This window comes from Mustela erminea, chromosome 6 (genome assembly GCF_009829155.1).
Source record: "Mustela erminea isolate mMusErm1 chromosome 6, mMusErm1.Pri, whole genome shotgun sequence".
Taxonomy (NCBI): Eukaryota; Metazoa; Chordata; class Mammalia; order Carnivora; family Mustelidae; genus Mustela; species Mustela erminea.
The window spans coordinates 26,632,941-26,777,119 of NC_045619.1; the positions used below are offsets into that span (position 1 = coordinate 26,632,941).

Genomic DNA, 144,179 nt, shown 5'->3' on the forward strand with positions numbered 1-144,179 from the left:
TGTACTTAGGGGGAAAAATTATTTTTTAAAGATTTTACTTATTTATTTGACAGAGATCACAAGTAGGCAGAGAGGCAGGCAGAGAGAGAGGGGGAAGGAAGCAGGCTCCCTGCCTATCAGAGAGCCAGTTGTGGGGCTCAGTCCCAGGACCCTGAGATCATGACCTGAGCCGAAGGCAGAGGCCCTAACCCACTGAGCCACCCAGTCACCCCAGGTAAAAAAAAATTAATTAAATTCTTTATCCTTCCTACTTTTAAAATGCAGCATGTCTCAATTTTTATAAAAATCTGGATATAAATCAATCTGAAAAAAATTTAACCATTTTTCAGTGTCATTAAACATGTCTGGTAAATGTTTCTGATTGTTAAGTTCTATCAACTTGTTTTTCTTTGATCTTTCCCCCCAATTAATGTATTAATGAAAAAAATTAAGCCACTAAAAAACATTTCCTTTTGGTAACAGAGGGTGGTCATTATTAATTATTTCCTTTACTCTTCTCTATTTATTATTCCATACATCCTACCAAATACTTAAACCTTCAAATAGAGTTCCTTTATTAAAAGAACTAAACAACAGATTTTAAATGAAGTTTTCATTTCAATGAATTTCATTTCAATGTCACTCAATGAAATAATTTTTCACATCAAATTAAAGTACCACAAATATGAGTTTGAATAAAATACTTCTCCACTTTCTTAAGAGATTCCTCACTTCCTAAATAGAAATCACAGGGGCAGTAAGGCCATCAAGGATCACATATAAGGTGGTACTGACAATCAACAGCAGAATAATCTATTAACATTCTCATAACACTAGTTCAGTGATACTAACATTTTAACCAGAATTGCATGCATTCTGAAGCCAGCATAATTTTTTGAAGAGCCAGAAAAAAAAAACCCTCGAAACAAATTATATAATTTGTAAGCAAAATCTACTTTCTTTCTAGGAAAGTACATTCTTGGGTGAAAGAAAATACCCCTTTGTCACTGTAATGCACTATAAAAAGCTTTGGCGCATGACCATTTGGATTCTGGCTCTTCCACTTGCTAAGTAGGTAGGGTTCAAGTCACTTGGCCTTACCCACAAAATGGGGATAATGCTCTTTCTTTAAAGGATTTTTGTGAGAAATTAATAATAATGTATATAAAGGACCCAGCAGACAGTAGAACTAATTAAAATGTAACTACAGTTGGCCCTTGAACAATAAGGGGATTAGAGATAATCTGCCATGCAGTCAAAACCCCATCTATAAATGTGACTCCCCCAAAACTTAATTACTAATGGCCTACTGTTGACTTGTCGCCTTACTGATAACACAAATAGTCAATAAACATATAATTTTACTTGTTATGTGTATTTTATATTCGTACAATAAAGCTAGGGAGAAGAAAATGTTACTAAGAAAATCAAGAGAAAATACAGTTGCAGTACTGGACTATATTTATCCAAAAAAAAAAAAATCTAGGTATAAATGGACCTGCATAGTTCAAACTCGTGTTGGTCAGGATCAACTGCAATTTAATTATTTCCTAGAAGCCACAAGGAAGAACTGTAACATTTATTTTCTGGGTGGACCTCATGAGTTTCTTTCCAAAGGCAATTTAAAAATCTCCTTGAGAAGAACCATGCACATTTCTATTAATCATATTTACACTACTACCAATATTTGGCTGATGATGTAAAAATACTTAATCACACTAGACACATAAACATAAATGGCAGACCTTAATGTCTAAAGTAAGATGAAGTAGGTTTGTCAAATCCACAATCTCCTAATATATACAAAGAAACACACATTGTAATATATGAACACATTTTATTATTATTTTGCTATATAACACGTTAGTGAATATACTCAATGCATTTTCTCAAAAGGCAAATGAGACACAAGATAACATCTTTTCGATTCCTGAAAACCTCAGTATCATCTGTCTTTTGGAGGATCCAGTTTCCTACGACGTCTATGATACCTTGAAAAGAAGAAAATATTTAAGGTATTATTTTAGTAAATGTTAACTGTTCCTGAAAGAAACACCAAATTTCTATGATTAGTTTATTGTTCATTTGTACTCAATGATCTCAATGAAACCTAATATAGATAGATGTTAGATATATCCGAGATAAATATTTAAATTTTTCTTAACAAGAAGCCACTTTCCCCACTGTGAAAATTTTTTCTACTAAATAAGCATTTTGGAAAGGTTTCTTTTGCCACTCTTGAAGTTAATTTCAATATGGTAACCTGGATAATTGATTCTTAATTAAAAATTAACAATTGCCTTGGGGTGACTTGGTGGCTTAGCCAGTTAAGCAGCTGCATCCAGCTCAGGTCATGATCCCAGGGTCCTGGGATGGAGCCCCACATTGGGCTCCCTTCTCAGCAGGCAGCCTGCTTCTCCCTTTTCATCTTCCCCTCCTCCTGGCTTGTGCATGCTTGTGCTCTCTCTCAAATACATAAAAAATAAAATTTTAAAAAGACACACACAAAAATCGATAATTGTCCTTTGAACATGCTCTATTAAAGTTTTATTTATAAGGGGATGTTCTCCCTTAAATGGAGGTCTCTTAAAATCATGTTTTAATATATAATAGGATACAATTAATACTGTTTCTAGAAAATGTACGTCACAAAAAACGTAAGAAGTACAAATTGAACAATGAGGAACTTTTGTTTTTGCAATCACAAATATTTTAAAAATCATAATGCCCAACCCAAGCACAGGTGTGATGAAATAAGCAACATCAGACCCAAATGGTTAAAGTATTAACTGGTACAACACTTATGAAAAGCACTGTGGCAATATATATCAAAAAATATTTTTAAATAGTCATAACTTTTGATCTAGTAACTCCTCTTCTGGAACTCTAGTCTAAATCATATAGAAAAATAGTTAAAATATTAACTATCTTAATACTAAAATATTAAAGATTAATCAGGGATGGGGAGATGCAGGATGTAAATTTATATATACAGTATGATTTTTTTTTAAGATTTTATTTTATTTATTTGACAGACAGAAATCACAAGCAGGCAGAGAGGCAGGCAGAGAGAGAAGGGGAAGCAGGCTCCCTGCTGAGCAGAGAGCCAGATGCGGGGTTTGATCCCAGGACCCTGAGATCATGACCTGAGCTGAAGGCAGAGGCTTTAACCCACTGAGCCACCCAGGCACCCCTATATACAGTATGATTAAAGCCATGTAAAAATACACAAACTAACAAAACTTAGGAAAGATATAAAAAGAGAAATAAAATGCATGTTAGCAGTGACTGACTTGGAGTGATTTCACCAGAATAATTTTTCTTTTTGCTCCTTTGCTTTCCTTATTTTATTTATTGATTTAAGAGAATTTCTACACAGAGTACATATGTTTATGGTAATGAGTTCTCTTCAAAAATTATCTCAAGACTGCATTTTGGCAAATTGGTCTAAGTTTTATTTAATTTTCTGGTAATGTGGAAATCCAATGTAAGGATTTCTACACCATAAATGGTAAGACACATAGTTTGTGCTCTTTATTTATGATTAAGATAGTAAAGCATTCTTTTTTGCTTATTTTATGGTTTCATACTGGCAACTCTCCTATACATTGTTATTTGATACTGATCTTTTTAAATTGCAAAAATAAAATTAAGCTGAAAAAATGAAGTACATCTATATAAAATAACACAGAACATTAAGTTGTAGAATAAAACATATAGCACAATATAATTTACATAAACTTTCCCACAGGTACTAATACCGGCATAGAAAAATTATAAAAAAGTATCATTTTTTTTAAGATTTTATTTATTTGACACAGAGAGATCACAAGTAGAGAGAGAGAGGAAGGAGAAGGCTCCCCGCCTAGCAGAGAGCCTGATGCGAGACTCGATCCCAGAACCCCGAGATCATGACCTGAGCTGAAGGCAGAGGCTCAACCCACTGAGCCACCTAGGCAGCCCCGAAAAGTATCATTTTCTTAAGGGTTCCAGTTATGTGCCAGATAATCAAGGTTTTACTAATGCAGCCCTGAAAGGTGTTCTCTCAAAGCAGCTAGTCACCAGAATAGGGGTTTGGGAAGTCACACTTTCCTTTTTTAAAAGATTTTATTTATTTATGGGGGAAGGGGAAGAGAGCATATGCACGTGAGTGGAGGGGAGGGGCAGAGGGAGAGGGAGAAGCATACTTGCCGTGGAGCAGGGAGCCAGACATGGGGCTTAATCTCAGGATCCTGAGATCATGACACGAGCTAAGGCAGACGCTTAACCAACTGAGCCCCCCAGGTGCCCCGGAAAGTCACATTTTCTTATGATACATGAATTTCAATATCTGCTACAATCACTAGCCAGGGGCAAGCACTTTAATTTTAGGGTACCCTTATAACTTATCATCAGACTCAAACCCTTGAGAGAATTAAAAACCCATCCTACTAATAATTAACAAGAGAGTTAAACCAAGACTATTCATGGAATACCAAGACACACTGTTACCCTTCTTAAATTACACAATGACTCGGTGACATCTGAAATAACTGTCCACAGTTCCTAATCCAGAGAACTTTATCTCCTGGTTCACACTGCAGTCTGATATTCAAATCTGTTTCCTACTGATGGGAGTAACAAATTTTTGTGGCCTCCATGGAAAACTAATAAAAGTTATTTAAATAAAAGAGTATTGCTATTCATACATTTATAGGATTGCTCTACATTTCAAGAAATTTAAAATTATTTTCCAAATCCTTCTTACTTTCCATCCAGCCTTCTTTCAATTCTTCCATCCTTTCCCTCAACATAACTTTACATCTAGTTGAGCTATGTTAGCTTACTCTCTTCTCTTTTAAGAGGTATTATGAGAATCAGGGGCATTTACCCATTCACTTATTAATTTTTAGATGTGTGAGTATCTACTACATGCCAGCGACTACTTCTAGAGGCTAAGAATTCTGTAGTACACAAAACAAGACAAAATCTCTACCCTCATGAAGCTTACATTCCAATGTAGGAGACAGGAAAACAAGTTAAGTTGGACAAGGAAGGTTTCAGGGAGTAAAAGCCCAAAGGAAGTGAGAAAGCTAGGTTCGCTGATACTAGCAGGAAGAGAATTCTACATAGCAAGAACAGCATATGTAAGGGCTTTGCAGGAAAGGCATGTTCAAGGAACGGTCAAGAGGCCATGCAGCTGGAACAGAGTAAACAAACAGGAAATGAGAGTGGAGAGGTAACAGAGGATCAGATCATACAGGTTCTTATAGGTTAACAGTTAAGGTCTTTAGCTTTTTTCTGAGTAACATGCGAAACTATTGGAATGTTTTCAACAGAAAAAATGTAAGAACTACTCTGGCAATGTGCTAAGCACAGACTGTAGAGAAGTAAAGTAGAAGGAGGGAGACCAGGCAATTCAGTAATTCAATAAACCAGGCAAAAGATGGTGACATGGACCAGGATGGTGGCAAAAGGAATGGTGATAATTTGTCAAATGTGGATACATTTTAGAAGACAGAGCTAATAAGATTTGCTGACAGACCAGATGCTGGGTGTGAGACAAAGAGAAGAGTAAAGAATGGCACCAAGGTTTCTGGTCTAAGCCACCAGAAGAATGGAGCAAGCATTAACTGAGATAGGGAAGGTTGAAGGAGAAGCTGGGTTGTGGGAGACCATCAGAAGCTCCATTAGAAGACAATATTAAGTTAGGGATGCCTATTAGACATGTCAAGTAGGCAGCTGGATGGATACAGTTCTGGAGGGGACAGGTCTTCACCGGAGACAGAATTGGGAGCCATGAGAATGCAGAAGGTATTTAAAGCTACAAGACCGGATGAGATCACCGTCTTTGAAAATGGGACAGGAAAGGGCAGAGAACGGAAGATTGATCCTTGAGGACTGAACTTAAGAGGTAAAAAAGATGAAATCAGTAGGAGAAACCAAGATAGTATTTGGATATGTAAAAAGAATTTCAATGAGCTATTAAGGCTGAATTATGGAGAAAAAATAAAACCCACATACAACCATTAGGGACTGTAACACTTAAAATGATGTGTTCTGGAAAGAATTACAATGGAAGGAATACACCATCACACTTGGTGCACCTTTCAAAGAATATGTTCCAAGTTCCATGACTTTAGGTAACTGTAATGTAATGGCTAAGCTAGTTTTTTTGTTTTGTTTTGTTTTAAAGATTATATTTATTTGTCAGAGAGAGAGAGCGAGAACAGGCAGACAGAATGGCAGGCAGAGGCAGAGGGAGAAGCAGGCTCCCTGCCGAGCAAGGAGCCTGATGTGGGACTCGATCCCAGGACGCTGGGATCATGACCTGAGCCAAAGGCAGCTGCTTAACCAACTGAGCCACCCAGGCGTCCCTGGCTAAGCTAGTTTAATTTGTTTTCATACCCGTTATATCATTAAACAGGAAGTAGCAGGAGCCACATGGTTACATATGTTATCTTTTAAAATCAAACTCTCTACAAATCAATGTAAAAATAGTCATTCAGGCAAAGGCAGAGGGTAAGGAACTAAAAGTTCAATTTAACCCCAAACTCAATGTCTTGGGTTTCCTCAGTACCCACTTCCCAACACTAAAAATTCAAAACAGCCCTAGCACCCACTCTTACCATAAAGCCGAAAATCTAAGACTCTTTGAATTGCCATTCTAAAGTAAGTAAGATCATCAGGATTAGGAAAAGGCAAAAGGCAATTCATCAATTTCATATAACAATATTAACTTTAGACTTCCAAGCTTGAGATGATCTAATCACCGTGTTTATTGGCCACTGGGCTATTTCAGAATCAGTTTTGTACAATCATACTTACCTACCCTTCCAGCCCACCCACTCTGGGTGAGGTCAATAATTAAATGCATGTAGGTTCAGGACTGAAAGAAGTGAGGCAACACCTTGGGATCATAACTCACTTTGCTGACCTTGATTAAGAATTTGATAATAAGGAACATCTTACTCTACCTGAAACTCTAAATAAAATGGTAACTGAATAAACCTACATAATATGATAGCTAAACTCTGGGAATAAAATTTCTAAGAATCACTGAGAAATTTATCAGTGGACTATCCCCAAAACTACCATAAATAAAGTACCATTTCAAAGAAAAACAGAATACCTTCAAGAAGCTGTGAAGATAATTAGGTAAGATAATATTTTATCAGACAGTAACTGAGGTCCCACATACTGTATTAAGACTACTGTATTAGAGATCATGTGGAAAAGTACAAAACAAAAGATGCATTCCTGATGAAGAGAGAATAATTTAGAGCAGGAAATATAAATAAAAAATTACCCACAATTATAACATTAACATTATCTAGTCACCTATAGTTATATATACTTGGGCTAATGGGGGTAACAGCTATTCAAAATAACTATAGCCAAGTTAAATTTTATGAAGAAAGTGAGCTAAGAGCAAATGGTAGAAAAATGAAAGTACTGAAAATCAAAGGAAACAGCATTTAAGATGGCTTGATATTGAAATGAAAAGTCAAACTGGACAAAAGCAAAATCCAATTATATTCCACTTCTAAGAAACTCATCTAAAATATAAAGACACAGATAGGTTAAAAGTAAAAGAACAGAAACAGATCATGTAAACACTAGTCAAAAGAAGGCTGGATAGGCTATTAATACTAGACAAATTATATTTCAGAATAAGAAATATTAGCAGCAATTAAAAAGAAGACTTCATAAAAATAAAGGTGTCAATTCATCAAGAAAATAGAATAGTAAACATATATACAACTAAAAACAGAACTTCAAAATATATGAACACAGAATTAGGAGGAGAAACAGAAAAATCCATTAAGTACAGATGTAGATTTCAATGTTCCTCTAATAATAATTAGATAAACAGAAAATTAGTGAACTTGAAACTTGAACAATACTATCAGCCAAGTAGACCTAACTGATATTTTTAGAACACTACCAGCAATAATGGCATAATATACACCTACGTTTTAAATGTATGTGAAACATTCACCAAGACAGACCATAATCTGGGCCATAAAACAAATCTCAAAGACTGAAATCATACAAAGTATGCTCTGTGATCACAACAGAATTAAACCAGAAATCGGTAACAGAAAGGTATCTGAAAATTTCCAAAATATTTAGAAATTGACTCACTGCTAAATAATCCATGGGTCAAAGAAGAAATCACAAAAGAAATTAAAAACCATTTTGAACTTAATTAAAATGAAAACATCAAAATTTGTGGAATGCACTAAAGCAGTGCTTGATGGGAAATTTACAGCATTAAAAAATTAAAAAAGAAGACAGGTTGCTAAACAATAAGCCTTAAGAAACTAGAAAAGGAACAAATTAAACCCAGAGTAAGCAGAAGGAAGGAAATAACGAGGAGCAAAAATAGAAAACTGGGGCGCCTGGGTGGCTCAGTCAGTTATGCATCCAACTCTTTTATTTTTTTTTTAAAGATTTTATTTATTTATTTGAGAGAGATGGAGAGAAGGATCACAAGCAGGTAGAGTGGCAGAAAGAGGGAGAAGCAGGCTCAATCCCAGGACTCTGGGATCATGACCTGAGCCAAAGGAAGATGCTTAATAGACTGAGCCACCCAGGTGCCCCTGATCCAACTCTTGATCTCAGCTAAGGTCTTGATGTCAGGGTCCTGAGTTCAAGCCCCAGTGTAGAGCCTACTTTAAAAGAAAAAAAAAAAAAAAAGGAAGAAAGAGAGGAGGAAGAGACTGATGAATCAATTAAAGCGAAAGCTGGTTCTCAAAATATCAACAAAGTAACAATAACAAAATAACAAAGTAACAACACCAGGAATGAGGGAGATGACATCACTGCAGATTATGAAAATACTAAAAGGACATAAAGGAATATTATAAACTAGGTACAAATAAATTCAACAATCTAGATAAAATGGACAAATCCTGAAATGATCTGATACGAACCACCAAAGCTCCCTCAAGAAGAGATAAACTAAATAGTCCTATCTATTGAGTACAGAAGTTGAATTTGCAGTTAAAACTCTTTCCACAAAGAAAATTCCAGACCCAGATGGCTTCATTGGTAAATTCCAACATTAAGAAATAGTACCCATTCTACACATTTCTCTTCCCAAACACAGAGAAATAGCACCAAACCTACTCTATGTTGCAAGCATTACTCTGAAACCAAAACCAGACAAAGATATTATAAATCTATAGACCAATATCCCTAATAAAAATGTAAAAATTCTACAACAAAATTTTAGCAAACAGAATCCAAACAATCCATAAAAAAGAAACATATATATATACATATATGTATATATATATATCTCTCTCTCATCACCAAGTGAAGTTTAGCCCACAAATGAAAGGTTTAGTACAATTTGAAGTCATTCACTGTAATTCATCACATGAGTAAAAGAGAAAAATGTTATGATCATTTCAACAAATACAGAAAAAAGCATCTAACAAAATTCAACATCCATTCATGATAAAAACTCTCCACACCAGGAATAGAAGGGATTTTCTCAACCTGATAAAGGGCATCTAGAAAAAGACCCATATTGAAACATCACACTTAATGTTTAAAGACTCAGTGCTTTCCCTCACTAAAACTGGAAAAAAAGCAATGGTGTCCATTCTTAACACTTCTATGCAACACTGTAGTTGAGACTCTAAGCTGTGAAATAAGGCAAGAAAAAGAAATAAAAAGCATAGAGATTATAAAAGAATCTGTAAAACTGCCTTTATTCAATGATACCATGATCTTCAACACAGAAAATCCTAAGGAATGTATTTTATTTTATTTATTCATTTATTTATTTTTTCCTAAGGAATTATTTTATTTTTTTTTTATTTTATTTATTTATATGACAGACAGAGAGCACAAGTAGGCAAAGAGGCAGGCAGAGAGGGAGGGGGAAGCAGGCTCCCCGCTGAGCAAAGAGCCCAATGCGGAGCTTGATCCCAGGACCCTGAGATCATGACCTGAGCCGAAGGCAGAGGCTTTAACCCACTGAGCCACCTAGGCGCCCCTCTAAGGAATGTATTTTTTTTTTTAAAGATTTTATTTATTCATTTGACACAGAGAGATCACCAGTAGGCAGAGAGGCAGGCAGAGAGAGAGAGAGAGGAGGAAGCAGGCTCCCCGCGGAGCAGAGAACCCGATGCGGGACTCGATCCCAGGACCCTGAGATCATGACCCGAGCCGAAGGCAGCGGCTCAACCCACTGAGCCACCCAGGCGCCCAGGAATGTATTTTAAAAACTACTAGAACTACTCTCAAGATCACAGGAGACAACATCAATAAACAATCATATTTCTACAACAAATAAAACTATTATAAACAAAAAATGTTTGGAAACTGAAATTAAAAAACCAATACTACTTATAATAGCATAAAAATTATGAAATATTTGAAGTAAATTTAACAAAAAATATAGCACACTCATACACACAATCTCTATAAAATATTGTTCAGTGAAAATTTTTTAAAGATTTAAATAAATGGAGAAATATACCATTTTAATGGTCAGAAAGATTCAATACCATTAAGACAGCAATTCTGAGATCGTTCTAGAGACTGAATCCAATCTCCTTCAAATTCCAGCAGGTTTTTTGTAGAAACTGTTAAGATGATTCTAAAATTTATATGGAAATGTGAAAGACCTAAGACTGCTGAGACAACTTTAAAAAAAAGAACAAAATTAGAGGACTCTGCCTGATTTCAAGACTTAGTTAAAATTATTTAGCCAAAACAGAATGGTATGACAAAGACAGACAGTGGAACAAAATGAAAAGTCTAGGACCCACATAAATGGTTAACTGAGTTTCAACAAAGTTGGTAGGGCAACTCAGCGGCAAAAGAGAATATATTCACCTAATAGTGTTGGAACAACTGGAGAAACAACTGGAGATAGATATAGATATATATCTATAGATATATATATATATAGATATATATATATATATATCTCCAAAAAAATGAACCTCAACTTGTGCCCCACACCAGATATAAAAATTAACCATGAATGGATCAGAGATATAAGTGTTAGAGCTTAAATTATAAAAACTTCTAGAAAAAAAAAACAAAGCAGAAAGTGTTAGTGACCTTGGCTTAGGCAAAGATTTTTTTTTTTTAAATTTTATTTATTTATTTGACAGACAGAGATCACAAGTAGGCAGAGAGGCAGGCAGGGTCAGGGGCGGGGAAAGAAGGCTCACGGCTGAGCAGAGAGCCCGACTGGGGGCTCAATCCCAGGACCCCAATCCCAGGACCCCGGGATCAGGACCTGAGCTGAAGGCAGACGCTTTAACAACTGAGCCACTCGGGCGCCCATTAGGCAAAGATTTTTAATGTAGAATGTAAAAATCCTGAACTAAAAGGAAAAATTTGTAAGTTGGACTTTATGAAAATAATAAAAATTTTTATCTTAAAATACACTATTAAATGAAAAAGCAAGCCACAGAAAGAAAATATTTGCAAGATATTTATCTCACAAAGGACTTTGATCCACAAGTTTTACACAATAAGACAACAAATCTGCTTTTTAAAAATAGTCAAAAGTTTTTTACTGTATAATTCCATTTACATGAAATTCGAGAAACGGAAAAACATAAAAATCTAGAAATTCATGAAATTCTAAAGAGACAGGAAGGAGAGCAGTGACTGCCAAGGGTGAGGGTTAAAGGGGAAAAACGCACTGCAAAAGAGAGAACTTTTTAGAGTGATGAAATAGTCTTTATTCTGACTATAGTAGTAATCACACAATTGCATACACATTTGTCAAAACCCAACACAACGTGTACTTAAAACTGGTGAATTTTTCTGTATGTCAATTATACCTCAAACCCATCTAACTAAGAAAAGATACTTCAAAAGGAGTAAGAGGAAAACTATGAGTAGGAGACAATATTAATAATTATCATTACCGTATCATCACTGAGCATATACTATAAGCTAGGCACTTAACTCCCATGATTATATATATATTTTTTTTAAGATTTCATTTACGGGGCACCTGGGTGGCTCAGTGGGTTAAAGCCTCTGCCTTCGGCTCAGATCATGATCTCAGGGTCCTGGGTCCTGGGATCAAGCCCCGCATCAGGCTCTCTGCTCAGCAGGGAGCCTGCTTCCCCCCACTCCTGCCTACGTTTCTGCCTACTTGGGATCTCTCTCTCTGTGTCAAATAAATAAATAAAATCTTTTTAAAAAAAAATTTTCATTTACTTGTTGACAGAGAGAGAGCACAAGCAGGGGTAGCAGCATGCAGAGGGAGAAGCAGGCTCCGGACTGAGCAGAGAGTCCCTACATGGGACTCAATTCCAGGACCACGGGATCATGACCTGAGGTGAAGGCAGATGCTTAACTAACTGAGCCACGCAGGCGCCCCTTACATTATTATATTTTATATCAAAATCATCATGTACTATTTATCCGAAGAATATGAAAACACTAGTTTTAAAAGATATATGTTTACTGCAACATTATTTACAATAGCCAAGACATGGAAGCAATCCCAGTGTCCATTTATAGATGAATAAAGAAGATGTGGCATATATATAGAGAGAGATATAAATCTCTCTCTATACACACACACACATATATAATTTTCCAATGGAATATTACTCAACCATAAAAAAGGATGAAATGTTGCCATTTGCAACAACATGGATGGATCTAGACAATATGCATTGCTAAGTGAAATAAATCAGTTAGAGAAAGACAAATACCATATGATTCCACTTATGTGGAAATCAAGAAACAAAACAAATGAACAAAGATAAAAAGAGACAAACCAAAAAACAGATACTTAACTGTAGAGAACAAATTGAAGGTTACCAGAGGGGAAGTGGGTGGAGGGACAGATGAAATAGGTAAAGAGGGGGGCACCTGGGTGGCTCACTTGTTAGGCATCTGCCTTCAGCTCAGGTCATGATCCCAGGGTCCTGGGATTAAGCTCCCTACTCAGCGGGAAGCCTGCTTCTACCTCTCCCACTCCCCCTGCTTGTGTTCCCTCTCTCGCTCACTGTATCTCTGTCAAATAATAAATAAAATCTTAAAAAAAAAAAAAAAGGAAATAGGTAAAGAGGATTAAGAGTACACTTATTATTGTGAGCGCTGAGTAATATATAGAATTGGTGATTCACTATATTGTACACCTGAAACTAATGTAACACTGGAAATTAATCAATTACTTTTTATGCCAGGCAAATTAGGCATTATTATTTCTATTTTCTTTAATAATAACAAGATTAAATAAACAGCTAGTAACTAGCAGAGGAGATGATTTAAGTAAGCCCAGTCCCCTTTAAAGCAAAGTTGTACGCTCAGAAAAGAGCTTGGCTTTACTGGAGTTTAAAAAGCACAAGATTGGGGCGCCTGGGTGGCTCAGTGGTTAAGCCACTGCCTTTGGCTCAGGTCATGATCTCAGGGTCCTGGAATCGAGCCCCGCATCAGGCTCTCTGCTCAGCAGGGAGCCTGCTTCCTCCTCTCTCTCTGCCTGCCTCTCTGCCTGCTTGTGATCTCTCTCTGTCAAATAAATAAATAAAATCTTTAAAAAAAAAAAAAGCACAAGATTGACTATAATATGAGATAGGTCTATTCATACAGGAAGAGTTTAACAGTGTTTATGGGGCATAAGGAATGAGTAAGTACAAAGAAAATTTCTACTTTACTCTTCACTGCATTGTTTAAAAATACTTTATACAAGCATTTTATATCTGTTAATATAAACTTATTTAAAAAGATACTATATGGGGTGCCTGGGTGGCTCAGTGGGTTAAGCTTCTGCCTTCAGCTCAGGTCATGATCTCAGGGTCCTGGGATCGAGCCCCATTACAGGCTCTCTGCTCAGCAGGGAGCCTGCTTCTGCCTCTCTCTCTGCCTGCCTCTCTGCCTACTTGTGACCTCTCTCTCTGTCAAATAAATAAAATAAATCTTTAAAAAAAAAAAAAGAAAGATACTATATACCTGCAATTATTACATTCATAATGAGTACCAGTCTTTTGATTGCCAGGATCTAAAAACTGTGAAATATTTAATAAAACATCCCTCTATGCACTGCCTGACATTTAAGAAGACCTCAATGACATCTAGAAATCAATACTTGAAAATGGCTTACATTAGTCCAAAATAAGTATTTAGATACCAAACAAATATTTGTTGAATGATTAGTGATCATACCTTAGCTTATTCAAAATTCTGAAAGATGATGCATCATAAGGACAATGTCTATTAGTAAAAATTTTATTTATATACATAAGCTAGTATCTGGAGTATTTCTGCTAAACTTTATTAGGAGAGATACTGGGATAATCAACTGCATCTAATTAAAGTCTGCTTAAAATTGCAAGTGCCTGGTAATCCTGATGGGACAAGACATACCAAGAGATTAAATTAACTAGCAGTCAAAAGCTAATAAGCAATAACAAGATTAAACAAGTAATTATTTAAACATCAGGGCGCCTGGGTGGCTCAGTGGGTTAAAGCCTCTGCCTTCACCTCAGGTCATGATCCCAGGGTCCTCGGATCAAGCCCCGCATTGGGCTTTCTGCTCAGCAGGGAGCCTGCTTCTTCCTCTCTCTCTCTGCTTGCTTCTCTGCCTACTTGTGATCTCTCTCTGTCAAATAAATAAATAAATCTTTAAATATAAATAAATAAATATTGAAACATAGGTGGGATACTACACATAAAAGTCTGAAGCTAACACGCATGATTTTAAGACTCCCTAATAGTCTTCCTGCCTTCAATTTTGTTCCCTTAGAGTCCCCTTTACAGGATTTTTTATAACTACATTTGGTTATACACAAAGGATGGAAGACAACTGTAGCAATATGGAACACACAGGAAGAAAACAGGTACTGAAAGTCAACAGAAGAAATTCAAGATAGGGCTTGAACTAAAATATCTAGATAATGAGACAAAATAAAGTATAAACACAAGTAATGATATGAATCATGGAAAGAAATCACAGAATATAGTAATGACATAGATATGGGGCTAAGAAATTGTTTACTAATATGTTTCTACATACTCTAAACCCAAAGAGCATGTATAAACAAAGTGGATACTAAATATGAAAGAAAAATCAAAGAGGATATAAAACAGAAGCAGGAATTGAAAGACATCATGGTGAGCAAGGAATTGCAGATTTTTTCCCTGGGAAATTAATACAGAAATATCACTTTTATTATAGAAAGATTATTAAGGGAAGAACTTTTTTAATACAGAAAAAAAAGAGCTATGTTTTTGTTATAATGAATTTAAAACTTTGGACAGATACCTATTTTGAAATTTCTATGAACAATGATTCTGGGAATAAGACCAAGAAAATAAATGGTCCCCTGGGTGGCTCAGTCGGTTGGGTGCCTGCCTTCTGCATGGGTCATGGTCCCCGGGTCCTGGGACTGAGCCCTGCGTCGGACTCCCTACTCAGTGGGGAGCCTGCTTCTCCCTCTCCCTCTGCCACTCCCCCTTGCTCATGCACTCTCTCTCAAATAAATTTTTAAAAATCTTAAAAAAAAAAGTAGACAAGTAGACCAAGGAAATAAAAAAAAAAGTATAAGGGAGCATAGCATCTATATAGTAAATATAATTAAAGCCCTTTGAATGAATTTCACAAAGACACAGAGTATGAGACTAGAGCCCTAAGGAATCTCTATTTTTTTTTTTTAAAGATTTTATTTATTTATTTGACAGAGAGAGATCACAGGTAGGTAGAGAGACTGGCAGAGAGAGAGAGAGAGCGGGAAGCAGGCTCCCTGCTGAGCAGAGAGCCCGATGCGGGACTCGATCCCAGGACCCTGAGATCATGACCCGAGCCAAAGGCAGCGGCTTAACCCACTGAGCCACCCAGGCGCCCCGAGGAATCTCTATTTTACCTAAGGATAAAAGAGGAAGTACCTTCTGAAGAGAAACTAAATAAGGAAACCAAGCTCCAGGTCCATACATCCATTTGCTTTCAGAATTGCTCCCCAGCAGAAGGATCCACTGACCCTTCAGACTCAACACGACCAACAATGAGTTCATCTTCCTGTCAAACCTGTTTCCCCACATATATGAACAGCACCACCATCCACCCAAACACGTCTTCAGAAACTTGGGAGGCTGCCTGTCTCTTCCCACACTTAGCCGGTAACCTACCACTGTTGATTAAAATTCTCTTTTTCCCCCTCCTTTCTCCTTTTATTTCCTCCTATTATCACAGTCCTTTCTTTTATTTTCCCCATTTCTATTCCCATCTCTGGCCTAGACTATTGTAATAGTTTCCAAACAGATCCCCCGACTCCAAACTTTTCATATACACCTTCCATGTATCCCAAGTACAGAACCCACTTCATGATTTTCTAATGCATTAACTTTTCTTCTTAAAATTTGGTAATGAAAATAAAATCTAATTTCAGCACAACACAAACTCCTTCATAAGACTTACACTCCCTCCTCATATTCTGGGTCCCATCCAAGCTGAACTACTTGCAATTTCCCCAGTATACTCTACGACATTCTGTTCCATCAGCCTGCAGAGCCTTTTCCCCATGGCTAGCTCCTAACCATTCTTCAAGGCTCAACTGCTTGACTTTGTTTTTTTACAGTATTATTTTCTCTCCTTGACTACAAACAACTTATAAACAAGGACAGGATTTTTGATCTTCCAGCACTCAGCAGAGCAGGTGGGTGAATGTATATTCATTAATTCCATAAGCACGTCCGGCCATGAAATGTGCCAGCCTAGTGCTTAGTTACTGGCTGACTAAGTGAATAAGAACAAAGTTTGCTCAAACATAAACTACTAAAAATAGTCAGCTCTCAGTTTTGGTAGGGAATAAGACACATATACAAGAAAGAAGAATCCAAACAAGAAAAATAATTAAAACCAGAGTCAGGTAATAAGAATCCATGCAATAAAATCTGAGTATTAGCAAACAGGGCAACTAGTTTCTAAAGGAACCGAGAGCCATATACGCTGCCCAATCATTTGCTGTACCACATTTCTTTTTTTTAACAATAACTTGAAATCTGTTAAATAAATGCATAGGTGGGCTGAGACCAAGATCAATTATTTGGCAGGAAGATGAATAAAAACAGTAAATGACTTTATCACAGAACAGAAAAATTTTCAAGAATTCTTGCAAAATTCACTGAAAGCTTTGGTTAAATTCCCCCACTAAAATAAAAGAAAAAATAAGTACTATTTCATTTTAGCTATCCTTTATGTACATCTAAAAATACAATTAAGTAGGTGATCATACTGGGTGTTAATTTCTCAATGCAGAATACAACCTCATAAGTTTGTTAATGCAGGAAAAGCCATGTATTCTTTTAGTTGTCAAGTGGGGGTTAAAGAAAAGAACTTACTGTCCACGAGGATACCAACGGTGCTTAGTAGTAAAGAACATTTTGCTAAGTTGTTCTATCATGGGTCCTTGCTCCAAGTGCTCATTTTTTCCTTCTAATCTGGTTTTCAGCACTTGGTCATGTGTTTCTTCATTATTATGCAGAGGATCTGGCCGAGGGATAGGCTACAAAATAATCAGTAATCCACAGGATCAAAATGTAGGTATGTTAACCAGCATTTAATTGAGTTTACAATACAATTGTCACACTCCAGAATTCATTATAGTACCTCAAAGTAGGTTAGTATGTTTTCAGAACAGAATTTTACTTAGTTGCCTTATTCATTAAGAATCAAAAACAAGGGCACCTGGGTGGCTCAGCTGTTTAAGCATCCAATTCTTCATCCTGGCTCAGGTCATGATCTCAGGACTATGAGATCGAGCCTTGCCTTGCATGTCAGGGTTGGCACTGGGTGTGGAGCCTGCTTAAGATTCTCTCTCCCCACCCCTACCGTCTTACACTATTGGTGGGAAGGCAAGCTGGTGCAGCCATTCTGGAAAACAGTATGGTGGCTCCTCAAAAAGTTGAAAATAGAACTACCCTATAGCGCAGCAATTTCACTACTGGGTTATTTACCCTAAAGAAACAAATATATTGATCCAAAGGGGCACCTGCAGCCCAATGTTTATAGCAGCAATGTCCACAATAGCCAAACTATGGAAAGAACCTAGATGTCCATCAACAGATGAATGGATAAAGAAGATGATGTGTGTATATATGTAAATATACATATATATATATAATGGAACATTACTCAGCCATCAGAAAATGAAACCTTGCCATTTGCAACAACATGGATGAACTAGAGGGTATTAAGTGAAATAAGACAATCAGAGAAAGACAATTATCATATGATCTCATTCATATGTGAATTTAAAAAACAAAACAGAGGAACAGAGGGGAAGACAGGAAAAAAACGAGATTTGTCTTGTTTAGAAACCATAAGAGACTCTTAATCATAGGAAGCAAACTGAGGGGCTCCGGAGGGGAGAGGGTTAGGTGATAGGGTAAGTGGGTGGTGGACATGAAGGAGGGCACATGATGTAACGAGCACTGGGTATTATATAAGATTGATGAAACACTGACCTCTACCTCTGAAACCAATAATACATTACATGTTAATTAAATTTAAATAAAAATAAATTTTAAAAAAGATCCTCTCTCCTCCTTCCTCTGCCCCTCCCCCATCTCTCTTTCCCCTCCCTCTAAAAAAAAAAAAGAGAAATATTTTTCTTCTCATACCAAGTTTTGGGGTTTTTCTCCAATAATAAATTTCTCATTTAATATTATTGTTCCCCCAATTAAAAAAGCACTTATTACTTTAATTTTTATTTCCCAAAACTGTAAATTTTGCCCATTATTTTTTAACTTGGAAGTTTATAGTCTCAGGTGCCTGGGTGGCTTAGTCAGTTAACCATCTGCCTTTGGCTCAGGTCGTGATCCTGGGATCCTGGGATTGAGTCTCGCATCCACTGCTTCTCCCACTGCTTCTGCCTCTCTCTCTCTCTCTCTCTCATGAATAAATAAATAAAATCTTGAGGGGGGGGGAAGTTTACAACCTCTAACCTTGCTTATCATTAAAGTGAGATACAATGAAAATGGTATTTCTTATATCCAAAGGAAACAAAAAAGTTTCAGTGTTTTCATTTTAGGTGACTGAAATGTCATCAAAGGATACTTTATGGTAATGTGAGTACTTTTTCACCTAAAGACATCAACTATTAAAAATCTCATTTCCCTCCCAATACATTTGAGTGATTATAACATAATCCCATCAGTAACCCTAGCTCATTAAAGCCTTTAAGAATCACTGTTTTGGAAAGTCAAGTCATGTATATTTTAAATATTAAATGAGAATGTATGTAACACAAGGTGGTAACATTGTCTTGCTTTATAAATACCATATATATGTATTACAATACATGAAAATACGAATTTATAACCAGAAAAAAAATAATTCAAACATAAATGTCTTTACATTCATACACTATTAATGACAACTACTATATCCTCCCATTGTATTAAATGTCATAGCATATATTTATATTTGTTAGGCATATGGACATGAAAAAAATAAGACTTCTAAGCGGGGCACCTGGGTGGCTCAGTTGGTTAAGCAACTGCCTTCGGTTCAGGTCATGATCCCAGGGTCCTGGGATCTAGTCCCACATCGGGCTCCCTGCTCAGCAGGAAGTCTGCTTCTCCCACTGCCCTCTCTACTCTCATGCTCTCTCTCTTTCATTGTCTCTCTCTACCTCTCAAATAAATAAATAAAATATTTTAAAAAAAAAAGGCAGTATCTAAGCACATGAAGGGGGCATAATTGGCTCAGTACTACAGAAATGCACAGTAACAAAAAGATACTGGAAAGAGGCAGAATAGGAGCCAGGTCAGAGCCTTGTTAGAGTGCAGAATATGTTCTACAAGGGATAACAAATATTACAAGTAAAGAAAAGTAGGAAAGAACACATAAGAAAGCAATAAATCTTAAAAATAGATCTTGAGGGCACCTGGGTGGCTCAGTGGGTTAAGCCTCTGCCTCTGGCTCAGATCATGATCTCAGGGTCCTAGGATCAAGCCCAGGTCAGGTTCTCTGCTCAGTGGGGAGCGTGTTTTTCCCTCTCTCTGCCTGCTTCTCTGCCTACTTATGCTCTCTCTCTCTCTGCCAAATAAATAAATAAAACCTTAAAAAAAAAAAAAAAAAAAAGATCTTGAGGGTAATTGGGTGGCTCAGTCAGTTAAGTGTCTGCCTTTGGTTCAGGTCATGTATGATCCCAGGGTCCTGGGATGGAGTCCTGCATCAGGCTCCCTGCTCAGCAGAAAGTCTGCTTCTCTCTCTCCCTCTGCCCCTCCCCCCGCTTCTGTGCACTCTCTCTCTCTCTGGGGTTCTCTCTCAAATAAATAAAATCTTTTTTTAAAAAGATAGTAAGGGCGCCTGGGTGGCTCAGTGGGTTAAGCCGCTGCCTTCGGCTCAGGTCATGATCCCAGGGTCCTGGGATAGAGTCCCGCATCGGGCTCTCTGCTCAGCAGGAAGCCTGCTTCCCTCTCTCTCTCTCTGCCTGGCTCTCCATCTACTTGTGATTTCTCTCTGTCAAATAAATAAATAAAATCTTTAAAAAAAAAAAAAAAAAGATAGTAAAATCTTTTTAATCAGAGAAAGACAATTATCATATGATCTCATTCATATGATAAAATATAAATAAATAAATAAAATATTTTTTAAAAAAAGATTTTATTTATTTATTTGACAGAGATCACAAGTAGACAGAGAAGCAGGCAGAGAGAGAGGGGGAAGCAGGCTCCCCGCCAAGCGGAGAGCCTGATGTGGGGCTGAAGCCCAGGATCCTGAGATCATGACCTGAGCCAGAGGCAGAGGCTTAACCCACTGAGCCACCCAGGTGCCCCTCAAATAAATAAAATCTTTAAAAAAATAAAAATGGATCTTGAGAAACCAGATTAAGAAAGGTCTTCAAACTTAGACTTTTAAGGAACAATTTGGGGTAAGCAGAAATAAGGAACCACTTAGTGTGGGAGGGAATGAGGAGGTAGTCTAATAAACAGGTTAAGAACTTGAGCTTTGGTCTCTAATTCTACCACTTACTAGCTCTGTGACCATGACAAGTTATTTAAGCTCTTAAATTCCCTTTCTGTAAAATCAGAGAAATAATACCCACCCAAAAGGGCTTGGTGAGGATCATATGAAATAATAATATATGGTATGCTTAGCTGTCTCTTGAACTCTTAATTAAGAGTTCAATAATGGTAGGTAGCTACTAAGATTTCTTTAAGGCCTCAAACAGGAGAGAAGTGATATAAATTTACTTTTGGAAAAAAGTTCTCCTTAGGCATTTACAGTAATTTTAAAAGATTATCATTTGTATGTAAAGTGAAATATAAACTGTCTTTGCAAGTTACTATGAGACTCTCAGAGGTCTAGCAAACACAAGTTTAGAGCCTATAATAGTTTTCTCTATTTTAGGTGACTGTACTTATTGCTAAAGATCAAAGTTTTCAGTATTATCAAAAGTTAAATTGTTTTCAAGTATTCATGAATGTTCCATTGTCTCTATTCCTATTCCCAAGCAGGCTCAATTCTAATATATCACAAATTCTCTCTGCTTTGTATGATTAAAAACACTTCTTTTCCAGGCACATAGATAAAAGACACTGGAATTAATGGATTCTTCAAAGTCTATACCAAGAGCCTCTGGCTGATTCAGAATTGATTTTTAGGTGGTATTTGATCTTCTTGATCAAAGTTCAAAGGAAGGATACATGACTATTTCAGTAAAAAGGAAAAACTAAAATAAAACTGTCAACTTTAAGAAACATTCAGAACTGTCATCCTGAATTTTCCTTGTTTCTCTTAAGAATTTTCAAAATTTGACTTTTGAAATTTTCCACCAAATCAGCCACTAAAAAGAATTGCTTAGTACTTGCATTTTAAACTTTCCAAGTCACTATTTTTGCCCCTGGTATATTATCTTTATTTTCCTAAACAAGAAATCCCAAGTTCTAGAAAAACACTTTTAGAATATTAATACTTTTAATAAAAGTAAAAGAAGTAGGATCTTTCTACCTGGATCTGTAGTAAACAATCAACATGTTTTAAATTACCAGAAAACCAAAGATGCAAATCATCCTAACTTTCTTAAAGCCAGTCTCAGTAGTTATTTCTACATATGACCAGGATCTTTGTATGCAGTATGCTTTCTAGGGCCTGAAGAATCAAAGGACTGGAGTTGCAGCAGCCCTACCTCCTTAAGAAAAGAAAAAAATTAAGACAAACTTCAAGTCATGTTGAAGGGTATTTATTTATTATCATATACTATCTGCATGAGATTTATAAATCTAGATTCAAAAAGAACACACTGTATTCTAAATTCTAACAACGATGTGTTTGCAAGAATGTTTCTTATTGTGCAGCCTAATCTACAATTTATTACTTAAGCAACAAAAAAATTCCATGCCTCCCCATGTGAATGTCTCTTAGCCCTAAAACAGAAAACCCATAAGCATGAAAGGAACAAACTTATTCATTTAATCAACAAATATTTAGTGTATATTTACCAAGTACAGGTGTTATTCCAGATGCTAAGGATATACCAGAGAACACCAAAGAGGCATCCTCATGGAGCTTACATTTTAGTGATGGGAGATAGACAGAAATACAAGAAAGTATCTATGGTGCCAGAAATGATACAAGCTATTGGGAAAAGACAATAGGAAGGAGTTCAGCCGCAGGGGTACTACATTAAGCCCCAAGGTAGAAGCCTGACGAATATACCTGAAGAACAGCTGGGAGGCCAGTGTGGTTAGCAGTGGAATGATGACATGTAAAGTGATAGGAGCAATCTTCCAGATGAGAGAGAGTGAGAGAATAAAAGGGAAATAGGAAGGAATACTGATGACATGGGAGAGGAGACAACTGCTACAATGGGAAATGCAATGGAAAAAAAGGAACCAGGGAATTGGACATGTATGCAAGGGAGTGATTACAATGATGGACCATGGAATCTATGCCAGGCAAGGAGAGAAGTGAGAATGTGTGAGATGCATGAGGGCTAAGAAAAAGTGCTTTGATCAATGGATGTAGGTATCATCCTACGGAGATGAAGAATTCTTGGAGCTGGGAGACTGTGGGAGCTGGTAGGAAGCTAGTGGAATTCTTGAAATCTAGACTGGCAGGAAGGAGGGGCAGGTATTTGCGACTAGAACATCACTAGAGTACGGCAGTGGGAGTGGGGGCTGAAGCAGGGTAAAAGATGGAAGTGAGAGGTCAGGGCATTAAATTATTTCCATATACTGCAATAACAAAGAATTAGGATGGAAACAGTATCAGAGGGAATGATGGTACATCTACAGTCTCTGAGGAAGAGTAGAAGGATTGGGGAAAGAGAAGTGAAGTGAAGGATAGTAGATAACAGCCATAAAAAAAGGGAGCAGGGGTGCCTGGGTGGCTCAGTGGGTTAAGCCTCTGCTTTTGGCTCAGGTCACGATCTCAGGGTCCTGGGATGGAGCCCCACATTGGGCTCTCTGTTCAGCAGGGAGCCTGCTCCCCCCCCCCCCGCCCACCTCTCTGCCTACTTGTGATCTCTCTGTCAAATAAATAAATAAAATCTTTAAAAAAAAAAAAAAAAGGAGCAGATGTTATAGTTTAATGATACAAACTACAAAGCCAGAAATTGTTAGGGAGGAGGAAAAATGGTCTGCATATGACAACAAGGAGCTACAGGGATCCCTACTTCCCCTCTAGGTCTAGTAGTAAAAGGGAATAGGGAAGAAAACATCAACTACTTAAAAACCTGCTGGGGAAGTAATGGCCCCAGGGTCCAATAAGGTTTCTGTCAGAGACAGAGATGAAGGCAAAATTCTGGAAGTTAATGTGATGAGAGATTTTAATGATGATAGTGAGTGCTAAAAGTAAAGTAGAAAGTTTAGACAAGAAGGAAGGATATGAAAAGTGTCAGATTCAGGGATGTAAAAAACTACACATGGAGGGAAGTCTGGAAGCTGAGAAATGACTTTGTGATTGTGGCCTTGGTATAACCACTAAAAGATAAACCATGTAACCAGAAATATAATACAAAGTAACAATGGAGGAGGACACAATATAGAATGAGCTGGAGTATTTACAAGCCAAAAGTCAGTGATTTATGCTTATTTTCTACACAGTGCCCCAAGAAATGAAACAAAAGAGGTACTGGATTATTGCCTATGATATGTGGCTAGAACACAAAGTAGGCAGACAAAATGATGAAGTTAAAAAGGGAATATAAACTAGCAAAATAAAATTAAGCTCTTTTCTCAAATCTACCACTATTCTGGCCCTAATGATGATTTTTAAAAATAGCTACCACTAGATGCATCATGTGATGATTTGAATTATCTAATTATTTTCTCCTCAAAGAGCAAATCAAACATTACCAAATATAGTAAACTATGGCTTAAAAACATAGAAGGAAGCATTTCAAATATAAAATAAGAAAAAGACTTGGGTCAAGCTAAAATAAATTGTACTGAAAACAAAACCAAAACTTCCTCTATCTCATGCTTGGCTTTTGAAGAAATATGGAAAAAATTAAACTAGTCCTTAAAATATATGCCCATGTTGGAAAAAACTGGGAGGAAAAAGAAAAAAAAAAGGAAATTCACTAAATACTGAAAGGATTATCAGAACTAATACAATATAATAGGTATTAAACACCATGCCAAAATACAAGTTTTTCATGATTTATTAGTTTAAAATATAAGGTAGTACGGAACAGTATGTTTTGTAAATCTGTACTAGTCAAAAATCATCTATCAGATTTTAGACCAGAAAACTGATGCCATAACTGTGTTTAAATGGTTCACTCTGTGTACTGAAAAAGTCTTTATTTAAAGAAAGATGAAAAAGATAGGAGAAAAATTGAAATAGTAAAATAAAAACAAAACAAAAAAGGTCTAATCCAAATAAAGGAAAACAAACAATTCCATTCTCTTTGGATACGGTAAGAAAATGTGAATATTTCTAACAGCAAATTATAAATTAGAAGAGATTTTCTTATACATACTTGTGTATGTTCATATGGAATGTCCACAGAAGGGTGGTAGCACACTATTGTCCTGCCATCAGATGTCAAAGCAAGCTCTACTTTGCTAAAAAAAGAACATTTTAGAAATAGAGTTATATTGTATTCAAGACAGAATGATTTTCTTAGAGATAAAATTAATTAATCATAAGTCCCTGAAGAACATACGCTATGGCACCGGACTGGCAGACCTGGTACCCATATCATAGGGGACAACTCAGACATCCCACAAAATACGTCAGCTTAACTACCACAACAAACCGTTAATGCTTTTTTTTTTTCAAGATTTTATCTATTTATTGACAGAGAGAAATCACAAGTAGACGGAGAGGCAGGCGGCGGGGGGGTGGGGGGGAGGCAGGCTCCCCGCTGAGCAGAGAGCCCGACGCGGGACTCGATCCCAGGACCCTGAGATAACGACCTGAGCCGAAGGCAGCGGCCCAACCCACTGAGCCACCCAGGCGCCCCAACAAACCGTTAATGCTTAAGCCACTATTTTACCTATTTGTTTTTAGACTACCCAGATCTTTGGAAGGGATCTTCATGTTTACGCATCAGTATTATTAGACCTTTTTTTCCTTATCTAAAAACTACCCTGATGGCACCTCCGTGGCTTAAGTTGGTTAAGCGTCTGCCTTCAACTCAGGTCCTGATCTTGGGGTCCTGGGACTGAGCTCCACCTTGTGCTCCCTGCTCAGCTGGGAGGCTCCTTCTCCCTCTCCCTCTGCCTCCCACCCTGCTCATGCTCTCTCTAATAAATAAAATCTTAAAAAATAAAGACTACTTTCAAAAAGCTGTAAGAAGGGCACCTGGGTGGCTCAGTGGGTTAAAGCCTCTGCCTTGGGCTCAGGTCATGATCCCAGGATCCTGGGATCGAGTCCCACATCTGGCTCTCTGTTGCCAGGGAACCTTCCTCCCCCTCTCTCTCTGCCTGCCTCTCTGCCTACTTGTGATCTCTGTCTGTCAAATAAATAAATAAAATCTTTTAAAAAAAAAAGCTGTAAGAAGTATATTACTTTGTTGAATTATTAGAATTAAACATCAGCAAAGTACATCATCTTCCAATCATAAAGACTGTAGCTGAGCCCTTTTTCTAGATCAAGTGCCTTCTCCAAGTGCCTTTGGCGGAACAGTACAGCTGCAAGAAGCCTCCCATAAAAAGAGTTCTGCAGTCAAATAAATTTGAGAATTACTGAACACTATCTCTTCCCTCCATTAATATCCCTCAGAAAAACACATTTTGGGCAATACTCCTCTAAATATTTTTTCAAGGAATACTCTGGCTGGATCTCATTCAGGTACCAACTGACTAAGACTGTTTTTCAAAGATCCCAATTATACTTAAATCCATATAAATTCTAAGGAGCACAACTTTCAGTTTTCATTAACCTTACAACAATGTTCTCTAGATGTCTATAAATTTAAGCTTCTAGGGTTTCAATACTAACCAGATTTGAACTAGATCTGCAATTACTACAGCATATTTTAGCTAACAAAGGACCTGGTATTAGGTTGTTTCACCATGATTTTAAGATCAAATAGCATAACACAGCTATAATTAGAACATTTAATCTATCAAGTGATTTTTGATGAAAAATGGAGTTTTACATGATACAAAAAACACCTCTAAGACTCAATCTTTTCAGGTTTAAAAAAGTGTTACCTATTATCTAGTCTAATTTCATTGCTATCTTAGTACTTACTAAATATACACCTAAAATTCAAATTAAAACTAGTATCGAGGGAAGAAAATATATTTTTACTAAAATTTGCAATAGAAACATCATAGCTTAAGAAAATATGCTGCAGTTTCTGTACATCAGACTTTACTACAGAGAAAACAAAATCTTATTCATATATTATGCCTAGTTCTTAGTATAGTGACTAGAATTGAATAAGTACCAAATAAATTGTAACTGAATCAAATTATTTGTAATTTAGGGTTATTCACCATCGAACAAAAGATAAGATAAATAACTGCTTAAGCTAAAAGATATGAACCCCAAGAGAAGAAACTATAAAAACTAATTAACTTTTCTAAAAAGCTAAAGAACGCTTTGGGATAAAAGACATTTCTAACAGCATGTCTGTCTTAACAACAAATTAAGGATTCACTGAAACACAATGATAATGATTTTTATTTAAAACATTTATGAGCCCAGATACTGTGTAAATAAGGCCATTAAAATGATTTTTAAATACAAAATTAAAGAATAATCAGAAAAGAAAGCAGAAGATATCAAAAACAAGAAATAAAATTAAATCATTTCAGATATAACAAACAGACTGTTATTTTTTCAATTGAATTTAAATACATACCAATTATAGTCATCTGGTAGAGGAGAATATGTAGATTTATGACAAACACAATATAAAGCTCCGTCTGCAAAAACCCCAAGCAGTAAAATGGATTTAGTTAATTTGAGCATATGTTCTCATATAAATATAAAGCTAGTTTCATGCACTCAACCAATATATACTGCGTTTACTATGAAACAGGGCCGTATAGAGACCAGGGATTCAACAAGATCTAGTCCCTGCTCTCAGAAAGGATGAAAATCTGGTGAGAGACAAGTAAACAAACAATTCCAAAATAAATGACGAGCCCTGTTAGGAAGGGTAGGCACTGGAAGAGGGCACACAGACAGGTTACAAAATAGGACTGTGCAGGTTTAAGAACGCTTTTCCAGTGAAGATGATGTCTAAGGTGCTCTGAAGGATGGAGGGATAAGCAGGAGTTGGTAGGGGAGAGTACAATGTTCCTTCCAGGAAGTTATAATTGCTAAGGATCAGAGGAATACAGGAAGTATTTAGGTATTCTAAAAACTTGTAAAAATAAATAAATAAATAAAAGCTTTTGTGAGACCAGGTACACAGTTCACAAAGGGAGAATGGTAAGTGATGAAATACAAAATAAACTGTTCAAATTTAACTTTTCTTAAGAAATCAAAATGCTTGGACGCCTGGGTGGCTCAGTTGGTTAAGCAGCTGCCTTCGGCTCAGGTCATGATCCCAGCGTCCTGGGATCGAGTCCCACATTGGGCTCCTTGCTCAGCAGGGAGCCTGCTTCTGCCTCTGCCTGCCATTCTGTCTGCCTGTGCTCGCTCTCTCCCCCTCTCTCTCTCTGATAAATAAATAAAATCTTCAAAAAAAAAAAAAAGAAATCAAAATGCTCACATTTCAAAGCATATTTTCCTATTTAAGAATACCTGCAAATTCAAGAGCCATAATTACTTTAAGTTCTCCTATGTTCAGAGAAACAGTGCTCCTTTAAATACAAAGAAAAAATGTAAATGTAGCTCAGTACAGTTAAAAATGGTTCTGAATACAGAAGTCCTCCCCCATCCATGTTTTTGCTTTCTGCAGTCTCAGTTACCCAAGGTCAACCGCAGTCCAGAAGAAGATGAGCCTCCCCCGACACAGCCTCAGGTCAGCAGTAGCCTAACTATACCACAGTGCTACGTCATTCACCTTGCTTCATCTTATCACACAGACATTTTATCTCACATTATCACAAGAAGGGTGAGTACAGGACAGTAAGGTATTTTGAGAAAGACCACATTCACATAATTTTTATTACAGTAGATTGTAAGAATTGCCCTATTTTGTTATTAATTATGGTTGTTAATCTCTACTGTGCCTAATCAGTAAATTTAAGTTTATCACAGGTATGTATGTATAGGAAAAAGCATAGTATATATAGGGTTCAATAGTGTCAGGCATCCACTGGGGGTCCTGTGGATAAGGGTGGATAAGGGTGAGCTACAGTATATGCCGGCTAAAGCCAAGGATCAACTTCTCAACTGAGCCTCTTGCTGCACGGTATGGAATGCAATCTCCATTTTGTTCAAACACCATTCATCCTTCAATGTCTAATGCTACTCTTCCATGAAGTCCTTTTTCCCTTTCCTTCCCCACAACTCCCACCACAGAGAAAAGAGTAGTCTGTTGTACATGTTCCAAAACCTATGCCTCATACCACATTGCTATACCTTCCTTGTTGTCTTTTTCTTTCCTGCTTCAGTTATTTATATATATCAAAGATGTGTAAATAAGATACATTTTCCACCTCTGTATACTCCTCCCTTCCCCAGGACTGCACATAAAGGCCTAAACATAAATTCTTACTCCAAAGCATAAAAAGGGCCTTAACAAAACTCACTTTTATCATAAAAGATTGCTCAGCAAAATGTCAATCCCAAAATTCTATTGATGTAATATAATAAAATGCAAAGAATTAGAAATTTAACCTCATCTCTCAAAAAGATTTGATTTTCAATGATCTGTGCTAATACAGAGAGGAGCATTCAACATGACAAGTCAGAGGATGACGTAAACATTATTTACACTTTTTTTCTTCACACTGTTGGGAATCTTCTCAATTATGTATGAATTAATACGAAAAGAAGTTTGTAGTCTCTGAACATAAACCAGCTAGGTGATACACATTCATTGAAAGAAACAGGGTTGGGTTGGGTGGCAAAGGCAGGACAGACAGAATTAAGTGTTTTTAAAATAGGCAGGAAAGAAAACTCAAGGCAACGGTGTTTCAGTTCAGCAAGAAACTGTTAAATTTCTACCCTGTACTTACACAGATATTTGTTTGTACCCTCATCACATACGTAACATTCTATGTCATATTCAGTTGTTTCTTATTTCCATAAACGTCTGTTTCACCTACAAGTGTAGATAAATTCCTTAAGGCCAGGAACCACACCTTGATCATGACTCTGTCCCCTACAGCGGTTACTAACAGAGAAGTGACTACTGAACTGCCTCTAAAACGCTAACTCATTCACAATCAGTACATAACTAGAGATATTCATCTGACACTTTATCGAGAGAAAAACTCTAAATATGGTAAATATCAGAGGTTTAAAATATATAATTAGAACTGGGGCACCTGGGTGACTCAGACAGTTAAGCGTCTGACTTTTGATTTCAGCTCAGGTCATGATCTCAGGGTCCTAAGACTGAGCCCAACATCAGGCTATGTGCTTAGTGGGGAGTCTGCTTAGGATTCTCTCTCTCCCTCTGCCCCTCTCCACACATGAGCGCATGCTCTCTCACTCTCTAATGAATAAGTAAACCTTTTTTAAAAAAGAATGCCAAAGTTAACATCAGTCAACTCAATTTATCAAAAAGAACTTCAATGAGTCAGCTCTCCATAACTTACAGGCTATTCTTTTTATGTACACACGTTTAACTGCTTTTTGATAAGACCTATAAAAACTGACAGTCCTGGGGTGCCTGGGTGGCTCAGTAAAGCATCTGCCTTCAGCTCAGGTCATGACCCCAGGGTTCTGGGATGGAGCCCCACATGGGGCTCCCTGCTCAGCGGGAAGCTTGCTTCTCCCTCTTCCGCTTTCCCTGCTTGTGTTCTCCCTCTCACTGTCTCTCTCTCTGTCAAATAAATAAATAAAATCTTAAAAACAAACAAACTGACAGTCCCATTTAACCTTCAAATACTCAATATTTTAAGTTACTACACGAAAGAATATACAGCACAAAGTGTATTCAACTAAATAAGATGGGAAGACCCAAGTTTCGATCACAGCTCTCATCTACCAGATATACAACCTTGGGTAAGTTTCTGAGGGGTCAGAGAATTTAAGTTCCTTCATCTTCATAAAATACCTACCATGTAGTATTATTCAATGTTGTAAAATTCAAAGTTTTAAAGATCAAATGACTTAGTATGCTTAAAAACATGTAAAATATTCCCTACATTCCCATTGTTGATTGCATATTTTGGAAGGTTTTAAATGTTCCTTTTGGCCTATGGGAGGCCTTTTTATTTCTGCTCACTGAACTTTCTCGCTTTTGCTTTGCCTCTAATCTTACTGTTCTTCCTTTTCATATGAGGTATCAGTAACAGTAATTCTACTTTACCTTCAATAATAGTAATGATAGGACTTGTGGAGAACAAGGCGCTTCAGGATACAAGAAGTTAGGCAGTTACTGAATATTAGGATGACTGAGTAATAATGCAGTAATTTTCTGGGGTAGCCTAAATTAATTCGTAGTTAACTAGATATTTTGATAACACCAGTCTATTCCAATCAGTTCACAAACATTTATCATCTACCACGTATGAGAGGTACTAAGGAAACCAAAATAAATTAAACATTACAAATTTATAATCTAGCCGGTAAAGTACACATAGATAATTTTCACTTATCCTGGGGCAGATTAACTGGTTTTCAGATTGACCTCAGCGATGGCTAATTGCTACATGAACTAGGAAAAAATGATTAGGTCTGATTTATCATCAGCCGTGAGGCTGGGTTCTATTCAGAGCCAAGCGGAGGACAAGCAGAAGTCTCTCTCCCAATTCTCAACAACAAAAATACTCCTAAATAATCAAGAACTACTGTTTTGTTTTGTTCTCATTTTTGTTTTTTAAGTGATGGGGGGAGAGAGACAGAGAGAAAGAGAAAGGAGGGGAGAGGGAGAAAGAGAATCGTAAGTAGCCTCCACACTCCATAGAGCCCAATGCAGGGCTCCGTCTCACAACCCTGACACCCTGGGCCAAAGGGGTGCCTAGGTGGCTCAGCAGGTGAAGTGTCTGCCTTAGGCTCAGGTCATGATCCCAGCTATTGGGCTCTCTACTCAGTGGGTAGTCTACTTCTACCTCTTCCTCTGCCTCTCACCCTCCATTTGTGCTCTCTCACTTTCTCCCTCAAAGAAATAAAATCTTGAAAAAAAAAAAGAAAGAAAGTCAGAGGCTTAACCAACTGAGCCACCCAAGGACCCCCTGATTTTAGTTTTTATCTAGTCTCATAACAATTTCCTCCTTAATTCACTTGATTAATTATACTTAAACCTTTTACCTCAGTTTTCAACTCTTTTCCCCTAATTCAATGAACATTCAATTACAAATGGCAATAAATAGGAAACATGAAGGAAGAGATTAAGGTCAGCCAGAGATGTGTAAAAAAGTTGGCTAGCACAACTAAAGAAAAAGCAAACCGATTATTACACTCTAACCATATCTGCTTTAGATATGGAAAAAGAGAGTTCACAGAGGAAATGGAGAGTGAAAGCAAGACTGGTTGGGAAATAAGATTTTAATAGTCTATTTATTAATATGGGTCAATGTTTTGACTATCAAACATGTATCCCTAGGTTTTTAAGAAAATATGAGACCATGTACATTTCTTCAGAAAAGTACAAATTATATATTATATAAATTATAAATTTCTTTTTTCGGGTACCTGGATAGCTCAGTGGGTTAAGCCTCTGCCTTCAGCTCAGGTCATGATCTCAGGGTCCTGGGATCCAGCCCCGTATCAGGCTCTCTGCTTGGCAGGGAGCTTGCTTCCCCCTTTCCCTCTCTGCCTGCCTCTCTGCCTACTTGTGATCTCTCTGTCATAAATAAATAAAATCTTTTAAAAAAATTTTTTACTTTTTTTTAAAACTAGGTGCCATGCCCAACACAGGGCTTGAACTCATGACTCTGGGACTGAGAGTTGCATGCTCTGCTAACTAACAGAGCCACCTAGATGCCCCTATAAATTATAAATGTTTTATATACTATTAAATATAAAATGTATTTTTATGTTAAATATAAGCATACATACATATTTTTAAATGACTAAGGACAAAGAAAATACAACTGAAATCCTAAATATGAGCAATGATTTTTGTAAGATGGAATTGTAAATTTGCCCTTTACTTGCTAGTATTAAGAACTACTAAAAAAGCGGTATGTGAAAACATAATGAATGCAAAGTAATTCAGAAAGTTCCCCTTTGTCAATCCCTCACTTGCCCTCAGCTAAATCCCACTAGTAGCATATACAGAAAACCTTTTTGGTCCAAACATTTTACTCTGTATATATATACATATATATACACACATACACACACATATGTATATGGTAGATTTTTTTATATAGATATATATTTTATTTATTTGACAAAGAGAAATCACAAATAGGCAGAGAGGCAAGCAGAGAGAGAGGAGGAAGCAGGCTCCCTGCAGAGCAGAGAGCCCAATGCGGGGCTCAATCCCAGGACCCTGAGATCAGGACCTGAGCCGAAGGCAGAGGCTTTAACCCACTGAGCACCCAGGCGCCCCTGTGATCCTCTTTTAAATGCACAAATGGGATCATACAATAAATACTGTTCTGTGACATACTTTCCCCCCCTTCTATTTAGAGATCTTTTCATGTTGGTGACAGCCGTTTGATCTCCATAAAGATGTGCCAAAAATTTATCCATCCCCTTTTGATAGCCATTTAGACTTTCTCCCCTTTCCCATCATTGCAAACACTCCCATTAAGAGGCTTATACAATAACTAAACACTTCTTTTTTTTTTTTTTTTGCCTAACAACTAAACACTTTAAATTTTCTACAGTGAACATGAGTTTCTATATTTGAAAAATTTCAAACATGAAAAAAAGCTCACTTTGAATTGGAAATAAATGTTTCCAGAGAGTTCTATTTGATATCACCCATTTTATTGCTGCTAACGCCATGGTGAATCAAGATCCTTATCGGGTGGTATGAAAGAAGATGATTTGAAGAGAAACTGATTTTAAAATCTTCTTCAAGGCATATATCTATTTTCATTCCTGTATAAAAGATAAAGAAAAATTAGTACTACCCATGATAAATTAAAATGCTACAATATATTGAATACTACCAGAACAAAAGGAATTGCTACCTAGAACTACAGTCACAAGAAAAACTTCTAGGGGCGCCTGGGTGGCTCAGTGGGTTAAGCCGCTGCCTTCAGCTCAGGTCATGATCTCAGGGTCCTGGGATCGAGTCCTGCATCGGGCTCTCTGCTCAGCAGGGGGCCTGCTTCCCTTCCTCTCTCTCTGCCTGCCTCTCTGCCTACTTGTGATCTCTCTCTGTCAAATAAATAAATAAAATCTTTAAAAAAAAAAAAAAAAAAGAAAAACTTCTAAACAACTTTCCATTTCCATGTGATATATGATAAAAAACAACACCAAAATGTAAGACCTAAAGTCCTGGAACTATGTCCATTATTATTTTTCTTAATTGCAAACTTCTCAGCACCTAGTGTAGTTCTTTCCACTCAGTGAGCACTCAGGAAATGTGTAATTCTGCTTAGAAACAGTCACTCACACATGCCACACTAAACATCCTCCTTCATAATGCTCAAGTGTCTGTGTACAGCCTCTCAGGTACCATACACAAGATCTTATTACATTACTTGAAGTAGGATTGTTTCTAATTAAATTAAATATTAAACAAAGTCTATCCTTTACCTATTAAATACCGATTTAGAGGAACACATATAAACACTAAAGTCCCAAGTAAAATTTCACCCTCTTATATTAAGGTTTTTAACTTTGCAAGGTGCTTTCACTACCATTTCATTTTACTCTACTGATCACGACAGGTATCTTTATTTCATTCATGAAAAAACTTAAGTACAAAATTTAAATGATTTGCTTCCAAGAACTTTACAGTCAGTCACTTATAAGCTGGGAAACTTCGGGCAAGTCATTAATTAAACGACCCTTTGTTTCTTCACGGCAAAATGGGGAAAACAACCATAAACTCCATGGTTTTTGTCAGTAAATGACTTATAACCATTGCTACATCCCTTGTTTTTAATCCGCCTCGATGATTCTTCATTCCCTTCTCGCAACAGTGATAAAATGGAATAGGGACATAGACCTCATAGTCTTATTTATTAGACTAAACTATGCAGCGCGATTCCTTGCACGTCAGTACATTTGCATCACTTTCCCTGAGTGCATACAGCGTGGTTTTTACAGGTTATAACCTCGCTGCCCTATACATGATATGCTCTTTCACAAGTCTGTGAAATAGGCATCTCCATTTTATATGCTGAGAACCTGAGGCTCAGAGAGGTCAAGCGATTTACTGCCCACCATACCACTGCTTTATAGGTTGCATGGGTGGAACGCAAACTCATAGCTTCTGACCACGAACCAAGGAACAAAGTATCTGGGGGGACCTTAGGTCCCTTCAATCACGGCAGCTGGAAGGTCAGATTACTCACTCCAGGGATAGAAATTCATTCCTTGACCCATAATTCAACCCCGAAGCAAAAGCTGCGGAGAGCCTCAAAGCAACCGCGGTTTGAGGAACACGCTACCATGCACGTCGGGACTAGCACCCAGGGACAGAACCGAAAGACCTGGATTGGAGAGGTCCCCAAGCGATCAGCCCAGGCACGAGGGGAGCCCCACAGAAAGGGCACGGCCCTACGCCAACCCTTCTGCAGGACGAATCCAGAATGTTGAAACTAGGGGCTTTACCCAGCTAGGGACGACAGGTAGGAGACATCGATATCTCCCCGTAAGGATTCCGGACCTGCCTAGTTTCTAGAAACTCCTTGACCAGAGAAAGAGAGGACACCAGTTACCTGACAGCCGCTCACCACGAGCCCGCCATTTTACCTCAATCCGGGTCCTAGAACACACCGGTTCTCGCGCCTCCCTGGCCCGCGGGGTACTCTGGGAAATGTAGTCTCCGCGGGAAGAGCTCCAGATGGAATCGTGAGGGCGGCATCACTAAATTTGTTCCTGTGTTTAGTTGTAGTTGTTTGCTTCAACCTTACCCCAAAAACAGTATAAAATCACTGCCCCACGCACACATCCTTAGAAAGTAACAAGCACTATCTTTTTAAAAACTTTCTACAAATTGTTAGAGAAGCTCAAGGCCGATCCTTGAGGGTAAGCTAAGGTTTCCTGGGGGGAAGAAGTAACTTCAGAGAAGCACTGAAGGCCAGTGGGGTTGGATTTGACTTTTGACACAGGGAAGTGGGGAGGCCCTTCCACCTGAAAGCCCAAAACTGTGTTCTTAGAATTGTACTGGCTATTCATTAGTAGAGGAAGAAAATGTGCAAAATCCTGGACATTGCCTTTTGCTTTTGTGAGGAGAGAAGGCCCCTGGGCCTTTGCACTTCCGGTTCTCATTGCCAGCAATGCTTTTCTCTCACCTCTTTTCATGACAACTGCTTGATTTCATACAGGTCTTGCTCTGATAACACCTCGGAGAGGACCATATCAGTGGGTGCCTCAGCTGTTAGGCATCTGTCTTGAGCTTGGATCATGATCCCAAGGGTTTTCGGATGGAGTCCTGCTTGGCAGGAAGGCTGCTTCTCCCTCTCCCACTTCCCCTGCTTGTGTTCCCTCTCTCACCGTGTCTCTGTCAAATAAATAAAATCTAAAAAAAAAAAAAAAAAAAGAGAGAGAAAGAAAGAAAAAGAACTTCATCTGCCTTTAACCCATTGCTCTCCTTTATTTTTCTTCATAACATTTACCATTATGTAACGTTCTATTATCATTTGTTTCCTTGTTTAATGTCTGTTCTATGCTGGAATGCAAGCTCAATGAAGGCAGGAACAAGTACCTATTGTGTTCTATACTCTGCAAAACCTAACATGTAGGACTGCATTTGGCCCCATTGTAGGCCTCTAATATTTGTTGAACCAATGAAACAATAACCCTGCAGACATCCAAAACAATAGCTGATTGACTGCTGAAGAGGCAGTTTAGCCTGGGAATTCCTTTCCTAATGATCTGCAAAAATCTGTACATATCTACATTTTTCTGAAAAGAATTCATAACTTTTATCATGTATTCAAGTGTGACAATAAACTCCTTGAAAGCCAAGGGCCATGTGATCTGAGTGCCTGAGTGGCTCAGTTGATTAAGTGTCTGACTCTTGATTTTTAGCTCAAGTCTTGATCTCAGGGTCATGAGTTCGAGCCCTGTTTTAAGTTCCACGCTGGACTTGGAGCCTACTTTAAAAACAAAAATAAAAACTTAAGGGCATAATCCTGAGTGGTTAATATTGAAAATAAGTGGACATGATATAAGTTCACAGTAAAGAAAAATAAATGTGAGCTGCTTTGGTGTCTTACCTTACTTCTACAGAATACCAAGCTTGTTCTGCTACTAATCTTAGGGCCCATGTCTGTCCTTTCTAATCTTGTCCTTCAAAGCTGTCTTGATTACAAGACATTAGTCTTTCTGAACTATGTTGGAGGAAGAGACAGAGAAGAGAAACAGACTTGAATGAACAATCAACTGGACTTGTTAAACATTTGTTATGCAATGCAGAAGAGGGCTGGATCAATAATGACTCCAGAGGACACATCTTGATGGCTGAGAGCTGCGTGGGGACCACTGACCAACAGGAAGACTCACTTCTTGGAACCAGGGGAAAAAAATGACAAAGCTGAGATGAGAAAAGAAACCAACCATGTGCATGGGAAAGAGAGTAGAGACAGCTCTAGGAAAAGAGAATAACTTAGAAGTCTAAAGGGGGAAGAAATAGCTTATCCTCTGTTGGAATATGGTGTGGAGGAGAGTGACAGGAGATGAGGTGAGTAAGAGCCAGGTCATGTTGGGCATTATAGGCCATGTAGTGACCACATGGAATCAGAACAGAGGCCATATGCATCGGTGTTATGCTAAATGCAGTATGGAGTCACTGAAGTGTTCTACCACCAAAAAAGAGACATGATATTATTTATGTTTGTATTTATTTTTATATTTTAATTTTTTTCGACTTTTACAAACTGTTTATTTTCCATCAACCTTATTTCCTTTTTGTTTGCCTTTGTGGAAGAGCAGCTTAAGACCACTCAGTGGTTGTTCCTACCCATTCAATGGCCTGAGCAGTGGGAGCTGCAGACCAGTCTTCAGTGGCCGGCTGGGCGCTCCAGTCTTTAGTAGGGAACTGCTGACTAGGCACAGAGGGCACCTGCACGCCTTCAGACCAGTCTGCAACTTCAGGCTGAGTAGCCGTGAACTCAGGAGCTGGAGCCGTACATTCACCCTGGAATTCTTCCTTGGTCACAGCCTTTTCAGCAGCAGCCTGCTCTTCCTTTTCAGTCTCTTCAGGATCTCTGTAGAAGCAGAGATCAGGCATGACCTCCCACAGGTGTTCACGAGAAATGGTGCCACGCATGCGCAGAACTTCCCTGGCCAGCATCCACCACATCAGACCCCTGAGTGAGCTCCCTTGTTGTTGCAAGGGATGGCAATGTCCACATAGCGCAGAGGAGAGTCTGTGTTACACAGAGCAATGGTAGGCAGGTTAGCATAAGATGCCTCTCTAAGAGGCTGGTGGTCAGCCCTGGGATCAGTAACCACCAGAAGTCTTGGCTCTAGGAAGGCTGCCTGGATCTGGTTAGTGAATGTTCCAGGAGTGAAGTGACCAGCAATGGGAGTGGCTCCAGTTGCAGCAGCAAATTTCAGCACAGCTCGCTGGCCAGTATTCCTGGACGATATGACACTAACATCAGCTGGGTTTTTAATGGCAACAATGGCACGAGCTGCCAGCAGAAGCTTCTCCCAGGTCCTCTTCAGATTTATGATGTAGATACCATCACTTTTCCTTTTGTAGATGTACTGTTCCATCTGGAAGTCAAGGTTGGTGCCACCTAAATGGGTTCCCGCTGCAAAGAATTTGAGGACATCCTCCTCCTTCATTTGCAGGACATCAAGGGCTCTGGACAGTGTGAAAGTTTCCTGGTTAAGTTACAATGGGAACGCCAAACAACGCTGTATGGACCCTTCCCTGGGTAGCGCGGAAAGCTATATTTTAATTTTTTAAAGCTTTTATTTATTTGAGAGAGAGAGAGAGACAAGGGTAGGGGCAAAGGGAGAGGGAGAAGCAGACTCCCTGCTGAGCAGGGAGCCCGACATGGGGCTCCATCCCAGGATCCTAGATCATGACCTGGGCTGAGACAGATGCTCAGTTGGTTAAACTGAGCCACCCCAGGTGCCCCAGATTTATGTTTTTAAAATATCACTCGGGCTTTACTTGTGAGGAGTGGTGACTGGTAGAGGATGGCAACCATGAGAGGAAGCGAAGTCAGAGTGTCCAGGTATACATTGGAGGTCCAGGTATACAATGATGGCTGAACCTGCTGCTGGGTTATTGGATGTGGGAGTTAAGAGAGAGCAAAGACATCTCAGGAGATGTTTTGATGACTACCTCGAAAGTGGTGTGGTTCAGGAGATAGGCGAGGCTGAAAGAGGAGCAGGCTGGGCGGGGGAGGGGAGGAGCGGTGAGGATAGAGATGAGTAATTCCATTTGGGCATTGCTGAGTTGGAGATATCTCTGAGATGTAAATAGAGATATAATAGAAGTATAAAAGGAGGCAGGTGGTTGGACAGATGTGTCTGAAGAATAGAGTGTAGGCTAGATGCCGATTTGAAGCCAGGGGAAGGTTGAGTGCATATAGGGAGATACTGTAGAAAAAAAGAATGAGATAAAGGCCCCAGAATGTGGGCCCAGGGAATTCCAACATTGAGAGGTTGCGTGGAAGAGGACACCCAGCAAGGAGAGAGGCACTATGGAAACCAAGAGACCGTGGGGTGAGAGTAGCTAAAAGAGGCATGTTGTAAAGAAATTTGATGCCCTCAAGTTTAAAACTATAATTCCCCCCCAATACAAACTGGAAATGCCAGCAGTAACTTACACTGGCCTACATAAAAGCAGTTTAAATTCATGCTAGTAACGTGATGAAACAGACAAAATGTTGGCTTCAAATGGTTTCAGCTGAGAAGGGGATGGACTTTTTTCTTCCCTAACTTCACAGAATAAAGTCACTTTTTATATAAACCAGAGATCAAAGACTCCAGAGCAATAAGCCAAGCCACGAGGGCTAATCTTTCTAAAAATTCTAATTTATATTTTATTACATAAAATTGTCTACAGTTTTGAGTACTTACCACGTGTCAGAAATTAATCTTCAAACAGTTTACATAGGTTTTTTTTTTCCTATTCCTTCTGAGACTCCTAGGAGGTGGGTATAATTATTGTACTGTCGTTATACAAATGAAGTTCCAGAAGCACAGAGAAGGGAAATAACTTGTTCAGCATCATGCACGGTACACCTGGTAGACCTGTGAATTGAGTCTGGAAACTACTGACTACAGCACCTGTCAGCGTAACCTGTGCAATGCTCATTTCCAAATAGAGAATGTATATTAAAAAAACTAATAACAGATGTTAAAAAAACACACACACACACACCCAATAAGATAATCACTGTAACACTTCAGTGTATAATCTGCCACTTTTCATCTCTTCTTTTGTCTGTATTAAAATAGCTAACATTTATTGGACATGTTATGTGTACTGTTTTAAGATCCTGGGGAGCCCGGGTGGCTCAGTAGTTAAGCGTCTGCCTTCGACTCAGGTCCAGATCTCAGGGATCAAGCCCTGCATCGGGCTCCCTGCTAGGTGGGGAGCCTACTTCACCCTCTCCCACTCCCCTTGCTTGTGTTCCCTCTCTCTCTCTGTCTCTCTCTGTCAAATAAATAAAGAAAATCTTAAAAAAAAAAATCCTATGCCAGTAAATAGTAGAGCTGACATATGAACCAGACAGACTGGTTCTCCCTCAATTTCCCTCTTTTTCACACAAACACATATTTATGTTTTCTTTTATTCCAAAAATATACATATATAAATAAACAACATATACTTGCATTTATAGATTTTCTTTTTTTAAAACTACATGTATATATGGGGCTGCCTGGGTGGTTCAGTGGGTTAAGCCTCTGCCTTCAGCTCGGGTCATGATCTCAGGGTCCTGGGATCGAGTCCCACATCAGGCTCTCTGCTAGGCGGGGAGCCTGCTTCCTCCTCCCTCTCTCTCTCTCCCTCTCTGCCTACTTGTGATCTCTCTCTGTCAAATAAATAAAATCTTAAAAAAAAAACCTACATGTATATGTATAATAGACGAATAACTCAACAATGTATCATGAACATCTTTCCTGTGAATAGCTTACATAATGTCCGGGGTTTTCTTGAAAGATTTTATTTATTTACTTGTCAGAGAGAGAGTGAGCACAGGCAGGGGGAGTGGCATGCAGAGGGGGACCAGGCTTCCTGTTGAGCAAGGAGCTTGATGCAGGACTCCATCCCAAGACCCCGGGATCATGAGCTGAGCTGAAGGTAGAGGCTTAACTGAATGAGCCACCCAGGTGCACCTCTCTGCCCAAATTTGTATCTTGATTCCCTTATTTCCTAACTCTGTTATTTGGGAAAATGTATTTTCTTAATATTTTTGAGTCTTAGTTTATTCTTTATAAAAGGAGTACAAGAATGATCTTCCCTACTTTATAGAATTGTTGAGTGGGTGGGTTAAAAAAAGAAAGTAAAATGCTTAGCAAATGTAATTATCACTCATTCAATGCTAGCAATAATTATACCTTGTAGGTACTTAGTAAATATTTGTATAATAAATTTTTATGAATATCTTGCCCAAGGAGATTACTTACTTATTAGGCATGAAACTATAATCCTTCTTTTTTTTAAAGTTTTCTTTAAAAAGATTATTTATTTATTTATTTGATAGACAGAGATCACAAGTAGGCAGAGAGGCAGGCAGAGAGAGAGAGGAGGAAGCAGGCTCCCTGCTGTGCAGAGAGCCCAATGTGGGGTTCGATCCCAGTACCCTGAGACCATGACCTGAGCCGAAGGCTGAGGCTTAACCCACTGAGCCACCCAGGTGCCCCAATCCTTCCCTTTTGACTGTAAGAAATAATCTAATGAATGGAATTAAAAGTAAAGAATATAATTAGTCTAAAATGGACAATAATAATTTCTAGCTTTAAATTGGTATATCACTTAGGGTGACAGGAAAAAGACATGTCATACTCAAACGGGTATAATTCCAGAAGAGTTTATCTACAGAGGGATTTTTTACAGAAGTGTGAGTGGAATTACATGGAGTAACAGTAGTGTAACTCAGGCTTAGTAGCACTGGCTGTTCCTTCCAGACCAGAAGGGACAAAGTTAGTGGTTACTAACTTGCAGCTCAGAGAGAATCCTATAGTTGGTTACCTTAAGATGAATAATAATCTTTTGTCGAAAGGCATAGCCACCTAAGGTGACCTTGCCGGGACCAATCCAGGTTAATAATTACTCTGACCTCCACATCCTTCCCCAACCCAGAGGGCAGGGAACCCCCTCCACACAGGGTAGTACATTCAGATCAACTTCCTGGGCAGAGAGCAGGATGGACAAAGTAAAGAGTCGATCTGGAGGAGTAAAAGGAAGATAACTGACATCCTATCAGAGTAAGTGTTGTTAGCATGCCTCTAGTGTTGTAACTATAAAGCCAGAGATTGGTGCAAAAGTCAATTGGATGTCACTTACGTATAAGCAATGCAACTCTCCCATACTGATAGGATGTGGAAAGAATTCTGAATAGTTTCAAGCAACAAGTAGCTTTATTGAATATGTTGGTAAATCAAACAGTGAAACAACCTTGGTAAAAGATTAGGGGCTCCAATCACACTAAGAATTAAGTAAATGTGTAATGTGAGTTCAAGTGACAAGGGCAGTGAGATGACCCTATTTGGTGGACATTGACTTGGAATTCCTATTGGCACCACCACCTTAAAAGAGGGCTCTGCTTCTCCCTCCAGGTCATTCAGAAGATGATCCTGGAAGTCTGTCCTTCCAGACTTCAGCCTTACAACCTATCTAGAAGGCACCCCTAAATTGCTTGTGTAAGTAATCTCAGTTTACTTGGCATTCCTTAATTTTTTTTTAAGGAGCACCATTTTATTTATTTTTTCTTTTTTATTAACACATAGTATATTATTTGTTTCAGGGGTACAGGTCTGTGAATCATCAGTCTTACACAATACAAAGTACTCACTATAGCACATACTCTCCCCAATGTCCATCACCCAGCCACTCTATCTCTCCCACCCCTTTCCACTCTAGTAACCTTCAGTTCGTTTCCTGAGATTAAGAGTCTCTTATGGTTTGTCTCCCTTCCCTGTTCCATCTTGTTTAATTTTTCCCTCCCTTCCCCCTCAACCTCCCACCCAGCCTCTCAAATTCCTCATATCAAAGAGATCATATGATAATTATCTTTCTTTGATTGACTTACTTTGTTTAGCATAATACCCTCTAGTTCCATCCACATTGTTGTAAATGGCAAGATTTCTTTTTTGATGGCTGAGTAGTATTCCATTAGAGGACAATTCCATGTCTGATCTGGATCATCATTTACCTGTAGAAACTAATGTTGTGCCTGGTACTTGATAGGAACTCACTAAATATTTATTAAATAATTGAGTGAATGAAATCTTCGCTGTATCTTATGTATACTCTTCACTGTAGCTTCTGTATCTTAATTATAGGACTTACCACATAAAATATATTAATTTTGGGGTTTTTTTTTGTTTTTTTTTTAAAGGTTTTATTTATTTATTTGACAGACAGAGATCACAAGTAGGCAGAGAGTGGGAGGAAGGGAAGCCAACTCCCCGCTGAGCAGAGAACCCGATGAGGGGCTCGATCCCAGGACCCTGCGATCATGACCTGAGCTGAAGGCCGAGGCTTTAACCCACTGAGCCACCCAGGCGCCCCTATTAATTTGTTTTAGTATCTGTTTCCCATACTAGAAAGTACGTTCCAGATTGGAGATCCTACTCAGTTCATTTTAAAATATTTGTTGGCATTAAGGAGGGCACGCGATATGATGAGCACTGAGTGTTATTTGCAACTAATGAATCATTGATCATTATATCAAAAACTAACGATGTACTATATGTTGGGTAATTGAATTTAAGTAAGAAAAAAAAATACCGGTTGCTAGAGAGGGTATCGTACATGACAGACAGAGAAAGAAGGAAAGCAGAAAGGCAGGAAGGGGGAATGTGTGTCAGGCATTAGATTACTGCTGAACACACAGAACCAGTTGCATATATGCCTTACACAGCACACAGCGTGGTGAGGGACATTTGTAAACAGATGATCAGAGTGAGCACTTGCTAGAACACACTGTGCAAGGTGTTTTGGAGAGGAGGGTGAGACGAGCGGGCTGTTGGGGTGAGGAACGTGAGCAAAAAGGCACCCAGACTTGAAAATCGGGGTGTTAGAGTGTAGGTATGATGAATCATGGGATATTTAAAGCTTCGATGAAATTGTCTGGCCTCTGGGCTGTGGTTGCATATGGGGAGTGGCGACAGATAGTAAGCAGTAGGTTAAGAAAATGTCAAGAGGTTTTGTAAATTGAAGCTACGAGGAATAAGTTCTCTGATGGGTGAATTTAAAATAATGAGCTGGGTTGTCTCAGCCTTGTCTCCTTCTCTCTTTTCTTTCCCTCCCTCCTTTTCCCCTTTCTTTTCTGTTCTCTCTCTCCCTGTCTTCTTCCTTTCTTTATGTCCTTTTTCCTCTTTCTTCTTCTTTTCCTCCTCTTCCTCCTCTTTCTCCCCCTCCACTTCCTCCCTCTCCTTCTCTTTCTTCTTCAGCAGTTTGTTTTCTGTTCTCCAGCAGAGTTCTGCTCTGGCTGGGGTTATGGGGTCTGCCATTGTTTGGCTGTGCTAAGGGACTGGGGAGCAGATTGGGGGGAGTGTGAGTAAATCCAAGTTACTACAGACTTAGAGCTATGTTCCCCAATCAGCTTTATTAGCAATGAGAGCAATGAATGTGCTGATCTCCATCTCTTTCAATCTGGTTGTAGTTTCAGGAGGGGAAAGTGGGTTTTGTTTCTTGGCTTCCTCAAAACCCTACAGTCTGGAATACTGAACACCTGGGCCAACTTAAACAGGAACCATGTGAAATATCTAATACCCGGACCAAGAAAATTGGAGCAAGCAGGAGGAAAGTTATGGGTTTGGGGTCAAAAAGGATCTAGCAAAACAGGAACAAGAACAGTAAAAGTCAAGGTTGCTGTTGCAACTGTTTTGTTTTCTCCAGCAGATCAGACAATGTGGGACAGCAACTCTCAAACTTTGGGCCCTTCAGTAGTGTCTGGGGAGTGTGTTAAAAACACAGATGCAGGGACGCCTGGGTGGCTCAGTTGGTTAAGCGGCTGCCTTCAGCTCAGGTCATGATCCCAGCATCCTGGGATGGAGTCCCACATCGGGCTCCTTGCTCAGCGGGGAGCCTGCTTCTCCCTCTGCCTATGCTGCCGCTCTGTCTGCCTGTGCTTGCTCTCTCTGACAAATAAATAAAATCTTAAAAAAAAATTATTTGTCAGAGAAAGAGAGCGCAAGTAGGCAGAGGCAGGCAGAGGGAGGAGAAGCAGGCTCCCCACTGAGCAGAGAGCCTGACGCAGGGCTCAATCCCAGGACCCCAGGATCCTGACCTGGGGCTCAGGTCCCTGGGATTATGCCCTGAGTCAAAGGCAGACACTTAACCTTAACCGACTGATCCACCCAGGCACCCCTCCTTTCTTCTTTCAAATCAGCGTGCGCCTTTTCTTCTTCCCCTACCCACTTCCTCCCTGAGTCAGTGTTCATGAACTCTCTTTTCACAGATACTCCTGTCTTGATCGCCCACAAAATGGTTTTCTCATGCTGCAAGAAACAATAAGGGTACTTGCAAACAAATAGTTCTGCCGCATGACTACCCCCCTGAATTGAAACAGGGCCTCTCTTTGAGATGACTGAGCTAGGATTTTCCAAACTCATCTACTCTATTTTGTCTCTGCAAAGCATAAGACAGTTGCTGGAAAAAAAAAAAAAACAGTTGCCCTTCAGGAAGTTGAGATGTTTAGGGATGAACGTGAACATCCTGTGGTTTCTGTAAGCATTCACTTATGGATCGTGAACCTGTGTAATCTATTCTCAAAGAGGTGTTTATTTTCCCCCTGCAGTTATGGGCTCATTCCCTTGACAAATATTTTTTTGAGAACTATCATAGAGCAGGCCCTGAGCTAGGCCTCAGGAGTACCCTGGGGACCAAAATGGAAGACATCCATAATGTGGAGGAGCTCAGGTATGAATGTCCTAAGATATTACCTACAGGGTAAATAGTACATATGAATCTGCTAGTTTAAGATCACAGTAACAAACCTGGAATATTTGGGGATGGGGTTGGAGGTAGGGAAGGAACAGGATGAAATAAACCAGTGTTCTGGGAGTAAGAGCTTGTTGTGGAATTGAATTCTTCTAATTCCTCCAGCACAGCATTCTTGCTGATTCCCTCCCTATATCATAATGGAAAGGCACTTGCAGTGTGAGTTCTGGAAGGAGCAGAGACTGGGAAAAAACAAAAACATAGTTATGAGGCCTGACGAAAAGCCAAATGTCAATTAGCTAAGAATTCTGCCTAGCACTATTCAACTTAATAGAGCTATCTGGTCACTATCATTTATTCGATATCATGGACCAGCATCTTCTTGCTGAGTTTTGAGTGTGTAGTATCATCCTTGATCAGCATTGAAAGAACTTTGAGAATTTCTTAAGGCTGTTGAAATTAGTGAATTAGATTATTTAATGTTTTAAATGGGTAATGCATTCACATAGTCCAAAATCTAACAGGTACAAGAGTGTGAGTGAAATGTCTTTCTTTTACCTCTGTTCTCCAATACCCAACACCCCTCCCTGAGGGAATCGATTCAATGAGTTTGGTGGGTTTCCTTTTTTTATCCATATTTTAGAGTAAGAATTCTTTTTTTTTTTTTTTAAATAGCCTCCTGCAATCTTTTTTTTTTTTTTTTTTTTAAAGATTTATTTGACAGAGAGAGACACAGAGAGGGAACACAAGGAGGGAGAGTGGGAGAGGGAGAAGCAGGGCTCCTACCAGTCAGGGAGCCCACGTGGGGATCGATCCCAGGACTCTGCGACCATGACCTGAGCCCAAGGCAGACAGATGTTTAACGACTGAGCCACCCAGACATCCCTAGAGTTAGAATTTTTTTTTTTTTTTCTAGAGTAAGGATTCTTAACTAGATTTCTAACTTGAGAATAGTCTTCATCTTGATCCTGTGGCAACCTGTCCTTCTAAGACGATATCCTGTTTTACAGAACTTACATGAATCAGAAGTTCGGATTTTGTTTTCCAGATGAGTATAGTGTGAGTTGTTCTCAAGGGGGAAAAGAATGGGAAAAACAACTAGAAGAGACTTGCAAAAATATATTTTATCATTAATATTCTTGAGTGTTTCATGCCATCAAATAGTCTCCACCAAACAAAGTTATACTGTCATGTTTTGAAAATCTGGTTTCCTAAGGAAAACTATACCTGGTTCTATGAAGATTATGAAAATAATAGTCCATGCTAAGTGCTATGTGGTGTTCATTTAAACTTCACAACAATCACATGAAGTATATACATTTCATAGGTGAAGAAAATAAAGGACAGCAAATGTTTAAGTTCTCAAACCTAGACTAGGACTCCCTCACTCTTAATTTGCCTGATACCCATCTATCCTAATAGATGAGATCCTAATAGAGTCAAGAGAAGGCATGTGGCAACATTTTTTAAAAATACATTATCGTTGGGACGCCTGGGTGGCTCAGTTGGTTAAGCAGCTGCCTTCGGCTCAGGTCATGATCCCAGCGTCCTGGGATCGAGTCCCACGTCGGGCTCCTTGCTCAGCAGGGAGCCTGCTTCTCCCTCTGCCTCTGCCTGCCACTCCGTCTGCCTGTGCTCACTCTCTCCCCACCTCTCTCTCTGATAAATAAATAAAATCTTAAAAAAAAAATTTAATAAAAAAAATACATTATCGTTTACTCAAAATCTTTGTTCTCAAATTTTAGGATCCATCAAAAGTACACATTTTTTTTTAAAGATTTTATTTATTTATTTGACAGAGAGAGATCACAAGTAGGCAGAGAGGCAGGCAGAGAGAGAGGAAGGGAAGCAGGCTCCCTGCTGAGCAGAGAGCCCGATGTGGGACTCGATCCCACGTCCCTGAGATCATGACCTGAGCCGAAGGCAGCGGCTTAATCCACTGAGCCACCCAGGCGCCCAAAAGTACACATATTTTAATGCAGACTCCCAGGCCTCGGCGCTGACTTAAAGAAAATCTCTGAGAGAAGGGCTCCAGCCAGGCATGTTTATTTTAACCAGTGCTTAAGTGTCACAGGCAGGTGACACTAAGCCAGTTGGCTGTAAGCACAGTGACAAATGTCATACTTGTGACAGTTTGTTTTCCAAAGTTGGCCACAACCGTATCTTCCATCACACACAAACTATGCCAGTTTCTACAATCTCTCCACTCCCCTTTCAAGAGGCAGATTCCATGCCCCATACCTTTGAAACTGGGTGAGTTTTTGTGATTAGTCAACCAATAGATTATAGTGGGAGTGATGCTATGTAACTTCCTGGGCTAGGTCAAAAAGACCATTCAGCTTCTGGTTTTGCTAGCTAGAACACTCACTCACTCTTGGAACCCAGCCACCAGGTAGAGAGAAAGCCAAAGCTGCTCCAGGGAGAGGTCCACTAAGAGAGAGACTAATAGCCAGCACCAACTTTGCCAGCTATGTGAGCCATCTTGGAAGTGGATCTGGGCCCAGTCAGGCTGCCCAGGCTGACACAGCACAGCACGGAGCAAAGATGTGCCTTCCTGCCAAGCCCTGCCCAAAATGAAGATTCAAGAGCTCAGTAAATGACTGTTGTTGCTTTAAACAGTATGAGCTGGTTTGTTAGCCATCAATAGCACACTTTTAACCTAATAGTTACTCTGCCTTTCTTCTTATTACGGTGAATTCTCCTGGAAAATATTCTGAAAGCATTCTTGTCCAATGTCATTTATTTTCTCAGATTCTTCATTCACAGAGCCACTTATTTCAGACTCTTGGTTGTGTGAGGTTCTCATTATTACCTCTGAGGCTTGGTTTCTCATCTCAAAGGCACTGGTAATAAGAGAACTTACCTCATGAGCTTTATAGGTAGTTGAGACAATCCATGTAATCATTTAGCATTGTGCCAAGCACAAAATAATTATCATTTTTATTAGGTTTCTTGCTTTCATAGTCTCCATTTCTTTAATGCAACGTGTATACAAATACACACACATATACACACACAGACACAATATACATACATATATAGACACACACATACATATATATATACAGATACAATACATATATAGAGAGAGACACATAATTTTTCTTTTTTTTCTTGTAGTCCAATGCCATTTTATGGGCTATTTCCTGTATCGGACATGCTCTTCCCTACCAGGTCAGTTAGACTCTTATTAATCCTTGAGGGCAACTCTTCTCCTTTCGGAAAGACTTTTCTGACTTCTCTATCAACTAATGCCTGGGCTCTGGGTTCCAGAAGCGCCTTGGAGGAACCTCTACTACAGCCCTTAACACACTGGGTTAATTATTTAGTTAATTCCTTCTCTCTCTCTTCTCCATTGGACTGGAAAGCAATCAGTGTTGTCTCTGCATCCTCACCCACCAACACAGCACCTGGCACATCCTTACTCAATCTACTATGTGTCCTCTGCTAGGAAACACTGTGGTTAAGCAGTTAAGGGGTCCATGTTTTGAGAGACTTCCTTGGGGTCAAAACAGCTCCATTTTCTCCTGGATAATCTTGGAAAAAGCTAGTTGACATTTCTGAGCCTCATTTGTAGAGATACCTTCTTAAGATTGCTATGAAATAGAATAATGCCTGCGAAAAGCCTATCCCAGAGCAAGCAAGCAGTGACAAATGTGACAAAATGCTTCTCCAACAATCCCATTTTCAAGCACCGCCACTCTAATCTTCTTTTAGGGCCCTGCGTGCCATGGGTAATCCCTCTCTCAGGGATTTCTCTGGGCTTTCTAATCCTGTCCTCGGTCATTCCTCCAGCTAGCAGCTCTGCGTTCAGAAGCCAATTCCCTGCCTCCCAACTCTCTCCAGATCCTTTCTTTCAGCCTTCCCTGGGCTTAAGGAGCCCGATTTACATAAAATTTAAAAGTCAACATTTAAATATCATAACTCGATGACTAGGGTTTCCCTGGATAACTTCCGAGATCCGCATTCAGAAGTATGGCTCCTGAGTTTCAGTCTTTCATTTCCCTTTGAGGAAGGAGCCCCGGCTCCACTTAACCGGAGCTGTTCCCCGGTGCGGCCCGCGCGCAACGCAGAAACGTTGAATGAACGAACAAACGAACTGATGAATGAATGGGCTGCGCCCGCCGCTGGGCCTCTGTTACGTCGCCCACTGGCGCAGGCGTGGCCGCGGTAAGAGGCCTGCGGGGCGCCGGCCGCGTAATCCCACCGTCGCGCGGCCGGCTCGGCCACGAGCGCCGGAGCTCCGCGCCGCCTCGCGCCTCCTCCCCCAAGTCCCTGCCCCGCTGGGGCTCGTCACTTCCGCCAACCCCAGGCCGGGGCTGGGGCGGGGAACGCGGGGGAGGGGGCCAGGTCCTGGAGAAGCCCGCCCGCGCACGAGCAGGGACTACATTTCCCAAGGGGCCTCGGCGGCGGCGGCGGCGGCGGCGGGCGCGGCAACGTCCCCCGGAAGTGGAGCCCTGGACTTCCACTCGTGCGTGAGGCGAGCGGAGCCAGAGTCGAGACCAGAGGCCGAACTCGGGATCTGACAAGATGGCCGGGCTGCCCCGCAGGATTATCAAGGTAACCGCCCAGGCCAATCCCCGGCTCTGCGCTCTGCTCTTCACCGCTCGGCGGAACCGGCAGCGCGGCTCCTCGCTTCCTCAGGCTCGCGGCCCGCGCTGGGAGGCCCCAGGCTAGCGCGGAGAGGGTCTGGCCGTGTCGGCGAGGGAAGTCAGGCTCTGGGGAGGGGGCTCCGGAGAGACTTCCGGCCGCGGTGGGGCAACGGGGCGGCGAGGACCGGGGGCTTCCCGTTGGCCGCCCGGCGGGCGGGGGAGGCCTGGCTTGCACCCTGGCGGAGGGTGGGGCCGCGGGGTTGCGGGGCTTTAGTCTTGGGCGCGGGCCGGCGCGGGCCTCCGCGGCCTCAGACCACCGGGGAGGAGGCCGCGGGCGCGCGCGAATTGCGGCGGGGCCCGGACTCCGGGCGGGAGTTGTGGCCCGTCATAGGTGCTCGGCCCTGGAGCCTCCTCTCGGGCCGGGCGTGAGCGCGCGGGTGCGGAAGCCCCGGGTTCAGAATGAATGAACCAAGAGAGTGAGGCCGGGCGGGGCCCGGAGCCCCGGGAGGCGGCTCCGGGAGGGCCGCGCGTCCTGCCGCCGTAGGCACATGTTCGCCGCAGGCTGCTGGGGTCCGGAGACGTGGGGCTGCGCTCCCTGCTGCCCTCGCTTTCGTGATCTCCTCTCTTCTAAATACGTTTCCGCTCGTTATCTGGGTGAAGTGATTTTACTCTGGTTGGCAAACTCCTTGAGAGCGGTTTCTGCTCAAGAGGAAATAGTTGAACACAGCACTGGGAGAGCGGCAGAGCATATTAGGGGGACTTGGTGAAATACTTTGCCTCTCGATTTTATGCACTTTAATGTTTAAACTGTTCCTTGGCTCTTTATGAATACTGTACTTTGGCAAATATATGTGGAACTGTGAAAAATGGACATAACTGGTTTTGTAAATTCTTTATGTAATATCGGGTCCTCAGACGTGCGGTATTTCTTGCAGTACAAGAAACCAGAACCTTGAAATTTCTTGACGTTTTTAATGAAGATTTTAGTTGAACCTCTGTGTTGCTTAATATGCGAGTTAAAGTGACTGAATTGCAGCATCATTTCCTTGATAAAACCTGGTGAACGTGTATTTAATCTAGCTTGTTCTAAAGTTTGGGGGGAGATGCATAAAAGTCCAAGGTCTTTTAATGGGTGATGTATTGTGCCGTGCTTTCTGCAGCTTACATATACCTGAGTTGGGCAGATGTCTCTGACCTAGAGTTGCTTGATTTGGAGAAATAAGACTTTTTATAAGGTAGAAATTCTTAGAAATTAGAGAAGTAGCATAGATTGTCATTGCGTGCTGCAGTCTAATGTGGATTTTCATAGTGCAAAATTTATTGTATTAAGGATTTGTCTCAGAGTCTGTCCAAGGCAGTTAAATTGCTGTATGCGTTGAATGGTCCTTACAGTGTGGTTTTCCTCATATGACCCCAGTCGTATTTATTGAAGCCTCAGTTGAAAATGAGACATGGGGGATCTAGATGTACACCAGATGTCTTCAAATTTTTGTTTCCTGTTTTCAGGTTATTTATTGACCACATAATACAAATTGACATTGTTAATAATTCTCCAAAATACATAATGAAATAAGTTTAACATTTTTTCCAGTTTTTCTTGATTCTGGACATAATCTGCAGTAATATGAAAGCCTTGGATGAACAAATAATCCTGTGAAACTTTAATAAAGTTACAGAAATGATTTATGGCAGTGATTTGAAGTCCTCATAATTCAGTTTTGGCACACAATTTAGTTTACACTAGGTATTTCATTTTAGTATTTTAACCAAGACAGTGATAATTTGTAAATATGGTCTTAATTTTGCAGTATATTGTTGATAGCACTTCTTTGATAAAAAGGTGACTCCGTTTGGGTTTTATCTTGGAAAAGTTAGGTGGTTTTACTTTAATATTTAAAGCTTAAGTTAACTGTTTTCTCCAGTCCCTAGGAAGGATTACAAGACTATAATGTGTTTTCTAGTGTTATTCTTGTATTACGTATATTTTCCCATAATCAGTGAAAAAAAATTTTTAAAGATTATTTATTTGAGAAAATGTGTGTGGATTGAGTGGGGGTGGGGAGGGGCAGAGGGAGAGACTCTCAGGCAGTTTCCCCACTGAGTACGGAGTCCAAGGCTGGGCTGGTTCCTAAGACCCAAAAGATTATCACCTGAGCTGAAACCAAGAGTTGGACATTCAACTGACTGAGCAACCCAGGCATGCGATCAGAGTTTTTTTAAGATTTGCCTTTTTTTGGTCATCTGCAATACAGGATTCCATGTAGAATAGGTGGTCGTGGTGGTGCTGGGTAGGTAGCTGTGCTGTCCGGAATTGAACGAACACACCTCTTTCGTTGGACAGCTATTGATAGGATGCTGTTCACTGCCAACTGGTCATTATTTGTATTTGCAGAAAAAAATTTTAAGGCTTTATTTATTTTTATTTTTTAAAGATTTTTTTATTTATTTATTCGACAGAGATCACAAGTAGGCGGAGAGGCAGGCAGAGAGAGGGGGGAAGCAGGCTCCCTGCTGTGCAGAGAGCCCAATCTGAGCCTTCATCCCAGGACCCTGGGATCATGACCTGAGCTGAAGGCAGAGGCTTTAACCCACTGAGCCACGCAGGTGCCCAAGATTTTATTTTTAAGTAATGGCTACACCCAGTGTGGGACTTGAATCCATAACCCTGACATCAAGAACTGCATACTTCACCGACAGAGCCAGCCAAGTGCTCCTCTTGCCTTTACAAAAGTCTTACATCATTTGATACTTGTAGCTCTTGATCTTGTGAAGTAGACTACCTTACATAGTCTAGAAACCCATTCAGATGACTTTCCTAGGGTCTTAAAACTGGCAAGGGACAGAACTCAGATCTTGGTCAGGTGTGACCTTTCCCTGCTTCTTGTTATTATGAAATGACAATGCATGTAAATATACTTTGATAACTGTGAATAACTATACAAATATAAAATGATTTTTTAAAAATTTCTATTCACTCATTTACTGTCTCACTCAGATTCCCATATACAATCCACTAGCAAATCCCCTAGGGCGTCAGCTTTCAAAATATACCCTTAATCAGCGACGTTTACCCATCTCTCTGAAACCACTCTTCAGTTCCATCATTTGTTGCCTAGCCTACTGTATTAGTGTCCTAATACAAATAGTCTTCTAATACAGCAGCTAGTGTTACTTTTTAAAAATACAGATCATGTCACTCCCATTCTCAGAACTGTACAGAGGTTCTCCATCACACTTAGAATACAATCTTGACTTTTTCTCCTGTGGTTACAAGGCCTTCCTTGCATCTGCTTGCATCTGTGGTCGTCTCCTGCATGTCTGTCCTTGGGTCACTCTTCTGCAACCACATTGTTGATTTGCTCTGTCTGAAGAGTAAGAGGCTAAGTTTGTTCCAGTTACAGGGCTTTCCTTCTGTTTACTACATTGCTTGTTTTGGCATATGGTTCAGTTCTTGGCTCACATGTCATCCTCAGATAAGTCTACCTTAATTATCCCAAAACAGTTTTCCTCTTCCCCTCCCTTATAGTTCTTCTTCATTCCCATATTTCCTCCTCTCCTTTTCTGTACCATTTAACAGTGTTTGAAGTTACATTATTTACTCTTTATCTCTGCTCCTACTAAAGCTCCACAAAAGCAGGGATTCTTAGATGACTTGGGCATTGCTCTAATACCCAGAGGATGTAATGGGCACTGAAATAATGAATGAATGAGTGTGCTTCAATCTCTGGAAGAAAGTTTTAGCAGAGTTATTCTATGTCATAATTTGACATTGTTATTGCTTAGTAGATTCTGTCTAAATCATTGAGCTAAAAGTCAATTTCTGAGCTAGAAGTTAATCTCTAATTCGCTAAAAAAAAAAATCAGTTTTTAATTTTGTCTAATAGGAAGTACATGAGTGCAGTCTTTGAAAGGTTCTACTGAGTACATAGAGAAAGTTAAAGACTCTCTCATCTGCCCTTCAGCATTCCAGATGCCTGCTAGACAATCCTTATTTTTATTGTGTATTCTTCCAGAAAGACCAGAGAGATTTAGTATGTATGTATAGGCCTAGTCCCCTCCGCCCAATGCAGATACCTTAATCTCCCCCATTTTATCTTTGAGGTGACTCATTTTTTTAGAGGGGTTCTTTGTGAAACTGTGGTATTAGACCTTAATTTAACTGATTGCTTATTGCTGACTTTTAGATTGTCTCCAAAATTTGCTATACAAACAGTGCTGTGATCAATATAGTCCTGCAGTTAGTAGTATTTTGCACACATGGTGAATTATACTGGATTTTGACAGTTCTGTGTTTGAGAACTTCAAGAATTTGCTTTTTTCTCTCTTCTCCTCGGCCAGAGCTCTTTTAGTCTTTAAAAGTGACTGAGCAGGGGCACCTGGGTAGCTCAGTGGGTTAAGCCTCTGCCTTTGGCTCAGGTCATGATCTCAGGGTCCTGGGATCAAGCCCCAAATCTCGCTCTCTGCTCAGCAGGGAGCCTGCTTCCCCCTCCCCCTCTGCCTGCCTCTCTGCCTACTTGTGAGCTCTCTCTGTGTCAAATAAATAAATAAAATCTTAAAAAAAAAAAAAAAGTGACTGAGCAGTTACAGCTTAAAATCATGTAAGTTAAAAGATTACTACGGGTGCCTGGGTGGCTCAGTCAGTTAAATGTCTGCCTTCGGCTCAGGTTGTGATCTGAGGGTGTTGGGATTCAGCTCCCCATCGGGCTCCCTCTGCTCAGCAGAGTCTGCTTCTCCCTCCCTTTCTGTGACCCTCCTCCCAGCTTGGCTTGTTCATCCTCCCTTCCCCCACCCTCTCTCCATTTTAAAAAAACAAAACAAACAAACAAACAAAAACTAAAATAAGAGATCCTTCCTAATCTGTTCCTCATAAAAAATTAGAGTTACTTTGGGAGGAGATAAATCAGATCTGTAATTATGGCCTTGGTCTTCCCAAAGTTAATCACAAAGATGGTAAAATACAGCCTAAAGAATAGTAGTTAACTTACTCAGGGAGTTGACTTACTTGATTAAAACCTGGAAAACCAACCTATTCAGATTAGATTTTCACCAGTCTTTCCTAGAATTTATTTTTCTGTTTGTGAGGTTTAGTCAGATTCTTAAAAACTTAATTAGGTCTGACTCTGCATTGAACTTGAGTTCTATATACTTTTTACTTTAATAATTTTGATTTTTAAAAATACAGATATTTCTTTTTTCCTATCACTATTTAAAAGCCCATTCATTTGATATCTGTTCTAGTACATATGGTAGTTTTTAGTGAGAAAAGTCAGATAACTGGCCCTGTTTTTGAGCCTTCAAAGTCTGACTGATAATTTTTTTTTTCCATTTAAAAAAAGGCATGAAAGTCTAACATGATGAGGATGGACTTGTTATATGTAATTAAAACATCCTTAGGAAACTGATCAACTCTTACGGTAAAATCTTGACCAGAAACAGTATGGTGCTTGGCTCTTTTGGTTGTCCCAGTTTAAGAATTTTCTGTTAAGAATTTTCAGGGGCGCCTGGATGGCTCAGTTGGTTAAGCGTCTTTGACTCTTGATCTTGGCTCAGGTCATAATCTTAGGGTTCTGAGATCATGCCCCGCTGCCAGCTCTGTGCTCAGTGGGGAGTCTGCTTGACATTCTGTCTTTCCCACTCCCCCTGCCTCCATTCATGGTCTGTCTCTCTCTCAATAAATAAATCTTTTTTAAAAAAATTTTTCGACCTGGACGCCTGGGTGGCTCAGTCAGTTAAGCTGCTCCCTTGGGCTCCGTTCATGATCACAGGGTCCTGGGATTGAGTTCTGCATCAGGCTCCTTGCTCAATGGGGAGCCTGCTTCTCTCTCTGCCCCTGCCTGCCACTCTGCTTGTGCACACTCTCTCTCTCTGACAGATAAATAAATAAAATCTTAAAAAAATTTTTTTTGGACCATTCTAGGATAATAAACCATATTTTTTGTATATGAGTTCTGGAGTTTCAGGTTCTTGACAAGCTTATTTGTGAATCTTCTTGGTCTCGGTGGATTCCAAGTTAAGAATCCCTGGACTACTTTTGGTAGTGATTAAATTTTCAGGTTGTAAGGATACTTTTTAATTTACTGCCTGATGTTTTGATTATGAAATGTGGGATTAACTGAAAGTAAATTAAAAATATCAGTTGAGTGTTGTTTTTTAAGCTTCTCTATTTCAAGCATTTTCTTTTGTTGAGGTTGATTGACTTTCACAATAGAAATTGAATTTTGTCAAAATAGCTCGCACTTTTGTCTATCATGCTAAGTAATTATGGCATCAGAAATACTATGCTTTTGCTTTGTGGAAGTTCTAAATTTTTTTCACAGTTTGACCACTTACAGCTATAGAGTTTTACCTAAGAGGATGCCTATTTTCCTTCTCTGATGAGTTTGTAGGCCAGAGAAGTTGGATGACTAGGATTCTGCTGAAAGTTGGTAACTTTGCTTTTTTCCCTATATCCCATAGGATGGTTTACTTGTGTGTAAATGGTTTTAAGAAGCAATTAAGTTGTACTACAGATTCAGGTAGTACGGATTGTGAACATACATTTAAATCTGTTATTGTGAGTTATGAATGTGTATGCACTAGAGAAATAAATATCAGAAACAGGGGAATGAGGAGACCATCCACTAGGGGTTTTGGGCATTACAGTTGTAGTCATCAGTTTTGATGTAGGTGCCTAATTTTTATATAATTTTACTTTATAAAAACAAAATAGATCTGAAAGGCATAATATGTGTAGTAATTTTATATCAAGAAATATTCCTTTGTATGAAAGATGTGTTGGACTGGTATTTTATTACACAGTTGAAATTTTCTTTGCAAATGTTTATGAAGGACATTAGCATGGATATGTAAATTAGGAGATGGAGTAATAGGGAATTAGTTAACTTCTGAAATCTTAGCAACTTCTAAAAATGTTTCCTACATGAAGTATTTTTTGTTTTGTTTTTAAATGCTAAGTAGTTATCTTTATTTTGTGGATTAGATAGGATATAGGATCACCATAGTATGAAAACTGGCACTAGCATCTCCGGTGGCAGAAACCATTATTGTATAATTGAAAGAACTAGATAACTGGTAAAGAGCCCTCAGAATCAAAAGAGAGACTTCTCTATTAGCTCTTCTTTTTAAGAGCTGTAGTGTGATATAGCTTAGCGATACAACACTAATAGATATCACACTATTTTGTTTTTTAAAAATCCTGGTTGTAGCTATTCTAGAATCCCTTAAGGGTACTTAGAAAGGGATACATAAAAATCAAAATTTTTATTATTCTGATTTGGCCTACAACTCAGATGTTTCTAAATGGTTAGGATTTAGCTATAATTTAAATGATTTTATTTTATTTGTTGATAAATAATCTCTGTACCCAACATGGGGCTGGAACTCACGACCTTGAGATCAGAGTCACATGCCCTGCTGACTGATCTAGCTAAGGGCCCTTAAGTGCTTTTAGATATTGTTTTCAGAATCTAATGTTGACATATTTTGCTTTTTGGCTAATCTGTTCAGATTTCCAAGCTCCTTAGTTTTCATTATGTCTTGATCAGTAATTTGGTCTGTTTTGGGCAAATCTGTTTTTATTTTCAAAGTCTTTACAGTCTAGCAACTAAAGGCATTGTAGTCAGGAAAATACTAGAAAGAAGTATAACAGTTGTTACCTTTGTGTCTTGAGACTATGGGTGCCTTTATTTACAACTTTTGAAGATTTTAAAAAATAATTTATACTAAGGAAAATATTATTCCCATAAAGTCTTTGTGTTCTTATCAAAATTGGAATTACCATCCCCTTCCCCTCTTACTATAGGGCAGGGACACAAATGATGTACTCAGCTAGTAAGAGCCCAAGGTCAAATTTCATTCATCTGTGAAATTGTGATTTTTCTGCCTTTTTAATGTCCCTTCTTTTTTTTTTTAATCCATTCTTGAGACATTTTCAGTTCAGATAAATAGACATTTACTGGATGCATAATATGTATTTAGCACTAAGCCAGATGAATAAAAAAATGAATGCATCACTATCTAATGGAAAACTCAGTCATGAAACAAGAAATTAAAGTGAGGTGTGTTGTGAGAAAAGATAGACATGGGATTTACCATAGACTGAGGATGAAGGAAAGTAAGGATGAGAGAATTTTTTAAAATTTTTATTTATTTATTTGACAGAGAGAGAGAGAGATCACAAGTAGGCAGAGTGGTAGGCGGTGGTGGTGGGGGTGGGAAGTAGGCTCCCTGCTGCGCAGAGAGCCTGATGTGGGGCTTGAACCCAGGATTCTGGGATCATGACCTGAGCTGAAGGCAGATGCTTAACCTACTGAGGCACTTGGGCACTCTGAGAGAATGTTTTTAAAGTTGAAGGACGGAGGGGTGCCTGGGTGGCTCATCTGGTTAAGTGTCTGCCTTTGGCTCAGGTCACAATTCCAGGGTCCTGGAATGGAGCCTGGCATTGGGGTCCCTGCTGCATGGGGAGCCTGCATCTTCTCCTTGTGTTCTTTCTCTTCTCTGTCAAATAAATACATAAAATCTTTAAAAGGTAAAGTTGAAGGAGGGAGAGTAAGTTTTGGGTAGATGGAATAGCAGGTATGAAAGCTGGAAGGAGAAAAAGCAGAAGAGAAAGAGTACACAAAAGTATACCATATTCCAAGAACCTAGTATGTGTGATGGATAGTATCTTAAGTAATTTTTAGGGTCCCATTAAGAAGTATTACTGTCTAATTACTAAGTTTAGTGAGTTGGAATCAACTGTTGGCGAAGAATTTTAAATTGTTAAATTAAGACTTAGTGTATGAATTATTCACCAGAGTGTAGTGTGACAACTGTTCCTGAAGTGAGATTGGTCATACAGTTTTTACTGTGTAAGTAAGACATCTTTAATTGAACACTTACTATGTGCTAGGTACTGTTCTAAGCACGTTACATGCATTAATTTGCTTAATTCTAAGAGCAGGCCCATGATATGAATATTAGTTTAAACCCTGAATTACAGATATGGAAGCCTGCACAGAGGGGTTAAGTGGTTGGTGGAGCTGTGATATGAATGAACTTGGGCAATCTAAATCTATGCATCATAGGTGCTGTAGATGAAATGCACCAGAGCTTATCTGCCCCTAGATAATAACTGGCAGTGTTTGTATATTATATTTTATCATCTGGGCAAATGAAGTGGAAAAACATGTTCATTGCAAGATCTAAATGCTTAGCTTTTGTGTTTTTATTTATTTATTTATTTGACACAGAGAGAGAGAGAGATCGATCACAAGTAGGCAGAGAGGCAGACAGAGAGAGGGAAGTAGCCTTCCTGCTGAGCAGAGAGCCTGATGCAGGGCTTGATCATGACCCGAGCTGAAGGCAGAGGTTTAACTCACTGAGCCACCCAGGTGCCCCAGCTTTCGTGTTTTTCATCAAAGTCTTTTTATTTATAGTTTAATTAGAGGCTTTTGCACAAGTGAGTCCCTATTTAATAATAGTTTCACTTAAGATGGGATGACTTTGGGGTGATATATTCCTCTCTTGCCCTCCTGGATCCTTTCACTTGGAAAAGTTTGGGGTTCGGGTGAGAAGGAACTAAAGAACAGCTATTTGTCTTTCATTGTATGTTAATAAAAAAAATTAATAAATCACATAGCCAGTACCTTCTCATACATAGAGAGCAAAGGCATCACTGGGAACACTGAAGACATGACAGACAGTCCAGGATGGGGAGACCCATCAAGATTGGTTTAGGGAGAGATATTTTTAGAGATTTTTAGATTTTTGAGCTAAAATTTGAAGGGTAAGTAGAAAAGTGAGGTGGCGGGCATGGGGAGTTGGGAGTAGGATGTCATTCCAGGTTACACATATCAACTCCAAGAATATATTTGAGCAGTGCTAAAGCTGTAACATGAGTCAGCACTTCTTTGCTTGGACTATAGGCACTTGAAAGGCAGTCTTAATTTAAAAAAGTTTTTTATTCTTCCAAAATTTAGTTTATGAATGGGTCTTCATTTTGAAAATTCAGTTAATATACTAAGTATATTATATACCCAAATAATTAAGTAATAGGATTTTTCCCCTTCATTTTCTTTTGCTATTTCGGTCTTCAGTTCATAAAGTGGCTAACATCTTACTGAATATGGAAGGAAAACCTAAATGCTTGATTTATTTTTTTGAAATATAACTCATATACCATAAGATTCATCTATTTAAAATGTACAGTTCAGTGGGTTTTAAAAATTTACAAAGTTGTGTAACCATCACCACTAATTCCAGTACATTTTCATCATCCCAAAAAGAAATCCTATTTCCATTAGTAGTCACTGTCCACCCTCTTAATTCCTCAACCCTTGAGAACTGCTTATTTTTCTGTCTCTCTGGTTTTGTCTGTTTGGGATTTTTCTTATAAATGTAATCACATAATACAGGACTTTTGTGTCTGGCGTCTTTCACTTAGCGTGTTTTCAAGGTTCACATTTTAGCATATATTGGTACTTGATTCCCTTTAAAATTTCTTAGCTGAAGTTTTCTGAGTAAATAACTTTTAAGAAATGACAGTGCTGAAGCATAGTGGTATTTTTTTTTTTTTTTAAGATTTTATTTGACAGAGAGAGATCACAAGTAGGCAGAGAGGCAAGCAGAGAGAGAGGGAGGAGGAAGCAGGCTCCCCACCTAGGAGAGAGCCCGATGTGGGTGGGACTCTATCCCAGGACCCCAAGGTCATGACCTGAGCTGAAGGCAGAGGCCTAACCCAGTGAGCCACCCAGGCAGCCCCCATAGTGATACTTTTATAAGGTAAATAATCTGTATTGGTTCCCCAAAACTAGTTATATTTGAAACCTACATTGCTTTAGAACATTTAAGAAATATTCTTCAGGGCACCTGGGTGGCTCAGTGGGTTAAGCCGCTGCCTTCGGCTCAGGTCTTGATCTCAGGGTTCTGGGATCAAATCCCGCATCAGGCTCTCTGCTCAGCAGGGAGCCAGCTTCCTCCTCTCTCTGCCTACTTGTGACTATTTCTGTCAAATAAATAAATAAAATCTTAAAAAAAAAAAATATTCTTCAGCCTTGTGAGCCATTATTTAAAAAAAAAAAAAGTCAGTGGTAGTATTTTTTTTTTTTTTAAGTGGGAGTAAATCTTTGTCTTTGAAGATTAGACTTGATTGCTAGACACTGAGAAAATTAAGCTAATGCTGGTGAATAATGTTAAGGATCAGCCCTGACTTTTATTCTTATCTCAAAGATTAAGGAACTTTGTGACCTTGGCCAAGTTACTCACTTACCTTGGGCCTCAGTTATTCTAATTCGTATTTGAAAACTTGATGATTATATGATCCCTTTGGGCAGAATTTTAAACAGTGAGAAAAAAACCCATGTCGCATAATCCTGGAACTGATTTTCCCTTTTGGCTTTTAAACTGGCTCTTAAGCAATTAAAAAAAACCCAAAACCAAGTAACAAAACCCACAAAGGCTGGAGTAGCAGTATTCTAAAATAAATGTATAGTTTTCCAGTATAACTGGTAGGTAGGCCTGTATCCTATCAGCTTTGACAGTTTCAAAACCTTTAAATGTATATTCATGTCCTGAGGTTCAGACCTTGAGCCTTTTCTCATTATATAGTCTTAAGAACACCTTTATTTACTTTTACCTGGCTTCAGTCCACATTGATCAGTGATTCCAAAATTTAGTGCTGAATTTCAGGTCTCCAAATGCCTCCTTTTTTCTTCACTTAGCTGTCTTACTGACATTTTTAAATCAACTGTTTTCTTTTTTTTAACAATAGAATGTATTTTGCTATCTCCCTTCATGTGTGTCAGCACTTTTAGTGTTTCTTCCTTGTTATGTCAACATTAACCCAGTTGTCTGAGATTTATTCCTCCTCTTCCCTCCCAGTGTTTCTCTTCCATATTGAGTTTGCTAATAAACCCATGATGGATTCAGCCTCAGGAATGTTTCTGACTTTTCTTAACCCGTTCCTGTCTTCTCCTTCCAGTTGTCTTTGTATGTGGGCCCTTAATCATCCTCTCCTGATTGTTTCTGCAATAATCTCAGAACTCATCTCTCTGTCTTCACTTACTGCCCACCTATATCCCTCTCTCCCCAGCCATCACATTATTCTAAAACACTGATGTGATCATGTTGCTCTCCACTGTATATAGGGTAAGGTTCAGACTTTTAAAACTTGGCATACATGCTGGTCTTTTCATCTTATTTCATTGACATCTCTTCCTGTTTCCTATTTCTTTTCTTTTCTTTTTTTTTTTTTTAAAGATTTTATTTATTTATTTGACAGAGAGAGAGAGACCACAAGTAGGCAGAGAGGCAGGCAGAGAGAGAACGGGAAGCAGGCTCCCCGCTGAGCAGTGAGCAGAGAGCCCATGTGGGGCTCGATCCCAGGACCCTGAGATAATGACCTGAGCTGAAGGCAGAGGCTTAACCCACTGAGTCACCCAGGCACCCGTTTCCTATTTCTTATATAACTTCTGATAGTGTTACTGCTTACCAGCCCAAATGATGTATTTTCCAACTTCCAAATTATGCCATGTTTGCAGGGAAGCATCCCTCATCAAACATGATGGTCCAGCATTCTGTATTTTGGGTTTGTTGTTTCCTCTACTCTCCTGGGAAAAATCTTGACAGGCAGAAATCATCTTGTTTATGTTCTTTTTGTCTTTTTAATAATTAATTAATTAATTAATTTGAGAGAACAAAAGAGTGCATGAGCCAGGGGAGAGGGAGAAGCAGGCTCCCTGGGACCCTGAGATCATGACCTGAGCTGAAGGAAGATGCCTAACCTACTGAGCCGCCCAGGTGCCCCTCTTGTTTATGTTCTTAATAACAAGTAGATGGTGGTTTAGAATTAGAAATACTATTTTTTGTTATTTTACAGGTTCCATAAAAAGAAAATCAGGGATAAAATTTAAGTAATTTGTCTTTTTTTTTTTTTTTTTTTTTTTTAAGTTTTATTTGAGAGGGGGAGCACACCTTTGAGAGAGAGAGAGAGAGAGAGCATGCCGGGGCTCACAAGGTGGGAAGGGCCAGAAAGAGAGGGAGCATACATACTTAAAACTTGCTGAGTAGATCTGAAGTGTCCTTGCAACAAAAAAAATCACAATGGAAAGTAACAGGTAAAAGTTTGTGGTATTATTATTAACTGTCACATATGAAATATGGACAGTAACGTAAGTTTGTGGTATTATTATCTGTCACATCTGCTACATCAGGTATACAGAATGTGTAACTGTATAACGTATAACTGAAAGATTTTACTTTTTGATCAGTATCTTACCTTTTCCTCCACCTAATCGTGTTCTACTTTGTTTGTTTTTAAAGATTCCATGCACAAGTGAGATCGTGCATATTTGTCTTTCTGTGTTTGGCTTACTTAGCATAATTTCCTTGTTGTGAATGGCAGGATTTCCTAATTTTTTAAAGCAGGTGAAGAAATATTTTAATTTGCTCTTTGTAACTGTTGGAAAATAAAATATTTGGCACTGCCTGGGTCAAAGTTTCGAATACCATATATACTTTTAAAAAGGTCTATAGACCTTTGCTCTGATGGTTCACACACATATGTACTAGCCTTTCTGTTTTCTACTGTTTAATTGATAATAGTGGATTAACCATAACAGGGCTATAAACAAAGGTGTTGGAGAATTCCAGTGCTGGCGTCCTTCATTTTAGGGATTACTTAAGCAGATTTTCCTGTGATAGGATGCAGCAGGACCCTGACAACCAAGATCCCAGTCCTAGTTGGTGAGCAGGCTTTTGGTACCTTTGCCCCACAGGTGTGTATTTAAAAAATGCAGCTATTTAGGTCTCCTGTCAATGAAAAGAGAAAGTAAAACTAGCATATGTCCCCTCTTAGGAGTAATCAAGTTACAGCATCAGAGTGTGCACACATGTGCACACACACACTCCAAAATGTTGCTTTATTTCTTGAGTTGAATCATCAGGCCAGTTATGGTTATGATTTATGTATGTTAGTTTCTTAAAGATTACAAGTATTAGTATGTTGAATTATCTGTTTTGTTCTTTATACTGATTATAGACAGTTCCTCTGTCTATGGCAGACTGAAAAAAATAATTCTTTCTGGTTGGTATATATCAGCCACTTTTATATCATAAAGTCAGTGATACAACTTCTGTTAGAAAATAGAAATATCTTGAAAAAATATGATTAGTTGCAAAGTATAGAAATGTTACCCATTTCCCTCAGTATCAAGAGCCTTTTTCTTATCTCTGAAGAAAGAGCTTTATCATGGGGGTGAGAAGGATTGAGAAGGGGTATTTGTATCTTCAGGCAGGGAGGTCCCAGGGATTGTCCCTTTCCTTAATCTTGTTTTCTGTTGGTTACCTTTCTTTTTAGAATCATTTGACTCTCATGTATGTGAAAGTGTTGCCTCAAAGTATTACCTAAGCTGTGTGCAAAATTGCTGGACCCTGTATCTTCTGTCAGGGGTACTGGAGAAGTGCGGTTTGGGAGAAGGTGATTGGGAATCTCAAAAATTTTCCCAGGTTATGAAATTCTGTTTGGGTCATTCACACTTGGAATGTGAGCATATTATCAAATAGTTCTCTGAAGAGCATCTAGCTGTAGTCTGCTGCATTGTAAAGTGAGGAAGAGTGGATCTTAGTTGGTGTAGTATTGGTCTTGATACCTGTGAAACATATATGAATACCAGTAAAACCACTTTTTTAAAAAATGGAAGTATTTTTGACAGTGTGTTATATTAGTTTCAGATGTTACAACATAGTGAATTAGACAGGTTTATAGCTTACGCTATGCTCACAAGTGCTAGCATTATTATAGTACTGTTGACTATGTTCGCTATGCTGTACCTTTTATTCCCGTGACTGACTCATTCTGTAACTGGAAGCCTGTATTTCCCATTCCTCTTCACCCATTTTGCTCATCCCCTCTGGCAGCCATCATTTTATTCTCTGTATTTATGGGTCTGTTTCTGCTTTTTGTTTTGCTTTTTAAATTCCACATGAGTGAAATTATATGGTATTTGTCTTTGTCTGATTTCACTTAACATTATGCCCTTTAGGTTGATTCATGTTGTCTCAAATGGCAAGATCTCACCTTTTTTTTGTAACTGAGTAATATTCCAGTACATACGCACACACAGACAGACACATGCCATATCCTCTATCCATTCATCTGTTGATGGACACTTGGGTTGCTTTTATATCTTGGCTATTTTATTTAATGCTGCAGTGAACATAGGGATGTATATATCTTTTTGAATTACTGCTTTTGAGTAAGCAACCCTTTGAATCCTGAATTTGATTATTTGATTTTAGTTGCTAGATATGGGCATTGTGCCTTCTACTTGTTCAAGTGGAAAGATTCCCAGACATCTAGGGACCTGAGGTGCTTGCATGGGCACCTTCTGGGTTTGGCATTTCCTTAACTGGCATAACTGCCCTTCTACTTCCCAGCTGTCCTTTTATCCTTTGCAGAGTGAAGGGCAGTGAGGTTTGGGGTAGCTCTAGGTTCTGGTACTAGTATTAGTAGCACCTAGGCTTATCCTTACCGTGGCAATTCTGTGAACATTTGGGAGCTGTCACATGTATAAAGTTGTTCCGTGGGTGACTGAAAGGGTGAAAAGAGAGCTTTAAAGTATTGTGGAGGTAGAATAGGAAGCAGCTACCATTTCCAGGTTTGGGAAGAAAACAGAGAAAAGATAGAGGTTATTAAAATTGAGGAACTTGGGATGCAGAGCCCTATCTGGGATGCAGAACTCTTAAGGGAGTCCCCACCCTCTCTGCAGGCACACATGGTGATTAAGCTGGTGCTGTCGGGTGGGGTAAACTGCAGACTCAGTGAATGTGCTGCAGGCTGTTGGGTGATGCTCACAGAAACCTGGAAGAGGCAAGTTCTCTCTTGTAGTTCCCCTTCAGCACTTCTCATCTGCAGAGTTTAGTGCTCAGTCCATGGCAAAGCAGCAGTGTGGTTTGCAGAGTCCCACCTCCGGAATTACAAAGTATAGAAGGATAAGTGAGAAGCCATTATCTTGTGACACAGATACAAATTTCCCGGTGTAGAGGTTTCATAGAGAGAAAGCTGCCTGACCTTTTAGCTCAGCCCATGATAGATAGGGAAGAGCAAAAAACCCTGAAGATGTGGCAGTGTTTGGCTTGACTTCAGTCCTGCAGAATTAGGGATTTTGAGATCTTTCAAAAATATTTTTGTTTTGGCTAAGCTTAGGGTAAGGGAACCACTGCCCCCCCCCATACACACCATTTGTCATAATTTTTTTTTTAAGTAAGTAACATATAAATGCCTTTGTTCAAGTGAGTTGAATTTTCCTCCCCCCTTTTTTTTTTGAACCGGTGCTCAAATCTCAGGACAGACCAGAACTGTGTGCATTCAAACTAGGGTTTTAGAGAAGAAAGTAGGCTCAGAGAAAGTGCCAGAGGATACAAGCGAGTGGTACCTTGGGGGTTCACTCTTGCCCCTATCCTTGGTGACTGCCTCAATTCTGAGGACACTTCGTCATATACTATTAGAACAAATTAAGAAACATTTTCAATTTTTAGCTCAGATACACCTTACAGTTGCAACTCCGTCATTTACCTATCGTGAGCGTATTGATGTTAAGCAGGAGACTGAGGAGTTCAGGTACCAGCTCGTTAAGTGTAAAAGAGCCCTTGACTGCAGTGAGCTTCTAGTCCACTAGTCCAAGTGTTCTGCCACTTATGTTATCTTTCCAGAGGTGGATCTGAGGTAAACTGAAACAACATACGTGAACATCCAGGTCAGTTTTAAGGATTAATTCTTGTGTCATTGCTACACCTTGAAGTTCTAGCTAAATTTAATCTAGCTTTCTAATTCATTAGCTTCTGAAAAAGTCCTTCCCGGGGTTTTACCATTTATCAATGTCTTGAGGTTTTCTTTTGTCTCTGGTTCTGGGATTGTATATGCTTTTAAACCAAACACACAGTTCAGCCCTTTAAGCAGTTTCCATAAAGAGTCCACTACGTAGTTGCAAGCATTTTGCAAGTTTACGGATGTTTATTGGAGAGTATAGCATGGTCATAAGCTCAGGTGAATGGGGGTCTTGTCTACACAAATTAAGACCCACTTCCTGCCCTCAGTAAGCTCAAGACATACACTAGGCTTTTTTTCCCCCTCTTTTAAAGAAACTCTTTTAAGGTGTAATCTACATACAAGTAATGCAGCCATTTTAAGTGTATCATTTACATTTTGACAATAATTATGGAACCACCATCTTGTTAAGATTTGGAATATTCCATCCCAGCACTGTTTATACTGTTTTGAAGTGTGTGTTTTCACTTGTGTAGAAGGGTGTTTTTCTGTACTGTTACACATTACCTTTACAACATCTTTTTCTCTTGGAGCTGTACTTTTGAACATATTCGCAGTTTTTCCTTGGGATAAATTCCAAGACATGAAATTTTAAGGGTTGGGTTAGCTTGTAATCCCACCAACCGTGATTATGAGAGCCAGTTTTCTCCATAACAGTAAATAGCATTATTATTTATTTATTTTAGTCTTTGTCTATTCTGAGTTTTAAGGATTGTCTTGAAAATTAGACATTGTCACTTTCAAAATAGAGTTACTTTCACAATACTTATTCTGTTTCCTTGGGTGACTTTATTTAAAAACATTTTTTTCTTGCTTTTTTGGGTAAGTGGTACTTGGACATGTTACAGAATTCAGCAAAAAGTTATTCAGCTGAAGTGTCTCCTACCTCTCAACCATCTAGTCACTTTCCTCAAGGAAACCACTAAGTTGGATCATTTATATCTGTTATTTTATAATCTTGTAAGCTTTTATAATCTTTTTTTGAAATTTTATTATTTTTGTTTAGAGTTTTACATCATATCATATTAGTTCATACTGCCTGCAGGCCCTAAGTCCAGCATTTATATTATGTTGTTGCAGAGACTGGCTGTCCCACATGAAGAGGCTGAATTTGACCCAGTACTGTTGTACACAGATGCTCTCTCATATGTTAGCCTCAGTATGTAAATTTGTGCTTAATTTCAGTTATATTAAAATCTCAGTTGTGTGGGCCATTTCTCTGTCTGGTTCAGTGGCACAGGATAAAATAATCATCTAAAATTACAGAAAAATGAAATATCTACTGAGCTATATACTCCATCCAGCTGGATCTCTTAAGATTATTTAACTTTCGGGACACCTGGGGTAGCTCAGTCAGTTAAGCATCTGTCTTTGGCTCAGGTCATGATCTCAGGGCCCTGGGGTCAAGTCCCACGTAGGGGCTCCCTGCTTGGCTGGGGAGTCTGCATCTCCCTCTCCCTCTGCCTCCCCTCCAGTTTGTGCTCTCTTTCTCTCTTTTCTACTCTCTCTCAAATAAATAAATAAAATCTTAAAAAAAAAATTTAACTTTCAAACCAGACTGATAATGTGTAAAATATTAAAAATCTCGAAAGTACTCAAGAAAATGAGATTAATTTCATATTCTTCCAAACCTTGAAGTAGAAGACTGAATCTTTAATATGGCAGCCAGTTCTTATTAGCAAATGATCATTATTAAACTTGAGAAATTATCAAAACTACTAAAGGGGCAAAAGAAACTTAAGCGTGATATTCTGGTGCTTAGCATTTGGTCCTTTAAGTGCATAACTTGTAAGGAGAATAGCAAGGGTATGAGCAGAAGTATGAAATAGTTCATGTTGGGTTTAAAACTTTAAGAAAAAAAATTCTTCTTCTTTTTTCCCCCCCATATTCTTGCCCTTTATGGCCACTATCTGGCTCCTTAAAACCTTGAACCTACCATTTTTGGAAGTTCTTGAATCCCCCTTTACCCTTTCTGTATTTTTCTTTCTGTAGTAAGGTCTGTTCATTCAAGCCCATATGGAATGTGACAGTCTGTGGTGCTCAGTATTGAGGCTGCAAACACTACACCTGGACCCTGACCTATAGGGACTAGTGTAGCTGGGGAGTTAGACTGTAGGGGGGAGGTAGTTTTCTGCAGAAGGTGCACCCCTACCGCCCAGTAATAATCTTAGCCAGTAGCATTTACTCAGTTGCTTACCTCTTTTTTTTTTTTAATATTTTATTTTATTTTATTTTATTTTATTTTATTTTACAGAGAGAGAGATCACAAGTAGGCAGAGGCAGACGGGGGGGGGGGGGAAGCAGGCTCCCTGCTGAGCAGAGAGCCCCATGTGGGGCTCGATCCCAGGACCCTGAGACCACGACCCAAGCTGAAGGCAGAGGCTTAACCCACTGAGCCTCCCAGGTGCCCCAGTTGCCTACCTCTTAAGTGACAATCAACTTCTCAAAATGGTAGAAATGCTGCTTTGTGGGCAAAATAATGTTTAGTATCTTAAATGTCTTAGATCTACTTCCTAATTCTGAAGAGCCAAAAGATTTTGGATATGTGGAGCTTGTGTGAGTTCTGTGTGGCAGGAGCACAGAATGTGGGGGTTGGCTTTCTGGGCTCAACTTGCAGCTATGCCAAATACTAGCTTGTACAGCCCACTTGACCTCTACTTCATCTGTTTAATACACTAATCTAGTTCTAAGGTGGTTGGGAGGGTCATAGTGCAGAGAATAGAGCTTACCATAATACAGTGAGCCTTATAATGTTCTTACTGTTTTCTGATTTTGCAAAGATGCTGCTGCACTGTAAATCTGGAAAAAACGAATTCCTTCTCAGTGTAAGTGTACTTGGTTCATCATTTATGCATTAGTCCCACAAAATGGATAACCTTAAACACAGCCATCTGTAATGGGGGATAGATTTTTTTTTTTTAAGCATAGTGGATGCCCATTTACCAACAGTGGGCAGGAAAATGGGATGTTTGGGGTCAGTAATCTGATTTTATTGAAATTATTGTTTTGATTTTATTAGAATTACCATATATAAGTTTTCCATGAGTTAAACAATAATGAAGTTGATTTGTATTGCTGCTAAACTGAAGTTTTATTCTTGAATCCAAAGTATTTGGGATCTTGCACTGTACAACTTCAGGGGGTGCCATTCATATAGACTGATGTGAATGGGCCTTTCTTGGAGTGGTGCAGTATGGCAGCCTTGTTAAAGGGTGCTTATTTTGGGGGAGACAGGATCCCTAATACCTGATTACTTCCTAGTTTGTCTCATTGTTTAGTGTGCAGTATTTTTTCTTCTTGTGGTTTGGATTTTGGACAGAATTATGTCAGTGGCACAATTGGATTGAGAATGCAAATCTGGTTTAACTGTAACTTGTTTTTGTTTCCCTCATTGAAAATTTAATCTGCTCTGCTTCTGTCTTGTCTGTTAATATAAGCAGAGGCCTTTCTTATTAGTGAAGACCTCAGGCATTTAGTGCTTAAATTTTGTTTTGATTACCACATTTGAAACCTGAAGTAACTAGTGATCAAGGATTGGATAAGTAATACATGGTTATAAGGTATACCATGGTAGTTGTACGAGAGAAGCCACTAGCTTGGAGGGCAGTAAAAGTGCCTATTTATGCCACATAGTTGTGCAAGGAATACTGATTAATTTACATGTAAAACAACCAGGAAAGTGGGATAGACTGACACAGTAATTGAAAAAATTGTAAAAATATTAAACTGTTTATAAAAAGGGCTTTGTATTTATCAGAATAAATACAAGCATACTAAGATGTTAACCAGATTTTGGTTATTAGGAGTATAGCTATTTAAGTCAACATGGTATTTTTCGTTAATGAGCAGGTAGGAAAGAATTGGGGGTAAAAAAGCAGGTACCATTAGCAACAAATTTCTTTAGATATTAAGCATTGGCATAGATGCTGGGGATACAGTCCATAATACCTCTTCCCTCAATAGGGCGAAACAGTGAGCAGTAATAACAGTGTTAAAGAGTATTATAGGGGTGCCTAGGTGGTGCAGCTGGTTAAAACACCCTGCTCTTGGTTTTAGCTCACGTCGTGATCTCAGGGTCTTGAGATTGAGCCCTGTGTCTGGAGCTCTGCGCTAATAAGCACAGCCTGCTTGGGACTCTCTTCCCCCTCTTCCCCTCCCCCCTGCTCTTTCTCAAACACAATAAATCTTAAAACACAAGAGTATTATAAAAGGGGACGTTTTAGCAGAAGGGAGCATAAAACAGTAAGATTTAACCGATTTCAATGTTAAGTACTTAGTTTTAGTGTTAGAGGGAATCTTTGAAATGTTGGAGAGACTAAATTTTAGAAGTTGGGGAGGTTAAGTGAATTTGTGTGATTGTATGACAAATTGGTACAGTTAAGATTGGGATTAAATAGAGATGTTTTAGCTCCAGGTTTTTTCCCTAGGATGTATACCAGACTGTTTAGTTAGAAGTTAGCTCTTTCAGTTAGCTCCCTCTTTAAAGGCAGTTAAACTAGATAGAAGTTCTTTGATAGTGAGGTTAGCCTGCTCTCCTTTGACCTTATTTAATCCCGGAGAGATACTTCGCTTCTTAACCTTTTCATTTCCCCCAACCCCGGGTCTATTAACTCTTTCCTTTTTTTCACTTTCTTTTCTATCTAGGTTAAGCTTTGTATTTTTAGCAAGCAATGGAGTTCAACTTTGGCTAGTTTAAGTAGAAATAGTATTATTGAGTTACAAGTCTCGCACATAATCTTCAGGGGTGCCAAAGAAAGAGGCATTCAGGAAACAGGGCTCAGAATCACAACATGGTGGAAGCTTTACTGCTGACATTGTATGCTTCCTACTCTGCAGTTCCACTGCTAATGCCAAGTACAGAATGCTGCACTAGAACCTCCTCCGTGCTGTCTAGAGGTAACTACTGCTATTATCTCCAGAATGGATCCTTCTGTTGTATTTTACCTTTGATGCACAGGTTTTGACTGAACCTAAATCTCACACATGCTTAGGAGAGAATTAGGAAATTTCCCAAGACTAAAGCTTCTGTTGAGGGAGGTGGGGATCTATAAAGATTGGGGGTATTATTCCCCATCAAGGCTGTTCAGCCTGTCAGGTGGTCTAAAGGAATGATGAACACCCATTATGAACCTAATTTTTCTTATGCCGCCGACATAATCCTGTGTGACTATGGATAACTTTTTGTTTTCAAACAACAGTTACTTCAAACTTTCACATTCTTAAGCTCCCAATTCCAGCATTATACTAAGGAAGGGAAGGTATGAATGAATGGTGGAATTTTACTATTGTTTCATTGTAGTCAAATGTGTAGATGAATGGCTGAAATTAACACGTAAAGGCCTTAAAATGAATTACCAACTTCAACCACTTGAAATTTTAAGAAGGAAACCTACAGTCTAGATGATTTCTAACTTTTAAATGCTGAATTTTTTTTTTTAAAGTACAGGTTTACTGGTTTTTGCTAAGGCATCAATCGTACTTTTAGTTTTCACTATACAGAAACAGGCATTTAAAAAATTGTCTGTTTTCATTCAGGATGAATACAGAAGACCTTTCCTTCCTCACCTACTAAGTTATATACTTCTTCCCAGAATTTGAAGCATTCAGGTTTTTAAAAAATGCTTTTTGATGGGTTTGCTAATGGTGCCTTAATGACCTTACTACAGCAGCAATCTCAGTGAAGTGTTACTAAGATAGATAGCCTCTTCATTCAGAGTTCCAAGACATATTCCTAAGACACAGAATTCATTAAGACCAAAGGACAGTTACATTATTTAGATCAGTAAAGGCATATATTAAATTTTTGAGCTGGTGCTAAAGAAAGTCCAGGCAACAAAGTGCTTATATTATCCATGGAATCAGAATCTAAGAAAAAATGGAGATGTTAACTTTCATGAGTGTTGCCAGTATTTAGAAGTCTTTCAAAAAAAAGAAAAAGATGGAGATGTAAAGTTATCTTCCCAGAAAACTTTTGGAATGTCTTTAGAAATAAGCAAGACCATAATGTACTCCCAGTGTAGTCCTGTTGGTCTTGTAGTTAGTATCCCTAATTGCCTGTACCTTCTCTAAGACCTTGACATACCGTACTTGAAAATGCATCTTTCAAAAACTGACTTTTATAAATATATTTTATACTCACAGTGAAATTCTTGAAGGATAAAGGGACTTTTAAAAAATTCTTCCTTTGAAGTAGTTGGTACCACAATGCCATGTACAAAATAAACATTTGTTAGTAAATTCATATTTCAGAGTCACAACATTTTAGATCATAGTAGTTTCATGTAATAACAGAGATAGGCAAAGTGGCTTATCATATAATGGATAATTCCAGGTCAAAATGACATATACTGATTTTTCCATTAAATAAAGCAGAGTTTTTTCTACTTCATTTATGTTACTAAGACTGTATACTTCTTCAGTTGCCAGTCCCAAAGGAAAAAAAAGGAAAAAAGTGACATTATGGCTTAAATTAATTTATCTCTTTGATGAAGCACTTTTTCATGATTATGAAGGACTGAAAGGAGCCCTTCCTTAACTTCTGTGCTATTTACTGTCCTGACAAACATTTGAGATTTATTGTTCATATTGTTAATTGTCTTTCTATAGGTCACTGAGATTAAGAAATCGGGCTCTGAAGCCAGTCTGAGTAGAGCCCAGTTACCTGGATTTCAGTCTTGGCTCTGCCACTTGATATAACTTTGGTTATAATATAAGTGGTTAGTTTTAGTTTCTCATTTCCCTCATTTGTAAAATGGGTATGAAGATTGAGTTAATAATACATGTAGAGCACTTAAATCACTGTTTGGCGCAGTTATTGTTACTTGATTTTTTTTATTGCTTCTCTGCCCATCTGGGTGTAGTGCTTAATAATCGCATAGAGTCCCTGCCTTTAGGGAATTTACAGACTAGTGGGGGCAGGAAAAGAGACAGACTGCAGTATAACTTGAGGTGCCTAGTGGAACAAAAGAATTTGGGGGTGGTAGACAAGGAATTCAGCCTAATGGTTTTCCTTGTTGGAGGCACACTTTGTTAGTAGGATTTTCAGATTTTTGTCTGTTGCCAGTGATTGGAATAATTGTAAATGCCATTCCTGGGGTAGAAGTTACCCTCTACTAATAGTTAAGTATAGTGATTCTTCTTATCGGCTCTGTGTGGTGCCTAAGCACACATGCATTTATTCATTCATTGAACAAGCATGTATTTAGCACTTCACCACCACCATTTGCTAGTTGGGGTTCTCATCTTCAAATAATAATTGTCCCAGCTGTAGTAAGAGGGGTGATGTTAAGGTCTAAACTCCAGACTAATTCAGACCTGAGAAACAAATCAGTTGAAGATACTTAGCTTTTCAGAAGTCCTTCCCTGGCGTCCAGGTCTCTTTTCCTTTTCACTGAACTTAACGGAGGTACTGATTTGGTCTTGGTTTGAGAGAAAAAACTAGAGAGTTCTAGACCAGGTTATTCCATTCCATCTCTTGGATATTACTACAAAGTGGAATACAGCGTACAGCTGACCCTTGAAGAACATGGGTTTGAACTGTGCTCACTGGTCTGTTTATATGTGAGTCCACTTGTACGTGGATTTTTTAGTTTTGATAAATGCAGTGCAGAACTGGAGTGCATGGGTGGCTCAGTCAGTTAAGTGCCTGCCTTAGGCTCAGATCATGATCTTAGGGTCCTGGGATCGAGCCCCTCATCGGGCTCTCTGCTCAGCAGAGAGCCTGCTTCCTTCTCTCTCTCTCTGCCTGCCTCTCTGCCTGCTTATGATCTGTCAGATAAATAAAATCTTTAAAAATGCAGTATAGAACTATTAAATACATTTTCTCTTCCTTGTGATTCTTTTTTTAAAAATTTATTTATTTATTTGAGAGAGAGAGAGAGCATGTGCAAGCAGGGGCCGAGGGAGAGGGAGAAGCACTCCCTGCTGAGCAGGGAGCCAGACACGGGGCTCTTTCCCAGGATGGGGAGATCATGACCCTGAGCTGAAGGCAGATGCTTAACTGACTGAGCTACCCAGGTGCCCCTCATTTTGTTAACATGGTCTTTTCTCTAGCTTACTTTATTACAGGAATACAGTGTATAATACATACATACAATATGTATTAATTGACTTATAGGTAAGGTGTTTGGTCAGCAGTAGACTCTTGTAGTTAAATTCTGGGGGGTCAGTATGTGTATGTGGATTTTCACCTGTGTGGGAGGTTGGTTCGCCTAACTTGTATGTTGTTCATGGGCCAGCTGTACTTTCTTACTACTTATTGGTCCACTAGAAATAAAGCTTTTCATCACAGGGATACCTTGGTCTAAGATCTTAAGATTTAGTCCTTGGTGCCTAGAGCCTTTGAAAGGGCTTCTTCCATTTTTTCTTCTTTTCAGCGAAGGAAAATGTGAGGTTTATGTGTGTGGGAGTAGAGGGAAAAATGGAAGGTGAAGGGTGTGCCTTGAGAATTGTTAGTCTCCTCTGACTTTAGGGTAAACATTTTTTTTTTTTAAGATTTTATTTATTTATTTGACAGTAGATGGAGAGGCAGGCAGAGAGAGAGAGAGAGAGAGAGAGGGAAGCAGGCTCCCCGCTGAGCAGAGAGCCCGATGCGGTACTCGATCCCAGGACCCTGAGATCATGACCTGAGCCGAAGGCAGCGGCTTAAACCACTGAGCCACCCAGGCGCCCTAGGGTAAACATTTTTTAAAAACTTAGTGAATTAGAGTAAAATAGTTGATCCCCTATTTGAGGAGGAAAAAGGGGTTCAAATGAGTAAGTTATGTCTTTTATCCACTAGGGGGTAGTGTGGACTGTAAAAATTAAAATGATCTCTGAGGGATTAACCCTTATTTTTTCATGCAGTTGCCTTGTTTCAGTTAATTTTTGTACATGCTGTGTTCTTTTGAAATGGCTACGAGTCATTATTTTCGAGCACAGGCTTGTGACTGTACCAAACATTAACAGCCACATTCCTAATACTAGTGATTCAGATGTTCTGACATTACTGTTGCATAGAACTTTTGAGGGGAAAAAAGTGATACTTTAAAGTTTCTCTACCAGTTTTTACTCACTATATAAAATAAATTATATTGGTAATGTGTAAGTAACATTATAACAGTATTGTCCTGTGTTTCACTGTCCTGTATGGTAGCTGCTAGCCCCATGTGGCTATTGAGCAGTTGCAGTGTGACTAGTTTGAATTGATATGTGTTGTAAGTATATAAGTATAAATTACTGGATTTTGAAGACTTTGTATGAAAAAAGGTTATATTAATAACTTCTATGTTGATTACATGTTGAAATGATACTGTTTGAATATACTGTTAAATAAAATACTAATTTTAACTGCTTTTTACTTTTTAATGTGGCTAGTGGAAAATTTAGTATTGTATTTGCAGCTTGTATTTCTGTTGGGCAGCACTGCTGTAGAGAAGGCATTCATCAACCATTTTTATCATGCTGTATGCACCTCTAGCTCACCCTAATGATTTGTAAGGAAGTGGTGCAGTAGTTAAATTGAGCACAATTTTGGCTCTGTTTCTAATCCCAGCCAGAATAAATACAGGTCAGTTCTACTATAATGATGAGATCTATGCGTTCCTAAAATTCATTGTGTTCACAGACCAAAATTGTGTAGTAAAAACGACAAGCCTCATGGATAAAATGTTAGGGACATGACACTCAAAATGTTGGTAATGTTTTTAAAAAAATTCCCACTTATCTTAGATGGCAATTGAAAAATAGGCTTTTGCTTTATCAGTAATCCCAGACAAAGGAGCCCCTGCTTGGTAATATTTTTAAATTGCTTGTAGATGTGGTTAAAGAGGCTGGAGTACACAGAGTAGACATCATTGAGGCATCTCTCAGTTTGATAAGACTAGTGTGGTAACAGAATTGATGGTGTTAACCGAGTGTAATCAGATGGCTCTTGGGTGAGATGATCTAAAGATCCACAATTGACATTATTAGTAATACATTAGTAAACATCTTTGTGTTTCAGAGAATAATTCTTTTTTAATTTTAGAGAGTGAGAGAGGTCCTGGTAAGGGGCAAAGGGAGAGGGAAAATGAGTCTTAAGCAGACTCTGTGCTGAGTGAGAAGCAGGGCTCAATATCAGGACCCTGGATCGTGACCTGAGCTGAAACCAGAAGTCGGGTGCTTAGCTGACTGTGCCACCCAGGTGCCACCAGAGGATATTCAAAATAGGAAAAAAAACTAATGGCTGTAGGTATATGTTGGAGGTAGTATATAGATATAGGTGGTATATGTATATATATATATACATATATATATACACACACGTATACACATACATATATATGTATATATATATTACACTACATACATTATATACTTTACATTAATATCTATGTACACCTCCAACTACCTATATACTAGGTAGTATATAGTTGGAGGTGTACATAGAAAGATATTAATGTAAAGTATATAATGTATGTAGTGTAATCATGTATATATGTATATAATGTAATGTAAAGTATATAGAAAGTTGGAGGTGTGTATAGAAAGTTATTAAATGGAGCAACTTTTCTCATATGCAGATTGCCACTTTTTCCCTCCCTTCTTCCCCCTTTCTTCCTTCCTTTGGGGGGGGAGGGGCAAAGGGGAGAGTGAATCTCAAGCCTAGTCCCTGCTGAGCGTGAAGCTGGACCTGGAGCTAGATCTCAGGACCCTGAGATCATGACCTGAACCAGAATCAATACACTTAATTGACTGAGCCACCAGGCATCCCTGCCACTTTTTTTCTAAGAATACTGTTTATTATCTAAAATTTTACTGTATATACCTCATTCACTGCCTTAAAAAGATGTATAATAGACCTTAACATTTCTTGATAGTGAGCGCAAGTTGTTATTGAACTTTACAGAGGGACAAGACCTAGATAATGGAATTAGGTTGACAGACTGTCAAGTGTTGCAGTTTACTGTAGTATAAACCTAAAATTTGCTCTTCAGGTCCCAGTAGATCTATTGATTACCAGATCAGTTTGATACTTAATTCCTTTTTAAGGTATACTCTGTAAGATAGTTTCCTTGAGACTTAATCTTCCTACACTTAAATTTATACTCTATTTTTATGTACTTCCTTTTCTGTTTTTTAGTAACTAATTCCCTAAATAGTCTATAATACTTTTTGTTCTGTATGGCCTAAACTCAGTTCTGTCTGGGATTGGGTCTGAGGATTAGCTTTTAAACAAGTAGGATTATAATGCAACTAATGGTTATTCTGTTTTCTTTAAAAACAAGTACTGGGGGCACCTGGGTGGCTCAGTGTGTTAATAATCCTCTGGCCTTGGCTCAGGTCATGATCTCAGGGTCTTGGGATCAAGCACTGCATCAGGCTCTCTGCTCAGCAGGGAGCCTGCTTCCTCCCCCCACCTTCTGCCTGCCTCTCTGCCTACTTGCGATCTCTCTCTCTCCGTCAAATAAATAAATAAAACCTCCCCCACCAAAGATTTAGAGGGGGAAGCAGGCTCCCTGCTGAGCAGAGATTCCGATGTGGGGCTCGTGGGGCTCGATCCCAGGATCCTGAGATCATGACCTGAGCTGAAGGCAGAGGCTTTAACCCACGGAGCCACCCAGGGGCCCCAATAAATAAAATCTTTAAAAAAAAAAAAACAAGTACTGTTGTTTAATAAATCTTAAGATTTGTTACTGTGCTTTGTTCTAAATTCTTTTTGAGTTGTGTATGGCTATGACCTTCCTATGTGATCTCATCTGTTAAGTCTTTCTGCAGTATTCCTCTTTTGATCTTAATAGCAACTCTACAAGAGAGGTCATCTTAATTATGATATAGATAAGTCAGCTGAGACTCAGAGCAGTGCAGATTATTTGCTCAAAAGTAATAGTTATGTAAGCAATGCAGAAGGAATTTGAACCTGTTACTTCTAGACTTGAAGAAATCATACTGTACTTCGCTGTCTTTTTACCAAATAATAATATAAAACTAGAATGTGTTTCATAGTTACCCATGTGTGAGTACTAGCAGGAAGGATTTTATTTCCTACCCACTTTTGCCTTTTTTGGGGAAAAAAATGGACTTTAAGTTCTGTGGGTGAGACTTGTTCCATTTGGTTTGGATTTTATTCTTTTTTCCTCCCATAATTTATGTTGTGGGTTTGTTTGCGAAATCAGTCCCATGTAGTCAAATAATTATGCATCTCTTCATTATATCAAAATCCATGAGAACTTGAGAGCATATAAAAACTGTTTCAAAATGTTTTCCATACGTAAAGGATTATGCTAGAATGTGTTCTGATTAAATTTTATAATTGATCAGGCCATGTGTTATGTTTAATATGTACATTCTTTAGAAAGAGTCTTATTTTGAGGAGGAGCTGAGGATGAGGAAGGAATGATGAATCTGACAATGTGTTCTAAGTGTGATTTTGAGACTATTTTGGGATATGATCTTGGAGGCGCTTCTGGCAGCGTTTTATAGCCTAGAATAGAGCTGCTACTACTTTGTGTAATCAGGGAGTGGGATTTGGGGGCCTTTAGACCCCAGCCTTTTCTTTTTTCCCCCAATCTTCCAACTTCTGGATTTCTAAAAATAGGAAGACCTGGGGCAAAACAAAAGGAGGTTCGAAGTGAGAAGAGGTCAGAATTCAAGGAATTTTATCATCTAGTTTTTTTCTTATTTCTTTACTCTTACTGTTGATCCTTAGTATCTTTATTTTATTTTATTTTTATTTTTTTGCTAAAAATGAAGACCTGCCTCTTTTGTTCTAATTCCATGTAGGAAGTTGGTGGACTTCCTATAGTAGGAGGCTTCATTATTGCCTCTTGAGGGTTTTTTTTTTTTTGTTTCATTTTAGATTTGTTTATTTACTTGAGAGAGGAAGAGAGAGTGCATGCACAAGCTGGGGCGAGGAGGGGCAGAGAGGGAGGGAGAAGCAGACTCCCCACTAAGCAGGGAGCCCAGTGCCAGGCTAGAGCTGAAGGCAGACAATCAACTGAGCCACCCAGGTGCCCCTCTGAGATTTTTTATGCAGTGAAAATGTTTTACTTTGAACCCAAAGAACATTTTGCTAAAAGTAGTTCACAGCATTTCAGTTCTCATTTCCCTTGCACTGCTATGATTAAAACAAAGCAAAAAAAAAAAAACCAGTCTCTAGTTAATTAAAGTACTAAAGGCATTGCTTTAAATGGCTATGGGTTTAACACAGTTTGGAAAAGGGTTTAATTTTTTATCTGCATCTTATGATTATTTCAGTACAAGACAGGGAAATCTCTTTAAGTATGTACCCTGTAGGCTGTAGAATGAAATGGTGTAAGGTGTAGGATTTTTCATAAGTGAAGGTGGCGTAAATACAGTATTCTCATTGTTTTTCATATCTAACACTTCAGATATAGCAGTGTTCTAAAACTTCAACTGCACATGCCTATTCAAAATGTTGAATATATATTACTAACATATAAAATTACACATGGAATTGCCAGTTTCTTTTATTGAGTGTTAACGATTTTTGGCTAAAAAAGTAAGTTTATAAAGTTAGGTTATTTTTTCCCATGCGTGAATGGATCCTTTTGTTATCCTCCTGTGATGTGCATATCCTGCTTTGAATAACGCTGCTTTAATGTTGAAGATGCAGTTCTGATAGTTTATTCTTTGTTCTTTGTAACATCAAATAGATTCATAATTCAGCAAGTATTTATTGAACATCTGTGGTGCTGGGCACTGTTCCAAATGCTGAGGATATAGCAGTAAATAAAACAGGCACAAATCTCCTTTTATGGCACTTCCATTCTGAACAAAATAAGTGAGATATGTAATGTGTTAGTAGAGCTCTGGAGATATCCGGCAACAGGGATAGGGAGGGTGTGGGATTAGGTGGAACGGGCTTTTGCAATTTCAATTATGGAGGCCTTACCCGAGAAAACACATTTGAATGAAGATCTTAGGAGCTCTCAGGGAGCAAACCACGTAGAAATTTCAGGGGAAAAAAAAAGCAAGGGCAAAGCTTTTGAGGGAGGAGTATGTCCAGCAGGTTGGAAAATTACAAAGCCGCTAATCTTGCTGGGGCAAAGTGCCAGGTAAGAGTATTGGGGGAAACACAGCTGAAGATGAGTTAAGCGTAGCCAGAGTAAGGGGATCATATAAAACCTCTTCGGGGGGGGGGGGTGTCATTGTAAGGACTTCCAAAGGTCCATGGAACACAGACCCAGGAGCGAGTGGGGAACAAGGTCAGAAGCAGGAAAAACAAAACTTGGCTATTACAGTGTGCCAGCCGAGAGCTGATGGTGGCTTGGATCAGAAGTGTAGCTGCAGGGCAGTAAGAAGCAGTCCAGTAGATTTGGAAATTCAAGGGAACAAAATATGCCGATCAGTTTAGATATGGTAGAGATGAAGGGAAAGATTTGATCAGTTGGAAGGGTGGATGGATGGTTAACTAAAGTGAAGATGGCTTTGTGGGAAGAGCATATTAGAGGTGGGGAAAGTCATGCTAAGTTGGGATGCTCATTATTAAGACACACAAGAGGAGCTGTTGAATAAATTGTTATGGATAGAAGAGGTGTAATCCAGGGGAGAGATCTGTGCTGAATATGAGTTTAGGGAGACATTGTATACAGGGTGTATTTAGTATTTAGATTCATTGGACAACATGGGATCACTATAGAAGTATGTAAAAGAAGCCTTAGGACAGAGCCCTGGTGCACTTCTGTGTTGGGGAGTCAGGGAAGGAACCAGCAAGGAGGTTGCAGCTAGACAAGTAGGAAGAGAATCCAGAGAGTTCGGCTGTAGGAAGCTGGGTGATGTTTGGCAAGGAGGAGGGCAGACCAGCTGGGTAAGATGTTACATTTAGGTCAAATAAGATGAAGATTAAGCATTGGCCATTTGATTGAACTGTGTGGGAATCACTGGTGACCTCAACAGGCACGTTAGTGGCTAGACCCTGATTGGAGAGTTGTGTTCAAGATAGGAGGGGAGGAGAAAAATTGGAAACAATCAGATACAGAGAACTTTGAAAAAAGCAGCAAAGCAGTGGTGCATTAGCTGGTGAGGAGGTGGTGGGAGAGTTAGGTCAAGGTTATTTTCTCCTCTTACTGGGAAAATTACAGCAAGTTTGTACAGTTTGGGGAAAGAGCCAATGGAGGGGGGTACTGCTGGTTCAGGAGAAGAAAGAGATCCTACGGCAATGTCCTTGAATAAGTGGAAAGGAGAGAAGATTTAATGCTTTAGAGGAGAGGTCAGTTTTAGCCAAGAGGGACAGCCTTTTTATCCACAGTGACAAGAGGACAGACAAAGCATATGGGCACACAGTTGAAGGTGGGTGTGCAAACTTGAAGAAGTATCTGTTTTCTTGTGACATAGACAGGAGAGTCGTCAGCCAAAAATGAGGGTGAGGATAGAGATACTGGAGGTTTGAAGAGAGAGAAGAGTGTTCTAGATATTTAGGAGAGAAGGAGAAAGATGGGAAAGAGAACTAATGATTGCTGGGGAGCAGCATAAGGGTTCAGTGTCAAGGTTGTATATATTCTCTAGCCCTGTCTAGGTGCCTAGGCACTTGGCCCTCCTACATTCCCTTCTGTTTTTTAGAGGAAAGATTTTTGTGACTTTTAGAACTCATTTTACTTTTAAAAAAATTAAGAGATTTTATTATTTTTTATTAGTTTTTTTTTTAAAAGATTTTTATTTATTTATTTGACAGAGACCACAAGTAGACAGGCAGACAGAAAGAGAGATTGGAGGAAACAGGCTCCCCACTGAGTAGAGAGCCCGATGCGGGTCTTGATCCCAGGACCCTGGGATCATGACCTGCGCCCAAGGCAGAGGCTTTAATCCACTGAGCCACCCAGGCGCTCTCTAGGAGATTTTATTTTTAAGTAATCTCCACACCCAGCATGGAGCTGGAACTCACAACACCAAGACCAAGAGTTCATGTACTGACTGAGCCAGTCAGGTGCCCTTAATTTTACTTTTTAAAGGTTTTGGTAGAGTTTAAACAGTGTAAGTGGCCTTTACCTGTGTGAAAATCCCAGTGTTATTTTCTTTTTTCTCTTTTTTCTCTTCTCTCTTGCCTCCTCTCTTCCAACTCCACTCACTTCTCTCCTTAGTATAAAATCAGTTTCATTATCCTAATTTTTATTACCAGCATAGGCTCAGACATTTGCAGCTGTAGTGTATGTCATTACTCTTCACTTGCAGTTGTATTCAGGTGATTGGGATTATTTAAATAGTGTTTTCTTTGAACTTCGAGTTTAAAAAAATAAATATAAACCCTTTGGGAGAGTGGAGAAATTCTGTTGTGTCCAGTCACAAGAGACGAACTTCTTTTTTCTTTCTTTCTTTTTTTTTTTTAAAGATTTTATTTATTTTATTTGACAGATAGAGATCACAAGTAGGCAGAGAGGCAGGCAGAGAGAGAGAGGAGGAAGCAGGCTCCCTGCCAAGCAGAAAGCCCGCTCCATCCCAGGACCCTGGGATCATGACCTGAGCCAAAGGCAGAGGCTTTAACCCACTGAGCCACCCAGATGCCCCACAAGAAACGAACTTCTTAATTTTTAATTTGGTGTTTAGCAAAGTGACATTTGTTTCATAAATGTGTCATGTTTTTCTTTTGTAGGAAACCCAGCGTTTGCTGGCAGAACCAGTTCCTGGCATTAAAGCAGAACCAGATGAGAGCAACGCCCGTTATTTTCATGTGGTCATTGCTGGCCCTCAGGATTCCCCCTTTGAGGGAGGGACTTTTAAGCTTGAACTATTCCTACCAGAAGAATACCCGATGGCAGCCCCTAAAGTACGTTTCATGACCAAAATTTATCATCCTAATGTAGACAAGTTGGGAAGAATATGTTTAGATATTTTGAAAGGTAAGTGTTACCTTTATTAATATATGCTATTAAGATTTCTCCTTTTTCTCTTAAGCATTCTGTTTTGAGAATCTGAACATTGCCTTATATAAAGACCACAAAGGTCTTTGGGAATGCAATGCAGTAGTTCTGGGGCTTTTGTTTCATGCTTGATCATTCTGGGCCTGTTGCCTTCATAGATAAGTGGTCCCCAGCACTGCAGATCCGCACAGTTCTGCTATCGATCCAGGCTTTGTTAAGTGCTCCCAATCCGGATGATCCGTTAGCAAACGATGTAGCAGAGCAGTGGAAGACCAACGAGGCCCAAGCCATAGAAACAGGTATTTAATACCCACTCTCCTTCACACCACTCCACTTTTTCAAACAATATATACTACCGTTATAAAAACTTCTTTTCGAGTCTTAACAAAAAGGAAAAGATACATTAGAGGAATAAGTCATATCCTGTTTGTACTATGTAAACACCTCTCAACAGCAGATGTTTAAACTCTGTCTTAGGGCCTGCTGCATGATCCCAAATGTAAAGACAGCCTATAATTGGTTTATCAAATACTCGTTGTGTATCATTCACCTAGCAGTACATGAAGATGCTAGAAAACTTTTGAAACCTTTTGAGCTGCTTTTGTAATTCATCTGATCAGTAAAACTACGCCAGTTTATAGCTAGGGAGTTTGAAAATCAGTAAGCTTCTTCCTGTTACAGATTTTAACAAAATTACTGGAGAGCATATCTAGAAATGAAGGAGACAAAAGGAGACAACTCTTTCCATCCTGCTGAATTTTGTAGAATTTCTGGATTCAGTTGTAGTGTTTTGGTAATTAGATATACACACAGTCTTTCTGTCTGATCCAGATGATAGAAAATAGCATGCATTCAACATAATACTGCTTTATGTATAGAGTTTGGAAAGTAACATATTGAACTAAGTAAAATAATAATTGCACGTTTGTTTTTGTCTACAGCTAGAGCATGGACTAGGCTATATGCCATGAATAATATTTAAAATCGATCTGATCATCAAGTGTGCATCACTTATCCTGTTCTGCCAAGACTTCTTCCTTTTTTGTTTGCATTTAATGGACACAGTCTTAGAAACATTACAGAATAAAAGCCCAGACATCTTCAGTCCTTTGGTGATTAAATGCACATTAGCAAATCTATGTCTTGTCCTGATTCACTGTTGTAAAGCATGAGCAGAGGCTAGAAGTACCATCTGGATTATTGTGAAACGTTTAAAAGCAGCGGCCCTTCTCTGCTTTTATTCATTTCCCCCATCATGGTTAAGCACTGTGAATGAAGGTAGTTGTCAGGGTTAGCTGCAGGGGTTTGGGTGTTTTTCTTTATTACTTTTTTGAGGGGGAGAGGTAGTTTTATTTTAATTTTATGGGCTCCTTTCCCCCTTTTTATGGTGATCTAATTGCATTGGTTAAAAGCAGCTAACCAGTTCTTTAGAATATGCTCTCTAGCCAAGTCTAACTTTATTTAGACACTGTAGATGGACAAGCTTGATTGTTTGAACCAAAATGGGAACATTAAACAAACATCACAGCCCTCACTAATAACATTGTGACTTTGCTGTCAAGTGTAGAATCCTTCCTTCAAGAAAAAGCTTGTGACCATTTTGTATGGCTTGTCTGGAAACTTCTGTAAATCTTATGTTTTAGTAAAATATTTTTTGTTATTCTACTTTGCCTTTGTACAGTTTATTTTACTGTGTTTATTTCATTTTCCCAATGTGACAATCGTATTTAAAAATTAAAACTGATGGAACATTCTCTTTTGGTCTTCACCATCTGACAAGTTGATCTGGCAAGAGGTGGATTTTGCCAGTTTCTTTTCACTGATGCAAACTTGTGTTAAGATACCACTGAATGGAGTATTTATAAGCTGGCCCTGAGCATGCATAAAGCATTGGTTTTTTTTTTTTTTTTAACCTCCTAGAAATTTGAATAAATGTGTTGGTGTTGTCTGATTAGGTAGATGATCATTGGTGTCTTGCCATGTACAGGAGAGTCACAGCAAAGCAGCATTGTGACTGACTTTGTGTAGGACTCACATGTTGTGCCACATTTGTTTGTATCTGGCATTTGGGATATGACCCTTTTCTTAGTTCTTGTCTGGAAACCACGTGTAACCACTGGTGTGTGCTATTAGGAAACACCAATCTGATAATTGTTTGGGGTTGCTAAAGCATTTATGAGTCTTCCTTATAGACCTGATGAGCAGATCTCAAGCAACCAGCTTGCATAAGTGTCATCTGAAAAGGTATCTTCCTTTGAGTATCAGATCCTCAGTTAATGATTCTTTCATCCTTCAGTATTTGCTATGGGAGCTCCTATTGTTTGCTATTCAGTAATTTTTTTCTGCATTGACAGAGTTCCTCCCCTCAAAAAACTGTTCTTTTCCACCCTTCTCCGTATCAAATTCCCCATCCTTGTTCTTTGTAAGTCATCAGTGTAGCCAGTCCCAAGTATGTAAATGTTAACCCCCTCCCCACACCCTCCTCACCCCCTGGGTTGGAACCTTTGTCTCTTGCAGTTTAAGGTAATGGATATTGTAGCCCGTCTGAATTTCCCCCACTCTTGATTCTCATAACTTCTGGAGTTTCTTCAGAATGTGGTGTATTTTATTGTGCTCCTATGTAAGATGAAGAATTATCTATTAAAATTACATTTTCAACATATGAAAGTTTTTGATGACTGGTAACTGGTATCCTTCCAAATAAATTCATTGCTTGGAAACAAATGTTAGTTTAATTCAGAATAAAATTGTTCATAACCTTAACGTTGTAAATTTAAAGCCCTTGAAGAGCGGTTGACATTTATAACAATTCTTGTGCTGTAGAGGGTGTTTTGCAACTAAGGAAACAGAATCACATTCTGGGGCCAAAATGAACACTCAAGCAGTGAGCTTTATTTAGTGTAGGTGGTGGCACTACTCATGATGGTAGCTAGTATCACATAGTGATTTGTAAGTTCTAAAATTCCAGATTTAAATCCATTGTACCACAAGAATATGTCTAGAATGGGACTCATGTCTACTGATCTGAGTTGTAGAAGTACTAAAATGGAATAATACACTGTTTTTGTTTCAAATATATGAATTCCCGACTTCATGGCATTTTTTCCTTTGTAATTTGTTAAGAGCCCCCATTGTTTCATAAAGACTCTTTCTCAGCCAGTGGAATGAAAGGAGTCAGTCTGTTGATTGAATTTGTTTAGGATTAAAAGGGGCTCTGGGAGAGGCCAGGTAGATTGCAAAAACTTGTCAGCCACCTCTGGCTTTCAGGCCTCTTTTCCTTGGCCCCGCACAGTGTGTGGTTGGTTAAAATATTTTGAATTCCGTGCCAGCATTTTTAAAAATCAGGAAATTCACATGAAAAAAAAAAATCTCCGATTCTGGTAACATGAATGGTATGAAGATCAGGCAACTGCAGCCCCGCTCTGCGTTTGTGCAGAGCACCTTCTGGGAGGAGTGGAGTAGCTGCCTCCGGAGCCACGCATCCCTCTCTCCTCCTTCAGATACTCCGCAGTGGGCTGTGAGTCCCGGACCCTCCAGCCTGCTTGCTCCTTTATGTAGTCCTCTCTCTCTAGCCTTTGATTTTTAACTCCTAAGCTTAAGGGAACAGTGAATTCGACGGAAGTATTTTATGTACGCAGCACTGTACCACTTGTGGATGATAAGGTGAATGAGATTGGCATGCGGCTTTTCCTGTGGCCCTTCTTATGGGGGAGGGGCACAGAGAACTGCAGTTGCTGCTCTGTATGGAGAAGGGAAGCAATACTTGGAAAGGGCTGCTCTCCTGAGTTCCAGCCAGATGAACACTTCCAAGCTGGAGGAATACCATGTACAAAGCTCTGGGGGGGAGAGGAAAAGAATCTGAGTATGTAAGTGGCTTCTTGAAAAATCTGTTCTGCCCCCTTTAGGAGCTTTTCTGAAATCCAGAGGCATTGACTGGGGTGGGGCTTTATTTGATTTGATTTTCTGTTTTGTTGCAGTCTACTTTGTTTTGATTTTTTTTACACACTAGTTATTCTTGGTCATGCCTAATAAAATCTTGGCTCCGCAGTGTGTAGAACTTAAACCCTGCTCTAGACCAAGAATATACTTAAATACAAAATTTCAGAAGCATTTAAGAATAAGCTTAAAATGCGAACTGGTATTTGAACAAGCCACAGGTGCTGTGGTTTAGCACTGTTCAGAGAGGGTACAGGAAGAAATCTAGTATCCTGCAAGACACCATAAACACAACATTAGCGAGATGGAACTGTTGGTGTCCTAGGAATGATAGAAATTGTCTTTATTTTTCTATTTGGCAATTCAGGATTTTTTTTTAAGCTCTTCTAGCCATATCACATTTTGTTAGTTGCAAAGGTTTTAAAAAGGTAACCTTATCTGGAAAAGCTGGCCAAAAAACAAGTAATTAAATTAAATTAAATGCCATTATTCATGGCAGCTAATTTATCAGTTGATTTAAGAAAAATGTAATATCTCATTGGAATAATGTATTTTTGGGCTGGGGGGGTAACATTTCATTTAGCATGCTGCTTAGTTTAAGGAATTATATCAGGGGTTTATTTTTTAAATGATTTAATGATCACAAAAGCAAAACATGTTGAATGTAATAACTTAAAAGAAATATAAAGAATAAAAATCTGTAATCTTCCACCCAGCCTGGTGATACTTTTGTTTCCTTAACTATATGCCCCTGTGTTAATTTCCATTTCTCATTGATGTTGGAAATTGGGAGGATTTGTTTCAAGGGTTAGCTTTGCTACAGCTTTGGTTACAAATTGGGTAAGTTCCCATTGGCTGCAAAACTAGGATTTGGGCCACAGTTTTTCCTTTTGAGTATGAAACTCCACATGAAGAGTTCCAGTACTCCTTTTTCTCCCCAGTTACATCTGGACATCTTTCAGTTGGTCTCATTTCATCTGTGCCTGTTAGTGTGGCATTTCAGTTGTGTGAATGGAGTCTTGGTACACAGCCAAGCCTCTACTGACTTGATGTAATTGTTTCAGTTTCTGACTTGGTTGTAGAAGCAGAATAATTGCCAGAGTATTTTTCACCCTTGCTTACTGTGTCTCCTAGCAGAGTCACAACTGAAATATCATCATTTAAAAATATATTTTGTTGCTCATTAAGGAGCTTTTTACCATTTTCCTTCTAATCATGTTATTTGTGGGACAAAACAGGTCTTAGACTAGTAACCTCACGACCTTTGTAGAGAGTACCTAGCAGGCTTCCTTTTTACATCTTCTGATCCATTCTCACCCACCATGACTCTTTTGAAATAGTTCTATGATCTAAGTTAGTAAATCCCAATTAAATTTCAGTATAATCTAGCAATTGTCAAAAGCATTTTAGATAAGGTAGGTTGGTTGCACTAGATTTGAACTGGGTGGTTGGTTTGTGAGTAGCCTAGGGAATGAATAGGGTGAAAGTCTTAAACTGGTTTTTCCCCCCCTCCTAGAACAAAATATTTGGGGCTCTGTTGTCTGTGCTGTTACTCACCTCTGCACTTGTTGGTGAGAACGCATCCATAGACAATTTTAAATGGCTGGAGGTGCTGTGCTATGATAAAACTTTTTCACAGGCCACAAAGTATTTTCAACCATTTAAGAAAGTGTTAAGTTTGTGAGCATTGCAAAGACAGGTGAGGGCTAAGGTGTAGCCTGTAGCCTCCTTGGCTGTGATTGATTATTCACTGCTCTTGTATTGGAACAGATCTCTCTTCCCTGCTCCTCCTTAAAAAAAGTGATACATTACTGTTACTCCAGTAACAAAGATGGTGTAGGTTTCCTTTTTCCCCTTTGCTGTTAATACATACATATCTTGATAGTATGCAGAGATTGAGCATTTATCAAGCTCAGTTTTTTTCATGCAAGATTACTGAACATTTTCACATTGAAAATTTCTGGGAGTATTTATTTTAAATTTTTAAATTATACAGGTTTTAAAGAAATCCATACAGGTTGCTTTTTAAAAAGTGACTTAGCATTTAATGCTTTTTTAAAATGTTACTGAAAGTTTACCTTGGGGCATTGTTATTTGTTATCCCTGTAATATCTATTTATCATAATCCCCATTACATTTAAATTGTTACCGTTTTATGAAGTCTGCATTATACATCTTTAACCATATTTTGATTGTGCAGTTTGTCTATTTCAGTTTACTAGATTCCCAGAAGTGGAGCTGTAAAATTTTGCTAAGTAGTACTTATTTTCCAAAAGGCTATACTGATTTACATGCAGAAATCCTTACCTGACTTGAATGTCATTTGTGTCTGCTAATATTCCTTTACATGGATATGTTATTAGTTGACTATTACCCCTCTAGTTGCCTCATCTTGGTACATAAATCTTTATCCACATCCCTGGAGAGGGTTTGGAATTCCCAGTATAATTTGATCAAAAGATGTTTTTAAGGTTCTTGATACACATTAATGGTCAAAGTATTCTTTTAAGGAATGAATTTGATTAAAAATTAAGAGTAACAGTGGGAGTGTTACAGTAGTGTCACTGGTGTTTATTAAGAACCAGGAAATGTGATGTACAGGTAGTATTTCCATATACTGTTAAAGAGTAACTTGGATCATAAGTCGTTTCAATCATACAAAGCAGAGTTACTTAAGACTGGCTTCTGGCAAAAAGAACTAAGCCTTTGGATAAATTTGGGTCTTTGGTATAACGCAATGCCAAGAGAGGCCGTTAGGGCCTTCTCACTTGACTGTTAAAAGAGTTCAGCCAATGGCCCTGGTCAGGAAGATTTTTTAAAAAGGGGGGTGGGTGGGAAATAGTACCAGAGAAAAGATCACTTTTCAACCTGATTTTTGTACAGCTCCATATAAAATTGTTGCTTTTGAAGATTGGAGATATTAAGTCTATTAAAAAAAAAAGGTTCTGGGAGGCTAGTAATGGTCTGCTTTGGATCTTGGGTTTAAGCCCTGCTCAGCAGAAGCCTGCTTCTCCCTCTCTCCACTCCACCTGGGTTCCCCCTCTCGCTGTTGTCAAGTAAGTTGTTCAACACCTTGAAATCCTGGGGCCCTGATATCACCAGCTGAGCTTAAGTCCTGCTTAACCAACTCAGTCACACAGATGCTCTTAGACTCTGTCTTGAGGGCAGAAACCTACTCTGTGCTATGAGCAACAATGCTGGGCATAAAGCGGAGGATTACTGTGCAGCTTCTGGTAAACCTTAGGAATATAGGAAACAAGTGTTAGCCTGAAACTTTGAGGCACAATCAACTACATGACAACATTCCTGCTACAACCCAGTTTACTAGAAACAATAAACTTATTTTATTGTGTTTAGTCCCATCGTTTTGTCTACGAAGTTCATTTTAAGGGGACCTACAGGGAATTCTTCCATTCCAGTGTGAAGACAACATTGGGAAATGCCAGGCTTTTGTTTTTACTCCAACTTACTAACAGTCAAAAGCCAAATGAGATTTGAATGGAATTTTTATGTGAGAATTCTTAAGTTGGTCTTCAGTAGGCAGTATTTTGGGGAAATAGAAATTGTAGGGGAAGGTAACTTAGCCAGTTACCCTTTTAAAAAACAGCTGTAGTAAGTGATGGCAGTATACAGTTATCTGCAACATGTTAACAGCAAAGTATGTAATTACAGAATAGAAGAGCTCTTGGTAATTATTAAAATTAACACAACCCATTGAGAAGCAGAAGATAGCCATAGTGGGCCACCTTGAGACTGGTATCTTAACAGAGAAATGTCTATTTCCGAGAGTAATGGGACACTTCACTGGTGGACAATCCCTTTTAACCCAGCTAATCCCACTAGTAAGAGATCATGAAAGAAAGTGTATAAATATACTATGAAATGATGTGTATGACCACCCATGGGAGAAAAGTAAATTACTTACTGTGGAATGCCAGACACATTTTCCACTCAATGTTCAGTTATGGTTAAAAAAAAATTATTTCCATTTTTATTTGGTTTCCAAATATAAAAAAAGTCAAGATTCTTACACCAATTATCTCTGAGACCATGCAAAGCAATTTAGAGTGTATACAACAATCATTCATTCCACACACACACACCCCTTGTTTTGCCGCTTTATACAACTGTTTGACAGAAAGTTGAATGGCACATGCCTGGAGGGAAAATTTCACCTGTTTATTGAAACACACACACACCCACACACACAACCCCCAACAACAAATATTCAGCATAGTTTGCTACTTTGTGTCTGCATGTCAACTTATAACCTAATTAACTTCTTTTATTTAGGAGGCACATGGGACTGAAAAATTTAGCTGCCCAATTTTATCCATCTACACCACAGAAAGCAGAATGTCCCAACACTTTGTGAAGTTTCAAGGGTTGAGATAGTAGACACTGTCATCCACAGTAGATTCAACTATTGAGCCTGGAAAGGAAGGCTTTTCCTCCTCAACAGAAATGGAAATCTCTTTAGGGCCTTTCCTCTAATTTTGCTAGACTGGGTTCCACAGGAATAATGAAGAATCCCTCATGTGAAATTCAAAGTGCGACAACTGTGAAGTATTCTTCTGCATCATACCAATTTTTGCTAGTTGCATAGACCTAAAGACAGTTGGTTTGCTAAATGGCACTGAAGAAAATCCTGACCCTAGTGGCACTACTTAGTCCAAATGTTCTTGACCAAAAAAAATTATACAACAATATTTATAGGCTCAACTTTTAAGAGATGGCTGACAATACTGTACATATTTTACATGTCAAATACACAGTCTAGGAGTTTATAAAGTAAGTTCATGCATTATTACCTCTAAGAATATCATGTACAAGACCCCCCCACCCCCAGTACTTGTGACAGCATTTCAGGTGGACAGTTTTATATACAAAATCCAGTTCCTCTGCTGTGTTAAGGTATTTAATTTAAAGACTTCAGCGATTACTGAGAAAAAAATCTTAAGTCCATTAAAGATTGAAAGTGTCAATCTGTGGATTTAAAATGTTTCCGTTTTAAAAAACACCCAGGAAACATAACCTATACAAAGAAAAATACAAAAATTCTGGATGATCATGTTTGATCACACTACATAATTTAGAATGAAATGTCATTGGTAAAAGTCTTTCTATTTTACTCATTCCTCTGACAGCATTAATTTGTGAACTAATACTTGTATTTAGTTCAGCTGCATTTATGGCACAAATCTTTTTCAAAACAGCTGCACCCCCGTTTTCCTTAGGTGTAACAGCACTCTATTTTTTAGCAGCAAGTGTGTTTTTAAAGGTTAGCAATTTGTAGAATGTACAACTATACTAACTTTCTACTCTGTACTCACCAGTTATAATATTTACAAGGCTAACGCCTACATACAGAATCATCTTTCACTCCTCCCGCCCCATGTTTTTCTTATTCAAATGCCTGTCCTCCGGTCTCATTTCTGTTATTTTTTGTTTTGTTTTGTTTTGGTGGGGGAAGGGAGCACAGGGGCTTCAGACAAGGTACCTGTGTGTTTGTCAGTGGATTCTTGATTCCAAGTGAGTATAAAGACAAGACAAAATAATTCTTGGTTCAGGTATGTTCCAGGGCCCCAATAGTAAGTAGTACTTACTAGCAACCTATAGAAGATGAGACATTCTTAGGTGTCTTCTAAGTCTGTAACAGTGGAATAGCAAGGAGGCCATTTTTCAACTGTGATGTCGTCACCATTGACTAGCATTTGAGGTTAGACTCTTAATTCTGTGGGTCACTACTGGTAACCAGTAAGTTTAACTAGAGGGGTCGGTAAATTAAAAAACAGGAAACATTTACCTCAAGAGAATTATGGTTCTCAAGTATTCTGTGTAGAGAGATTATGGATAAAGGGAATTGGCAATCTAGCGTGCTTAACTTAAATCTCATGAATACAGTTTTTCACGATGATGTATTTATTACATGCATCTTTCTTAACATACCTCTCTAAAAATCACCAACTGTATACAGTTAATAGTCCTTTAACAGAAAGTTCGGGTTATAGAGGGAAACTGGCCCTATCAGGTAGCTAGTGACGTACCAGCTGTGAAAGTTTAGACAAATGAGTTGACAAATTCCTGAAAATAGCAAATTAAGTCCTTTGTCAAAGTAGTTATTGGACCATACAGAAATAGTCAAAATCTGGAATTTAGAAATTAAAACTGTGATCCTGTGATACAGATTTTCAGATAGACAGATTTCTTTAATATCAAGATTTTTATAAATTTCTACAACAAGAATTTGTTGACTATGTTAATGCTGTGATGAGGAAATTATTTTAGAGAAAAGATCTACCCATAAGCTGATCTGACAAAAACCACAGACTGATGTCAAATGGACGAAAAACTGAACAAAATGTGTGAAAAAATGACAACTAGAATGGGGGTGTGGGTTGGGGCAGGGGCACAATTAAGGCATCTAAAAAAAATTCCACATGGCTTTGGCTTATTAAAATATTTTACATTTTTTTTTAAAGAAGATCTGAAAACATCTGAAAAACTTGCAAATTGTTTGAAAATCCTGCATGGCAAATTCAGTCAGTTTGCAAGCATCATTCGGATGTTTACCAAGAAAAATAAAGAGACCTCTCCCCACAAGACTGCACATGGGAGGTCCTCCCAGTTCTATCTTCTACTGGATGGCAACCCAGAGGTCTGTGCGGCAGTCACAAGCAAGGTGTTGTTATCGGGAAGGGAAGGGACTGTGGAATTTCCATTGGTTGGAGAACAACCCAGCTTTAGTTTTTCCAGGTACTCTGCATGTACAGGCTTATGACACTGGAGAACTTTGATGGCATCTTCTACTTTGAACCACTCTCTCTTCCTTCCTAGAAAATAGCAGGACATTGGTCACTATACAGTAAAGTCAATTTTAAAAAGTAGGCCAATGCTTTTATAATGCCCTTCACGCCCTCCTCCCAAATAACTTTACCGTTTTTTTTGGAATGACTGGGGACAATATGCTGGTGGAAGAATTTTAAGATAATTCAAGTGTGGACATACATATACTGATCCTCTTTGAAAAGGGGAACCAAAAGTAATTCAAGATGAAAACTATACAAGTATGAAATACTTGAATTAAGAGAATCCAGATGACAAAGGGAAAAGGAACTTACCTATATTAACAGAATCTTCCCAATCTTCTAATATTTCAGTGACAGTAAGAACATAAACATACGTTCTATGCTTTCTGTCTTGGTTCTGCTTGAATATAAAAAGAAAAGCATTTTAATCTCCAGGAGCTAGCTATTACACATTTTTGAGGGAAAAAGTCAGTTGTGGCATATTACTGCTTAGCAATACTACGCATACTATGCTTGGCATAGGCAAGTATAATCCAGTCATATAACCCAGCACAGAAGTGAATTTTATGTGGGGGGAAAAAAAACATGTACAATGAGGAAATTAACTCCCCAAAGTAAACTTTTGGCACTTTGATTTCAACACATGTTTTTAAGAAACATGAAGTACTGATAGTTTAAAAGCTTCCAGGTGAACTATGCGTGGCCAAAGTTAAGAATGGGTTACTCATTTCTGGAGTATTACCTTTTAGTCCCATATGCTCAAACTCGATTTTTTACCCACCTTGTCTTGTTTCTAGATTCAAAATTAAACATACTTTGGTTTTAAAATGAAGGGGCTCATCTTCATCTCGATTAAAAGTTAGTCCTGTCTACTATAGTCCAGGACTTCAGGTAACTGATGGATTTGAACATTTTTTATTTTTAATTTAATTTTATTTATTTATTTTTTTTAAGTAGACTCTATGCCTGACCTGGGGCTTGAACTCAAAACCCTGAGATCTAAAGCGGCTTGCTGTATGAATTGAGCCAGCCTGGCAGCCTGATAGTTGCCAGAATTTTTTCTACCACCAACAACCTAATTCACTCAATCCAAATAGCACTTATGTCTTTGGGAAGTACAGAAACAACAAAAAATGAGAGAGGCATCTCTCACATAAAACATTACTGTTCATTATTTTTAAGAACTTACTGTCTTACTTCTGTGCCTGGAAAATCAATACATTTATTATGCTATGTTCACAAATTCACTGAAATCACCAGGGTGAACAAGCAGGACAATTCTAACTTTCCCCTTACATATTCTAAGGAGAAAGACACATTGTTTACTTTTTTCTGCTTAGATTCTATGAAATTTAGCATTTGTAATGCCAATACTACTATTACCGCCTACCTGTGTTATAGAAGCTTTATTTATAATCTGAGAAGTTCCCTTCAAAAATCCTGTCAACATATTGAAATGTGCTTGCTATTTGTACCTTGGCTACTCTGAATTCCAGAAAACCCTCAATACATTTTTCACTTTAACCAGGAGATGGTGCTCTTCAATTGGGTAAAGCAAGTGCTGAATTCTGGGAAAGACTGACTACTAAATTTGAGAACTTTACAGGAGTCATCAATTCTACCAAGCAGAACTTGGTAGAACAACTTCTGACTTCCGTGGAAAGCCTTTTCCATTATTTTTTTTTTTAATTTTGAGAGGGAAGAAGGGAGGCCCGCCCATGCAAGCGTGAGCAGGGGCAGAGGCTTAAAGAAAAATCCCAAGCAGACCTCCCTGCTAAGCACCAACGACCCTGAGATCATGACCTGAGCCGCAAATCAGGAGTGGGCTGATGTACTGACTAAGCCACCCAGGCACCCCCTTAAAAATAAAATGTTTACAGTTCTACCAGAAGGACAAAACTAACCCTAAGTAATATCTTGAAGGAAAAAAAAGCTTACTTCCCTCCCTCTTAATCCTTTTAACTTACTTGCTTACTGATAGTTTTAGTCTGCTCAGGTTGTGCCAGATTATTTGGCTGGTTAGGAAAGAATGGTTATAATTCTATTATTTGAAAGGATTACTTTAGCTACTCACCTCAAATATGCCCAGGAGTCTGCCTAACTTTCCTTTGACTCCAGCCTATTAAAAAAGGATGAAGTAAAATTGTTACCTTTCCTAAGAAAATTTATAATGAAGTTATTTTCTGACTATTTCAACTTTTGGATTTAAGCACAACAGGCCCTTCTATACTAAGCCTGCTTCTGTGAAGGTTTTTTTTGGGCAATGGCAAGATTCACAACCTGTGGTCTGCTATAAAACATGGCTTAATTTATTCCATATGCAAGTTCAGACTGACCAGATTGACTGTCATTTTTTTTTTTTTTTTAAAGAAATGACAGGGACTGACCAAAAAGTTAGACTTTCTACCAATGTGGGACAAATTTAATGAATGAAAAGACAACTTTTCTGTACAAGTATGACCCTTACTTTAAGGACTGTCTTTCTGCCCCACCTCCTTTTTTCTTCACATGGCTCAGGAGGTACAATTCTTTTCTAATGTTACCCTTCGAATTCAGAGTCCTCATTACTTTTACCCATTACTGTAACAGACCGACTGGAACATCATATCCGCACCACAACTAACACATTGATACCCGCTATATCCTCTACCTAGGAAATGTTCCTCCCTCAGGAAGCATTCATCCTTTAAGACCCATCTCTATGAAACCTTTTCTAAATAGAGAACCAAGACCCAATGAGAGCATTAGAATTTGCTTCCCGTTTATACCCTAACTGCTGCTCAGTAATTTAACAAAGCAAATTCTATCTATGAGCAACTTTAAGAAGATAAGCAGGCCATGTATGCTTTTGTGTATTTGTGTGCGTGCCTCATTTTATTCAGCTTTAGGACAAAACAAATAAAAGCAGTCTGCTTATTCCTCTGACAAGTCTAGCACATGAATGTCTCTGTGCATTCCAGTGTATTACTAGCTGCTCAGAGACAAGGTCCCCATATTATCTACTGATCACTCATCAAGCTTGTCGTCTGTTAAACAATTCTGGGGGACGTCTACATTGCTTTTAGCTCTGTTTTACCAGGTAGCAAATGTATCTTAGCAAAATGCTACCTTAGTTGCCTGCTTAAAAATGCTGAACAAAGATAGAGAACCCATGTGACCTGCCTTGTTGTCTTCTCAGTGCACATGCAGCCTAAGCGCCTCACAGACACTGTAAAACTTCCCCAGTACAGCCTGTGTGCAAGGACAGCCAATAAGCCACTGCAGTTTATCTCACCTCTTCGTACACCTCCCTCACGGCAGCGCCACCAGGTTCCTCCTCTGGCTCCATGCCTCCTCCAGGGACAATCCACTGGTCAGGGTACCGGCTGCTGCTCACCAGCAGCACCTGCAAGGAGGAGGACCACCGTACACTCCTGCTGCCCAGGGAGCACCGCAGCCCCCACCACCACCCTCAAACCTCCACTGGGCTGGGAAGCCCTTCCACATGAACACACCTTTCAGAGTCATTCAAATGAGAGGAGTGCAGAGTCTATCACAAACAAGCAATGACAGCTTTTGTACACACAGTTTTTCAGAATTCAACAATATTGTGCTCACATTACTACACCATCTGAATGAACCTAATGAAATCACTTGAACTACCAGATTCAATTCGTGACATTCCAATTCTTGGAGACTAACAAAAAATAGAAGCCAAGACTTGGTTTACTAGCCTCAGAGCTGTATGCGCTTAGGTTTGTGGTCCTAATATCTGTTTTTTAAATTACAGAATCTATCATTCTCCCAAATTTTAAGAGTATGTGAACCCAGGCTCTTCACTCTGTTCCCTCACCTATGGAATGTATGAATACTTAAAAGGTATCTAAGACTGAGAAAGGAGTAGGGAGATTCAGGTAAAGCCAATGCTCAGTATATAGAGTTCCTATTGTATTTACACTTAAAATTGGGTGGAAAGAAGTAACCTTCATATTCCGAACCAATTATAAACGAACAAAAGTCACTTCTTTTGTAACAGGCAGCTGTAACTTATGATCTAGAAGAGGGTTGGCAAGCTACAGTGTGTGTACAGCTTGTTTCTGTACAGTCTGGGAGCTAAAAATGGTTTTGCATTTTCAATTATATGAAATTCAAATTCCAATGTTCATAAATTAGAAAAATCTAGCCACACTCATTCATTTTTTACATGTTGTCTATGACTGCTTTCATACTCCCAACAGTAGACCTGGGTAGCTGTGACAGAAAGTGTGGCCCACAAAGCCCAAAAATATCTGGCTCTATACAGGGAAAGTCTGCAGACCTCAATCAAGAATAGCATTAACCTTGAAATATGCAAGCACTTTTTTAAAAAAAGGATGGCATTATCAGATTATCCTAGAGGATCATTATTTTAACAGTGCCTGAAATAAGAATTATGTATTTATCTTATGAATGAAAATTTGTGAGCTAGGGTAGGTTAAAATTCACCCTAATTAAAACACAAAAGCTATGATAAATAACCAAAGGTATTTGTGAAGTAACAGGTGCCTTAATCAACTTGAACAAAAATGTTCACCAAATTACCTTGGTATACTTACTGCCTTCAGAACGTAAACCATTCTCACCAGATACATCAATCAATTCAGAGCCAAGTTGCATCTGTGAGGTGTGTACTGGTTGTCCCACATGCATGCCAGTAGTTCTATCTGCTCAGCTCCATCCCTACTGCCAGCAGCTGCTGGAGTGGAGAGCTCACAGCCAGGATGGGAGTTGCCTCCTACTCGAGGAGGCCACCAGGAACTCAGATTGAGGGACTACAAAGTGCCAGGCTGACAGTAAACAGTTCAGCAACTCCCACCTTTCCCCAAAAAACCTCTAAAGTACGGAGTTGGGAGTTCAGGGAACACGTATCCAGGCACATATTCCCTCAATCTGAAAACTAAGCAGCAAATTTTGGCCTATGGACACACCATCGTTGCAAAATGATCGATCAACATTCAAGGGGCCTGAGCATTGTTTCCCTCATTCCTCATCTGGAGAGGACTCTATTGCTTCTACTGGGACTTTATTCCTTCAAAGAAATTAACTGGCAGAACAGTGCAAATCCAGAGGAAGCACTACCAGATAACATGTGGTAAAACCTTAGAGAATAGTTATGGCTGGGACGCCTGGGTGGCTCAGTTGGTTAAGCAGCTCAGGTCATGATCCTGGGGCCCAGGGATGGAGCCCCTCATTGAAGCCTGCTTCTCCTTCTCCCTGCTGCTCCTCCTGCTTGTGCTGTCAAATAAATAAAATCTTTAAAAAAGAAAATATTAATGGCTGACACTGAAGGTACCACACCACCAAGTCCAAATATCGCAATTCTGGTAAAATGAAATGTAAGCCTTAAATTTAAGCTTTCTTAAATATTAGCAAACGGCTTACATACCAAAATTAGAAACTAAAGAGCCAGAATAAGCAAATCCAGCCAAGTAGAAAACACTGGTTTGAACTTGAAGATGTTTCTCAACTGTACAGATCACAACCAAGGTGTGTTTCATTCCTGGATGCACACAATGAAGGCTGCTGATCTACCATTCAGTACACCAGTGCCATCCTCTCTAAAATCAACTGTCTATCCTTGAAGGGCTGTTTAGTGTTACTGAGAATGAAACACCCTAAGTCCTGGCCAAGGCATCTGCTGTTGGCCCTCACTAGCTCTTTCTGTTTTCCCACTAGTGGAGTTGAATCAGCTTACCAAGAATTAGGCTTTCTCCCCCAAATTTTGCCACTTGCATTTGTTCTGTAATTATTGAGAATTAATAATGAAATGAGTGCAGAAAGGAATTATCAAAAAGAAAGCAAAGATTAATTAAAGGTGGGCTATTAAAAACTGCAAATTAAATATGGATGAAGCTACTATAAAAGACTAGAAAAAGGAAATTTAAAAATCCAGAAAGAGCCAGCAAGAGTCTTCAAAGTTCAAGATCTTTAAACAAAGTGAAACTGGAAATCAGATTTTGCTTTTTATTTTATTCAAAATGGAGGCTTACGAAGGTTCTATGGTATTTCAAGGCTTTGGCCTATACTGACACCGGCAAATACATGTTTTTAAGTTAAAACAAAAATTCTTAAGGTATAAATAAAAAGCATGTATCTTTTATCAAGGGAAAAGTAAACTGCAACTACTGTTTCTGACTGCAGAGGTTGAGGCCTCTTTCCTGATCACTAGGTGCCAATGGGTTACAAATAATCTAGTTTTTATTGCCTAGATGAATTTTTTTTTTTAAGATTATTTATTTATTTATTTGACAGATAGAGATCACAAGTAGGCAGAGAGGCAGCCAGAGAGAGAGGGGGGAAGCAGGCTCCCTGCTGAGCAGAGAGCCCGACCTGGGATCATGACCTGAGCCGAAGGCAGAGGCTTTAAACCCACTGAGCCACCCAGGCGCCCCTGCCTGGATGAATTCTTACTACCTAATTCTGTGCTCCCTAAGCAACTTCCTTGGTTACTTTCACTATGGGACAGGCCACCGCAGGGGCTGGCTACTGGAAAAGTACATCCTTATTTAGTAAACAGGGAGTTTCAAAGCCACTGATATTCTTATGTTTGAGTCTTGGAAAAAATGAAACTCTCATGTACCTAAATCAATGATAATTCCCATTTGTCCCAAGATGCTCTTTAAGAGACATAGTACATAAGGTTAATAATGTTGAAAACCCATTAGTAGAGTCTGTCTGCTTTTCTGAACTAACACTTATGTTTCCAATTAAATCCAAATCTTTAATCTGCAATCTACAGGACATCATTCACATATGACTAAAATTATCTTCCGAAAGTCAGTGACATGGAATCCCTGCATACTTCAACATCTCCCTCCATAAACTGTATTTTAGGAAAGTATGAAAACAGATCTATATAGTTTTAGACAAATGGTTTGTCTAAATCTAAAGTTTAAGGACTAATGGTTTGTCAGAATCTGAGAACTTATGTGGAGTCCCTTGACATTATGAACTGATTAAATTTAACTGATCAAACCATTATTTCAAATGTATCTCTCCAAAATATGATATATTTAATAAATGAGTAATTGATACCTGTGGTAACAGAAATGATCAGCATCTAAACTACTAGCTTAGAAGATTTGATAATGACCCTTCAGTATGAAATAGATTTGAAAACCAGTACGTTTCATTAAATATCTGCCTACTCATCTAGAGTACTTCAGTCAGAGTTCAAATGAGGGCAAGGCCACATTTGTATGTGTGTTGTGATGTTGGCGATTAATCTACACAGGTAGAAGAAACTAATCTGAATAGCATTATGTAGAGGCAAGTGATTAAAATCCTTCCAACATGCTAGAAGAATCTAAACGTGAACTCCCATTACAAATTACTGAATATCCTCGGGAAAAAAAAAAAGAAAAAGCCATCTTAACATTTCTACAACATCCCCAATCTACTAGATCTGTAATATAGGTTTAGCATGCTTACTGATGCTCTGAAAACATTATTACTGAAGTAACAGAGGTTGTAATATCTCATTCAGTTAGGAGTATACACCAAAACACCAACAGCTGACAAATCCATCCCTGGTTGTTCATAGGTTTTAAATTCCTTTTCAAATACTTTTCTGGGCGTATTACATTTTGTGTATCCAACAAGGTAATAGTCTGCCACATTAGTGACAAGGTGACAGCTGTGAAGAGGACATTCAACCTTCCAGATAAGCCAGAGTTGAGACCAAAGGCAAGATTTATAAAAAGGAGGTTAGCCAACCCACCAGGCTGCAGAATTAGACTTGAATCAAACTCAACCTCAAAGCCAGCACTGTTAGATTGTGAAAAGCGAAGACATTTCCTTGATTCAACCCGCTCACCTTCATATAAGCATTCCTGCTGCTGTACTATCAAACCTCAACCCCTCCCCCCTTCCATGTATTGAACAATTATCAGAACACACCACCATTCCCTTATCACAGTTAAGCCAATTCTCACACTTGTCTTTTTGTTAGACATCGTTTTAAGCATTTGAAATATAAGTAGTAATTGTAATGGTCTACTTGGAACCAGCCCTTAGTCTTACTGGACAAAGGTCTGTCAATGAATTGGGAGTATCTCTATACTCTGTATCACCTAGTGTAAGTCCTCCTCACTGGGGGTGTGTAAGAGCTTGTAAATGGCGGGGGTGGGGGGGGATATGCTGTGTAAGGTTTATGTAACGCAGATATGCCCTCAGAAGATGGAGGTACTTGAAATTCCTATACACCAGGTGGCCCCCAAATGTCATTTGTGTTTCAGCTTTTACCCTTATTAACTGTTCTTGGTCACACTCAGCTTCTGGGAACAACTAGTCATTACAAATGACTACTTCTAGTGGGGGCAAGCTATCTGGAGAAACTCGGTGATCCCTACATGAAGAATGAAGAGTTTTATTTTGTGAATTATAGTTATTTAGAAGCTGTATTGGGGTTTTTGTACTTTCTTCCCACATTATCATGAACCACGATGCATTAATGATTAAACCATCTCTACTGTAGTAACTATATTATAGGTATTTAGCCAAAATTAGGCCAGCAAGCAGCACATTAGGAACACCAGTGTACACACAGACATTTTAAAAGATCAATGATTACTGTATCCATTAACCAGCTACCTACTGTTATTAATAAACAAATCAGTACTACTTTGACTATACTACAGTGCACTACAGAGGCACAGTGCTAGAGGAGGATCAGAAATATGGACTCATTTTGGGAAAATGTGCTTAACCCAATGAGATTACTGTTAAGCCTGGAAAAAGATCAAAATTCAAAATCTGAGGTGTGGGTTCTACTAAATGCATTTTTGCACCACCAGAAAGTCAAAAAACCACAGGCTGAAACCATTGAAGTCAGGGACCATCTGTATGAGATTGGTAGATGGATGAATGCTAAGTTGCACTAATGACATTTTCTCCTAGTATGTCAATGTTCTGAAGCTCTAGGTAAGCTTTCTTTCACCATTTACAGAAAGCCTTAGTAATACATACCAAGAGCCTGAAACAGATGCAAATTTTGCAGAAGTGCCTTTCCTTTGGAAAGTGGCTGGCTGAGTGGCCTAAGAAGCCCTTTAGATTTGGGAGAGCTTTAGGCATAGGTGACATTTCCGATGTTTAGAAAAAGCTGCCTTTAGAGAGTTAATTTTAATAAAAGTGGTCTCCATTTGAGGCAAGTTATCTTGTACGACTTAAAATCTAAAACAATTTCTGCGAAGCTTAAGCCCCAGAGTTTACATCTGATAAGGCAGACTACCTACTGATCCAAGCAGACAAATGTGGTAGGTAGAGACTTAACCTGTACTAGAAGTCTCTTTCTTATTAAGACTTGTTTTTATTAGGGCTCTGGTTTTGGAATTCTGCTTTCCCTACCAATTCTTTTTAGAACTCTGCTTTCCCTCAAGGCTTAGTTTTAGTGCATGATTTTGTAGAATTCAGACATTTAGTTAATACACATTTGGCATTTAGCAGACTGTAGAATGCAGCCCCTGGCTCAAGGAGCTTAAAAGCTAATTAGGGGAGTAGTGGGTAGTCTTTAAGGCTGTTTTGTTAGTGTTTCTCCCTCACAACTGTGCCTGGATTCCACCCAGAATCAAGTCCTTTCTATTTCTCTTTTTAGCATTCTATCCTATTTTGCTGCCAGATCATCCACGAGCTTGCATACATTTAAAATGTAAATGTTCCTTGTTCAAAACTAAGTGTTCCTTTCTTGCCTAGCAACTCCTTAGCCTTACATTTAAGGTGCCTTTTTTCCAGCAGTTCTCTGTCCTATGCCATCCTAAGCTGCAGCTCAACTAACCCACAGCCCCAAGTTTTGCTGTCTGTGATGTTTGGTCCTTCCTCTCACTGAAATCGAGCTCCAGTGCATCTTAACCCTGGAGCATTTTAAGTTACTCTTCCCTTACTTTATTTCCCTTTATGTAGGTCATTTGTCTACCCTCCCACTGTAGCATATGTTTCTTAGGAGTTGACACTTTTCATCTCTGCAGCCCTGTTCAAACTCTCATATACCAATAAGTTCAAAATAATCTATTTTTGGTTACCTTTTGTGAATGTATTGTTCTTTTTCACTGTACAAGCACAGTATCCCAGCTAATCAACGGGAAGCTTATTTTGTGGGATTCTGTGTAAGCCCAACTGCCAAAACTTCTATAGGGTGGTTCCCTATAGAAATAACTAGCTGACCAAGAATCAAATGAACAGAAGATTTAGAAATAAAGTACCTGGGCTCAAAATTATCTGCCAGCTTTTGGGACCTTGGGATAAGTTAAGTCTGCTGACTTATTTCCTCCTGTACAAGTGCTCATGCTTTTTACCTCACAGGGATGATAAAATGGGCAAATATATAAACCCCCCCCCCCCCCCAAAATAAAGACTGCTGTTAGGACAACCTTCTTTCCTAAAACCACCTGTTCTCAACTATGGGCTGAGAACTCCAGGAGAAGAACCATACTGGAACACTGTAACTTTTTGTGGTCAAAGAGCAATTACTATTGTTTTATTTCAACTGACACTCTGTAACATTTCATCCTAAAATAAAGGCATACATTTAAATCTCCCAACCAGGACCTAAGTGGTGTTAACCCAGTTGGGGGGGGATTCTCACCTGTTAGCTAAAGAGGTGGATTCAGGCTGTTTTGTATTCTATCGTTGGAAGGCTACCAGTTTTAGTAACGTGGGAATAAATTCATAGGAAAACAGCAAGATGTCCTGGAAAGCTAACAGGGGTCATTTTGTAACTATCATATAATGGAAAGAGCCCCCAAAACTCACAACTCCAGAAATGAAGATCCTAGAGAGATACATGTGAAAGTTGGCTGTGCATTTCACTTAGAAAATTCTAGAGCCTTCCCTTAGAACATAAACTGACTTGGTTTCTTCATCTGCACTGTACCAGATTTGCCAAGTTTTACATAACAGATTTATCTAATACTCCAGAGCTTGCTCCTTACTTCATTTTATCTAATGGCAGTAGTCTCTTCACTCAACTAGAGGCTAGAAATTTAGCATTTATTACAGTAGGGAACAATTTCCAAGCACAAAAATAATTCATTGATCTACTAAGGTTATCTCTGAAGCATTCTTCAAGCTTTGCTTTTACTACTCACACAATACAGATCATTTCAATTTCCTTCCATTTCCTGTATTTTGTCCTGGGAACTGTTTTATTTTTTTCCAAAGCATGAATTCCAAGTTCAGGTTATGGCAAGACTTCAAAGTCATCACTTCCAGAGTCTTCCAAGCTTAGCCTCACAAAATCTCTCATTCAGCAAATAGTGTGCACCCAACTGCTAAAGAACCCTGTGCCAAGAGCCCAGCATCAGGAGCAAGGAAGGGCTGGATCCTGAACTGTGAATCGACTACTTCCTAGTTATGTCATTTGGGGAAAGTACTAACAATCTCAACTGTCTCCTCACCTATGAACCAGCACTCAGAGGATGAAATGTAACAAACCTACAGGTCTTCAGGCAAGCAAGCCCCACATATCCTAAGCACTCAACTAAGAATGTGATTACACAATAGTGAGCAAATCAGACAAGATCCTTGACCTTTCTTGATCACTTTGGGCTCTTCTTTTATATTCAAAGCTTGTTTTCCTAACATGGCCCTCCCTCAACAATGTTCTAATCTTTTTAAATAATGGAATATACTTAATGCTTATTGACTATTTATTCTGTGAATGTTAAAAAATCTTTCCCCTCCCACCTTCTAGCTTTCCTAACTGGGCCCAGGTCATAGTTTTCTTCCGAAAACTCAAGAAAATTTAGGCTAAAAACACTTACAGGCACCAATCAGCACTAAAAGACTTCGTTTCTTAAAATAAAACAAGAGTTTGAAGAGCATCATTTGAAGCACTTTGATTTTCGTCAGCATATTAAGAACTATGCTACTGACTGTATACACTGTGTCATACTCAGCCTAACTACACGGATCAGCAGTAAGGAAGCCGTTAAATTTCCTATCTCCAGCTTTAGCCTGGTATTTTATTGGATACAGTTGGTTATGGAAGCAGAACTCTTAGGTTTTTTTCTCTGCCTAATCATTATAGGAATGGCAATGCTTTATAAAAGATTTTCATGGCTACCAATCAACTAGTATTGCCTTAAGCAAATTCAGAACAGTGAACCATTTAAAAATTAAATAAATGTAACATTGAAATAAGGAAAAACTGCTTTCCAGGAAAAACCTTAAGGGCCTCCTATCAACCCAACGCAGGAGTATGAATTACAGAAGACTGACTGCTTACTCTTAGAACAAGGATGCTCCTCTCCAGATGTCAAACCAAACAGCCAAGTAAAGAAGCCTTGGTAAATAACGCTGAGAGCTAGAGACTATGCTCTGAAAATGGCAACTCTGCCCATCTCCCTCTGGCGTTATTCCACATTTTTCACTAGCCATCTTCCTGCTGTCAGAAAACTTTTTTAAAAAAAGGTGGCCTTAAAAAATACATGTATCACGTGTAATTATGCCAGGTGCTTACGGGTTAAAGGGTCCACATGCGAGTCCGATTTGAAAAACCAGACTGAATGGGGCTTTATTTTAAAGCACGGGGTCAGTTTGGCCAGTCCACAAACATCCCTAGGTTTAATCAGAACACGCAAACTGCTGTAACGTTGAAGGAAAATGTTAACAGAGGCAGCGGCAGGAGAGCTTGGGTTGCAACACTCACGCCATTTCTGCCGCCTCTGTTAACACTCGAGGTTTATCTGGCTTTACACTCAATTCGCGGGTTAAGATGGTGACTCCCGCCAGAAGCGACCTATTCCGCCCGGGACCTTCCCGCCGGCCAGGAGACGTCTCGGCCTCAGGTCCTCACGACCGCCCACCAGAACACTGGGCTGGGCCAACCCCTTTGTCTCCTCCATCAACCCAGAGAAAGGAAGGAAGGAGGGAGGGCGAGCAGGAGGGAAAGAGGGAGGGGGGCTAATCCCTCCCAGCCCCGGGGCCAGACGAGAAGTCGGGCAGGGAAAGGGGAAGGCGAGGACCCCCACCCCGGCCGGCCGCGCCCCCCACGCCCCCGGCCTGCTCCGGCACCCCCGCCGCGGAGGGTACCGAGCGCGCCGGCGGCCCTCACCTCGTCCTCCTGCTCGCTCCGGAAGCACAGGCACGCCGCCCGCTTCTTGAAGCCCTCGCGGTCATAGGTCCGCGTCTGGTTGGGCTTGAACTTCATCATAGAGGCGGGCTCTTGCTGCCGCTGCTGCTCCGGCCGCCGCCGCGGGGGCCCGGCCGCCGCCACCCCGCCGGGGAGTTGGGGCGCGGGCGAGTCGGGGCAACAGGGGGGCGCCGGGAGGCGAGACGGCGGCGCGGGGCGTGGCAGCGAGGCCGGTCAGTCCCGGAGTCGGCGGCCGCTTCGACGCGGGGCAGGGAACAAGTGCGGGTCACTGCAGCCCGGGTGCCGGAGAGGAAACGCCGCCTCGGCCCGGGCGTCCGCCGCTCTCCATGGAGCCCGCCGCCCGCTCGCCTCCGCTCTCTCCTGCTGCCGCTGAAGCTGGCAGCGCCGCCGCCGCTGTCGCCGTCGCCGCCGGGGGAAGAGCGAGGCTCGCGGCTCGCGCGACAAGAAGACAGTTGTGCGAAGTCCCGGCGTTCAGGCAGCAGCGCCGCGACAGCTCCGCGCCGCCCCCACCGCGCGTATATTTAAGTGGGCCCGCGCAGCCCCGCCCCCGCGCGCCCCGCCCTGCGCGCGCCCCCGCGCCTGCGTGCCGGGACCGTTGCGGCGGGGGAGGGGCGGCGGGGGGCGGGGTCTCGGCCGCGCGGCCGCGTGGGTTCCGCGGAACCTGAGGCGCCTGCTAAGACACCCGGGAGTAGGAAGCAGCAAAGCCCCCTCCCTCCGTGTTTATAAACACCGCCCGGTGCCCCGCGGAGACCTTAAATGCCGTCTCCAGGAGAGGAGGTCCCCCTGCGCACATCTCACAAAGTTGCACCCGGGTCAGGCAGCGCCTGGAGGCGTCGCGGCGATGGCCCTGTCCGCAGTGACGGACGTCCCGAACTCGCCCGTGAGGTGTTGGGGGGGACGAGAGGGTGAAGGCCTAGAAAGGGGAAGACGTCGGTTAAGAGGGTTTTTGTTTGGACGGTTTTTTGTTTTGGGGGTTTTGTTTTCCAGAGGAAAGAAGGCACGTTTCTCTTTCCCTTTCCTTCCCTTCCTCTTCCTCTCTTTTCTTTCCCTGTCTCTGTCTCTCTTTGCTTAGGGGGTCGTTTGCATTCTTTCAGGAGTCCGTCCAAGCCTTCTTTGAAGCCATAGGTAACGACCTCCACGTGGTCCCACGCTCCGAAACGTATGCATTAATATTGGCGATGGCTAATATTTACCAAGTGTTTTGCACTTGCATTTCACACTAAGTAACGGGCACAGTTAGGGACTGGGGCCAGCACATATAATAGGATTTCTGCCATCTGGGAGTTTCAAGTCTTCTAGGGAGGGACTTGGGACAAACCTTTCCATTTCAGACGGTCACTCAGGTTTTAAGATTGGAGCCGGGAGGTCCCCGTGTTACGGAAGCCAACCCCGTCCATCCTGCCCCCTCCACGGAGCCCAGGCTACGTGGCCCAGGAACTCCACCGAGTTCCAGGCACCTGTGACTCTTCGGTTTTCATTCCCAGAGGGCCTACTGTGTGCCAGGCACTGGCATCTAAAACCAGCCACTGCCCTTCCAGAATCTTAGGCACGTGAGAGGAGATATAGTAAAATACCACACAATCACACAAGTACATGTAAAACTACAAATGTGATAAGATTGAAGGTGGTGGAGGGTTTCACAGGGGATATGATCAGACCTGCAAGTCAGAAAATGCTTCCTGAGGCAGGAGGTCAAGAGCTGAGGGCCAAAGGAGAAGGAGGAGGGGCTAAGGCCACCAAGAACCTGGTCAACTTTCAAGGTGAAGGAAAGTGGGACTCATGCAGAGTCCAGTGGGAGAAGGAGCAAGGAGAAATGAATAAAGACCCATGTGGCTGCAAGCAGGGTGGGGGTAGGTGGGTTCCACCCTGGCCCAGAGGGCTATGAGGCCTGATTGTTCCCAGCCTGGGGTCCCTTGGAGAGTCCAGAGTAGGGCACTGGTCTTCCTGTTCTAGATTCTGACCTCCAGGTTCATGACCACTGCATCTAACTTCACCACCTTCCTATTTCCAGGGCCAGGGAGATGCAAGTTTGTACAATAAGTTAATGTTGGAAAAGGGATTCAAGAAATGAGATTTTACCGTGGCACAATTGGAAATCTTATCAAGTCCGTGCAGGGACATTTTCCAAGCCTTAGCTTTCTTACAGAAGCTGCTTGAAATTTATTTCCTGATTTATAAACAGGGACTGAACACATGTAGCTAGGGGCTCCCTTTTGGCTAATATGCAAATGTTGTTTTAAGATAATTGGTTCAAATTGACAAAATGAGTAATCTCACCATAGTCTTTTTATTTTTTTTAAAAGATTTTATTTATTTATTTGACAGACAGAGATCACAAATAGGCAGAGAGGCAGACAGAGAGAGAGAGAGAGGATGAGGAAGCGGACTCCCCACTGAGCAGAGAGCCCGAGGTGGGGCTTGATCCCAGGAACCTGGGATCATGACCTGAGCCAAAGGCAGAGGCTTTAACCCACTGAGCCACCCAGGCGCCCCTCACCATAGTCTTTTTAAATGATAAAGAAAATCAAGTTTTTCCTCTGCTTCAAAGGTCTAGCTTCTGGTTTGTGTGCAGTGAATATTAGTTTGGATGTTGGTCTACTCAGATCTTTCCCATTTAGTAATTACATGAGGTGAGGCATGAATCAGAATTAACTGAGGAGGAAAGAGGAAGAGACTGGGATAGACTCACTAAAGGGAGGAAAAACTGCACAGAAAACTGGCGAGCATGAGCATGGGGCCCCTTGCTTCAGGTTCCAGACCATTGCTTTTGGTTGGAATGATCTTGTGTTCAGGTCTCACCTGCACCAATCACTATATGTAACTTTTCTTACCAGTCAAATAGAATGATATCATTTATACCATCTTATACAAGACCACAGTGGATCTGAGAGTGCTTTAAAATTATAAAGTATTTAAACATAGGATATTATTAATAAGGACATTATCTTTGGTGATCTGTCCTCCTCCATTTCCTCAAGGAGTAGAGGAATAATGCAGAGAGCTAGGTGCTTGGAAAGGGCTGTGAGTTGTGAGGGAAGGGTTTTAAAAGGAATTTTGTAACATGATTTGAGTGGAAGAATGCTATCCTATAAATAACCACCCCTACTTTTTTGCTAGTTAATTTATTTATTTATTGGGTTATTTTTTTGCAATTACTTGAGAAACACCTAAGAGAAGAGGAAATTTTTGTCTGACTAAAATGGTAGAATAGAGAAAGGCTGAATTACAATGCTGGATCCTCATTTTTCTATGTCATTTGCTCCATAGTAGGGTACACACCCCAGCCCAAAGCTCCCTGTTTAGTATTGTCTAACACGTATATTATGCATCTGAAATGAGCTTAGGCACCATTCAAAGCTTAGATCATATGCAGTCAGATCACAGTTGAGATAGACATTAGGTTGTTTTTCCTCTGCCTGGCCGAAAGGACTGGGCGACACTGGCCAGTTTCCTTGGGGATCAGAGTCCAATTTCAGGTTAATCTGTTTAGTGCACTTAGCACAGTGTTGTCTTACCTGGAATTCAACTACACACGGAGCCATTTCTTGTACTATTTTCAGATATTTGGAGCCATCGGAGAGGAGAACTAACATTCCCTCTCCAGGGTACTTCTTTTCCCTGGGTCCTTTTATGGGAGGCAGTGCAGTGGGGGGTGCCAGGCTGGGTACTTCTCTTGTAATTGACTCACAACGTTACCATAAAGTAAGTTCTGTCTCTCAAGGTAAAACTGATCATGACAAATCATCCCTTCCTCTGTCTTTCCAATGCTAACAACAGCTCGTCAGTTACTGTTAACTCAGTGCTGGGTGCTTCTAACGATCACAGCGGAATGATCGCCACAGCAGCATTACGAGACAGCTTCTAATTATTGTCCCCAGTTCACTGGCAAAAATACAGGGATGTCCTTTCTCTCTTTGCCGCCCATATTCTTACTTCCTGCACTGTATCACTGTAAGCTTGTCTTGTCTCTTATTACATGGTGATTATTTTGTATGTGTTATGTTCTGACATGGGATTTCTTTCCTTTTTAAAATGAAAAAGGAGCTTTGCTTAAGGTAGGATGGTAAGAAAAGCTCTTACAGTGCAAAATGGAAGTCGAAGTCTTCGATGCCTGTCATCCAAAGTGATTTTCTTTCTTTTTCAAAAGGCGCAGATTAGAATGGAATAGGCAATAGTTGAAAATTCAAAAGCCTTAAATTAAACTAAAGCTTTAGGATTAAAAATCCTGGAAAGGATTAATGCAACCAGCATTAGCAAGACTTTAAAAGAGACTGTTTGGTTTGCTTGTTTATAAGTTGCTCTTTCATCAAAGTAGAGAAATGATTTTCAGATTTACAACTCATTTTCCATTTCCTCAATTCCTGTTTATAGCAGAGCACTTTGTTTCACACGCATCATGTTTATGTGCGGTTCTGGGTGGCTAATAAAAATGTTTACCGGGAAGCACAGCTCCCACTTTCCTTCTTTATCATTCAGGGAAAGGTATATGCCAAGCGCTTATCTTCTGGGCAAAGGCAGTGACTTGACATTTTCACCACCTTCTTCAGACAGCATTTTAAACTCCTGCTTCATTCAGCATTGCTTGTTTTTACTACATAACAATTCTGCATTTTCATTTGAAGAGAAGAGCTTGAAAAACAATGTTTGCTCATGAGAGACATGTTACTCAATTGCAATGTATGGACCTTGTTTTGTTATATATTAAAAAAAAAACAAAAAATAAACAAGAGGAAAGACATAGGGGAATTAGGGAATGTGAACACTGTTTTATGATTTTAAGCGACTGTTGTTATTTTGAGGGGCTATGATGATGTTTGAAAGGGGAACTGCTTACCTCTTAGAGATATATACTAAAATATTCAGAGCTGAAGTGATACGATGTGTGAGATTTCTTTCAAAATAATCTGGGTTGTTGGAGCAGGGAAGATGGGTTGGGAGAGAGGCCATGAGCTGATTGTTGTTGAAGTTGTAAACCATTAGGAAAATGGAGGAGATGAAGGAAACAGGAGAAGAGAGATGTTTTATATTTCATGGGCCATGGAATTGAATCTCTGTACTGTTAGAAAGAAGTTGTACACACTCATGATATAAGTATTAGATTCTAGCATGACTGGAATGACCAAAAATGCAGTTTGCAAATTAGGCAATGTTTTTATAAAATAAAAAATAGAAAAATAAGACATAAAAATTACCTATGTAAAAAATTGTGACCAATATTATTCCATGAATTGAAAAAAATTTAATGGTCATTTGTATGTGAAAATTTAATAGTGATTGGTTTGGTTGTCAGCATTCATCCTTGTGTGGTGAAACAGAATTTCATTCTTATAACTAGACTACAAGCCCTAGGACGGCAGAAAGCCAGGTGATCCAGTGATACTTCTGTGTTACAACTGAGCTATAGGCTATGAGGCAATCTGTAGATAAATGTTGCTAATTTCTTCTCCTGGCATAGTTACTATATCATGTATCATATTGCAGATGCAGTCAATCTCTCTCATCTCCCTCTGTCTCCTTCCCTCTCCCTCCCTCCCTCTCTCTTTTTTTCTTTGTCTCTCTCTTTCTAGCTGTTCATGCTGATTTTTAAATCTGTCCTTGATTTTTGTTTGTTTTGGTTTGGGGCTATATATATTTATGAGGAATGTGATCAACTCAATCCTCAGAGCCTGACATTTGTTTCTGACAGTTTTGGAGATTGGAAAGTCGGAGATCAAGATGCTGGCAGATTCAGCATGTGCTGAGAACTCACTTCCTCATTCATAGATGCTTCCTGGTTCCTTGTGTCCTCACAAGGTGGAAAGGGCAAGGGAGCACTCCTCAGTTTCTTGCAAGGGCACTAATCCCATTCATGTGGACTCTGCCCTTGTGACTTAATCATCTCTTAAAGACCCACTTTCTGATACCATCACATTGGGAGTTTGGATTTCAACATATGAATTTTAAAGCAACACAAACATTAAGTCTATAGCAAGTACCTACACCGAGAACTGTAGAATTTCTATTTGTTTATTTATTTAGTTAGTTAGTTAGTTTTTAAAGATTTTATTTCTCTATTTGACAGACAGAGATCACAAGTAGGCAGAGAGAGAGGAGGAAGCAGGCTCCCTGCCAGGCTGAGAGCCCGATGTGGGGCTCCATCCCAGGACCCTGGGATCATGACCTGAGCTGAAGGCAGAGGCTTTAACCCACCGTGCCACCCAGGCGCCCCTATTTATTTATTTATGAAAAGATTTTATTTCATTTATTTGACAGAGATCACAAGTAGGCAGAGAGGCAGGCATTGGGGGTTGGGGGAAGAGGGTCCCCGCTGAGCAGAGCACCCAATGTGGGGCTCGATCCCAGGACCCCGAGATCATGACCCTAGTGGAAGGCAGCCAGTTAACCCACTGAGCCACCCAGACACCCCTAGAATTTCTCTTTAAGTGGGACTTCGAGCTGGTGATTTGTTGCAAGAGGAGACTTTTTATAAGCACAGTTTTTTTTTTTTTAATAGCATTTGACATAATATTGAGAAACATCCATTGTACATATAAAAGAAAAAAGTGCGGCTATTTTAATGAGCATTAATGGTAGTCTCTTATGGTTTGTCTCCCTCCCCATCCCATCTTGTTTCATATATTCTTTTCCTACCCCCAAACCCCACATGTTGCCTCTCAACTTCCTCAGGTCAGGGAGATCGTATGATAATTGCCTTTCTCTGATTGACTTATTTCGCTAAGCATAATTCCATCCACATTGTGGCTAATGGCAAGATTTCATTTCTTTTGATGGCTGCTAGCATTCCATTGTGTATATATACCACATCTTCTTTATCTGTTCATCTGTTGATGGACATCTAGGTTCTTTCCATATTTTGGCTATTGTGGACATTGCTGCTATAAACATTTGGGTGCATGTGCCCCTTTGGATCACTACATTTGTATCTTTAGGGTAAATACCCAGTAGTGCAATTGCTGGGTTGTAGGGTAGCTCTATTTTCAACTTTTTGAGGAACCGCCATGCTGTTTTCCAGAGTGGCTGCACCAGCTTGCATTCCCACCAGCAGTGTAGGAGGGTTCCCCTTTCTCCGCATCCTCGCTAGCAGCTGTCATTTCCTGACTTGTTAATTTTAGCCATTCTGACTGGTGTGAGGTGGTATCTCACTGTGGTTTTGATTTGTATTTCCCTGATGCCTAGTGATGTTGAGCACTTTTTCATGTGTCCATTGGCCATCTGGATGTCTTCTTTGCAGAAAGGTCTGTTCTTGTCCTCTGCCCATTTCTTGATTGGATTATTTGTTCTTTGGGTGTTGAGTTTGATTAAGTTCTTTATAGATTTTGGATACTAGCTCTTTATCTGATATGTCGTTTGCAAATATCTTCTCCCATTCTGTCAGTTGTCTTTTGGTTTTGTTAACTGTTTCTTTTGCTGTGCAAAAGCTTTTGATCTTGATGAAGTCCCAATAGTTTATTTTTGCTCTTGCTTGCCTTGCCTTTGGCAGTGTTCTTAGGAAGAAGTTGCTGTGGCTGAGGTTCAAGAGGTTGCTGCCTGTGTTCTCATCAAGGATTTTGATGGATTCCTTTCTCACATTGAGGTCCTCCATCTATTTGGAGTCTATTTTTGTGTGTGGTGTAAGGAAATGGTCCAGTTTCATTTTTTTGCATGTGGCTGTCCAATTTTCCCAACACCATTTGTTGAAGAGATTGTCTTTTTTCCATTAGACATTCTTTCCTACTTTGTCAAAGATTAGTTGACCATAGAGTTGAGGGTCTATTTCTGGGCTCTCTATTCTGTTCCATCGATCTATGTGTCTATTTTTGTGCCAGTACCATACTGTTATGATGATGACAGCTTTGTAATAGAGCTTGAAATCTGAAATTGTGATGCCACCAACTTTGGCTTTCTTTGTCTACATTCCTCTGGCTCTTCGAGTTCTTTTCTGCTTCTATATAAATTTTAGGATTATTTGTTTTATTTCTTTGAAAAAGAAAGGTGGGATTTTGAGAGGGATTGCATTAAACATGTAGATTGCTTTAGGTAGCATAGACATTTTCACAATATTTGTTCTTCCAATCCATGAGCATGGAACATTTTTCCATTTCTTTGTGTCTTCCTCAATTTCTTTCATGAGTACTTTATAGTTTTCTGAGTATAGATTCTTTGCCTCTTTGGTTAGGTTTATTCCTAGGTATCTTATAGTTTTGGGTGCAATTGTAAATGGGATTGACTCCTTAATTTCTCTTTCTTCTGTCTTGTTGTTGGTGTGAAGAAATGCAACTGATTTCTGCGCTTTGATTTTATATCCTGACATTTTCCTGAATTCCTGTACAAGTTCTAGCAGATTTGGAGTGGAGTCTTTTGGGTTTTCCACATATGGTATCATATCATCTGCAAAGAGTGATAGTTTGATAAAGATTTTGTTTTTAAATAATCCCTACATCCAACATGGGGCTAGAACTCACAACCCTAAGATTGAGAGGCATGCTTCACCAATTCAGCCAGCCACGCTCCCCATTTTTAAACTCAATATAAACATCGTGGCAGGCACTGTGGAGGATACAAAAGAAGGCAGAGTTCTTAAACTCAAGATATCACAGTCTTTTCAGGAAACATGAAACAATACAAGTCTAGTCTGGAGTAAAGAGTTAAACTCAGTGTGGTCAAGTGCTAAATTGTAACCACATTCAGGCTAGTTGAGGGCTCTTGGTAACTGTTTTTCAACCACAAAAATACACGTGAATACATACATGCCTATGCACAGACCCCCTCATCCCTAATGAAAGTAGCTGTCAACATCAATTTTCCTTTTTTTTTTTTTTAAAGAAAGTAATACATTAAAGTATGATATATGGAAGATGTGTTCTATTTCAATTGTCTGTTCCCCAAGAATCTTTTACATTCCAGTTTTGTAGAAAAGCCACACTATTTTAAAAGGCAAATAGCCATACACTTACATACAGATGTATTTTCTGTTGATGAATTTTCCAGGCTGAGCCTTTTTATATCTAGTCATTAAAAAAAAAAAAAAAAGTGAGAAAGAAAGAGAGAGAGAGACAGAGAAAGAAACAAGAAAGAGAAGAAAAGAAAGAAAGAAGTGTTCTACTTTTTAAAAAAGAGCTTGGTAATGTTAAGATAAATATTCACTTACTTAATTTAAACCACACATAGTGTAGATCTTTCTGCTTTTAAGAGACACACTTGCATTCCCCCGTTCTATTTGCCATTTTAAATCTCAATATGGTTTTTCAAATATGTTACTATTTGTAAAGATTCATCTTTATCCCTTTGAACTGTTTGGAAAAATGAATTCTAAAATTGTCTTTGGTTCCTACTTCTATGTAGTTTAACTGGATGAAATTTTAAAAATCCAATTTGAAGAAACTTGGAGATACTTTAAGACAGAATACATCTAGGGGCGCCTGAGTGGCTCCATTGGTTAAGCAACTGCCTTCGGCTCAGGTCATGATCCCGGAGTCCCGTGATTGAGTCCCGCATTGAGCTCCCATCTCTACGGGGAGTCTGCTTCTCCCTCTGACCTGCTTTCTGTCTGTCTCTCTCTCAAATAAATAAATAAATAAATCTGAAAAAAAATAAAAGAATACATCTATATATGCTTCAGGAAAATACTCAGGGTTTATATGTCAGGTTTGAAACAAGTGCAAAACTTCTTTGAGATATCTGATCACAGAAGCACAAGTCATGCCTCCATAGACTCTCCAACAATGCTGTCTGCCAAAGCCACTGGGACTGTTTAGTCTGTAGGAGAAGGCACCCTGGGCCCAAAGACAAAACATCTGGGTTCTGGTGACAGCATCTTTACTTTCGTCATCTGTTTTCTCATCTCCAAAATAGAGTTAATAATACCTGCCCTACCCATCTCTTAGAGTTTTGTGAAGACAAACTGTTATAAGAAATAATTGGAAACACTTTGGACAAATCATGTAGAGTGATTTCAAAATTTTAAGATAGCTTTCTAAGAAAAAATTGATTTAAGTGAAAATCAAATGAAAGTATAATGGTACATAGCATTTTATTTTCCCCAGATAGACACAAAGGTTCAAGGAAGTTGGATTTTAGGAAGACTCTAAATTCTTTATCACTTGAAAAGCATTTCACAGTGGTGATTCTCACCATATTGAATCTGTTGAAGAACTTCTGGCTCCCTGTCTGTTTCTGGTAAAGTCTGAAAGGCATGGGAAAAGATGAATGATTTGATGGAAGACACTTAAGGTAGGTAGGGGATCACTGTTAACAAATGGTTGTTAAAGTTTTTGTTTAAGAAAGTGTTCGTCCAAGGGGTGCCCAGGTGGCTCAGTCAGTTAAATGTCTGACTCTGGGTTTAGGCTTAGGTCATGATCTCCAGGTTGTGAATTGGAACCCGTGTGGGACTCTGAGCCCAGCTGGGGCTCTGCTGGAGATTCTCTCCCTTTCCCTTGGCGTGACCACTCTTTCTTTCTCAAATAATTAAATAAATCTTAAAAAAAAAAACAAAAAAACAAGATTTAAGGACCTGAGGCAAGCTCATCAGTGTCTAGTCCCCATCAAAGGTTCTAATGGGTGGAAAAGTCTGCTAGGTGTCATATTAAGAACTTCTGGTTTCTTGTTCCCACCTTTGTGTTTTTATACCACCTCTTGTGTATTTGTGTTCTTTTTTCAACACTCCTCTCTTTCCTCCAAAGCCTTCCTAGAACTGGTCCCACCTTCAAGTCAACAGAGTTTTGTGAAATACATTATTCTTGAGGAAATATCAGAGTAGTTCCTGCTTTTGTTTATAATTCAGTGATATTGTACCTGTTTTTCTTGGCTAAAGGAAACCAATGACTAAAATGCTTCCTAACTGTTCCCCTACTGCTGCCTACACCTCATTTACCATTGCTGGTATTGGGAGCTGTTAAAAGGCTTAAATCCATATTATTAATCCAAAATATGTTTTATAGAAACTCAATGCTTAGTAAAAGAGAAATGGTTATATTAAGTATAATAATGTATCCACTTCCAAGAATACTGTGTAGTTATAAAAAACAATGCTTAACTATTTTCTAAAAACAAGGCAAGAGCTTGTTACAAAGTTACTTTTTTAAGTGTTAAAAGTAAATATAATAGAGTCCCAATTATATAAAAATCTTTGAGTATAGGTGGTTACTTTTCCTTTAGACTTAGCTGTATTTTGTCAATTTTCTATCATGAGCATGTTCGTTTTTATATTAGGACAGAGTGTTGAGACTTTTTTTTCAGCCTAGCACTAAGTAAATTGCGTCCACATTGTTTAATAAGAATAAAATTACTTATAATCACAACAATAATGATAAAAATATATGTAATATTCTGCGAGTAACTGGTATATAATAAAGAGTTTCACTTCAGACCACTCAATTTTAAGTCAAATCTAGAGGTCAGCCTGTGTGTGCGAAGTAGGAAGTGATAAGGTTATTGGAGCTTTGTGGTTGACTTCATTTAACCTTGATCACAACTGAAATAGATATCTTGTAAGCCCCCACTACTGCCCTCCCCTTCATACTTCACGATCTCTTCCCTTTCGAACTTCCCATTTTATTTCCATCCCTCCCCAGTGGCTTAAATCAAGGGACAGGAAGGGAAGGAAAAATGGGGCAGGTCAAACTTAAAGGTATAGGAAAGATTCTTTTTTTCCTTACTTCTATCTCTGCAGGCAGGGGAGATCCCTTTGGACAAGTTCTGAGAAATAGAACTATTTCATGTAACTGAGCACTCAACTACTTCAGCTAATGGATCTTGTGACCCAGTTGTGGGAGTGGAGTTGAGTTCCCTTTTTTTCTTAGAGTGACTTTTTAAAAGGCACTGGAGCATGGACGCGTGTCTTTCCTCATCTTTCGTTTGAACACTGAAAATACATGGTAATGTTTAATATTACCCCCATTAACATTTTGTGAAATTGATCAAGACCTAAAGCAGCTTTTCTGGCATAAGATTTTGCAATGTCATATTCAATAAAGATTTAGTGAGCAGAGACTGCATAGGGACAAAGAATAGCTTATTTGGAGTCCCCTAAAATCTCCATTATCTCTCCAAGGACACCCAAAAAATTGTAGTCTGTGATGCAAACAATATTTTTCCCAATCTTAGTTAAGATGTTGGGGAGCAAAGTTGTCTCTTGCCTTCGTTGTTTCTCTAGTAACATATAATTTGTGCATTGAAAGACAAGCCCCTAGATACTAACTAGTAGGGAAGAAAAAATAAATATTTGCAAGCTGAGAAAGAACTATAAGGGATGTATGTCCAAGGTACAGCTCTCCCCAGGACTCTGGGATGGCTGGCAGTAGAGGTACTGAAATGAGAGTATCAGGCAAAGTAGTGAAAGAGGGGCCCAGTCTAAGGGAAGGTCAAGTTCAAAGGCATTGCTGTGTGAAAAAGAATCTTCAGGAAAATGAAAGCTGCTTGCTGAGAATAGTTGAAGATGAGGCCAAAGAAGCAGGCATCAACTATATCACAGACTTAGATTCAGGCTCGGGAGTTCAGACTCTACTGTATGGACCAGGAATATCAAAGTGACCTCGAAAAGAGTTTTACTAGCTGGCACGGCCGTTTTAAAATAGTTTGAGGTTTGAATGCCTTTAAGTGGAACAGGTCTTTTCCAGGTCTGTACTGCCCCCTACTTTGCTGTGTTAAACCCCATGATTTCACATATTTAAATACCTCGTAGTGAAGGCACCTCAGATTGTCTCAAGAAACCTCTGGGTAGGCAATGAAGAGTCGTGAAAGACTAGAATACATAAATGACATGATCAGATTTGCACTTCAGGAAGGTTATTCAGGCAGCACTTTTGGAGAATAGGTTTTTGCGACAGTCAGCCTGAACTGGAGGGAAAGACCGATCAGAAAAATATTTAGAGGGTAGGATCTGTAGGACCTGATAACTGATTGTATGTGGAAAATGAAGGAGGAGGCTTAAATTCTAAGTTCTTGCTCTGCTAAAGGGGTAGATTGCAGTGTGGTGGAGATTGGGGGCTTTGCAAAAGGAATATCAGGGTGGAAGCAATGAAATGATGTCCAGTTTGAGACCAGCTAAGTCTGATTGGTCCTGTGGGGCATTTTTGGCAAGCTGTTCAGTGGGCAAGAGATGTGGATGCCCTGGGTATTTGGGGTGAACCCTGGTCTAGAACCAAGCCAGGTTGTTGGGTTGGGGAGCTATTCTTAGCACCATTTGTTTACTAACTTTTTTGGCTGTATCCCAAGGTAAAGTTGGATTTCTGTTCTCATTTGTTCCCACCTACTTCAGTTTTCAGTCTGTATCCATCCTGCAGGGGTTTTAAGGAAGAGGAATGTAATTATTCATTTCATCTTTTTTTTTCAAGATTTTATTTATTAATTTGACAGATCACAAGTAGGCAGAGAGGCAGGCAGAAAGAGAGAGGAGGAAGCAGGCTTCCTGCTGAGCAGAGAGCCCAGCACAGGGCTCAATCCCAGGACCCTGAGATCATGATCTGAGCCAAAGGCAGCCAGTTAACCAACTGAGCTCCCCAGGTGCCCCTCATTTCATCTTTTTGTGACTATGTCCTCTCTTTTCCACCCATCAACTAACTACTGTGTGCGCTGTTTTTGTCAGCGATTGTGCCTGCATGGTTAATGACCCAGCAGGCCATGCAGAGATCTCTGGGCTGCATGTGAACCCAGCAAGAGCTGGCAGACACCCAGCCTTGGTGGTGAGCACACCTGTTCCCAGGAACACTGACTGGCTTATCTGTAATAGGTCTACTGGAGGGGGTAGGGCTCAGGCTGGGCTGCTTGTGGGGTTGGAAGTAACGGCAAAACCATTCTTAGAAGTTTGGCAGGATGCGTGCAAAGGAACAGCTACTTCTCAGGCCACACAGCATTTGCAATGCCTTCGCAGTTTAAAGCTTTCTCCTCTGGAGCTGAGAGGAATTGGGGTTCTATAAATTAAAAAATACTTAAAGTATGCCTCAAAATGACTATGTTCTTGGTGTAACTTTGGTGTTTGAAGTTGTCTGAGAAATGAGGCAAATGATCAGCGAGCACATACTATGAAGGACCGCCACAAAGGGTGGGACTCCAGTGGTATCCCTCCATGGGAATGTAGAAACTCTGAACCCTGGCGTGGCTCCAAGATGCTTTGGGTAATTGACACGCTACTTTTTGAAAGGGGGTGGAAATATCTAGATTAAGGGCATGAGAGGTTCAATGAAACACATTTGGACATGCTTGTATATTTGTATTTATTTTAATTATCATAATGCTCATTGACATGTCTTGAAAAAAGAAAGTAAAAAAAAAAAAATCATCTCCAAATCGTTTTCCGCAGGTACGTATACAAACATTATTGTGATTAACAATGAATTTTGTTATACATTTAGGGGTTTTGTTCCCTATTTAAATTGATGTATAATTTACATAGAATGGAATGTATAGATGTTAAATGTACATTTAGAAGAATTGGCAAATGTATACCTACTCTGTCCCTCTCCTCCCCCCAAGACATATTCCAAGATTAGAACATTTCCATCCCTCTAGAAATTTCCCTGACCTCTTTTCATATCAGTGTCTACTCTCTTCACCTGTTCTCTACCCTCCCAGCTAACCTCTGTTCTGATGTCTATTGCTACAGATTGGTTTTTACCTGTTCTTGAACTTCATAAAAATGAAACACACAAGTACAAAAAGTTTTGTATTTTTTTCTGTTAAATCTAATAGCATATATGAATGATTTCCATCTCAGCAATATTTATCCACATCACTTTAATGGAAAAATAATACTGCTTTTTATTAATGCAGTGTACCATATTTATTTATTTAATCTGCTCCTATAGGGGAACATTTTGATTTCTTTAATTTTCTTCCTTCCCCTCTTCCTTCCTTCCTTGCTATCCCTGTTATCAATGTCATTATAGGCAAGTCTGCATATGAGACAATGTGAGGTTACATTCCTAGAAGTGGAGTTGCTGTGTCAAATAAAAGCGCCTTTAAAAAAATGCACATTAAAGGGATATTGTCAAATGATCTCCAAAAAGACAGCCTTCATTTATTTCTTAGTATTGTCAAAACATGTTAAACTTGTTCTGTCATACCCTCACCAACATTGAGAATTGGGGGGAAAATCTTTGATCTTAGTTTTATAGTATAAACCCAGTATTTCATTTTAATCTGTATTTCTCTTATTATTAATGACATTGAAGACTTTTTCTTTTGAGGAATATTTCATTTTCATTTTGTTATTTTACAGTGGAAATGAATGGTCTTTTTATAAAAAATTAATTTTCCAAATGATCAATAGCTGGCTATGGAAAAAATAATCCTACTGAAGATGGGAGGATAAAAATAAATCAATGAACAAAGCCACAAGCCAAATTTTCTGTCTCTGTTACTTTTAGCTAATGGTCTAACTCCGTAGTGATTGACATTTGCCTTATTCTGTAATTGATTTTGCCTAGTTTTTGCTTTTCAGGTAGTGTTTTTGTTTTCAGTTACTTTTAGAACAGTTTTACTTCTGCTTGAGAAAAAAAATTAAATTCAGTTTTGCATGACCATGTTTTTAAATAAAAGTGAACCCACTAAGGATAAATTTAAGCCAGGACATACCTTAGAAATTTTAGGAATGAGGGTTTTTTTTTTTTTTTAATATTTTATTTATTTATTTGACAGAAAGAGAGCACAAGCACAGGGAGCAGGAGAGGGAGAAGCAGGCTCTCCACTGAGCAGGGAGCCCAATGCAGGGCTCTATGCAGGGCTCGATTACAGGACCCTGGCTGGAATCATGACCTGAACTGAAGGCAGATGCTTAATGGACTGAGTACCCGAAGCGTCCCAGCTTTAGGAATGAGTAGGGGAGAACCAAATAGCCAGTGTTTAGGAACCCACGTGCTTTTTGCAAAGTCACCCAGTAACAAAGTGAGTGAGGTTTGTAAACGTTCCAACCTTTTGTGTCTAGTCCCAGGGCTGGTTGATGCCATCTGTTAGTATATCACAATTTTATTTCAAACTCATCATCATCAATAGGTATATACAAAGAGGTCCATTTTTTCTAACATTTTTAAGGGAACCAGGTGTTTTAGTTGTAGCTCAGTTGAACTTGGGATAGCTCAGTTCCTTATTTGTAGAATTGAGGGGGTTGGTTAAATTTACTCCAAAGTTCTCCTTGGGACTTTTTTTTTTTTTTTTTAAATTTTATTTACTTACTTGACACAGAGAGAGAAAGAGAGAAAGAGAAAAACCAAGCAGGCAGGAGTGGCAGGCAGAGGGGGAGGGAGAACTAGGCTCCCTGCTGAGCAGAGAGCCTGACTGTGGGGCTCCATCCCAAGACCCTGGGATCATGACCTGAGCCAAAGGCAGAGGCTTTAACCCCCTGAGCCACCCAGGCGCACTGGGACCTAAAAATCTTAAGATAGAGATATTTATCATTGTTACAATAAATGTTAGTGAGAATTTTTATGATAATAGAGATTTATAAATAAATAGCACTTCGATAATTTCTTGTTTTGGGAATGTCCACAGAGCTATTTAAAGATTGAATAAGCTTATAGGCAGTAGGGTAGAATGCAGATTCTGGAGTTGTGGGTCTGAAACCCAGCTCCACCACTTACTATCTGTGTAGCCTTCAGCTAGTTACTTAATCTCTCAGTTTTTCAGTTTGTTCATTTGTAAGTGGGGATAATAACTGTCTGTTTCAAATTTTTGCCCATACATGGGAAATACCCAGGATGGGGGCACCTGTGTGGCTCAGTGGGTTTAAGCATCTGCCTTTGGCTCAGGTCATGATCCTAGGGTCCTGGGATCGAGCCCTGCCTCTGGCTCCCCACTCAGCAGGGAGTCTGCTTCTCTCTCCCTCTGCCCCTCCCCCTGCTTGTGCCCTCTCTTGCTCACTCTCTCAAATAAATAAAATCTTAAAAAAAAAAACATACTGAGTATATGGCAGCTGCTATTATTTTTGTCACCAACATCACCAACACAATCAGAATGTATAGAATTGAACAGAAGCAGCCATCACTTTATTTTTCATCAATCTACTCTAATTTATATTTGAAACTTTTAGACTGGTTATTCGTACTGTCAGATATACAATGAATCTGATCCACTCATCCCATCTGAAAGGATATATTAGCAGAAAACCTTCTCTACTCCTTCACAGGCTCTCCTTTCTTACTCAACCACTCTCTCGAGTTGGTGGTGTTGATGGCCATTCACTTTGTGAAGGTCTAGCTGCTTTAGAAGGAAGCCTGGAACCCCTGTGGCCTGATTGCATCCACTTCCTAAACCTCTTCCCTTCTGAGTCCGTGCCACAGTTACAGTGGAGAAACCACCGTGCAGATTTCCAGAGGGAGTGCACTTGCTCCCCACTACATAGTCCCAGAGAGACAGGTATGAAGCACTCACTCATAGATGGCCCGGAAAACTCCCCTGCAGTGTCCTTCCACTAAATCCTCTTTGACCATATGTGACTTCACCTGAAAGGTCCGCTCTTGTTTTGATGACCAGGCCAAATGTCATTTCCAACCCTTCCTTCAGCTTACCTATGTAATAGCTCCTGTGTCTCACAGTTAGTTATGCATCAGTCTGTCTTCCTTGCTAGCCTAGATGAGAAGCTCCGTGAGCGCGTATGCAATGAATAAATGAATGCATGAACAGCACAGTTCCCATCCTTGATAGTGATCAGGACTGGTCTAAGACAATGTTTTCAGAGATCTCACAGATACTGTAACTCCTTCCAGCACTGGAACCTGTCCCACTTCCCCCACCAAGGGGATTCTCTCATGCCTGCCTGTCACTGTCAGCTCTGTCACACAGCTCTGTCACACCACCCTGAAGACTGCTTGCATTTTCCCCATTTTACAGATGAGGACACCTGAAACTCAGAGAACTATAAAGCAACTAGTCTAAGACTCTGTATTAGCAAATGGATTGGATTCCAGGTTTGTCTGACTTCAAAGCACAATGCTCTTTCCACCATACTACATTGTCTCCAGAAAGAGGACTGGCAGGTGGTGAGGTCTGTCACATGGTTGTCCCACCTCACGTTTATATGGGTAGAACTCCAAAGCTTTTACCAATAGGTCTTACTTACTGTTTTGAGGCGTGAGAGAAGGTGGGTGGTGGAGTCTGTTTTGAATGTGGCAGACAGCTTGAAAGGTTACCACCAGCTTGTCACTGATACTTAAATTTCTTCTGACTCAGGGACTGCTCCCCATTAAAGCAATTAAATCTATGTGGGAGGAGCAAGGCGTCTGTTGTAAGTCATTTACATCTTACGTGCCCTATCAGTTCAAGCCCAGATGATGTAGGTTTGGAAGTGAATATATGTCAACCTAAATAAAGAGGTAAATTTACTAGAAATTGAGGTTATTTGCAAATAGTGGAGGAATTGCAGTTTTGGAAATGCATGCTGTAGCAAGCTACAGGCAAGTCTGTTGAGGGTTTTTGGGCAGACTTAGGAATAGGGAATGCGAAGAGGGGGAAGTCCAGCCAGAGTCCAAAGCAGTAAGTTCATTGGCTGGAGGATGGGAGCGATTCCTGTTGGTTGGTCATTGGTGAGGAAACAAGCCTCATCTTCTGTAAATCGGGCATTTTTGGGAAATCAGTGTCTAGGTGCTTAAGTTCTGTTCTTCTGATGGCATGTGCATGAGATTCCTCATTTTATATCCTCCAGTTCAATTTGAGATTGAAATCCTCTCACATGATAATTTTGAGAAAGAATTAAATATATATTAATATTAATAACTGTATATATTCTGTCACAGTATAGTTACATAGAACTAAATATATCTTTATTAATACTAATATTAACAAAAGTAGATTAAGATAATAATAGGTTATCTATTATAACCTATTTTAATAGATTAAGATAATCTCTCTTGTTGTCATTCTCCTAGACAGGATTAAGAAATGAATTGGGGTTTCTTTTTTTGTCTTTAGAGCAAAATTTTAATTGTTCTTGAGTCATCTACTAAATATAAGAACAGATCGCTATTTAAGGGAATCCAAAGAAGGGTTTTAGTACTTTAATTTTCTAGAAGATTAATCTGGTAAATATATGTTTTGGTATTTTTATAAGGGCTGCATTTACATATTATAGCACCTTGGTTTTTTTGTTTGTTTTAAATTCTAAAGCAATACATTAGAACTAAGTTAAGGCAATGAAATTCCATACTTTTCATTCTTGCTGCCCTTGAATGGTCACAGTAGGCTCAATAAAATATATCTAGAAAGATGTAAATACCATATTGTGTCTTTCTTAGTATTGTCAAAGCGTTAAAAGGTCCCCCCCACCACCACAGAAGGATCAAGATAAGAGCAATATTATTAAGTTTGCATTTATGAGGAAAGATAGTTTTTTGTTATAAAGGAGTTAACAGTGGATTTAGTGTTAAGAGGCTCCAAAAATCAGAAATAGCCTGACAGGGGAACAATGCCTGTCATTAGATGCAATTGCTGCATAAATGGTCTTTCTCTTTTAAAGAGTGCAGTTTATAGTAATTGAAAAAAAATCCCATGTGCCATTTTCATTGTTTGCTCCATTTGTTTGCTTTCTTTGTAATTGAATTTCACACAAAGGAGAGAATGAAAACAATTTTCAGGTGCATCACTGCATTTTCTACAGATTCTTTAATTTTAGAGCTTAGCTCTTGTTAAGTATTCTCTAGGGGGTATGTAGTTTTCTGTGTGTGTGTGTGTATGTGTGTGTGTGTGTGTGTGTGTGTGTGATGCTGTTCAAAGATGGAAAATGACATTTCTTTTGAAACCAGCCTCTGATTTGATTGAATGTTATGTTTTTTAAAACAGCAAAAATTGACTTTTTCAATCACATTTTGAGTTTATTTCTAGCCATTTGCCAGAACGAGCCTTTATTGAAATTAGGAGACAAAATTGTATTTCATGTTTGCTAGTGCTGTCTTTCCAAAGCCACAGAAACACAGATATATAGTATTCTGCCACACAAGTATTTAAAAAAAACAAACAAACAGATGCAGTTTTCAATCATACTACATTTTCCACATTTTTGTCAGTGTTTGGGTATTTAAACCTGGGTGAAATAAATTTGGGAATAAGGTAGTATGTCCTCATTTTGAAGCAGCAAACCTTTGCTGCTGTTTCATTTTATGAATGGTGTGTGGAATTGGCTTGTAGGAATAAATAGGGAACTGTAAGACATAGAGTAACATTCAAGGGACTAGGGGAAAGGCATCGAAATGGTTTTCATGGAGTTCAGCTATACACTCATGGATATGGGGAGCAGAGTGGTTTGCCTTTAAGTTTAATTTTTGTAACTTTGGGCCTGCTACCTAGCATCACAGCAGACAAAAGAAATACTAAAAAGACATTTTTTGGGGCGCCTGGGTGGCTCAGTGGGTTAAGCCGCTGCCTTCGGCTCAGGTCATGATCTCAGGGTCCTGGGATCGAGGCCCGCATCGGGCTCTCTGCTCAGCAGGGAGCCTGCTTCCCTCTCTCTCTCTCTGCCTGCCTCTCCATCTACTTGTGATTTCTCTCTGTCAAATAAATAAATAAAATCTTTAAAAAAAAAAAAAAGACATTTTTTGAACACAGATGTCTGAATCTCATTATATTTGCTTTTTTTTTTTAAAGATTTTATTTGTTTGAAAGAGTGAGCGAGACAGAGAGCACAGGAGGAGTGGCAGGCAAAAGGAGAGGGGGAAGTAGACTCCCTGCTGAGCAGGGAGCCAGATGGGAACTCCGTTCTGGGACCCTGGGACCATGACCTGAGCCGAAGGCAGATGCTTAACTGACTGAGCCACCCAGACACCCCTCATTATATTAGATTTTAATTATCAAAAGGTGGTTCTGTGAGACTCTGATCAATCTGATAAACCATTGGGAAGAAGGAACTAGTGCAGTTCTATGAACAAGAACAGTATTGATGGATTAGAGGGAAAGAATAGTAGCTCAAAATTTTGGATTCTTGGGCACCTGGGTGGGCTCAGTGGGTTAAGCCTCTGCCTTCAATGGAGCCCCACTTCGGGCTCTCTGCTCAGCAGGGAGCCCGTTACCTCCTCACTTGCTCTGCCTGCTTCTCTGCCCTACTTGTGATGTCTGTCTGTCTAATAAATAAATAAAATCTTTTTAAAAAGAAAATTGGATTCTTTTAAGAAAACTGGTCCTGGAGTACCTGGGTGGCTCAGTCGTTAAGCGTCTGCCTTCGGCTCAGGTTGTGATCCCAGGTCCTGGGATCAAGCCCCACATCAGGCTTCCTGCCCTGCGGGAAGCCTGCTTCTCCCTCTCCCAGTCCCCCTGCTTGTGTTCCCTCTCTCACTGTGTCTCTCTCTGTCAAATAAATAAATTAATAAAAAAAAAAAAAAGAAAGAAAGAAAACTGGTCCTAAGACAGGAATCTCCTTGTCTTTTCAATTTATCTCCCACAAGAGGTAATAAGGAAATAGAGATTCGGTGTCATCCAATCTAGACTTTAGATTAAGACATTTTAAAAAAGCCTCATAGCTCTTCATTGAGATCATTTGGCTCTAGAATATTGTATTAGCAGTCTTAGTGTAAATGCTTATAAATATGTAGAACTTATTTAGAACATCTTAATTTGGGGATGCTCTAGGTCAGTTTCCACACTGCATTTTACACTGTGTGAAAATTTTATTGTTAAGCTCTGGGCCGACTCATTAGGATCTGTAGAAAATATGACAAACATAGTGACACAACTGACTTAAAAAGGAATAGTCCAAGATCCTGGTGAATAATTTGTTGCCACTATAATATTTATTAAAATCTGTGGATCTCTGGAAACAATGTCATTCTTGATCTCCTAAAGCTCTTTTCTGTTGACTGCTATGATTCAGTGACCTGTTACACTTGGCTTTCTATGATGTGTGCATTTGCCTCACTTCTTTGATGATGTTTTAATCACCTTTGTATCTCCCTAGCCACTCAAGAAATATTTTAATGAATCAAAAGAAAACCTATGGATCTAAGCAAGATACAGTCTTCAAACATCTATTCTTCTAATAAGCAGAATGGTCAGTGTTAGGAGACAATTTCCATGGGTCTCTCACATTTCTGCCTGTCTTGTGACCAGAGGCATTGACTGTATTCCTTCCAGACTATCTTTTCAAGGATGTTGGTGTAGTAAGTGGTCTTGGAAAATAGAAGTACTCTGTCCTTCTGGAGCAAAGGAACAGGTGTATTCGCTGCCTATTATAAAAGATTTGGCATTCGTTTCCTGAAATGCAAACCAGTGCATGTGCAGATGCTGTCTGGCTTCTTTCATGTCACCTTGTGGGGATTGGGACTCTGGGAACCAGTGCAAGAAAGTGCTGATACTCTGGCTACTGACATTGATGTGAGTAATAAAATCCTTTGTGTCTGACTCAGGAGTCTCATGCCTTTTACCAGCATGCATAAAACTGTGGCAGGCTTACTGTTAATTTGCGGGTCAGATATAATCTCAGAGCCCTCACAGTCCTTGGTAGTCAGTACCATAATTCATAGACAAATTTCTTCTTCATGTGTGCCTGTAATTTTTATGGCCTTCCTAGATGTGTAACTAATAAAAGAAATTATTTTCTAAATAATACCAAATACTACATAATTTGGGGCACCTGGGTGGCTCAGTCAGTAAAAGTGTCTCCTCTTGATTTTGACTTACGGCATGATCTCAGGTTCCTGGGACTGAGCCCTGCATCAGGCTCCGCACTTGAGTCTGCTTGGGATTCTCTCTCCCTCTGCCACTCCCCCTGCTTGTGCTCTGTCTGTCTCTCAAACAAATAAATGGAATACTAAAAAAAAAAAAAAGAAAAAAGAGCAAGACCTCTGGAATCATCTGGACTGGGTTTGTGTTCTGGTTCCACCTTTGTGGAAGCTTAGAGCAGCCTTTGATTTAGCTTCTCTAGGTCTGTCACCTTTAAAAAGGAATTTAGAGCAATACTCCCTCCCTTAAAGAATGGCTGTCATCATGAAATGAGGTAATGCAATGGCACAGTGCAAGGCACCTAGGGAATTCGCACCAAATGCTAGTTATTATAATTAGATATTTGTTAAATATGTGCCTGACAACTAACGAATGACTCAGGAAATTCATCCAGAAATAATGCAATAGCATTCATTATTCATCCCAAACAAATTGTTTTTAAGACAGAGACCATTTTAGATTTATCAGTTTCTCTGCCACTAGTGCAGTTCCCATGGTTTCCCTAAGCATTTTTCTGTTTCTTTTCAAGTCTTGCTGGGAGTTAATTCAAATCCTGGCTGTCCACAAATGATTTGGCCCTTAGGGACTTGGGAATTTCATTTCCACTTGAACAGCTTTATAGGGACTCCTCTATCAGAATAAAAGTAGGATGTCAAGTTTCTTGGCCAAAAGCTTCACTTTTATTTTCTTTCAGAGTCATATAAGAGAATGTTTCTTTTTCATCTGTTATTTGCAACTGGCAAAGCCAGTAAGCTGACCTTATGATCCTATTATCTTTTGTTCACATAGTTCACAAAAGCTGCTGTCCAAATTTTACGATTTTTTTTCTAAAAATTAAATACTTTTAACTGTTACTAAGTGAAAAATAGAAATGTAAGAGTTTTAGAAAATGTGACTGTCCATTTGTTCTCAAACACAGTGAACAAATGGGAAGCTCACTGCTCCTTAGAGAAATGAGAAAAATAAATATAATGTAAAAAATCTCTCTTAAAGCTAAATATAATGGTAAAAGTCATGTATTTTGACGTTGTGTTCTCCTTAAATTTTTATGTTATTTAAATATTTTTTCTATGAAATGTTGCTTATGTACTGGGTTTTTAAAAAGTATTTTTTTTTTTTTCCAGGAAGAAAAAGGCAAACTCATACAGATTTCCTTAAATTCTTTTTTTTTAAATTTGTTTTTAAAGTCTCAAAGTCTAAGAACCAGGAATTTGTGAACACTTATGCAAGGCTTCTAGAAGCCAGACTCTGTTTTAAGAGTTTTACATACATTAATTGATGTAATTCTTTTTTTTTTTTAAGTTTTTTTTTTTTAAGATTTTATTTATTTATTTGACAGAGGGAGATCACAAGTAGGCAGAGAGGCAGGCAGAGAGAGAGAGAGGAGGAAGCAGACTCCCTGCTGAGCAGAGAGCCCGATGCGGGACTCGATCCCAGGACCCTGAGATCATGACCTGAGCCGAAGGCAGCGGCTTAACCCACTGAGCCACCCAGGCGCCCTAATTGATGTAATTCTTAACAGCAACTTTATGAGGTGAGTACTGATGATACCAAATTTATAGGTGAGGAAACAGAGAAACAGAAGAGTTAAGTAACCCGTTCGCATAGCTAACAAATGGTGAACCTTAGGTCTAAAATCCAGGATTATAAAGCTAATCTCTTCCTTTCCTTCCTTCCATTGAGCTAGAAATCTCAATCCAGTATTTTAATATGTGGAGGGCATTTTGGCAGCATCTACCAAAAGATTCAAAAATATGTCTGTAGTTTGACACAGCATTTCTAGGAATTCATTCGAAGGAAACAAAGAACTGTGCCAAGATATATGTACAAGTTTATTATTATTTTTTAAGGATTTTATTTATTCACTTGAGAGAGAGTGAGTAAGCAGGAGCGGAGGAGAGCCGGTGAGAAGCAGAGGTGAGAAGCAGAGGGACAGGGAGGAGCAGACCCCTTGCTGAGCGGGGAGCCCATGTGGGACTCCATCTGGGACTCTGGGATCATGACCTGAGCGGAAGGGAGACACTTAACAAACTAAGCCACCCAGGTGCCCCTGTATAAGGGTATTAATTACAGTATTATTTTTATTGGAGAAAAATAGAACTAACCAAATGCCCCACATACAGGGGATTGTTTTAAATAATAGATAGGGGGGCGCCTGGGTGGCTTACTGGTTTAAAGCCTCTGCCTTCAGCTCGGGTCATGGCCCCAGGGTTCCGGGATTGAGCCCACATCGGGCTATCTGCTCCACGGGGAGCCTGCTTCCTCCTCTCTCTCTGCCTGCCTCTCCACCTAATTGTAATCTCTGTCAAATAAATAAATAAAATCTTTTTTAAAAAATTAAATAAATAAATAATAGATAGGACAGTCATGCAAAAGAATACTAGTAATTATTAATTTACTAGTAAGTAAATTTACTTTACTTAATTTACTAGTAAAATTAATTGATTTAGGTGTTTCAGCTGAGTCTTACAAAATCCTGGCATTCATCTGATCTGCAGATTTCTTCTCTCTCTTTTTTTTAAAAGATTTTATTTATTTATTTGAGAGAGAGACAGCAAGAGAGAAGAGAGAGTCAGAAGGAGAAACAGACTCCCTAAGGAGCTGTGAGCCGGATGCGGGACTCAATACCAGGACTCCAGGATCATGACCTGAGCCAAAGGCAGTCACTTAACCAACTGAGCCACCTAGGTGCCCGTGGGCTCTGCAGATTTCTTATCTGAATTCCATAAATTCTTATGGAGATTGGTGTATGGTTTTCTCCTCATCCCTGATTGAACTTTGTGTTTGTAAAACCTGTTCTCATAGATTTAAGATGAGTAAATACTGTACATTTGAATAGTAGCGCATCTCCATGAGTTGACTAATGCCTTATTTATTTATTTATTTTTTAAATGAGGATGCTATGCAGACTAAGCCAATTTTCACCATCAGCTCTCTAGTTATGGTGTGATAGTGAGTGTCTCCATCAGGGTTTTCCGGCTGGCTAAATGTGTCATCCTGTCCTCAGTATATTTTTTTCTACTAAACATAACCAGACTTCTCTTTGCTAAACTAGCCTGTAATCAGCAGAATTCCTGAGAGGGAGGTTCTTCCCCATTATATTTTATTCAACTTTATGTAATGAGCTTCTCTGGTCTAATCAACTAGAATTCCTTGAAACCACTGAAAGAGGTAAGTGTAATTAGTGACTGGTGTGGACAACACAAATGGATCTCCCCCACCATCACTCTGGTTAAAAACTCTTGAAAACGTGACTGTATCATGGTGTAAGGGAAGAGGCATTTGTTTTTAACAGAATTGTGAATTTGCTTTAGCTGTTCCCTGTGGGATGCTGGCAAGTTATTTTATCTTTCTAAGCATTTCTAAGTTTTTTGTCAGTAAAATGGAAATTATTATCTTTCAGTTTGTTACGTGGATTACATAAAATACATTTGAGCACTCAACCAATGTTGACATAGAAGGAGTATGGCTAATTTAGACATGGGAGTCAGGGAAAGTTCCATCAATTTAACTTTTCCCCTGTACCCATCGCCTCAAATGCTGGAGGTAATTTCAGATATCTCCAGTAATAGAGAGGTAGATTAGATTTTAGATTTGAAATGTTTCCTACGTTTTAGCCTCAGAAAATCTCTATTTTCTCTAGAATTTTACAACTTATATTAAAGATAGTATTATACCCACTCTTTGCTGTGTAATCTTGCCGAGTTCTCTAGCCAAAAGCAATAAATTTCACTCTGGCAAGATCAAAGACTAGTCAGATAGTATGAATATAAAATATTGTGCTACTTTTTAAACTTATGGTCCATTTGGGGCACCTGGGTAGCTCAGTCGGTAAGCGTCTGCCTTTGGCTCAGGTCATGATCCCAGGATCCTGGGACTGAGCCCCGCAGCAGGCTGCCTGCTCAGTGGGAAGCCTGCTTTTTCCTCCCCACTCTCCCTGCTTGTGTTCCCTCTCTCACTGTGTGTTGCTTCCAGAACATTCCCTTCACCCCACAGTCCTCCTAACCAACTCTGACTCTCAAGTCATCAGACCAAATCTTCTACTGCCTCTTCCTTCTAACATACACCCTTGTTTCTTACAATTTTAGCTCCAGATCCCTCTCTCCTGCAGTATATCTGCCATGCTTTCAGATGATTGTTTTATCCTTACAGGTTCTGTTTTCATTATCTGGTCTTGGCTTTCTTTAGATTCCCCTCCTCCAATGACCTGGCCCCACCCCACCTCATGTACTCAGACCCACAGTTGGTCCTTGGACTTAGTCATGGACTTACATCCATGAGTGTAACCTATTCCCAATCTGCCTCTAAAGTGCTAGCTATTGTTGTCACTATTGCTATTTTTACAGAATGTGTTGAATTGTCTTGCTCACAGTTTGGATCATGGCAGGCAAGCAAGTTCCATTCTTTCAGCCCCATTTGCTCCATTCAGGGGCTATGGTGGGGATGAGTGAAGAGCAGGTATTGGTGATAAGACAGCTGGGCAGAGAAGCAAGAGGAGCTGAATAATGAAGGGCTTGAGGGCTTGGAATTAAGCTTTGAAGAAAGAGGTAAAGCCTGGGGGACAGGAGAGGATAGAAAAATATTCTATTCTGGAAGAACAGGATGGCTAACCTGCATGTCAGGAGGTGAGATATTGGCTAAGAAACAGTAAGCAGATTATAAACTTGAGGTTCTCCGGACCAGCAAGGGTAGAAGAGAGAGGTTAGAGGCAGCCCAGGGGACACAGGGAGAAGAAAATGTTCCAGAGCACACAGTAGGGGCTGAATAAATATTTGTTGAATAAATGAATAAATTATATGGCTCCAGGCATAGGGTTTTGTTGTTCTCTCATCCAGTCTTGGGCCCAGAAGTGCAAAGCTATCACGTTTTAGGCAGGTATGGGGGGGGGGGGGTTGGGGAAGGTTGATCATCAGCTGTTGCTAGCACATTTCTTGTGCAAATTAGAAGTGACTCCATATCTGGGCAGATAGATTAGAAAGGGTTTCCACTTCTTAAGGTTCTAAGCAATTTTGTGTCAGTAATGTATGTTTTGGATCTTTGCACCCCTATCTTTGGGGATAGGTTGGGCAGGTAAGTTTCGAAAGTCCATTCTTGAACTATCCCCCGACCCCTACCCCAGCTCAGTAGTCTTTATACTTTTTGAACCTGGGCTCCTGCAGTCTCTGAAGCCAGAAATTCTTCTCTTAACATTTCTGCTCTGGCCTCCTGCCGCCTTTTTTTTTTTTTTTTTTTTTAAGATTTTTATTTATTTATTTTATGGACAGAGATCACAAGCAGGCAGAGAGAGGAAGGGAAGCCGACTGCCTGCTGAGCAGGGAGCCAGATGTCGGACTCAATGCCAGGACCCTGGGATCATGACTTGAGGCAAAGGCAGAGGCTTAACCCACTGAGTCACCCAGGAGAAGGGATTTACTTCTCATTTTGTTGGGGTTAAAAAAAAAAAAAAAAAGGAAAACGTAATGGGTTTATGATGAGACTCCTGTTTACTTTCTGTGTCAGACATTATCGACACTTTCCTCATTTTCAGGACTCACAGCCATCTTCCCAGGCAAATATGAATTACATTATTTTTATGGAGGTCGGCAGAGAGTCTGCAGCTTGGGCCAGGTGTGGGGTGAGGAGAGGAGTGAAGACTCAGACTCCAAGTGTTCCACTGCGCCTCTTATTTGCTCTGTTTTCCTTCTGGTGACATACACCACTAGCTGTTAACTTGCTGGAGTTAGGCATTGTTTTATTTATTTGTTTTTTCCCACCTTTGTGTCTTTCCCAGAGTTTTGCATCATCTCTGACACTAAGAAAATGTTGAATAAAGGGCGGTGGAGTTGAATTGAATGTGCGTGAGCAAAGGCTGCTGACTACCAGCCTTCCCTCTCTGCTGCTGACATTTTCACTTTGGGCATCAGTCACTGTATGGCTGTCCTCATAATTCACTTCTTCCACCTTCCACTCCGAAGGAAACACTTCCCATTATGGGATTCTGCCCGGTCCAATGAGCTGCATTCGTTTGATGCCTGAAGAGACAGATCGGGAAACATTCTTTTCCTGGTGGCTCCTGTACTTAACTAGGGGCTAACCATTTCCCTTGCGGTCCCCATTTGCTCTTATTTGGTTCTTGTATTCGGAAGTGTATCCAAAGATTCTCATGAAAGGTATATATGGAATTTTTTTTTTTTTTTTTTTTTTTGGCCCCAATACAACGCTGTGCTGGCCTCGGCTCAGGTCATGATCCTAGGATCCCAGGATTGAGTGTCACATCAGGCTCCCTTGCTCAGTGAGGAATCTGCTTTTCCCTCTTCTTTTGCTTCTCCCCCAACTTGTGCATGTTCTCTCTCTCAAATAAATAAAAAATCATTAAAAGAAAATTTTGAAATGTGTAATGAACAATTGTCTGCTTTTAAACTTCCATTGAATGATACAGCTTTCAACCAACTTTCATTTAAAAGAAATTTTACATTAAAAAATTAGGAACTATAGTTGACATATTATGTTAGTTTCAGGTGTACAACATAGTGATTCAACAATTATATACATTATAAATGCTTGTCACAATCAGTGTGGTTACTATCTGTCACCATATAAAGTTATTACAATCTAATTGACAGTATTCCCTATGCTGTACTTTTCATTCCCCTGACTTTTTATTTTATAACTGGAAGTTTGTTCCTCTTAATCCCTGCCTGTCCCCCTTCCCACTTCCCCTCTGGTGACCACTAGCTTGTTCTCTGTATTTATGATACTGTTTCAATTTGTTCATTTGTTTTCAGGTTCTACATAAGCAAAATCTTATGGTATTTGTTCTTCTCGGACTTACTTCACTTTGCACAATACCCTCTGGGTGTATTCATGTTGCTGCAAATCGCAAGGTTTTATTCTTTTTTATTGCTGTGTAATATTCCATTGTGTATAGCTATCATCTCTTCTTTATCCATTCATCTATCAATGGGTTGCTTCCTTATCTTGACTATTCTTGATAATGCTGCAGTAAACATAGGGGTATATAAATCTTTTGAAATTAGTGTTTTTATTCTCTTTGGATAAACACCCAAGAGTTGAATTACCAGATCATATGGTAATTCCATTTTGAATTTTTCGAGGAACCTCCATATTGTTATCCATAGTGACTATACCAATTTATATTCCTACCTATAGTGTGCAAGGGTTGCCTTTTATCCACATCTTCACCAACGCTTGATATTTCTCAACAGACCTTTCTGCCCACCCCATTAAACCACAGGGTGTGGCAGAGGGAGAGGGAGACACTTAGGCAGACTCCATGCCCAGCTCAGAGCCTAATTCGGGGTTCAGTCTGAACACTGAGATCATAACCTGAGCCAAAATCAAGAGTTGGAAGGCTTAACCTAGGAGCCACCCAATTGCCACTCCAACAAACTTTTTTTTTTTTTAAGATTTTATTTATTTATTTTTCAGAGAGAGTGAGCACAGGCAGACAGAGTGATGGTAGAGGGAGAAGCAAGCTCCCCGCTGAGCAAGGAGCCTGATATGGGACTCGATCCCAGAATGCTGGGATCATGACCTGAGCCGAAGGCAGCCACTTAACCAGCTGAGCCACCCAGGCGTACCTCTCAACAAACTTTTAAATCCACTCCCTGATTTTAGCTTTCTTTTGTTTTTCAAACTGGCCCAAGCCATAGAACTAGTAAATGGCAAGGCTGGAATTGGAAGTCTTCTAAGGTTTGGCTTGAATTGTTACTCTGTAGCTTTTGGGGTGGCCCGGTTTCTTAGCTTCTATAATAAAAATAAAAATTTAAAAAAAAACCCTTAATTTTTGACTACCAGATTCTAGGCACTCTTCTAAGAAGCACTTTTCTAATATATAAGTTAGGATAATAGTAGTGTTGTCTTAAAGATAACATGTGGGCATTTGCGTAATATCTGTTGGACGAGGGCTGGATATTCTAAGAGCTCCATAATGTTAATCATTGTGATTGTCATTATGAAGAGTTTTGGCAAGAAATACAGCCAGCCACAAAAATGCTGCCCTTGCCATTTCCATTTAAATAGTATTGTTCTGGGGCACCTAGCTGGCTTAGTCAGGTGCATAAGAGTCTTGATCTTGGGATTATGAATTTGAGCCCCACATTGTTGAGTGTAGAGATTGCTTAGAAATAAAATCTTTTTAAAAAATGGTGCTATTCTGAATAATGTTTGTAAACATGTCACAAATGCTCATTTCTTTTTCTTTCTTTTTTTTAAATTTTTAAATTTTTAAATTTTTTTTTTTTTTTTTTTTTTTTTTTTAATTTGTCAGGGAGAGAGAGCGAGCGAGCACAAGCAGACAGAGTGGCAGGCAGAGGCAGAGGGAGAAGCAGGCTCCCGCCGAGCAAGGAGCCAGATGTGGGACTCAATCCCAGGATGCTGGGATCATGACCTGAGCCAAAGGCAGCCGCTTAACCAACTGAGCCACCCAGGTGTCCCCTCTTTTCTTCTTCTTCTTCTTCTTTTTTTTTTGGTGAGAGCAAAGCATGGTTTACTGAGCGATAACAGTAGTAATACAAAGCTCTGGAGAAGGGAGGGGACCTGAGAGGGGTGGCTACTGGAGCTTGTAAGTCTAGGGATTTTTATGGGCTTGTGACAGGCTGTTTTAATCTGATTAACCCTCCAAGCACCTATCATCCAGTCAGGTTTTTGTCACCTATCTGTCACTAGGGAAAGGGTGGAGGGCTCCTTCCAGGGTGGTGTCAAATCCTTTTAAGGGTGGTGTCAAATCCTTTTAAGGGTGGTTTCTTCTTAGGGCAGGGCCCCTTGTCCCTGCCTGCCTATCTTCCAACTACACTTCGTCATTCCCCCTGAAGACATAACCCTAATTGCCAGTAGGGTAGAGGGTGAGGACGGATCAGAGCCACTTCCTATTGGTCACAGGGGTTGGATGGAGAGGCAGCCAGGGTTCCTCTCCTCCTGAGCTATCAAGGGGTTCCTTGTAGATGCCTGGTTTGATCTTCATGTGAAGCTCCATCTGAACCACCATTTGGAGTTCGATGACCCTTATTCTGGAAGATAGCAAGTGAGGTAGAGCATTTAGAAGGCAAGGCCCAAAGCACAATGCAAGATGGAGTAGAGCCAGGGGTCCGGTGACAGACAGAGAATGTTTTAGTGAACTCCCTACGTGCCGTGAGGAGAGGGCAGGCAAAAGACATGCAATAGGATTATGATTTTGATGGGATATAGGGATCTTTGTCCCTCAAGAGTAGTTTGAGGTCGTCTCTGGGTTCACAGACTTTGGTTGCTTGTTGTTAGGCCTCATTGGGGATGAGGGTTTGACTCCGGAATGGTGGATTCAGACTTCAGATTCAGGCACTTTGCTGTTGGAGTGGCTAAAATTACTGTATGTGGGCCTGCCCAGACTGGCTCTAAACTAGCACTTGGCCCCCAGGGCGAAATGGGAGAGTTGGTATTTGGGGGCTGGGATTTGGGAAGCTCCTTGCAAGAGGGAGGAAATGATTCCAAAACCTCGGATGCTCCCTCTGTTACCACTCTGAAGGGACTGGGGGAGTTCAAACCAAGGGATCTATCCATGCCTTTATCACTTCTTTTTTTTTTTTTTTTTTTAAAGAATTTTATTTATTTATTAGTCAGAGAGAGAGAAAGCGAGCGAGCACAGGCAGACAAGAGTGGCAGCAGAGGCAGAGGGCGAAGCAGGCTCTCTGCCGAGCAAGGAGCCTGATGTGGGACTCGATCCCAGGACTCTGGGATCATGACCTGAGACGAAGGCAGCCGCTTAACCAGCTGAGCCACCCAGGTGTCCCGCCTTTATCACTTCTGAGGCTTTTTTGTTTCTATGGGGGGAGGTTCTCAACTCAGTACATGAAGCTATCTACCCAAGCCAGGAGGTACCTGTACCCATGCATTTTAGACATGGGAGAAGTCCATTTGCCAATCTTCTCCAGGATTACTTCCTACTTACTGTATGCCCATGGGGATTAGTGAATGGGAGAACTGGCTATTCTTCACATTTTTCCTGTCTCAGAGTTAGATTCTTCCTGTCCCAGAGTTAGCTTCATGACTTTGGGAATCAAGAGAGCGGGCAGCCATCGCTGCCCCTAAGACGTGCGAGCCAGCCACAAGTCACCAGATCCAGCTCTTCGCTTAAATATCCCACTGGCTGTTGAGCTGTCCAACTCCCCCCACCCCCCCTTAGGTCACCCAAGCCCATTCCCTTTCTGTCACATCCCTCATGTAGGAAGGCCTACTTAAAGCTGGGGCAGTAAGCAAGGGCCTCTTGTGATTTTTAAAAGCTTTCTCTGACTCTGGATCCCACATTAATTGATGGGTGCCGGCTGTCTGGGTGTCCTTCATCAACCGATAGAAGGGGTGTGCCGTTTCTCCGCATGCTGGTATCCATGAGTGACAGAGTCCTATTCCGCCCCAAAAACCTTATCGAAAAGGGAAAGTTGTGGGACCCTTCAGGTATATGGGAATGTACTCTTTTTTCTAAAGATACCTACCTTTTTATTTTATTTGAGAATAATTTCAGATTTGCAGGAAGTGACAAGACGGCACAGAGCTCCTCTCTATCCCTTACATGCGTCTCACGTTACTGTGGTGACTCCATCACCCCCAAGAAGCCAGCATTGGTGCGTTACTATTAGTTAAACCCCAGACTTTTTTCATATTCCCCTAATGTCCTTTTTCTGTTGCAAGATCCAATACAGGGTACCCCATTGCATTTGGCAAATGCTCTCTTCTGCCCTAAGCAGTCCCTTCTTCTATTAGCCTGAACTATGCTCTGCTCCAAAGGAATACCACAGGGAAGCACCTGGCATTCTCCAGTTCTGGCATTTGCAGCTTTCTGCCCTTCACGTTTCTGACCAACCCTTTACACTCTGGTAGATCTGTAGAACTGGTCTGAGACAGTCTTCTTTGTGGTTGTATGCCCAAACTTAGATCCCCAGTAATAATTCCTACAGAACCTGGCGCATGACGATTCTTCATCAAAAAATGTTAAATTACAGCTTTTTAAAAAATCACTATGCTCTCCTCCTCAGGTGTAAACCAGCCTAGCTCCTGATTCTGTCCCAACTTTTTCAGTCCTCTCACGTTATCTCAAATGCTACTCCGTTTAGTAGATGAGTTTGCTGACTCAGAGGCTGCTTAATTGCTAGAGAAGTTTGAGTGCTGCTTTTTAAATGATTTGTGACTTTCCTTCCCTTCTAGAAAATTTTGGGAAAGTAATAGGACAACAAGAAAGAATCTGGTATTTCAGCCTTCTTCCAAGTCTGTTCCCACCCTCTATTTTGGTCTTTTTTATTCCTAGAACTCCCACCATACTGTCTGCAAATAGGGGAAGGCCCACCCACCCATCTGCTGGGAACAGGGAGGGAACAGGCCTGGCAGCTGTGGTCTAGGATAAGCGATTTTGAGTATTCGAATCATTTTCTGTGGGATGTGCTTAGGTCACATGGTCTAATCAGAAAATTTCATGCAATCTGACATTTCCCATCAGAGTTGCTTAGAAACCTAAGGAAGGCTCTGGCTCTGAATGGCAGGACAGTAATAAATTAGGCAGTCCTGGGTCCAGCCATCTGCTTTAAGTAAATTAAGAGCATAACCCATATGGGATTTACCTAAAATAGCAATTCTTTTTTTTTCCCCCCTTTTCTCATTTTTATTCCCCTTTATCTGGGCTCTGTTAATCAGTTTAAGTTTGCATAGAACAGCCCAGCTGTCTTTATCCTGTGCTTGATGTTATCTTCCACCCCTCCGCTCCCCCCTCAGGGGGCCAGCCTCAGTCTCCCGCAACCCATGAACGAGGACCTCTGGAAGGGCTGGTGATCTTGATGTTCTCAGAACTGCCTGCCTGGAGGCCAGGGTCCTTTAGCCAAGCCTCTCTCTGCAAGGTCACCCTCCACCCTCTCATCCTTCCTAACTTACCACCTTCCTCTGGTCCCTCCCCACCTTGGCTCCCCTGACCTCTCCAACCAGTGCCCCCTCATCTGGCCTCTCACTGCCGTTTTCATTGTCACTCTTTATCCACCGGTCCTTTTGATACACTATCTCATCATGCCACTGCCTCGCTCAGAAACCTGCGCCGCTTGCGGGAGGAGCCAAATGTTTCTACTGTAAATTCCTCATCAAGCTCCAACCTGCCTTGGAACCTCATCTTCTCCTTACTGGCTTTTACCCATGCTTCACATAGTCTGTTCTTGCCACTTTTTCCTGTATTTTAGTATTTTAAGATTAGCGCCTCCTTCATATCTTTGTCTAACTGTTTGATGTTCCTTACTCAGTTGTAAGCTCCTGGAAAGCAGTATTCCTCATTTTTATTGTCCCCCACCCAATGCTTATCACAATTCTGGACACCTGGAAGTGGTCAGTAAGCACTGAACTGATTCATCAATTAATGAACTGTTCTGTCGTGGTTGGACTTCTCGTGGTGAGACAAGACGGTGTGGTGGTGACAACTACCATGATAAAAATTAAGTAGAGGAGGAAGTGGGGTGGGGTGGGGTGGAGATGGAAACAGGATTGTAAAGAAAGACTCCCAGGGGAAGAAGACGTCAGAGTGGCGGATCTGAATTCTGTAAGGCAAACATTACAAAGAAAAAAGTCCTTTTCAGGTCACAGCACAGTACTATGCACGTTTGATGAATGCGATTGCAATGACTTCTGTTGTGGTGTCACTGAAGACCCAGGATACAATTCAGATGATATATATTTTTTAAGATTTTATTTATTTATTTTTATTTTTATTTTTTTTTTAAAGATTTTATTTATTTATTTGAGAGAGAGACAGTGAGAGAGAACATGAGCGAGAAGGTCAGAGAGAGAAGCAGACTCCCCGTGGAGCTGGGAGACCTATGTGGGACTCGATCCCGGGACTCCGGGATCATGACCTGAGCCGAAGGCAGTCGTCCAACCAACTGAGCCACCCAGGCGTCCCAAGATTTTATTTATTTATTTGACAGAGATCACAAGTAGGCAGAGAGGCAGGCAGAGAGAGAGGGGGAAGTAGGCTCCCCACTCAGCAGAGAGCCCGATGCTCTCGATCCCAGGACCCCGAGACCATGACCCGAGCCACCCAGGTGCCCCAGACAATATTTTTAAGTACAAGTTTATGTTGTATCAAAGGGCGATAAAGCTACGCATTTCAATCCCCAACTGATACTGGACATAATACAGGAGGAAAGAACAGCAAAGACGAGAAAAGAAGAGAGGAGAGGAACAAGGAAAGAAAGGAAGGAAGAAAGAGATGGCTTTGTGACACAGAATTCGTTTAGATATGGTTAAACAAAGTCGAAAACAGTCAAGACAATCCTTAAGTGAAAATTAAATGGAACGCAATACTGAAGATGAGAGGTCTCCCTCAAGGCTCTGTGGAGGACTGGGGCACCTGAGCTGGAGCTTGACCCAGGGGGGCCAACACAGGGACGGTCCTGGGAGGCTGGGGAAGTGAGGCTGTCAGGGGTATGAGAAGATTTACGGGTCCAAAGACCACGAGAGAGGGTCATTCCTTCAGCAGGTGGGAAGCGGCTACTGAACGCAGACTGCCAGAGGGCTCTCAGAGGTCTGATTGGGTTTCCAGGTGAAGAATCACTTCATTCTGGAAAGTTTGTCAACATTGGATGGCGCCAGCAATCTTAAAAATTTTATTCTCTTTCACCTATTAATTTCACAATTAGGAATCTAGCCTAATGAAATCTTTAGAGATGCAAATACGGGGTTATGTACTGGATGTCAGGTCAGCATCATCCACACAATAGTATTTGTGCATTCATTAAAAAGGATTTATATACCCACCATACTAAGCAAAAAAAAAATTTTTTAAGATTTTATTTATTTATTTGACAGATAGAGATCACAAGTAGGCAGAGAGGCAGGCAGAGAGAGA

At 39.8% G+C, this 144,179-nt stretch overlaps 4 protein-coding genes across 6 annotated transcripts; 1 reads left to right on the forward strand and 3 right to left on the reverse strand.

Moving 5' to 3' along the window:
- Positions 1-1,796: 1,796 nt before the first annotated feature.
- Positions 1,797-35,343, reverse strand: MRPL42 (mitochondrial ribosomal protein L42). Its single transcript, XM_032346782.1, has 6 exons — positions 35,278-35,343; positions 33,319-33,484; positions 27,225-27,288; positions 24,888-24,972; positions 17,293-17,456; positions 1,797-1,970 (listed from the first exon to the last, which is right to left on the reverse strand). The coding sequence occupies exons 2-6, from the start codon at positions 33,386-33,388 to the stop codon at positions 1,925-1,927; spliced, it is 429 nt and encodes a 142-aa protein (XP_032202673.1). The 5' UTR covers positions 33,389-33,484; positions 35,278-35,343; the 3' UTR covers positions 1,797-1,924.
- A 2,077-nt stretch (positions 35,344-37,420) lies between these two features.
- LOC116593451 (40S ribosomal protein SA-like) lies at positions 37,421-38,963 on the reverse strand. The gene is given in 3 exon segments (XM_032347729.1): positions 37,421-37,873; positions 37,876-38,395; positions 38,865-38,963. Coding segments are annotated over 3 exon segments (996 nt in total). The 3' UTR covers positions 37,421-37,496.
- A 10,861-nt stretch (positions 38,964-49,824) lies between these two features.
- Positions 49,825-86,534, forward strand: UBE2N (ubiquitin conjugating enzyme E2 N). 2 transcript variants are annotated; one of them, XM_032346780.1, is made up of 4 exons: positions 49,825-50,201; positions 83,605-83,851; positions 84,031-84,171; positions 84,814-86,534. In XM_032346780.1, exons 1-4 carry the CDS (start codon positions 50,172-50,174, stop codon positions 84,852-84,854), a joined length of 459 nt encoding a protein of 152 aa, XP_032202671.1. In that variant the 5' UTR covers positions 49,825-50,171; the 3' UTR covers positions 84,855-86,534. The 2 variants fall into 2 exon arrangements, with proteins under 2 accessions (XP_032202671.1, XP_032202672.1); XM_032346781.1 differs by lacking the exon at positions 49,825-50,201 and adding an exon at positions 82,275-82,307.
- A 5,248-nt stretch (positions 86,535-91,782) lies between these two features.
- Positions 91,783-107,802, reverse strand: NUDT4 (nudix hydrolase 4). 2 transcript variants are annotated; one of them, XM_032346779.1, is made up of 5 exons: positions 107,684-107,802; positions 97,892-98,002; positions 96,692-96,736; positions 94,930-95,014; positions 91,783-94,641 (listed from the first exon to the last, which is right to left on the reverse strand). In XM_032346779.1, the coding sequence occupies exons 1-5, from the start codon at positions 107,780-107,782 to the stop codon at positions 94,439-94,441; spliced, it is 543 nt and encodes a 180-aa protein (XP_032202670.1). In that variant the 5' UTR covers positions 107,783-107,802; the 3' UTR covers positions 91,783-94,438. The 2 variants fall into 2 exon arrangements, with proteins under 2 accessions (XP_032202670.1, XP_032202669.1); XM_032346778.1 differs by having other exon boundaries at positions 94,930-95,017.
- Positions 107,803-144,179: the final 36,377 nt, after the last annotated feature.

What these genes read in the sequence shown, in the direction of transcription:
- NUDT4 (XM_032346778.1), bottom strand. Translation starts at nt 107,782, where the DNA reads ATGATGAAGTTCAAGCCCAACCAGACGCGGACCTATGACCGCGAGGGC. An exon ending in GGAGCGAGCAGGAGGACGAG is followed by an intron (nt 98,003 to 107,683) that starts GTGAGGGCCGCC and finishes TCCTCCTTGCAG; the next exon opens with GTGCTGCTGGTGAGCAGCAG. An exon ending in GGAAGATTCTGTTAATATAG is followed by an intron (nt 94,642 to 94,929) that starts GTAAGTTCCTTT and finishes GCTATTTTCTAG; the next exon opens with GAAGGAAGAGAGAGTGGTTC.
- UBE2N (XM_032346780.1), top strand. Translation starts at nt 50,172, where the DNA reads ATGGCCGGGCTGCCCCGCAGGATTATCAAG. An exon ending in TGCCCCGCAGGATTATCAAG is followed by an intron (nt 50,202 to 83,604) that starts GTAACCGCCCAG and finishes TTTCTTTTGTAG; the next exon opens with GAAACCCAGCGTTTGCTGGC. An exon ending in GGCCCAAGCCATAGAAACAG is followed by an intron (nt 84,172 to 84,813) that starts GTATTTAATACC and finishes TTTTGTCTACAG; the next exon opens with CTAGAGCATGGACTAGGCTA.
- MRPL42 (XM_032346782.1), bottom strand. Translation starts at nt 33,388, where the DNA reads ATGGCGTTAGCAGCAATAAAATGGGTGATATCAAATAGAACTCTCTGG. An exon ending in ACATTTATTTCCAATTCAAA is followed by an intron (nt 27,289 to 33,318) that starts GTGAGCTTTTTT and finishes GGGTTTTTGCAG; the next exon opens with ACGGAGCTTTATATTGTGTT. An exon ending in CTACCAGATGACTATAATTG is followed by an intron (nt 24,973 to 27,224) that starts GTATGTATTTAA and finishes TTCTTTTTTTAG; the next exon opens with CAAAGTAGAGCTTGCTTTGA.